Source organism: Mesocricetus auratus, unplaced genomic scaffold (assembly GCF_017639785.1).
Source record: "Mesocricetus auratus isolate SY011 unplaced genomic scaffold, BCM_Maur_2.0 Super-Scaffold_100033, whole genome shotgun sequence".
NCBI classification, from domain to species: Eukaryota; Metazoa; Chordata; class Mammalia; order Rodentia; family Cricetidae; genus Mesocricetus; species Mesocricetus auratus.
Genome location: NW_024429213.1, coordinates 11,965,389 through 12,109,567, shown reverse-complemented (window position 1 = coordinate 12,109,567; position 144,179 = coordinate 11,965,389). Strand labels below are relative to the sequence as shown.

The 144,179-nt window shown below is 39.0% G+C and overlaps 1 protein-coding gene across 1 annotated transcript; it reads left to right on the top strand.

Moving 5' to 3' along the window:
- The first annotated feature begins 34,671 nt into the window (after positions 1–34,671).
- Positions 34,672–143,828, top strand: Lancl3 (LanC like 3). The gene is made up of 5 exons (XM_040733727.1): positions 34,672–35,581; positions 118,945–119,068; positions 123,031–123,228; positions 130,112–130,319; positions 137,505–143,828. The coding sequence occupies exons 1-5, from the start codon at positions 35,009–35,011 to the stop codon at positions 137,662–137,664; spliced, it is 1,263 nt and encodes a 420-aa protein (XP_040589661.1). The 5' UTR covers positions 34,672–35,008; the 3' UTR covers positions 137,665–143,828.
- The last annotated feature ends 351 nt before the right edge of the window (positions 143,829–144,179 follow it).

Below are 144,179 nucleotides of genomic sequence, written 5' to 3'. Positions count from 1 at the left end.
TTAGAGCTTTTTTTATTTCTAGAGCGTTCAGTTGTGCTGTTAATTTTCTATTGTAATTGTTCTCCAATTTCTTCATATGGGCACTGAGTACTGTGAACTTTCCTCTTAGCACTGCTTTCAAAGTGTCCCATAAATATGGGTATGTTGTGTCTTGAATTTTCATTGAATTCTAGAAAGTCTTTGCAGGGACTTAGCCCAGCCAGGAAGGCTGAGCTGGGTCCAAGGAAGAGTAAGTGTCCTGCCTGTCCATCCCCAATCTCCTGGAGATAATCAGACGCAGCAGGGAGTCTAGTCAAGCAGGAACTTGTTTATTACCACACAGAAAGCTTCTTTTAAAGGAAAAACTTGCAGAACAGGAAAACAGGCAGCCAATGATTTTAAAGGTCAGCATATTACACACCTAGGCACCCTACTCTTTACTTAGTGACCATGAGCTCTTCATGCAGTGACCTGATCTATAATTTTTAAAGAAGGCAAGAGCTGCTCAAGGGTCTGGTGCCCTTGGACATGGTTAGGTATCATTATATTGGCTCTCTTATTTCAGAAGACAAGCCTTGGCCACCATTGTTGCTTACTTTCCTTGTTTGTCAACCTGTTCTTGTCCATTCTTCTACATTGTGGGAATAGGCAGGAATTTTAGATTTCTGGCCTGAAGCCAGAAGGGCACTTCCTCCCCTTTGGGAAAGACACATCCAAATCCTCTTCCCATTGTAATAAATGGGTCTGGGCCCATCCACTGAGATGTTAGAGGGTCTTTCCATTTGACCTCAACTTGGGGTTTGGGGTTTAGGTGGCCCCAATGTTTTTGGAACATTTGTTTGTTTCCTTAAAATATTAATAGTAAATAAAGCCATTCCTTGTTGTAAGTTGGGGCTGATTCCCCCTTTTTGTTTTAAAAGTTATTCTTTATGACATTGATGATTTCTTTTTACAATTGCTTGTCCCTGAGGGTTGTAAGGGATTCTTGTTTTATATTTGATGTACCATCTATTGAAAAATTCTGCCATGGAATTATTGGCAAAGTAAGGGCCATTATCAGTCTTAACCTGTGTATACAATCCTAGGGTTGTGAAACATTGAAGGAAGTGAGCCTGAATATGTTTGTTTTATTCCCCTGTATGTGTAGTGTCCCAACAGGCCCCTGAATAAGTGTCTGTGTAGACAAAAACATACTTCTGTTTGTCAACAGCTAGAAAATGAGTAACATCAGTTTGTCAGAGGGTATTGGGCTGTAGGCCTCTGGAGTTAACTCCCAGTAGCCGTAGAAGGAGAACTCTTAGATGTGGTTGATATGGATTTGCAGGTGTGAACTATTTTTTCTAGTTCTTTTATGAGAATCATTGGGAATCTACTATGTAGTCCCCCCAATTTCCATGGGTCATATCATGCAGTTGAGTGGCTTCTTGTAGGGTTAGTGCCTCTGGGGCTGTCATCAGTCTATCTGTCCATTCATTGCCCTTAGTGAGGAACCCTGGGAGGCCGGAGTGACTCCTGAAGGTTTTAAAGGTAAATTGGTACCTCTCGACCCTCTAAAAGGGCCTTAAAAGGCACCATGAGGGGCAATATAGGGTTATTATCTAACCTAATGTGTGTTTGTGGGATATGGGGAAGTAAGTTAACCACACAGAGAATGTTTGAAAAAGATTGTAGAGCTCAGAGATGTCCTGTAATGCCAGTGTCACAGCCAGCATTTCCTTATATTGGGCAGAACCTTGGCAAGTTTGAAATCTTTGGTGGTTTGGTGTCACTTGGTATCCCCTAAAGACAACTTAGACAGAGCCTGCTCAGATCCCATCAGCGAAGATGCAAATGGCTTCCGTGATGGGCTCAGATGGAAACAAGAGAGGCCTCTTAAGGGGGAGTCTCTGCAAAAGAGGAGCCTATTTGGACAGCCCATAGTGGGTATTAATACTCCCCATAAATCCTTCTAAGGTGAGGGCAAGGTGGGAATTAGCCTGAGCAAGCCATTCAATATCCCACCCAGAAGGGGAAGACAATGGTATGGGGGTCTAGCTCATAGTGTTGCTGGGCCTGGGTCCTGCCCTTTATGGTGGCATCATCGAGCTGATCTGCCTGAGAGTAGACCCAGGGTGTTTCTCCCAAAGACATATGGATCCATTCCAATGGCTCCACCTCCTGGGTTAGAACTGCTGTAATCAGGGAGGCTCCAGCACACAGCCAGAGGGACAAGGGCCTAGTCACTGAATACCTCCTTAGAGAGCATTTGTCCAAGGCCTTTTGAAAGACAAGGAACATCTTGTGGTGTTCCTTTGTCATAGTTATACTATCATGAGGAGCTTTGTCTTTAGCAGTGCATACAGGGGTACCAGGTGTTCTGTGTGGATTGGCACCCAGGGTCTCAGCCAATTAATCTCCCCCAGTAAGCACTGGAGCTGGGTCAGGGTCATAGGTTCAGGCACCTTCAGAATAGGCTTAAGAAGGCTAGCCTGTGGCAGCGTGTGGCATGACCCAAGTACTTTTGAACCTTTTCTGGGGCAACACTCAAGTCCCCTTTTTAAGCAATTGGAGCACCTGTGTCACAAAGCCCTTCAGATGTACTGGATCCTGATGTCCCAAAATTAAATCATCCATACAAGCATATATTATTGAATTCTTTGACTTCAGCATAGGCCTTAAGAGCGTAGCAAGATACCACAGGCTATTAGCCAAAACCTGTGGTAGCACTGCACATTCAAAATGTTGATTAGGTTTGGAATAATTAAGTGAAGGAAGAGAGAAGGTAAATTTATCACAATCCTCTGGATGTAGTGGTATAGAATAGAAGCAATCCTTAATATCAATCACCATAAACGTATATTCTGTGGGAATAGCAGGAGTCTAGGGCATGCCCCTTAAGGGGGTGCCCACTAGTCGCATCCTTTCATTTATCTTAAGCAAATCTTGGAGCATGCACCAACCCCCAGCTGCCTTTGGAATTACAAACACTGGGATGTTCCATGAGCTAAAAGAAGGGCTGATATGCCCTAGCCTTAATTTTTCATCCACTAGCTGATGGAGTGCTAGCAGCTTAGGTTTATTCAGAGGCCACTGCTCCACCCATACAGGTTTTCCAGGTGCTTATCTGATAGGTGGCACTTGGGGGCAGTGGCCCTTATGATTTGGGGTATGCCTGGATAGACCTCTCAAGCTCCCCACTGTAGTCGTGGAGGTTGAAAAAACCTCCTCTGTGGCCCCCTTTATGTCCTTTCCCACCTTTTGTGCCTCTTCCTCTTCCAGGGTATCCTCATAAAAGCCAGACGATCATTTGACCCAGCATGTCCTGTCCCTGTAAATTGGCAGTAAGGCCTTTGACCACTAAGGGTTGTATCTTCCCTTGGTCCCCATCTGGGCTGGTTCAGTGCATTAAGGTCACTGTTTCTCTTGATTGGGAGTTACATCCCACCTCCAAAGCTGAGGGCCCCTGTGCAAGCTCCCAGGTAGAAGGTACTTCCTCCTCCAGGATTACTGTCCTGTCTGCCTCTGTGTCTATCAAACAGTGAAACTTCTTACTGCCTATAAAAACGGTCATTTGAGACTGCACCCTCCGGTGTTCCCAGCTTCAGGTGAGCTTGGGTCCTCCTGGCACCCCTCCCCTGTCCATCACCCACTCCCTGAATCTTCCGGAGTCCTGCTCCTGGCATCGAGAGGACCTGCCTATATAGGAAAGACATAAGCCCTTCCAGACTTTACTCTCCAGCTGCCTAGATTCAGGTGAGGTTGGGTCCCTCATAGGGACTCCTTCCCCGCCCATTTCCCGCTCCGTCAATCTTCTGGGGGCCGCTCCTGGAATCGAGAGGACCTGCCCACATAGGAAAGACATCAGTCCTTTCAGACCCCACCCCGGTGCACCCAGCTTCAGCTCTCCCCACACCTGCACGCCCAGCTACAGGTGACCTTAGGTCCTCCTGGGAACCCTCCTCTGCCCACCACCCACTCCCTCAATCTTCCGGGGGCCCTTCCAGACCACCCCCCCACCTCATGCACCCATCTTCAGGAAAGGAGACCAGTAGACACAGAAAGACCCCACCTGCACCCACTGGAAGAAGAGATGGGAAGAAGACAGAATAAGAGCTCACTCAGCAATAGAAAGACCAAGATGACTCCACCAGAATCTAGAAACCCCATGCCAGCAAGACCTGAAAAGCACAACATAGATGAAGCAGAAGAGACAGGCCTTAAAAATTGTTTTATGAAGATGATAGAGACCCCCCAAAGAGGAAATGAAGAAATTCATTAAAGAAATAGAAGAAAAACAAACAAACCAAAAAATACATGAAATGGAGGAAAAAATGAACCGAAACATTCAAGAAATAAACAAATCTCTTAAAGAATCTAAAGAGTACCAAGAAAAAATAGCCAAACAAATGAAGGAAATAAATTAAACAGTTGAAAGATTAAAAGCTGAAATAGAAACAATAAAGAAAACACATAATGAGGGAATGCTGGAAATAGAAAAGCTGGTCAAACGATCACCAATAGAATACAAGAGATAGAAGAGAGAATCTCAGGTGTTGAAGTCTCATTAGAGGATATACAGTCATCAACCAAAGAAAATCACAGATCCAACAAATCCTTAACACAAAATATCCAGGAAATATGGGACACCATGAAGAAGCCAAACCTGATAATAATAGGTGTAGGAGAATGTGACAAAATACAGCTCAAAGGTACATATTCAACAAAATCATAGAAGAAAACTTCCCTAACCTAAAGAAGGATATGCCTATGAAAATACAAGAATCTTACAGAACACCAAATAGGCTGGACCAGAAAAAGAAGTCACCTCGCCACATAATAATCAAAACATCAAACCTACAGAATAAAGAGAAAATATTAAGAGCAGCTAAAGAAAAAGGCCAACTAACATATAAAGGCAGACTTATCCGAATTACACACAACTTCTCAATGGAAAATATGAAAGCCATAAGGTCCTGGACAGATATCCTACAAATGCTAATGGAACAAGGATGCCAGCCCAGACTACTATATCCAGCAAAGCTTTCAACTACCATAGATGGAGAAAGCAAAATATTCCATGACAAAGCCAGATTTAAACAATATATATCCATCAATCCAGCCCTACAGAAAGCACTGGAAAGAAAACCTAGACCAACAAAGATAACTACACTCACAAAGACACAGGCAGTAGATAATCCCACTTTTCCAAACACCAAAAGAAAAAGGGAGGAGAACCTACACACAATAACACCACTACCAATAAATCAGAAACTAACAAGAATCATCAATCAATGGTCATTAATATTCCTCAATGTCAATGGTCTCAGCTTGCATATAAAAAGACACAGAATAGCAGAATATATATTAAGATAGAACCCATCCTTCTACTGCATACAAGAAACACATCTCAAAGTCAAAGACAGACGTTACCTCAGAATAAAGGGTTGGGAAAAGATTTTCCAATCAAACGGACCCAAGAAACAAGCTGGTGTAGCAATCCTAAAATCTAACAAATTAGACTTCAAATTCAAAAGAGATGAAGAAGGGCATTTCATATTCATCAGAGGAAAAGTCCATCAAGAAGAAGTCTCAATTTTGAACATCTATGCCCCAAATACAAAGGCACCTACATTCGTGAAAGAAACATTACTAAAGTTCAAATTGCATATAAAATCTCACACATTAGTAGTAGGAGACTTCAACACTCTGCTCTCATCACTAGACAGGACCTCCAGACAGAAACTTAACAAAGAAACAAAAGAACTAATAGAAGTTATGACCCAAATGGGTTTAACAGACATCTATAGAACATTCCATCCAAACACAAATGGATATACCTTCTTCTTGGTGCCACGTGGAACCTTCTCTAAAATCGACCACATAATCAGAAACATAGCAAACCTCCACAGATACAAAAAAATTGAAATAACCACAGTATCTTATCCGACCACCATGCATTAAAATTAGAATTCAACAATAATGCAAATCGCAGAACCCCTACAAACTCATGGAAATTGAACAATACACAATCCCTGGATAAAGGAAGAAATAAAAAAAGAAATTAATGACTTCCTTGAACTCAGTGAGATTGAAGACACAACATACCGAAACTTATGGGACACTCTGAAGGCAGTGATGAGAGGAAAGTTCATAGCACTAAGTGCCAACATGAAGAAACAGGAGAATAGTCACACTAGAGAATTAATAGCACAACTGAATGCTCCAGAACAAAAACAAGTAAACTCACCCAGGAGGAGTACATTCCAGAAAATAATATATTGAGGGCTGAAATCAATCAAGTAGAAACCAGGAAAACATTGCAAAGAATCAATGAAACAAAGAGTTGATTCTTTGAGAAAATCAACAAGATAGACAAATCTTTGTCCAAACTAACCAAAAGGCAGAGAGAGAGCATGCTAATTAACAAAATCAGAAATGAAAAGGGGGACATAACAACTGACACTGAGGAAATCCAGAGAATCATCAGAGTATACTTTGAAAGCCTGTACTCCACAAAATTTGAAAATTTAAAGGAAATGGAAAATTTCCTGCATAGATATCATTTGCCAAAACTAAATCAAGAACAGATAAACAAACTAAACGGACCTATAACCCTTAATGAAAAAGAAGCAGTCATCAAAAGTCTCCCAACCAAAAAAAGCCCAGGCACAGATGGCTTCAATGCAGAATTCTACCAGAAATTCAAACAAGAGCTAATTCCAAAACTCCTCAAAATGTTTCACACAACAGAAGTGAGAGGCTCACTGCCAAACTATTTTTACGAGGCTACAATTACCTTGGTACCCAAACCACACAAAGATGCAACTACGAAAGACCGTATATCAAGAACTTTGAGTCTTTAAAGAAAGAAATCAAAGAGGATACCAGAAAATGGAAAGATCTCCCATGTTCTTGGATTGGTAGGATCAACATAATAAAAATGGTAATCTTGTCAAAAGCAATCTACAGATTCAATGCAATCCCTATCAAAATACCGGCACAATTCTTCAAGGACCTTGAAAGAACAATAATCAACTTTATATGGACAAACAAAAGACCCAGGATAGCCAAAACAACCCTATACAATAAAGGAACTTCAGGAGGCATCAACATCCCTGACTTCAAGCTCTATTATAGAGCTATAGTCCTGAAAACAGCTTGGTATTTGCACAAAAATAGGCATGTGGACCAATGGAATCGAATTGAAAACCATGATTTTAACCCACACACCTATGAACACTTGATTTTTGACAAAGAAGCTAAAATTATACAATGGAAAAAAGAAAGCATCTTCAACAAATGGTGCTGGCAGAACTGGATGCTGGCATGTAGAAGAATGAGGATAGATCCATGTCTGTTGCCATGCACAAAACTTAAGTCCAAATGGATCAAAGACCTCAACATAAATACATCCACACTGAAACTCTTAGAAGAGAAAGTGGGAGATTCTCTTCAACAAATTCGTACAGGATACTGCTTCCTGAACATAACACCAATAGCACAGACACTGAGATCGACAGTTAACTAATGGGCCCTCCTGAAACTAAGAAGCTTCTGTAAGGCAAAGGACACAGTCAACAAGACAAAAAGGCAGTCCACAGAATGGGAAAAGATATTCATTAACCCCATATCTGAAAGAGGTCTAGTCTCCAAAATTTATGTAGAACTCAAGAAGCAATCTCAAAAACACCAAAGGATGCAACTAAAAAGTGGGGTACAGAACTAAATATAGAATTCTCAATAGGGGAATCTGAAATGGCTGAGAGACACTTAAGAAAGTGGTCAACATGCTTAGCCATCAGGGAAATGTAAATCAAAACAACTCTCAGATACAGTCTCACCCGTGTCAGAATGGCTAAAATAAAAAACACCGAAGACAATTTATGCTGGAGAGGATGTAGAGAGAGGAGAACACCCCTCCACTGCTGGTGGGAGTGCCAACTCGTACACCCACTTTGGACATCAGTATGGAGATTCCTCAGGAAAATGGGAATCAATCTAGCACAAGACCCAGCAATTCCACTCTTAGGCATATATCTAAAAGATGCAAATTCATACAAGGACATCTGTTCCACTGTGTTCATAGCAGCATTATCTGTAATAGCCAGAACCCGGAAGCAACCTAGATACCCCTCAACTGAAGAGTGGATAGAGAAAATCTGTTACATTTACACAATGGAGTACTACTCAGAAGAAAAAAAGCAATGGAATCTTGAAAATTGCAGGCAAATGGAAGTCACCTGAAGAAACCATCCTGAGTGAGGTACCCAGTCACAAAAAGACAAACATGGTATGTAATCACTCACATATGGATTTTAGACATGGATCAGGGGAGTTCCCGTCTTCTATTCTACTGACAGAGAGTCCTGGAAACAGGAAAGTACCTAAGAGAGATATGCATGGTACCCCAGAAAAGAGGAATGAGGCAAGATTGCCTGAACAGATTGGGAACACGGCGAGAAACGGGGGGAGTGGGAGCTGGGAAGAAGAGAGGGGGAAAAGAGGATCAGAGGTCATAGGGGATCAGGAAGGTTGAGTGGGGGGCAGAATAGGGGAGAACAGGATGAGAAATACCATAATAGAGGGAGTCATAGGTTTGAAGATTGATCGGGCACCACTGAGACCTCTAGCAGTCTACAAGGAAGACACCAACTGGCAAGCTAAGCAATAATGGAGAGACTACCTTAAATACCTATTCCTGATAATGAAATTGAGACTACCTTATATGCCATCCTAGAACCTTCATCCAGGGACTGATGGAAGCAGAGGCAAACATCCGCAGCTAAACACTGGACTGAACCCCTGGAACCCAGTGATAGAGAGAGAGGATTGATGAGCAAATGGCCAAATAATGGGCTGGCGAAACCAGCCAAGACAGTTGACCTGAACAAGGGGGAGCTCTTAGACCCCAAACCGAGAGCTGGGAGGCCAGCTTCAGACTGATTCAGACCCTCTGAGTGTGAGAGTCAGTGAGGAGGCCTGGGCAACCTATGGGGCCCTGGGCAGTAGATCAGTATTTATCCCTGGTATACAAATGGACTTTGTGTGTCCATAAAACAAAGAGGGATGCTCTCTCAGCCTGGCCTCTTGGGGGAGTGCCTGAACCCTGCCCTGAGTGAAATGACAGACTCTAGATATCCCCTATGTGGAAGGAAGTGGGGATAGGGTGGGAGGCTGGGGGGATGGTAGGGGTTGCAGGAGGAGGGGAGGGAGAGGGAGCTGGGATTGACATGTGAAGCAAGCTCTTTTCCAAAAGAATGTAATAAAAATATTCATTTTTGGATAAAGTCCTTCAATCAAGGGGATAGTCCAGTGGGCTTGTATTGTCAGGGAATGAGATCTTCCAATCCTAACTTTAGAGAGGATTCCTCCCTTTTTAATGGGGCTGGAGGCTGTCCCTCCTCTAATTTAAAGGCTTTCCCTCCAGGTCAAATTTTGATCTATAGTCCTTCTAGAGGGCATGGAGTAGAGGGCACTTGGGGGGATGTTGAGAACAGTCTCTTTTAAAATGTCCCTCCTGCCTACATCTAAAGCCTGTCCCCTTTCTCTGCATCCTTGAAGACCTTTGACCTTGGGTTGCCATGGCCTGGGTGATGGCCTCTGTCATGGCTGTCGTCTGTGCCTCTAAGGCCAGGGCCAGAGACTGGGATTGGTGTTGCTGGGTACCTACATCTTGGGAGGCTACCACCCATCTGCTCAGGGAACTGTCTTTTAATCCCATGCAGGGCTTCATCCCTTCCCATACCAGCAGTTTGATAAATTGTTCTCTGAGGTCTCTGGGTGACAGCTTGCACCGAATGTTCTGTTGGGCCTGGTCTATAAACTCTGGCAAAGTTTTGCCAGGCTTCTGCCTCACTCCAGCTATGGGGGACTCAGTTGGTCCATTATCCAGTTTAGCCCAGACATTTAACCTAGCCTGCCTCCCCATACTGCTTGCTGAACCCCAATGGAGTAACCATCTCCAATTCCTGACAGCATAGCATATGTAATAGGCATGGTGGGGTTAGCTTGCCTATTTGCCTCAGCTTGTACCCTCCTTATAAAAGGCACAACATTTGATAAACTGAGAACTAGGGAGGACTGCCTAAGCCTCATCCAGCCTGTCCTTAGGGATGCAAGGATGATAAGCAATGTCCTGCAACAGGGTCTGTGCCCAAGGGGAATTAGGACCATCTTCCTCCTTGGCCTTGTGGAGCTCTTTAAGATCCTTGGCCTCCCAAGGATACCAGTCTAGAGGCCTGCCTGAGCCAGTGGCCAAGTTTACCGGGTATGTTTGGGGGCCCTAGTTGCATCCTACTGTCCCTCCTTGATTGGGTAGGCCTCGCATAAACCGGGCCTCTAGGTCTCAACCTGCCACTGTCTGGTCGATCATAGGGGTCCAGGTCCCATGGATATTTTTTTCCTCAGGGCAGTATAGAGGGATCCAGCCTCCTCGATACTGGTAGTGTAAGGCAGGGCTCTGAAGTTATCTGGGGCAGTTGGTTCAGCCCATTTCTCCTCCACCTCATCTTTGGCGGACCTCTCCAGTTCTTCTTATCCACTCTTACTGAAAATAGAGTTACCCATACTGAGGTCTCACTTACCCTAAGAGACTGCTTGGCCTCAGCCGAGATTTAGGTCCTTTGTGACCCAGGTTTGTGTGCCAGATGCAGGGTCTTAGCCCAACCATGGAAGGTTGAGCTGGGTCTGAGAAAGTGTCCTGCCCGCCCGTTCCCAGCCTCCTGGGGACAATCAGATCTTATGCCAATTTAAACAAGAACAGGTTAACCTCTTCCTTTCCATTGCAGGTATGTTTTATTTCTGCAATTAGTCTATCTTCTCCAATAAGTACTATGGGGAGTAGTAGTGGCAAAAGTAGGCATTCTTGTCTTATTCTTTCTCTGTCTTTTGTTATGTGTGTGTATGTATGTATGTATGTACATATGTATGTATGTATTTTATGTGCATGTATGTTCCTGAATGTATGTGTCTACATGAGTACAGGAGTTCATGGAGGTCACATGAGTGTTTGGAACCAAAGCCATGTCCTCTGCAATAGCAGTAAGCATGATTAACCACAGAGCCATCTTTCTAGTCACCTTTGTTTTTGTTTTCTGTTCATTTTGAGAGAGATTTTCTTCTCCCCTCCTCTTCATCTCCTCTCTTTTTTCTGGTTCCCTCTCTTCTCCCCCTATGTTCCCAATCTGCTCAGGAGATCTTGCCTCCTTTGAAATACTTTCAAAGCATATATTTGCATTTTAAATGTGGATTTATTTGAGCAATACAATATTTGTAGTTTTCATAATAAAATGAATTTCAAGGTACATATATTTCTAGCATAAACATTCAGGTTTCATTATTACAGTTCCATGGACATAATAGCTACTAGTAGATGAACCATATTCATAAATGAGGAGGTTTCTTAAAAATAAGAATGTATGAATGCATGCAACTATGGATGTGTTTTGTACATTTAGATTCATAACTATAGTCATCTGATGTACTGGAGTTGGCAAATCTAATAATTTCGATGAGATTAATAAAAAACTATAATAAATTACCAAGGAATATGCACCTAGCCAAAGAATCAAGATCAGAAGAAATCTTATCTTTCCTAAATACATGTGGGTAAAAGTGAAATCTCTTCATTTATTAAGGAAGCTTAAACATGTTTGCATATATAAATATTTCTTACATATAAAGTCAATGGTGTGATAATGCATTTTGTCAAATCAGATTTTGTCTACTCTGATCTATCCCAAGTTATAGAAGACTTTTCTCCATCTAGTCCATTCAGATTCACACCAATGTGAAGGAGAGATAGATACAGCTAAACACTGACCTAACCCCCCTGGAACCCAGTGACAGAGATGGAAGAGTGATGGGCAAAGGGGTCAAGACCGTGCTGGTGAAACCCACAAAGTTAGCTGACTGGACAAGAGGGAGCTTTTGAACCCCAGACTGATGGCTGAGAGGCCAACAGGGGACTGATCCTGACTCCATGAATGTAGTGTCAGTGAGGAGGCCTCAGAAATCTCTGGGGCCTTGGGTAGTAGATCAGTGTTTACCCTGGCATACAAATGAACTTTGGGAGCCCATTCCACATGGAGGGATGCTCTCTCAGCCTGGACTCATGGGGAAGGGCCTAGGTCCTCCCCTGGAAGAAATGACAGATTCTGGAGATCCCCCCCAAGGAGGGCCTTACCCTCCCTGGGGAATGATGTGGGGATTGGACTGGGGTGGGGGTGGGGCTAGTGGAGGGAGAAGGGGGGGAGCCAGGATAGACATTTGAAGCATGCATGTTTCTAATTTAAATAAAAAACATGCATAAAAAGAAAGTATTTCAAAGGCATTTTTCAAGAATAACATTCTTATATTCCCAGTCAGTATTAAAAATAGTAATGCTTTGAGATGTCTAGAGTTTAGAATTTAGGAATCTTGATGCTTTAACATTTATGATTATGGCATACAGAATTTTTCTTTTAAGAATTATGTTCCCAGTGCAGTAGAATTCACTTCTGATGCCATCTGGTCCTGGACATTACTTTGTTGGGAGATTTCTGATTGTTTATTTAATCTCCTTAACTATTATAAATCTGGTCGTATTTTCTATTTCTTCATAATTCAGTCTTAGTGGGCTTTATGTTTCTAGGAATTTATTCATTTCTCCAATTTCCTGATTTATTGTTATGCAGTTTTTCTTGTAGTCCTTCATACCCTTTTATTTTTGTGGCATCAGTGGTATTTCATCTCCTGAGTTTATTATTTTATTTGTTTCTCCTTTTCTAGCAAAAAAGTTGTCAATTTTGTGCCTCTATAAAAAAAAGAACAAATCTAATTTCACTGTCTTATCTGCTATCTTCCATTTCTGAATTTCGTGTATATATTTTCTAATCTTTATCATTCCTTCTCTTCAGCTAACTTTGGGCTTTGCTTGACCCCCTTCTAGGTTAATGTAGAACTCCCAGAACTCCCAAACCTCTTGCCTCAGACTCCCAAACACTGGGAATATAAGCCTATGCTATCACATCTAGTTCTTTGGAGGAGGGTTGACTATTTGCATTGTTTGAGATATTTCCTCATTTAAAATGTGGGTATTCATCATTATATGTTTTACTTGTTGAAATCTACATGTTTTGGTGTATTATATTTTATTTTTTCAGAATATTTTCTAATACCACTTTTTATTTATTCTCTAAGTATTTGGCTATTTACTATTTTGCTGTTTAATCTCCACAAATTTGATTCTACATTTTCCTTCTACATTTTATTTTTAATTTCTTCCTTATGGTTAGAAAAGATACTTGGTGTGATTTCAGTCTTCTTAAACATTTTAAGACTTGTTCTGTGACATAGCACATGCACTATCATATAAAATGTTCCATGTGTATCTAAGAAATATGTATATTCGGTTATGGTTAGTTGGATTGTTTTATATGTTTAGGCCCATATTGTTCTATAATGTTTACTTCCTCTTCCTCTGTTTCCTACTAATCTTCTGAAGTCTCCTGACGTCGCCTGTTGTTACTGTATTACTGTTATTTCTTTGTCCATTTCTTAACAAATTTAGATTCTCTGATAGTAGCACATGCATATTTACCATAGTTTGGTTTTTCTGTTTAATTTACACTTTATTATTGTATAATGTTCTTATCTTTCTATTGTGACAGTTCTAAAAAGTTTATTGTTTGATTTAAGTATGGCCAGTTCTATTCTCTTTTTGTTAGAAAGCCAATGATATTTTTTCTAGCCTTTGACTGTTTTTGACTATGATTTGTGTCTCTTGTTGGCAGTCTATAATTGGATATTGATTTTAAAATCCATTCAGCGAAATTATGACTCATAATTGGCAAGTTTAATACATTATCATTTAATATAATTGTTGCCAGGGAAATTATTTGTTCATTATTTTCTCATTTGTAGATCTTGTTATTCTTTTCCCTTGCTACTGTATTCTCTTGTTTTTGTTTTGTTTATAATGATATATTTTAATTCCTTTTTTATTTTCTTTTGAAATGTGATTCTTTTTCATTTATTCTATATACATTTTCTTTGTGGTTACCATGGGACTTACATAAAACAGCTATAATTATAGAAAGCTATTTTAAGCAGACTATAGCTTAACTTTAATCACACATAAAACCCTCATTTTCCAATCTCTAGAGACTTTTTATGTTATTCTTATTCCAATTTGATTCTTTTATGTTGCTGACCACTAGAAATATTTTATCTTTTAACTTCTGTGTTATAGCAGAAAATTACTTGATCAGTACCATTATAGTATTACAGCATTATGTATTTGTCTATATGCTTTTCCTGACCATAAAACTTTACATTCTGATGTGCTCCATTTTGTTGTACTCATTTTTATTCATTTCAACTCAGATAGCTCAATTTTGTATGTCTTAGGGAAAACCTAATAGTGGTGCACTTCCACAAATTTTCCTTACTTTTTTTTTAAAGATTTATTTATTTATTTATTATACATATAGTATTCTGCCTGCATGTATGTCTGCAGGCCCGAAGAGGGCACCAGGTCTCATTATAGATGGTTGTGAGCCACCATGTGGTTGCTGGGAATTGAACTCAGGACCTTTGGAAGAGCAGTCAGTGCTCTTAACCTCTGAGCCATCTCTCCAGCCCCCCAAATTTTCCTTACTTAAAATTGTTCTTGCATTCATTTATGAATAAAAATTTTGTCAGATATGGGATTTTGGTTAGCAGGTTTTTGTCTAGTGTGTGTGTGTGTTTCTTTAAAATTTTTTCTTCTTTTTTCTTGTCTAAAATTCCCACAGAACATATATTTTTGCACTTGATGGTATCCTATGAGCCATTTAGACTTCTTTTTAAAATGTTTTATTTGTTGAGAATTTCATATGTGACTAGTGTATTTGCATCATTCCCCCACCTCCAACTCTTCCCCTATGACCTCATTTCTTCATGAATTCATGACTTCTTTTTCTTTAGTTATTATTGTTACATATATACATATAAATTTACAGATACAACCTTCTGAGTTCATTTTGTGCTGCTCATCTGTATATGTAGTTAAGTCTGACTGCTTAGGATTGCAGAAGACTGGAGAAGACTGAGTCTCCCAGAGAGAAATTGAGATAATTACTTCCTACCAATAACAAAAGTAAATCCTTTGACTTAGGTGCCTACAGTCATACATCCAGAGAGGACATATTCATACAAAAATATTTGAAGCCTCTAAAATCTTTTATTCATGATGATTGGTTAATGTTTTTAACTCTTTGAGCCCTATTCATAATGACTGTGAGATATGGCTGTCCAAAATACAAATGCTAAGACAGAATTGCCAAAGTGCTATAGATACAGTGAAGAAAACTAAAGAAAGGAGTTATTAACTGCTTATAGCTCTTCATCCAGAATTGGGGCCTTGTAAGAGTTCTCTCTTCCACATTGGTAACTGAGAGTTCTATATCTGGATCAGCAGGCCATGAAAGAGAGATTAACACTGGGCCTGGCTACAGTATCTGAAACCTCAAAGCCCACACTCATAATGACACACTTCCTCCATTAAGACTACACCTACTCCAACAAAGTCACACCTCCTAATAGTGTCACACCATATGAACTTACCATGGCCAAAGGTGGAGGGAGAGAACAATCAAAGCCCCAAATTAGCTGAAGAGAAAGAATAATAAAGATTAGAAAAGATATATATGAAACACAGAAGTGAAAGATAGCAGGTAAGTCAGTGAAATTAGATTTTTATAGAACCAAAAAATTGACAACCTTTTTTCTAGAAAAGGAGAAGACTCAAACAAATAAAATAGTAAATCCAGGAGATGTATTACTGCTGATGCCCAGAAAAATAAAAGAGTATAAAGGACTACAAAAATACATTACAACAAATCAGAAAATTGGAGAAATGAATACATTCCTGGGAACATAAAGCCCACTAAGACTGAATTGTGAAGAAACAGAAAATATGACCTCTCCAGCACCATGTCTACATGTATGCCACCACCCTTCCAACCATGATGATAATGGACTAAACCTCTGAAAGTGTAAGCCAGCCCCAATTAAATATTTTTTCTTTATAAGGGTTGCCATGGTCATGGTGTCTCTTCACAGCAATAGAAACCCTAACTAAGACAAGGGTGCACAGAATTCCCCAGATTGTGATAACTTGTATCAAAGCTCTTGATGGTCAAGACATGAGCATATATACTCAGTCCATCCTACTGAGTACTGATGATAGTGCAATCATTTATTTCTGTCTCTAGGGATAGGCATGTTGCTGAGAGCTGTATTGGGCACAGAGGCTAGGCCATAACAGTATCATAAATTTTACCACAAACTTTGATGTGGCAGGATTCAAGATTGTGTACTGTGAAGGGAGCATGTAAGCAATTTCTGGCATCTTACAGATGGAGTTGATCCATCTGTGTGTGAATCTGTGTCTCTGTGGAAAGAAGGGAGACCCAAGAGCTTCTGATCCTGCCAATGTGACAATATTACTCTATGCTTAAACCTTCTTTTAAAAAGAGGGAAACAAAGCCAAATTGTGCTTGGGAATTTGGGGGTATATTTTTATTTATTTTATTTTTATTGTTATTATTAATTTTGTGTGATTTTTTAAAGACAGGATTTCTCTGTGTAGCCCTGGCTTCCCTGAAACTTGCTCTGTAGACCAGGCTGGCCTTGAACTCAGAGATCCACCTGCCTCTACCTTCTGAGTGCTGGGATTAAAGGCATATGCCACCACCAACCAGCTGTTATTTTATGTTTGTGCAGCAAAAACTTATTATAATGGTTAAAAGGAGATGCCGTCTTTTTATAGTAGATAAAGCCATAAAATTATTTAAAATGTTGCAAATCTAGAATATGTAAATCCAAAGTTCAATGGTTTTTCCTTCCAAACGTATGGCAAGAGGAACTTCCAAAGATGCATTCTTAACCAAAAATGGGGAGCTAAATGATACTTAAATTATGAGAACATGTAAAATATGATCCTTAGGAAAGCAAATTTTCCTATTATTTATTTATTTTTACTCATATCAGAACAATGGCTTTCTTTCTCCTTTATATAGTTAGGAAGAACAGAGCAGGTATGCAGGTATTAACTCATTAGTCTACCTCACACTGTATATCTTCCTTTGGACTGGATACGAGTCCATAACAGAAACTATAATTGTCTTGTAGTAAATAAATGGTGATTGGGTAAATGAAATGTGTCAAATAAGTCAAATAGAACATATAATAGTCTGCAGATTTAAAAATATTGAGATAAGATAAACACATCCATGTTTCCATGACATTTATCTGGCAACAAAATTCCATTATAGTATCACAATGCTGTTTAGAATGGCAAATGTATTAAAGGATTTTGTACCTATCACTTGCATGTGATCATCTGCATAGCTCCTCTGCCTGTGATAATTCTCCATTTCTTCATTGTATATGTCTCATAAAAAATTAAGTCAAAATTCTATTATATATATTACGATTTGTGAACTTTTATTAAGTATGAGGCATTGGGCTGTATATTGAAATAAAGAACAGGTTAATGATTGTAGTGAGAGATCTAACTAGCCGCACCTGTGGCCACGAGGTGGTCAGTACCACAGGTGCGTACATGAGCGTGTGGGAGGTCTTGGGTAAGGGACAAAATTGCCCTCTCTTGGTTCTGGTTGGGTCACTGAGAGCAGCAGGGCGTTGTTCCGTGGAGCTGGAACTTGTGGGTTATCTGTTTCTCATGTAAGTGACTTCTCACCAAATAAAAGTAACCTATATTATCCTAATCCTGTGTATGTTAATCAGTGTGACTAGAAATGATTTCTGAAATATTTTAATTAAAAGAGAAACTGAGGCTTTTCTTTTATCTTTAACTAAGTCTGACTTGTATTGCATTCTAGCCAGGAGTAAATCAAATCTCTCTCAGGTTTTTGAGAAGCAGATCAAATCACAGAAAACCCAATGACATTTCTCATGATGTATTTGTTTCATTTATGAGATATTAGTAAAGTAATTGGAAATGGCAGAATTCTCCCATAGTATTTAAAGGACTTAAAAGAGCTGAGGCAAACTCTTCGTTTATGTAGTCTTCAATTCCTCGTAACAGATCTGCCCACACACGGCCTTCTGTCCCACAGTTTTAGTTTCACCACTGCAGAGTCAGATATCCTTGCAAAAAGATTAATTTTATTTTGTCTCATGCACCAAGAAAGAAATTTGTCATCTTGAATCTTTATTATCAGCATGACTCTTCTTTCACCTTAGAAGTTGAGTCTGTCTCTCCCTCCCCCCCCCCACACTTTAGTCTTGTAAATGGGAAACATTTGATTTAAGAATCATTGTGGGAGAATAAATAAAACAATCAAAAAGCCCCAATCTCCATGGCTCTTTTCTATGGAGAACTGATTTAGGAATATACAAAAATTGATAAATGGGTAATCAATTTATTGAAGCAAATACATGAAGAAAAACAGAGCTTGGAGACCAATGTTAACCTCTATGCACAGCCAGATATCAAGTTTAATCCTTTTTAGGTGTTACTGTAACTATCCTATGAGAAAGATTCTGTTATCATTGTCAGTTTACAGTTGAAAGAACTAAAGCTTAGGACAATTAAGAGCACTTTCAAGGTTTGGTGGAACAGGAGTATGATATCAGGTTGTTTTTTAACACCTCCATCCAGTCATTACTCAAGAGTTTATAGAAATAGTCTATTATCCGTCATTCTTTCAAATTTATCTTTGGCGCATTTCCATTTTTTTCTTTCCTCTGTAGCTAGCTCCAAACAAAGCACAGTGAGCTACCTCAAATAAACTAAACCTGTGGGCTAGAGATACGGCTCAACAGGTAAGAGTACTTGTTGGCAATCTGATTCCAACATAAATGAGCTTCATGTTCCACAAATATCAGTCACTCCAACTCTGAGAAATCTAAAACCCTCTTCCAACCTCTGTTTGCATACGGACACCTGTACCTGCAAACACACACACACACACACACACACACACACACACACACACACACATTAATTAGTTAATTTTATATTTCAAAAAAAGAAAAGATGCCCAGTGTGTTGGCACACACCTTTAGTCCCAGCACTTCAGAGGCAGAAGCAGGCTGATCTCTGTGTAAGCCCCACCTAGTCGACATAGAAATTTCCAACTCAAACAGGGCTACATAGAGAGCTCTTGTTTCAAAAAAAAGAAGAAAAAAAAAGGAAATAGCCAAAACCTCCAAGAATCCAGACCTCTTTCTTTAGTGTCAGATACATTGTTCAACAAAAGAAGCTTCTACAGAACTCTGTCTATGAAAAGACCTTTGAAGAACCCTGGGTGTTTACCCTCTTAACAAGGACCCATCATACTTTTCCTATGTGCATTATTCATTTCTGCTTTCCTCTCTGTGGATTTGTCCTTAGCATGCTTTCTCCTTGTTGTCATATGAAGAATGTCAGGGGCTGCAGATTAATTCCTCCACTTTAGCAACCCAGAGCTCCCAATGGTTAAATGAAACTCATGATTGCTTTTGGTGGGGCAGGCTTGGGATACACACACGCACGCACGCACGCACGCACGCACGCCCTCACACACCCTTGAATATACAGGAGTGTTTTAGATCCTCTTAAATCATATGGTCTCAGAATGAGGGATGGTCATAATATCATTAGGAAAAGGAAATATAAACTACATAGGCAATTTTCTTCATTCTAGTCTATCCGTATAACCTTTCCATGCTTCATTTCCAAAGCTCATCTCCATCAACAGCCTTGTACTTTGAACTTTTGTTTTATCTTCAGACGCATTTATTGAGATTATATATTTAAGTACACATATAAATACATACGTATGTACATCACATCTAGTTTCAGGTCATTTTTACTAGCTGGTTCTGCTTTTCTATGTGTGGCTTCACTTTTAACATGTTTTCTTCTTGCAGTTGAATGATGATTGATGATAACCTGATTACATAGGTGCAATTTCTTTCTCTACCATAGTACTGTAAAATTATACTCAGGTTTAAAAACTTAATTACCATTGTCCTTCTGTCTGTACTCCATTCTTATCCTACTTCATATGCTGTCTTACTTGGTGGATATTACCTCCATTGACCCAATTGCCCAGACTAGAAGGACTATGTAAGCCTTGATTCTTTTCCCTTTGTTTCTCATTCAGTTAATTGTCACATTCTGTATATTATGTCTGCTTTTATCTTTTGATATTTTCCTAATCTCTCTATTTTTTTCTACTGTTGCCCTAATCCAGTGTCCTGGTTGGAGGATTTTATTTGTTTTTGTTAACCTGACACAAGCTAGAATTATTCAAGGAGAGGTAATCTCATAATTAAGAAAATGCCTGCATAAAGTCTGGCGTTTTCTTAATTAGTGATTGATGTGGGAGGGGGTAGCCCATTGCTGTTGGTGCCTCACCTCTGCAGGTATCTTGAGTTATATAAGGAAGCTGACTGAATAAGCCATGGGGAGCAAACCAGTAAGTAGCATTTCTCCATGATTTCTTCAGTTGCTGCCTTGAGCTCCAGCCTTAACTTTCTTCAGCGATAGAGTATGACCTGAGAGTTTGTAAGCTGAAATAAATGTTTTGTCCTGATGTTGCTTTTGGTTATGGTGTTTTAACATTTGCCAACTTAGCATACCTTATATAGATTCATCATTTTACAATTCAAAATAATGTTCTAGTTGTGCCTTATGCACCTACGTTTTATCAGAGTGAAGTCCAGTTATATTATAGCATCCTATGGTATAACTGACACATTTTTCTCATATCTGATAATAAAAGGTACGGATCATTCCTGGTCAATGTGACCAATGAAACTCTGCTGTCCTTTTTCAGATAATGTCTTGTCAGTTGCTTGAGGGTTGTATCTGGCTTCTAATTCTAAAGTTGATTATGGTTACCCTATAATATTTAACAAATTGCTCAAAGTTGGTAATTCTGTAGGCAGAAAACAAAGATCAAACGAAAATCTATGTTTAAATTACATGGTTTTGTAATTTTAAAAATTTACAACCAAGTCATTGGTTTAAAAAAGTAGTTAAGAAAGAACTTACATGTGTGATATTTTGTTTATGAACTAACAAATAAAACTTGCCTGAAGATCAGAGTGCAAATCTAGCCACACTAGTTAGCCATAGAGGCCAGGCAGTGGTGGTGCACACCTTTAATCCCAGCACTAAGGAGACAAAGGCAAACCGGTCTCTGTTAGTTCAAGGCCAACCTGGGCTACACGGAATTGATACAGTATAAAAGAGACATAGAGCTCACACAAAGATGATCCTAGCACTTGGAGTAACATGCCCTTAATCCCAGTACTAGGGAGGTAGACTATAAGGCAGGAGGAAACAAGAGAGGGGGCAGTCTGAGGTTTTGTAGAGATGGACTCAGTCTAGTCTAGGCAGTCAGTATGAGGATGCAGTTTGAGAACAGGATCGCCCCTTTGGTCTGAGCATTGGTAGAGGTAAGAACTCTAGTGGTGGCCGCTTTGCTTCTGTGATGCTTCAGTTTTCACACTCTGATAGCTGACTCTGAGTTTTTATTATTGAGACCAAAGAGAATGCGTGCTACACTTACATAAAGATGAAAGGTAAAAAGTGACTCCACAAAATCATCCTCCCACCTCTATAACTCACACTGTGGCGTGTGTGTGTGTGTGTGTGTGTGTGTGTGTGTGTGTACACAAATAAAGAATCAAGAATTTTCTTACTTTGATTTCTTTTGTTGTCATAAAATGTCATGACTAAAAGTAACGATAAATAAAGTGTTTATTTGGCTTACAGACTGCAGTCCATCACTAGGGGAAACAAAACCATGAACCTGGAGGCAGGAACTGAAGTAGAGGACTGCTACTTACTTACTTGCTCCTCCTGGACAGATCAGTTTACTTTCTTATCCATCCCAGGACCACTTGCCTAGAGATGGCACTACTCACATCAAGAAGATACTCCAGAAGATTTACTCATGGGCCAATCTTATGGAACAAATTTTCTCAATTGAAGTTCCCTCCCCAATGATGCCAGTTTGAGTCAAGTTGACAGAAAGTTAATCAATAAATGAATTATAAAAAGAATCACAGATATTCATAAGTAGACACTGACCACATATTATATATATATCATAGTGTGTGTGTGTGTGTGTGTGTGTGTGTGTGTGTGTATTCTCAGATTACAACAAGAATTAACACAGAAAAACTTCCTCTTGACATTACATATTATTGGTGGGATACAGGTGAGAAATAAAAGAACTAAAAACACGCTTGTTAAATGATAATAATTGGGTAGGGCTTATCATTTAAAATAGTAAGTTGGATAAAGCTTCAATGAGAGAAGTGGAGGCAAATCATGCATCCTCCTTTAGAAAAGAACTCCAAGTACAGGAAACTCTTATGGAAACTCTCCAAGTTAATGCTATGAGCTAGTATGTTTGAGGAACATTAAGGAGTACAAGATGGCTGGAGATGAAGGAGTAAGATGGGGAATGGTGGAAATACGAAAAGGGATCTAGAGGTCCTAAGGACCCATTAGGCCATCCTATGGACTATGACTTTTCTTCTGAGGGATGGAATCTGGCATATCATTATGCTGTTGCTTTGAGAAGAACTAGAATGCAGAAGAAATGATAAGTGTCCAATTACACTGTTAATATAACAGATCAGGATTGAATTTCACACAGGACAGGGTATAAAGCCTTGTTATAGTACAATTCAGTTACTTCAACCATTTTCAAGATGAGTCCTTGGAGAAAAAGCTTGAAATATTTTTGAAAACATTTCTAAGATGGTCTATCTTCTCCAGAACTTAAAGAGTTTGGGTTTAAAGGATATAAAATTACTTTTTAAAAAATATTCTCTCTGAGCTATAAATGATTTGCATGAAGAACATTTTTTATTTTGATATAAAATATCAAAGTTGCGCATAATTTCATGTGATTTTCTTGGTAAAGGCACAGAAACTGCTTCCCACCCATAGTTTTACACAATCCACACAATAAGGAAATACTGAGGAAGAACTAGAACTGAGCAGTTCAGCAAAATTTCAGAAGCCATGTGGTGGGAGCTATGTGTCAGCAAATGCTGCTGGAAATTCTGTGACTATCAGGGCAAATCTTGCAGATAAGAGTAAAATAAATGGCCTTGGTAGGATTTCTTTTCAGCTATACATTTTTGGTTGAATAATAGCTACTTATAGAAATTCAACATAATTTTCTGAATGTCTCCATTCAGAGATAGTTATTTTACCAACTATTTCCCCTGTTAAGTAGACACTGTTGATAAGAAGGGACTTCTACAACATTGGATGATGGGAAATGAGCAGGATATTCTAGTTACATTTGATGCACACCAAATTATCCTCAAATTTAGTAGCTTAAAATAATTAATTTACTTTGCTCATAATTGTGTGACTGGGTAATTCTGGATAGGCTTGGGAAAGTGATGCTCATTTGGAATTACAGTAATTTGAAGGTTTCTCTGGGCTGAATCTCCAAAGCAGCTCATTGATATGGCTGTCACTTGATGATGTCAGCTGTCTGGGTGTCCTCACAATATGGCAACTCCAGGGTAGTCAAGTCTTTCTTTTAAACAAGAGCATGCAGGGATCCAAATGTGAATTCTGTGGCATATAAGTTAGAAGCTGCCTTACACTAGGTGACTTAGTCTTAGATGCCATGCAGTGATGCTTCCATCACAATCTATTGAAGGAGAGCCACAAACCTACCCAAATCCAAAAGGTTGTGGCATGTGCCTATTAGTGAGAGGAATGCCAAGGTCACATTGATTGTAGGGGAACATGTGGTATAGGAGATATTGTGGCCATATTTGGAAAGTATATCTGTCACACAGGGTTAGTTAGTAAAAATAGAATGTGTGAAGTCACTGAATTCAAGGTAAAGTATAGAGGTCACTAGATCTTGGAGAGAAACTGACAAAGGAGGCAGAAATTATAAAATGTTTACTTTCTTGCTTTTACAAGAACAAAAGAATTCAAGAATGACGCAGGCATTTAGGTAAGTCAGGATCCTACTTTGCATTCTGCAGTCCGGGCCACTTAAACAATGACATTCTTACTGTAGTAAATTCATCTGATAAACTTTTAGTCAGTTCTTCCTATGTCAGAGAAGAATTTAAGGATGTCCTAGACTTTTGGTGCATATCAGTATAATAAATCCCTTACCTTCAGGAAGATTACATTCTAGTGAGGCAATGATATTAAAATAAATTACAATGCTTACAAATTAAATGACAGCCAGAGGTGGGACTTTGGGTGGCTTAAAGAGCTTGCTCCACCCTGGAAGATACGTTGAGCTTGCATTTTTTCATGTGATTGTGCATCAGAAAAAAGGCCTTCTGGGAAACATTTTATAGCCTCGGGAGTTCAAGCAGGCTTCTAGATATCTCCAACCTCTTGTTTCTCTCAAACCATCTGTTCATATCTTCCTTGTGACCCTGTGTTTATTTGTCAGTATCAATGTTCAAAAGAACTTTGTAGGAGACTCTGCCCTGAATTCATACCTTTAGTCACTGAACTTTGGAGGTTCCATAAAGAAAGCTTTTTTGGGGGGGGGGTTCTAGACAGAGTTTGTCTGTATTGCTTCAGAGCCTGTTCTAGAACTCGCTCTGTATACCAGCCTGGTTTTGAACTCACACAGAAATCTACTTGCTTCTGCCTCCCAAGTGCTGGGATTAAAGGTATGTGCCACCAATGCCTGGCCAGAAAAAAAGACAGCTTATATTTCTTTATGTCAGTTGCCAATGAAGCAAGACAGAATTTGTCAAGTGCTAAGATGAAATCCTCAGAAATCTTCTATATTTCAAGTTTTGCTCTTACTCTTCTACTCTTGCCTTATAAGCATGACTGATAGGCATTCTGGAGGACAAGGACATGTGAGCCAAGGCCCAGTTGCCTCAGTCTTCTCAATAAAGAGCCACTCCACCTCTGTATGAATGAATTCAATCAAGATTCTTCCAAGATCGTCATACCACACTGAGGGTGCAGCATGTATCTGAACTGCATATTTACAGTTCTGATTTGAAGTAATTTCTCACAGGTTCCTTCCTTTGCAGCTGGTGTCACCTCTGGGCTGAGATGTGCTCAAGTACAGCCAGAATCAGAATTGGCAGAAGTGGCTCCAGAGTCATGACAGGTCGAGGTGTGGAGGCATGGGTCTTCACTTCTACCTGATAAATTTTGTATTTTAGTGTCTCCATAGTGAGGAAGCCTCAAGATTACACCAGATATTCTAGGTTCACATTTTTTTGATACAAGGTTTCTCTTAGAAACAGCTCTGGCTGTTCTGGAACTTTCTCTGTAGACAAGGCTGACCTTGAACTCAGAGATAGGCCAGCCTCTGTTTTTCAAGTACTGGTATTAAAGGGGTACACCACCACTGCCCCTCTAGATTCACTTTTGATGTCCTCGTCCCCCTAAGTTATTGAGACCTCTGTTTAAAAGAGATTGTGGCAGGAATGGGAAGTTGGGAGGGAGAGGGAACTGAAATTGGTATGTAAAATAAGATTGTTTAAAAAATTTAAAAAGTGGACTTACCTTTGTTGTTATTATTATTATCACCATCATCATCACCACCACTACCATCCTCATCATTATTAAAAATAAGACATTTCAGGAAGCATTATAGGAGGATGAAGGCCATTCTATCTCTGTGTGGCTGCATCAGTCCTGGAAATAATCTTGGCAAAATGAGATCCTTTCCAAATTGCATAATACAGATGTGGGGACAAGCTAACTAATCTTCTCTCTTACAGTTATGGGAAACAATGAGCCCACTTCACAATAAGCATGCTAGAGGCTCAGAGCAGCAAAAAGGAAGCACTTTATTTTTTGATATTGCAAAGTCAGGCAGCATAGAGAACAGACAAACATGGCTAGCACAGAAATTTGGCTCAAAACAGTGGTTTTATATTCCTAATTGCATTTCTGTACCCCCTGAATTCATTGATGGTCAAGTTCTTCTGGCATGAACAGACTTCCCAGTGTCTAATATTGCCCCATCCCCAAATTCCTGACTGTATCATTTCAAGTCTTATCTAATGTATATCCAAGGGCTCAGTATTCCCTCCTTTTATGACTTATGTACTTTGTCATGTAGGAGACTTCTTGTAATGTTTCAACCCTAAGATGAACTGAGAGCACCTAAATAGGCAGCTACCAGCTAGGGAAGACATGAGGAGCTAGTGACTCCTGTCTATCTGTGATTTTCTAAAGATTTCTAAATGCATCCCATATCTAAAATGAACCACAATGGTTTATTTCTTAAAAATTTTTCCATTTTTCTTATACACTTATTGATTGTATATTCAGATTCATTTGAACTTTTTAAATTTATCTGCACACTTTTACACTCTTTTTTAAAGAACCAATCATTTGATCTAGTATCTGAAAGCTTTACCTTATATTGTTGTGCTATGGACATTTGTTTGTTGAATGTTCAAGGAATTTTTTTAGAATAATGCAACATCCTACTGCAATTACTCTCCTGATCCAATTAGAAGGGATTTTAGGGCCAAAACCATTTGCTAAACTATCCTAGCTAGTCTATAAATGGATCAATAATTCCTGAATTTTCTGCTAATTTATTGACAAGGGTAATCTATGATAGACCCTGAGAACTGTACCACCAGGAACTGTGTTATTGGGAATAAAAGTGCAAAATCTTCTGAGAATAACACAAAAATCTCTCTTTTCTGCTACAGTTATACCAAGCACAATCCTGTTTTCCCAGGTCATTTGGTTGGTAGCTCCTCACTGGCTAGACAGTCCTTTAAGGGCGTCCTTGGTATAATTCATAAATCTCTGTTGATAATTCTACATTTTTTTCATTTTATATTTTCATTTATTGTTAAGCACCAAACTACATGCAATTTAAATTCTGAAGTAATTTGGATTTTAGTCTTAAATTCAATTGGAACTCCGCTGGGGATTCCTATAAGGTAAGTGGTATTTATGTCTTAGCTCTGGGATTAGCTTTATTAAGTGGAAGAATCCAGAGAAAATGGTGTGGGTAACTGAACTCATACCAATTGGGTGGTAAGCTTGAGTAAAGTGTCCCCTGTCTGCAGCATCACCATATATCAGTTTAGTAGACCCTGAGTGGCGAGTAATTGCTATTTATCCATTTGCCATTTGAGACATCCAGGACATAGGTACAGGCTCCATGATTCCTCAGTGGGTGAGAGACTCTATTTTACTGTCCTGAGAGAGACAAAGAGTAATTCGCCCTATGAAGAAAGGAGGAATTCAGGTGGGACAACTACAGGGGGGACAGACTTCAGTGTTATTTCTCCAGGACTTCATAGCCTGAAACACGACCAGCATGCAATTTACCCTGGTAGAGTCTGTGTACAATTCAAGGGGAAAGAATATTACTTGAGCCTTGGAGTATTCTGCTACACAAGCATAACAATCACTCTCATTGAGCACTTGTGCCATAAATTTAACCCATTCTACACAAGTATTCAATCCTCCATATCCAATTTTTACTTTTTAAGGTCTGTCTTATTCCTTGTCTTTGATTATCTTTTTTTTTTGTTGCTGTTCTTGGGTTTTGAGATTCCTATAATGTAAAGCTTTGCAGGCATCAAATTTTATAGTAAGAGGTGATTGAGGGGGGAAGTCATTCTGTGTATATGTTGTCCTATTGGTTGATAAAAAAGCACTGTTGGCCAATAGGGGAGCAAGATAGGTGGGACTAGGAGTCGAGGAGAATTCTGGGAAATGTATTCAATAGTAGAGGATTGCCATGTGATCCTGGGAAGAGAGGACACATGAGGTTGAGTCCTCGGTAAGATAAGACCTTATAAAATATATATTAGCAATTATGGGTTAATAATTATGTCAGAGTTAGCCATTAAGAAACCATAGCAAACAACCAACAGATTCATAATTAATATAGCGTCCTGCGTGTTCATCTGGGACTGATGCAGCTCTGGGACTAGGCTGGTGGAAAGAATACACTGAACATATGGTGAATGACATTGGTTGCATGAATTTCCATGTAGAATGACAAAAGCTTAAAAAAGGATTTTTAAAAACAGAAGAACAGAGAGAATCATGGCTTCTAGGAAGCAGTGTTTTCTCTGGTGGACTCTGTCTTGCATTAGACAAGCAGAGACTTGTGTGGCCAGTGCTGGCAGTAAACTTATGCCTGCCATCTTGGAAAGGCAGCAGTTAAAACAGCCATGGCTTTGATTTTAGCAATGTTGTTTAGCAGATAACAGACACATGACCAAAAACAAATGAAGATTTACAGGAAAGTCAGATTCAGATAATGTAAAACCTCTAAAAGGTTTATAGTGTGTTTAAAAAAATATACGTAGGCTTGGAAGAGAAAAAGAAACAGGTTAATTCCTGGATGTGGTGACATAAACCTTTAATACCAGCACTGCAGAGGCAGAGGCAGGCAGATTTCCACAGAGAAACCCTGTCTCTGAGAAAAATGAATAAATTAATGTAAAAGACATAGAGTAATAAAAAAGCCACATAAAATTGAAAAGTACAAAGAAAGTCTGAATACTGTATGCTATTTTGTTGTCCTTGAATTGTTTGACTGCTAAGGAAATAGCAACAACTGCGAAAAGAAATACTATTGAATTAATCCAACTTATATATTTTAAAATGTTTTGACTTACTGGAGATCCACCATGGAGGCCCTCACCCTCCCTGGGGATCGGAGTGGAGATTGCGTGAGGGACTGAGGGACCTGATGGGGAGGGCAGGGGAGGAGGGAAGGGAGAAGGAGCTGGGATTGACATGTGAAACAAGATTTTTTCTAACCTAAATAAAAAAATGTTTTGACTTCTAAATTTGAATATAAGGACATGTTTCTTGGGGAAAGAGTTTTTGCTTGTCTTTCCACAGAAAATGACAGGTTGTGGATTCCTTCCTCACTTCTATGGTTTGATGAAGCAAGATCCCCTGAAACTGTGTCCCCGGTTACCCAACATCTAAAACAGCTGAGATGATGCAACCGTACAGACTACAAAAACAAGGACCTGACCAGGTTTCTGTGTTTTGTCATGATTCCCATGATATGGACAGCAACCCTAACCAGCAGGAAGCAGTTTAGAATGAATAACACCCAAATTCCCAAATATTGTTTATAAATGTTTGTTTTCATTTAAATGGGGTTGCTTATAAATGGTAACAATCACAGTCAATCTCTTTCTAACTGGAAAAAGGGGAATATGATATAGAAATGAATACTTTGTATTGGTATGGATTTTCACTTATTGATACAAATTTAAGATCAATTTTGTGATATATATATATTTCTCCTCTTGTTTAGATATTGTGTTTATACAACTCTTTTAAAAATGTAATGTATAATTAAGTACAGATTATAGATAGTTACCTATAATAGTCAAAACTTATAGTTAGTTTTTCTAGATATACAGAGATATATTTGAGATGAATAGATAGTCGTCAAATATTTCAAAGACCTTCAGAAAATGGCATTTAAATGGTTTAGAGTTTCTCATGATAGTGAGACACAACTACTGTTGACACACCAATCATGTCTGAGAGGAAGATGGGCATCAAAGAAACTCATTATGGAGTTTGCTTTCAACCTGGCAAGATTAGCCATTTGGGCAAGAAACTGCTCTTGCCTGGACTGTTTGACTGTTGCTGTATAAACTGGACATGCAGGACCCACAGGAAAGTGGCTGCTGAATTTACAAAACAAGATAGACAGTCTTACAGGGTTTGTGCTTAATGGAAGGGTCTGCCAGACATTCTGCAAGACACAGAGAAAAATGACTGATAAACCGCCAATGCAGATGGACGGCTTAAAATTTCCTGCTTTGTTGAGAAGTCTGCCAGATACACTGTGGCCTATCGGCTGAAGATGGATGCCCCAACATTGCAGAGGAACTTTGGGTGACTGTGCAGGCAGCAGGATGTCTCTGTCAATTCTAGTGTTTCTATATTATCTTTCTGTGTTCTTTGATGGAGTTGAAGGCAGATAGTTACAGTTATAGTTTTCCTTAGGTAAGATAAAAGATAACTCACATATAATACTTTAGACTCACAAAGTTAAATGTTAATGGACTAAATGTTAATGGACTAAATATTGTATTTATAGTTCTTGCTTAATAACTGCCATGTTATATATTTTACTATGTTAAGGTTAAAACCTTCCTTTGTATTTAGACAGAAAAGGGGAGATGATGGGGAAAGTCCTTCTGTGTATATGTTGTCCTATTAGTTGATAAATAAAGCACTGTTGGCCAATAGGGAAGCAAGATAGGTGGGACTAGGAGTCAAGGAAGATTCTAGGAAATGTAGTCAAGAGTGGAGGGTCGCTATGTGATCCCTGGAAGAGAGGACACATGAACCTTCATCCTCGGTAAGATAAGACCTTATAAAAATATGTATTAGTAATAATGGGTTAATAATTAAGTCAGAGCTAGTCATTAAGAAACCATAGCAAACTGCCAATAGCTTCATAACTAATATAGTGTCATGTGTGTTTATTTGGGGGCTCTGAGGCAACTATGGAACCAGCCATGAATCTTGTAACAGGTGATAGGTTTTAGTTTCACTAATTATTAAGCTAATAGGCAAAGAATATGGAACAACTATCTGGACATTCTTCCAATCTATTTGAAAACTCTGTATTTCCTGTATGGCAATAAAACATTAGACTTCAGAAGTAGGGTCAACCAGGGATTCCCTTAAGGAAATGAAGAACTCTAAGACTGGGTTTTTTTTAACAGCTTTAAAAAAATTGTACTAAAGGTATTCTTTTAGAGGACTCTCTGCTTCACAATTACACAAACAAACTATAATCAGCATACCTAGCAAAAGCCCAAACACAGCAAAGCCACCAACACTGCCCATTGGGGAATAAGGTTTCATTAGGTTCTTTGTAAAATTATTATTATTATTTTTGGTTTTTATGAGACAGGGTTTCTCTGTATTGTTTTGGAGGCTGTCGGTCCAGCCCAGCCTCGAACTCACAGAGATCTGCCTGCCTCTGTCTCCCGAGTGCTGGGATTAAAGGCATGCGCCACCACCGCCTGGCTCGTAAAATTATTTTTAAAGGCTCTTATATTCCTCATTGATATCATTTGGACGTTGGTGTCTCCTTGATTGGTTCTTTGACTTGGGTGTAGTAAGTCATTCATGATTTTTGCAACTTTGCTTTAAAGTTTTTTTTCTACCTTTCCCCTCCCTTTTCATTGAAAATAGATTATATTCTCATACAATACATCCTGATTACAGTTTCTTCTTCCTCTACTACTCTCAGTCCCTCCCCATCTCCTCTACCACCCAGATCTACTCTCTTTCTGTCTCTCATTAGAACAGACTTCTAAGAGTAAAAACCAAACATGACAAAATAAAATATAATAGAATACAACAAAAGCCATCACATTGAAGTTGAATACAGCAACCCAAAAGGAGAAGAGTCCCAAGAGCAGGCAAAAGACTCAGAGATCTACTTGTTCTTACAGTCAGGAGTCCCATAAAATAATAAGCTAATAGCTATAATATATACACAGAGAACCCTGGATAGACCCATGTAGGCCCTGTGCTTGCTGCTTCAGTCTCTGTGAATGTACATATGCCTTGGTTAGCTGATTTATAAGGGCTTGCTTTCCTGATGTCCTCCATCCCCTCTGGCTCTTATACTTTTCTGCCTCCTCTTCTCTGGGGTTCCATGAACTCTGAGGGGAGAGATGTGATACAGACATCCAATTTAGACTCTCTCTTCCCATAATGTCTGGTTGTGTGTCTCTATATCTGATTCCATCTGGGCTGTAAGTTTTCTTGATTTTGCCCTCACATATTATTTTTCAGTCCAAGGACAAAATATCATTTGATCATATAAAATACATGCCTATCTATAATATTCTCTTTTCTCTTTATCCATTTTAATCAAAATATAATCTCATATTTGTATCATTTGCAATGATTTTCTTTCTCTCTACTTACTGTTTCTTATTTCATTTCCTTAAACAAGAGTTGAACCCAAATTACATACATGGTACACTGTAGAAAATTGATATTTTACACAGTAAAACAAAAGTCACATGCCAGAGTGGTGGCACATGCCTTTAATTGAAGAACTGGGAAGGCAGATGCAGGTGGATCTCTGTGAGTTCGAGGCCAGCCTGGTCTACAGGGTGAGTTCCAGGACAGCTAGGGCTACACAGAGAGACTCTGTCTCAAGTAGGAGCAGGAGCAGGAGCAGGAGCAATTAAGCCTCCGTTTTCCTGTTATAAGTGTCAAGCAAATCATATTTCGACTTGATTTTTGTATTTCCTCTTTTGGTCTAATATAGCCTGAGAGTTAGAGAAACTTTTCTTTATTGTAAGAGTCTTTGGAGACATCAATGACCTTGAGAAGTGACGAACTCTTGGTAAATAGGAAAAGGCAAGCAGAAAAGCAATTGTGTAAGAGCCAGAAATTCTTACGTTAATCCTGTAATTACAGTTTTAGAAGTCAGAATGCATTCATTACCATTGTTCAAGCTATAATAGAGAGGCAGGCACTCAAAACCCTGTAAGAGAAGAAGGGAAGTCAAGGGTTCTTATACTTATAAAATGGGTCCCATTGGGAACCCTTGATAGAATTAGGAATAAAAGTGGAGGAAAAGGAAATGACTTGTTTTTCTTTGCCAACTCTGGGATTCTGTCTTCCTCTTTATTCCAGCTAGAACAAGGGAGAAACACATCTTCTGTCATCTAACGCACAATTTTGTACCTCTTTGTTCTTATCTAAAGTGTTGGGAAGAGACCAGTGCAGAACACACAAATGTGGGGAAGGATGTGTCTCCCACTCTTTAAAGACACGGGTGTTCACTTACCAAATACAGAAATTCCTTGACTGCCCTCAAATTGTGAGAAACAATGATCTTTTCTTTATAATAAGCACACTGGAGACTCAGTAGCAAAAATGAAGCATTTTATTTTGCGACCTTGCAAAGTCAGGCAAAAATGGCTGGTGTACCAATTTGGTGCAAAAAAAAACCAAACAAACAGTTTTCTTAGTCCGGTTAACATCACCCCACCCCCGAATTCATCGCTGGCTGAGATCCTCAGGGAGGTATAGTCTCCCTAATGTCTAGTATTGTTCGCGTCCCAAATTCCCCATCCGATGGGTTCAAGGTGCAAAAACTATCTAATTTATATCCCAAGGCTTTAGATTCCATGATTTTCTTTCCTTTTGCTTAAAGGAATTATTTTATTTTTATTTTGTGTGTATGAATTTTTTTCTGCATGTACATATATGTACACTGTGTGTATCCGGTATTCCCAAAGGCCAGAGGAGGGTGTTGGATGCCCTGGAACTGGAGTAAGACACTTGTGAGTCACTATGTGGGTGCTGAGAACTGAACCAGAAACTTTTTCATGAGCAGAAAGTGCTCTTAATTGCTGACCCATCTCTTCGGTTCTGATTCCCTCCTTTTCTGGTGTATAGGCTGGGTCATGTGACAGACTGCCTGTAACTTTTCAACCTTAAGATGAACTGAGAGCACCTTTAAAAAAGCGGGTACCACCTGCCAGCTAAGATAGACTGGCCTAGTGCTATCCTATGAGCCTCTGCTGAGCTGTAAATACCCTCTGTACTGAAAATGGATCATTATGATTTATTTCATACACAGCAACCATTGACCCTTTCGAGGTAAACATGCTTCCAGACAAAACTGGTCTTTAAAATGAGTGAAGTAGTTGCTTTCTGTACATAGTTCCAGAAACTTTCTTATGAGTAACTTGTGCTCGTGTCTTTACAACCCCTATGAAAACACAAATATGCTTGAGAGACGTGGCCTCTATAGCCTTCAGTAGTCAATATTTTGTGGAAAGAAGAATTAGTTAAAAGGAGCTGAACAGAAGGACAAATAGCTTGCCATTATTTGCTGTCTTTTTCACTCAACTACAAGCCTCAAGAAGTCTCGAAACGTGCAGTTACTCTATTATGAAATTTCAAAGCACACAGGAGACCAGACTGGGAGTAATGCCTGTGAAAGATAAACAGGAGGGAACGGAAGAGGGAGAGAAAGGGTGAACTAAGGACGAATTAGATTCTTATCTAAACTTTATCCATGTAGCTAATAATCTTTGTTTATTGGCCTCTTTTTAATCTCATGAGGGAGCAGGGGAACTTGGAGAGCAGGGGTAGATGGAGGTGAGGGAGTTTCCACTCCCTTACCAAAATCTAGCGTGGTTCTTTCGGTTTTTATTCTTGTGCATGCCAAGCAAAATAATGCCTTAGAAGACGAGAAAGGGGTTTTCACTCTCCTTTTAAAAACATTAAGCAGGCTACACACTATGGGTCCCACACTGTTGCTGCCTTCAGTATAGAGGCATTTTGAATGAGAATGCCACTGTGACCAAACTCGAAAGACTCCCCGCTGTGTATTCTCGGTACTTTAGCCTAGTTCAGGGGATTCACAAACTTTATTTTGGATGCTTCTAACCTAGGACGCTTGCTGTATATTTTGACTTTCTATGCAAGAGGTCTGAGGAGAAACCTGCTGGGCTGCGTTTTTACCACGCTCCCAGGTGCTGCTGGTGTTGAACTGAGGCAAAGCCTCTGAGCACACAAGGGACTGGAAGTCATCACCTCTTCTGCCAGGTGTGCTGATGGCGAGCCTCACCATTCCGGATCCATGCCCTGCACGTCCCAGGCTTTCTGCAGGGAGGGGAGGAGCCGAGGGCGGAGCGGGAGGAGTGGCGCGGGCCCCGCGTGGGTCCTGCCTGGGGAGATCACCTCGGCCCCTTGGAGAGCCGCGGAGCTGCGGCGGCGCAGGAGGGGGCGCTTCGGCGAGGGCGCAGCCTCTGGGAGGGGGAACGCGCGACACGCATTCCCTGTGCTCTCTCGGGCCACTCGGGAGCCTCGCGGCAGCCCGTTGCCCCACTTGGCCACCCGCTCCGTGATCCCTCCTTGAGCCTACCTCTTCTTGTCACCTCCTGTCTCACCCTCTTCGCTCCATCCCTCCCACCGCATCCACAGCTATCCGAGCGCCTCTGAGAGCAGGAGGTGCTGTGCCGGGCTGCAGGGCGCGCCCTCAAAAGGTCCCCAGCTCGACATTGGGGGGCCACGGGCGACAGCATGGACACCAAGCGCTGCTTCGCCAACCGCTTCGATGACTACCAGGGCAGCCTGCTGGCGGGCCAGTGCGAGGAGGCGGTGGCGCCCTTGGTCTCCTCCACCATCGAACGCATCCTTCAGGAGCTGCCCCCGCTGGGGGGCGGCGCTGAGGCCCGAGGGGCGACGGCGGCGGGCAGCAGCTGCCAGGGGGGTCTGTACAGCGGTGTGGCCGGGGTGGCCTACATGCTCTACCACGTCTCGCAGAGCCCTCTTTTCGCAGGAGCCCGAGAGCGCTACCTGCGCTCCGCCAAGCGCCTCATCGACGCGTGCTCCCGCTCCGAGGAGTGGGGCGAGCCGGACGCCGACACCCGCGCCGCCTTCCTGCTCGGGGGCGCGGGCGTGCACGCGGTGGCCACGCTCGTGTACCACGCCCTGGGCCGCTCAGACTACGTGCAGCCCCTTGGCAAGTTCCGGGCTCTGAGCGCCGTCTGCGCGCCCGTCTCCTTCCTGGAGTGCGGCTCTGACGAGCTGTTTGTGGGCCGGGCCGGCTACCTGTGCGCTGCGCTTGTGCTCAAGCAGAAACTCGCCCAGGAGGTAAGACGCAGCCCCGGCCGCCGGAGGGCGCTCGCCGGCTGCCCGCGCCCGCGGGGATCCTGCTTTTCCCGGACTCCCCGACGCCCGCCGCACCACCCCTGGTCGTGGATCCCCCATCTCTTCTTTGTTACTTCTTTGTCTTGAGCTGTTCTTTCTCCAGTCCCTTCTGCTTTATTTTCTGCTTTTGTCCGTCATTTTCTCCTTTCTTTGTCTGCGCTTCCGTTTGTTGGATATCTTGGCTTTGTGCTTTGTTCTTGTTTTTGCAGTGAACTTGGTGGCATCTCTCCAGATGCCTCTTGGCCTCATTAGCATGTTAGGGGTTGACCTTGTGGCCCTTAAAAGTGAGTGTTTAAAAATGGGGGAGTGAGGAGTTATTTTCTTTCCTTTGACCGTGCTAGAAAAAGCACCCTTGGATGTTAGAGTCTTAAAAAAGTAAGGGAACTTTTAAGACTGATGGTAAGGAAAGTTGCTTCTGGACTCCTAGGCCTGTTAACCAGTAGTTATCTGCCCAGAGGTAGGTCTGATGCGCACACTGTGTTATTTACTGTTAAATTCACCCTGGGGCTCCTAATAAATATGTATCTGATGGGAGTGTAGTCTTAAAATAACTAAGTGTAGGCAGAAATATACTCAGTTTAATCAAATGCATTTTTTCTTATTTTAAAATCAGTAGTTAGGTTGACCAAAGCAACAGTATTTGTGACCAGGCAGCTTTTCTTAAGAAATAGCTTTTCAGGGGCTCCTTGAAGGTGATTTAGTTTCACAACTAGATGTGTAGGCATTCTTTCCTGAATTGCCTTTGAATGTAGCATGTAGATGTTAAAAGAAAATGTATTAGTTCCTGTGGGAATAAAAACAAACAAAAAAAACCAAAAAACAAAACCAAACCCTATAAAACCTCATAGTAACTAGAACTGAAAGGTACATTCATTCATAATCCGCTGGAACAACTTACTGTTCTAGGCAGGAAGCAACACATTTAACTTGGCTAGATGTGGTGAGGAAGGCATTTGAAGAAAAAAATAAAGGTGTATGGAGTGCCGTAGAGGTGTAATTAGCTTAGACAACCAGTAAGCAATTAGACTTGATTTCTTATTTTAATTTACATCAGGTGAGGTTGACTCAGGTGAAGAGAAAAATTGCTAAAGGATGCATCAAGCTAGCAGGGCAGCGAAGGGCCATGTGACAAAGTTGTCTTGAAATAGTTTGCTCTGCTTCTGAGTCATTGTTATCTGCTAGCTGTTTCCCAAGGGCCCTTCCAGTTGTATAAAACCATTTAGAAGGCCACAGAGAGATTTACATATCATTTGCATTACATTTGCATTTGCTTCCCAAATCCTGCAGTCTGATGGTAGGCAATTTTTGTAAAAAATATTTTTCCCCAGTTGTTTTCCCTAAGCCTGTTTCTTCTTTTGCCCATGCCTTCCAGTCTTTTCTCCATAACATAATGGGTAGAGTGGAAAATCAGCCAAATGACCAGGAAGGCTCTGCACAGAAACTGGTGGTCCAAAACCAGTTTAAAGCCTTACCTCATAAAAAGATGTGACACCTATCTTCTGTCCTCCTGCCAGATGAGATATGTCTTTTGGTACTAATCATATTGAGGTTCTATGGCCCCAGGGGAAGAAACAAGAGAACAAACTCCGAGGATTTTGAAAGAAGAGCTTTTAATTTGTTAGATCAGTTACTCCTAGTGCTAGCCTCAGTTTCAGCAATACAAGAAATTCAGGCTTTGAATTAGTAGGGCAGGGACTGGCACACCTTCCCCTCCCTAACTCCTTGCCAGCAAACAGCTTTTCTCTCAGTAGATGATCCGTGAACCTTGATTAAATTGAATTTCTAACTTGTGTGTCATTTTTCTATAAATAATCTGTCTTTGTGTCCCAGTGTCTTTTTTCATTCAATGTCATTTACATTCACCTTTCTCTGTCATTTCCCATAGTTATCACCCTAGTTAGAGCCTCTCATATTATTTGACACATCTGTGCCACGTAATAAGTAATGGAATGAATGAATCACTCTGAGCTAGCTTTTTCCCACTCAGCCATTCATCCACCTTTTTAAAAAAGCTAGTTTCCTAAAGACACTTCTCATTCGTCATTTTCCTGCTCAGCATCCTTCAGTGGGTCCCTATTGCCTTTTTTCCAGTGGCTTCCTATCTCATAGTTAAAAGCTGAAGCTGTGATACTTAAAATGGCCGATAAGGCCTCACATGATCAAACCTCTTGCATACCTACTTTGTTTCTTACTCAGTGTTCAATAGCCACACAGGCCTTCTGTTGTTTCAGGCATTCTCTTGTCTCACAGTGTTTGGACTCTCTGTTCTCCCCGCCTGGAACACCTCCTCTAGATATCTTTACAGCTAGCTTCATGACCTTGGATAGGTCCTTATCTCCTTAGTGAGGCATTTCCTGGCAGGCCTATTTAAAATTACTCTCTTTCTTGTTTTTACTCAATTTGTTTATTGATGTCTTCATTAATCAGACTATAAATTCCATAAGATGGAAATATTTTTATGCTGCTGTGGCTTTAATATTAACATAGTGCCTAGCACATGTGTAGGTACCTAACTTTTCTTTTGTATTGTTGCAAATATTGTCTGTGTACTACGTGACTTACGTTGTCAATGTACCTTTAAAATGGTATCTCATTTATCAATATTTTCCCTTATGCTAGTGTTTCTGGAGCTATGTTTAAAGAAAGCATTTCCTACACCTGGGTTCTCAATAAATATCTATTGAATGAATGAATGAATTGAATAAATTATAGGTTCTTACAAATTTTTATCCAAATCAAAATGACCCACTAGATCAGTGCTTTTGAAAACTCATTTTGCATAGGAATCACCTGCTGGTCTTGTCAGCAAAATACAGAAAATTGTCATAAATATTATAAATATATCATAAAATATAGAAAACATCCTGATTTAACCTTGGGATAAGTCCTGATGATAACCTGCATTTCTAACAAGTCCATAGGCAGGACTGATATGGTTGATCCCTAGATCACAATTTAGATTAAAGACAATATGGTGCTGTGTGGGTTTGGGTATCGCACCAGGCATGTCCTTTAATTCATGCTGCAACACGTTCATTGTATGAAGCCTGATATATTGATTTATGGGACTGTAATTGAGAATGCTCATTACAATATCATGCCCCTTTCATTATAAGGGCCCACAGAGGAATTGGTCTCAGAAGGAGGAAACAAATAGTTGCCTTTGAAATATGTCTTTTGTGACTACTTCTCATTTTGTGTTGGCTACTAGAAAGCATAAGACCAGAATTATGGATACAATGCCTTATCTATTTCCATACACTTACCTCTAGGTTCATCTAATTTATTACATTCTTTGGTTATTCTTTCTCCTTTCACTTAAGTTTTTGAAGTTTACATTTGTATTCATATAATTGGTAAATGTTTAAAATATGATACACAGAGAGAGAGAGAGAGAGAGAGAGAGAGAGAGATGCAGAATCAATCACTATGTACATATTTCCAGTGAATTAAATCCTCCTGAAAATACTTAAGGAAAGGGATTTGAAGTATGTAAGGCACATAGCCTTATACAGTGGGTCACTGAAGTCCCAAGAAATCTTGCCATAAATATTCACAGTCAATCTGTTCTGTCTTTTACTGTTTGGTTGAGACATAGGAGGGAATAGTAGAAGGATTAAGGGATATCTAGGATATCAGATAAAATAATTTTGTCACTCAGTGATCTTTTTTTTTTTAATTTTATTTTCCAGTTTAAATTTAGATAAGAATCAAGGTTGCTTCACAAGTCAGTTCCAGGTCCCTCTCCCATTCCCTCCCTTCCTCCCGTGCCCTCCCCTCCCCCCCATTATCCTCTCATTTCTCCAGGGAGGGTGAGGCCCTCCATGGGGGTGTCCATAGTCTGTCATTTCATATAGGGCAGGGCCTAGACCCTTCCCCAAGAGTTCAGGGTGAGAGTGCACCTCACATTGTTCTATGGGAGTCCAAAGTCCGTGTGTATACTTGGGATGGGTACTGATCTGCTGCCCAAGGCTCAATAGATTACTTGAACAAATAACTTCAAACTTCTGAGCCTTAGCTTCCACAGTTATAATTGGATTAATAAGAATTCTTAAAGATCAGATAAGTTGAGTCTTACAAAACAATTCGTCATTGAAACTTTTTCCATTGTACTCGTTCTTCAATGAGTATTAGTTTTTTTTTTCTGTTATACCAAGCACCGTACCAGATGCTGGGATTTAACAGGAAGTAAAAACAAGTAATGGATTTTATTGTAAGAAATGATGTGAAGGAAGTAAACAGGAATGAAGGTGGAGGCGGGGCAGGTGAGAGAAGACAGAGCTCCTGTTTGGGAGAGGATGGTAGAAAGGCTCCTTTGTGAAGGCATGTTATGTCTCAAAACTGGAGCATGAGAATTAAGTGGCTGCCCTAACATCAGCCATACTGGCAGAGGGGCCAGCAAGGACCAAACCATCCTGACTTAGAGATCTCAGATAAAGAAGAGTAGGAGATAAGGAATTTCAAAGTCAAGGAAGATTCCCAGTTGGGAGTAAATTAAAATCAGATCCCTTGGGGCCAAATAGGTCAAAGTTAGAATATTGAATTTGTTTTGTGATTAAACATGTTTTATTTACCTTTTGAACATGGATGTTTATTTACCTTTTGGAAAAATTCACTGATTTACTGAATGTTGACGAGATTGTCAACATTGAGAATGATAAGTGGATAGGGATGTAGCTCCTGGTAGAAGTATGCTTGATTTGCATATGAGAAGCCCTGACTTTGATCTCTAGCACATACATGCACCCCCCGCAGGCATACTAGCGTGCGCACACAGACACACACACACACACACACACACACACACACACACACACTCCTATAAGAAGTGTCCATGTGGTACTTTAAAAATTCTTTTTGCACCAAGGACTCTTTGCCAGTCTGATGAACCTTCAGGACCTCTCAATATAACATTTACTAATATATAAATTAAAATTAGAGCTACAAAGAGAAACCTGTTGTAGTCAATTCAAAGACTGAAACATTAAAAAAATGTGATGCAGCAGCATGGTGCTTTTTAATTAACACATTAAGGATTTACAGTGAATCTTGTGATTATGGTACATTTGAAACAGGAGTCAGTGATACTTTGAGATATCTTAAACAACTGCAGTATGATACACATATATTTCTGACTTCTGTAGGTGACAGTTACAAGTATTATTGGTGGTTTCAATCTGCATTTTTAAACATTTAATTTGTTTTAAACAGATCTGGAAGGCCTGGAACTTGCTACGTATACCATGCTGGCCTTAAATTCACAAAGATGTGCCTGCTCCTGGTTCAGGTGTTGAGATTAAAGGCATGTACCCCGATACCTGGTCCAACTTCTTTTCAGTGGCTCCTTTGAGGCTGAGTCTTGCTGATCTTAAATCCGCTGTGTAGCCTAGGCTGGCTTGAAACTTATAGCAGGCTTCCTGCCTCAGCCTCTCACGTGCTGGCATTACAGACACAAACCATCATGCCCAGCTTATATTCGAAGTAAAAGGAAATGCTCAGTTGTTTACATGAATTAGCAAACAAATTTAATCTTATTTGCACAGCCATAGGGAACTGATTTGAAAGTTGCTGTGACAGACTAGATGAAATGTCTAGCATATTGCTTGGCACATAGTAGCTGTTTAATAAAAGTAATGGTAGCTCTTTTTGTTCCTACTAACAGATAATCCAATGCACTTCTGAATATCAGGTAGAAAGCCATATTCAGCACAAGATTTGATCTTCCTGCTGTGGTTTAAAAATTGCAAAGATGTTAGTTGGGTCCTCAGAATATTCATAAGGTAACTTCTAATGTAGGTGTGCCAAAGATGCAGAGACATGAAGATCACAAATTTGAGGCCAGCTTGGGCTTTTGAAATCTCCAAGCCCATCTCCAGTAACATACCTCTCAAGAGGCCACATCTCCTAACCCTTCATAAACAGTGCTACTACCTGGGGAACACGAATTCAAGCATATGAGGTTGACATCGTCATTCACACCACCACATTGGAATGCTTTTATCTGAGACTCACAGAATGGCCAAGAAAACTTGATTGAATCCAGATGTAGTGATACACATCCATAGTCCCAGCACACAGGAAGCTGAAGCAGCAGAGTCACTTGAGCCCAGAAACTGGAGGTCAGCTTATGTAGCATAGTGAGACCCCTACCTCAAAAAGGAGGGGAAACCATGTACATACAAGAAACATCAAACTGTATAATCAGGTTGTATTTATATATTAACTTATATATGTAAGTAACAATTAAGGGAAAGTGTGATTGGAATAAGAAGAACATTCATTATATCACTTAACAAAAAGTATAGAGCTAAGCAATTCCTAGGTTGGTTAGGCAACCGAAGAGACCTAATGGAACCCATACCTTTCCTGGCTATTTTCACTTCTGTTCTCCTACGTGAGTTATTCATCCCTCTATAGTCAAGATGCCTGCTGGCATCCTAAGCATCCTGCTCTTGTATACTTTAAGTAACGAGGGGAAAGTCTGCGGCTTTCCCCAGCCTCTATTTTTTAATCCTGTAGAATGTTCTATACTTACAAAATTTTCTGTTCTGACTCATTGCCCATCACTTGGTCCCCGGCCAGTTCTAGTTTTTAGGGAAGACAGAGAGCGCTAATTGTCTTTCATTTCTAACCTTTAAAATTGGACACAGGTTCTGACAAGAAAGGACAGAGAATGAAATGGCTGTTGGGCGGTTACCAAATCGTCTGCCCTTTGGCTTCCCTTGGCATGATTTGTCTGTGACTTTTCACCTTTACCCACTCACTTTTCCTGTTGTTGGTGTTTCCCTTCCCTTTCCAGGTCACCTCTATGCCCCATGGCAACGTCAGAATGTTTTAATTTTGTTGTTGACTGACTAGTAATCAAGTAAAAGCTATGATAGTAACTTAATTAAAATGTATGCTATGGGAGAGGGGCTTGGTCCTGCCCCAATTAAATGTATCAGACCTTGTTGACTCCTCATGGGAGCCCTTACCCTTGAGGAGAAGTGGAAGGGGGGATGGGCTGTGGGGGAGGCAAGGGGGAGGAAGGGTGGGAGGGAGAACTAAGGTTGGAATGTAAAATGAAATTCCTAAAAAAATAAACAAAAATAAAATGTATGCTAGTAAATGTTTCTTGGATTACATGTAAAGGTTTATTATTATTTTTACTTTTTATAATTATTTATTCTTTTAAATTTCATTTTACATCCCGACCACAATTCTCCCTCCCATCCCTGCTCCTGTTTCCCCTTACCTCCCTCCAGCCCACCTCCAGTCCACTCATCATCTGAGCTAGCTTGTTGGAGCCCATTCCCTATGGTGGGATGCCATGTTCAGCCTTAATGCATGGGAGAGGCCCTGCCCCAATTTACTGTGTCAGGCTTTATTATTATTTTTCTAAGTTGAATAGATTCTGCCGGGTGGTGGTGGTGCATAACTTTGATCCCAGCACTCAGGAGGCAGAGGCAGGAGAAGCTCTGTGACTTCAAGACCAGCCTGGTCTACAGAGCAAGTTCCAGGACAGCCTCCAAAACCACAGAGAAGCCCTATCTCGAAAAACAGAAAACAAAAAACAAAATAGATTCTTCTCTTATACAATACATTCCTATCACAGTTTCCCCTCTTTCTACTCTGCCTAGCTCCCCTCCTCCCCTCTCCCCTAGATTCACTCCTTCTCTGATTCCCTTCAGAAAAGAGCAGATTTCCAAGAGACATCAACCAAACACACAAAAAATAATACAATAAGACAAGGCAAAAGCACTCAAATTGAAGCTAGGAAGTGGAGACTGGATAGCTAAGCTTACCCCAGAGACCTAGGGTAGAACCAAACACAACTGGCAAAAAAATTAATATTTTATATGTATATACATATGTGTATTCCTTTTAACATTATTTGTTATAGAAGAAAAATAAAAAAGAAACTAGGAAATGTCAGTGTCCATCAAAAGGTTAAGTAATGTTATAGTCTTATAGAACCAAACAAAGATAAATAGAACCAAAATAAAGAGATATTTCTCTACAAATAATGTATATATTCATCTTTCTATTATATTTTTACCTACCTCTACAATAGTGCATGTAGGAAACAATTTTTAAGATAGAGTCAAATTTTACACATATGTTTTTTATTTGTTGGAGATGACCAGACTGTTTTCCAAAAATGTTATATCAAGGGAGGCTGAGGTTAGAGGATTGCTGCAAGTTTGAAGCTAGTCTGGGATTCATAGTGAGTTCCAAACCATCTATTTCTTCATTGTAAGATTCTCTCTTAAAATACAAAGTAAACAATAGCAAAACTAGGCCATGAGTTCCCACTCCTATCACCAGAGTTCGGGGTTGCTCCTGTTCTTACATTCTTTTCAATAGAGTATTTCATAAAATTCAGTGGGCATCTATCTGAGAAGTATAAAATGAGAATGGGCATGACTATTGTAGAAAATTAGTCCTCTTGTTCATGTCAGTCCTTACCCAATAGTATACAGGTAAAGGATTTCATTCAGTCTCTGGATATAAGAAATCAGCATTTTAAAAGCAGATATATGTTGCACACTGCCTGTATAAACCTTAAAGATTGACTTGAAATGATGGCAGTTTTGGGGAAGCTGGGTTAGTGTAGGCCAGGCCCAAGTCCTAATTGCTTGATTATAGAACTGCCAAAAAGTGAGACGAGTCTATGGTCTACAGTTTAGATGATATGTCTGTCACTTATAGTTGAATATCCTCTGAATGCTAAAAGACATAAAAGAAACTAGCAGGGCATAATTGCTTATTTCCATACACTGATATAAACAATTTGAATATATTATGTTTCTATTCTTCCTGTAATGAAGTGTAACTTTATTTATTTTTAATTTTTGTTTTTAAGTTCCACAATAATGTTTATATGTATCAATACAATGTAGTATTTCAGTACATTATCAAATTAGCAAACAAGGCTAATTAAGATATCTATCATCACTAATATTCATGTATCATTATGAGAGAATTTTTCAATCCACTTTTAAACAATTTTGATACATTAGTATCAACAATATACACTTGTGCTACTACATTACCATAGCTTATTCTCCGTATTAAATTTATTTCTCTTGTCTCCATCTTCCCTTTCCTTTGGAAAGCATCAGTGACTATACTCTATATTTCTATGAATCTTGATTTTCTTGGAAAAATGTATGTTAATACTATATATGCTATATGTTTATGTTAGCTAATACTGTCAACCACCTTACCACATGTGAATCATCACTATCTTCATTAAGCTCAGTTAGGAAACTGAGGCTCAGGGAGGTTGAAGAATACACAATTGGGTAGTGGTACAGATGAGATTTGAGGCCCCAGTAGGCAGTTGTCAAGTATGTGTTCTCAGTTGGTTTTACTCACACTGTAGCATTTACACAAACTGAGACTATTATTCAAAGTTGGGTTTGGAATTGGTGGGTTTATTTTTGAGACCCTTAATTCTGCCCTTTGAGAAAGTGAATGTGTAATGCTGCTGCCTTTGGTCTGTCAAGCAGTTGTGAATACAAAGATCTCCCAGTTTTATGGGATCTCCCATCCAGAAGTTTTACTGATTTATCCCAAATGTCATGAGTTTCATCCTTTGTCCATTACTAAGAATCACGTTTTTCATGGATGCCATTATATCAGCTTTCCACTTTTCAGTCTATGCTGAAGGCAAGTTCACTGCATAGTACATCATCTGACAAGCTTGGGGATTCTACTAATGTGTTGAATGAATAGGTAGAAGCGTGGACTTTTCTCTAAAGGATGTCATTTTCCATTGGGTACAGAAGTTCTTTCTTTATTTTTTCTCTATTCTTTAAAAGAATTGCGTGTAGTGAGGGGAACTGTGTAGGTTAATTGTGTGTGTGGAGCATGTATGTGAGTGTGTGCATGTGTATATAGAGACCACAGCATTACATCATACTATTGCTCTTCCACTTATTTCCATGAGGCAGGGCCTCTCACTGAATCAGAAGTTTGCTGTTTCAGCTAGCATGGCTGGCCAGTGAGCTTCCAGGATCACCTGTCCACAGCTTATAAGCACAGAACTTTTATGTGGTGCTGGGGCTTCAAATTCGGGTCCCCCTGCTTGCACAGGAAGTACTGTTATTCACTAGGCCATCTTCTCAGCCCCAGGAGGTTTTATTCTTAAATGACCTAATTAACCACATTGTAGAAATTGTGAATTATTTAATGATCACACAAGAACAGCTCTATTATAACATCCCACATAAAATAGAAAATGTGTGCTCAATACCACTTCCCATTTTAGAATAGTACAATTGATTTTACCTCTATGACAGAGAGTAAAGCTTTTCCCTTAGTACAAACTGAAATTGAAGGTGATTAATCATTCTCCTTTTAATATAAATTTTTTCTGATGCAGTAATTTAATAGACATGATAAAGTCAAAATGCTAAACAAAATAATTCATTTAGTTTTGGATATAATTTCTAACTTTTCATGCATTCATATCTATTCCAATAAAGCTCAAATGTATTCTTTACATTAAAATTACTTAAAAAGAACTTGGTTAATTTTGTTTTGTTACTGAATAAATTAGGAAAATAAACACAGTAAAATCCATATACTAAAATACTAAATCTTAAATGTACTGAATTTTGCCAATAACAAACTACCATTATGCTATAAGAAGAAGGTTTTAATGGAGTTGTAGTTATTAATCCCTGAATATGAGAATGATTGATTATATTACCTTCTCATTAACTTGCTGACTAATTTCACTTATGTTGGGACTGGTATTGATCGTATGAGTGATTGATACACAAGACACAGATTTCATCCAAGTGGAAGGGACATTTCTTATATCCCTCAGAGAGTAGAAATGATCGCTTGATTAAATTGAACCAACAGTCTCTGATATGTCCAGTTGCTTTTTAGCATGATTCAGTTTCAGAAACTGATCTCTGACCTACAGTCTTTAATTAGTACACAATCCTTTGGATATGTGATTTGTTACAGAAAAAACAAAACATGTTACTACATACACACACACACACACACACACACATATATATACACATGTGTATATATACATGCATATATATCTGCTACTTTTCTCCTTCTATTTTCTTTATGTATTTAGTTACTAGGGAAACCTACAAAGCTAATAGACCACTTATACTTAGGGTGCTAGCCATTTGGGAAAACTCACCTTTTATGAAATCATCTAATCCATTTGGGTTTTTTTTGTAAGATCAGACCTCTCTTTATGACTTGTCATGTTGAAGTGTGAGTATTGTTATCCTAGTCATAAAGAAACAGTCTCTAGGTTACAGATAAACTCTTACAGACTTCACTGGTGAGAGCATCATCTAAATGGGGTGGCAAAACAAATATTGGCCGTGACATTAATGTGCAGTTAGATGTTACTGTGTCCATCTGCTGGTTGTTTTTATTTATTTATTTTTTGCATGGAATAGATTCCAGTGCTCAGCGGTGTGTTGAAATCTGGTGTTCATGGCAACCAAAGCATCTTTGGTCTCAAAACAAGCACTGTGGGGTCCAGCTGACTCTCCATTCATACAATGACTTCAGGAAGGAACCACATTCTTAACAGATTTTTCAGGTGTCTAAGCTCAAAGAGATCTAAAACACAGTCAAATAGGAAGTCTCATCCTCAATATACAAATTTGCTTTTTTATTGTTTAAAACTTTTGCTTTGGTTATTTTGAGACAGAATTACTACATAGCTCTTGTTGGTATTGAACTGCATTGGCTCAGGCTGTCCACAAACTCATAATTCTCCTGCCTCAGCCTCCTAAGCACTGTGACTACAGGCCTGTGTTATCACCCCTGATACATTTTTTTTTGCTTTTAAAATCCTTTTCTAATTTGCCTGTGAGGCAAAAAGAATGACACATGTATTGTAAATGTATCTGTTGAAATAGGTTGGAGTCTCAACAAAGGTGTTTTAATGTTGTAGTTTAAAACAGAGCTTTCAGATTCACCAGCTATGATATTGAATCGGGCTCCAGTACAGCCATTTGTTGACTTTAGATAAGCTACTTAGCATTTTTGAGGCTTAATTTTCTCATTTGCAAAGTGTAATCCAAACAGCACTGACCTCTCTGGGTGCTGGGATGAGCCAACAAGGATACACTCATAATGTGTTTAGCAGAGGATCCTCTAGGTATAGAGAGGGCTTCTATATGTCAGCCATTCTTTTTTTAATGTTGAATTAGTCTTAATGTGAAATGAAACTCTGTTGTCCAAATAGTACAGGTATGTTTTCTGGACTTCCTGGCACTCTGTCTAACATTCCTTGATATTTGTAGCTGCTGTGTCCTGAATGGCAGCAGTGGAGGACTCAGATTTTCACCAAGACGCTGCAAAGGGTTATAGGGAAACAGCCTGTGCTCTGCCACCCGAGAGATTAAGCTGAGCTGCTCAGACAGATTATGTGTCAGAGTAAATTGAGTACCTGGGCATCACCCTAGAAATATGAACCTACATGAGTTATCCTTTCCTTTCAGGGCAAAGCTCTTTCTTTATGTTTAAAAGAAAATGTTAGCTTCCCTAAAAACTTAATACAGAGACTGGATTTGTCGTGTCCCTAGAGGAAATCATCTCACTAACTTAAAGTTACTGTCACATGCTAAGAAAATAATGCTGGAATGTTGATTTCTTATTCTATCCACTCCTCCAACTTTTTTTCCTTATGAAGCTCATTTGTTTACATGGCATTCACTCAGAATTTCAGAGGAATTTCAATAGTTGTGAATTATTGAAGTTGTGACTTCAAATACTTTTTCCTTAGCAAATGAACCAGACGATGTATATTTGGTAGCCGATTTTGGAAAAGGATGAATAAAATTAGTGATTCTTCCAAGGTGTTTATTCAGCCTCTAGAGGTGGAAGTGAATTGTTTTTGTATTAATTTCTTTCTGATTCCTGTCAGAAAACCATAGTGCAGTTCATCACCAATTTTACAGACTAAACCAACATTTCACTCTTTTTAAAAATATCTTCCCGTTTTTATTTAAATTAGAAACAAGCTTGTTTTACATGTCAATCCTCCCTATCCCAATCTCTTTCTGTTCCCCAGGGAGGGTGAGACCTTCCATGGGGGATTTTCATAGTCTGTCATATCATTTGGACCAGGGTCTAGAACCTCCCCCATGTGTCTAGACTGAGAGAGTATCCCTCTATGTGGAGTGAGCTCCCAAAGTCCATTTGTGTACTTGGGATAAATACTAATCCACCACCAGAGGCCCTATAGGTTAACCAGACCTCCAAAATGACACTCTCGTTCAGGGGGTCTGGAATAGTTCTATGCTGGTATCCCAGCTAGCAGTCTAGGGTCCATGAGCTCCCCCTTGTTGAGGTCAGCTGTTTCTCTGGGTTTCTCCAGCCTGATCTTGACCCCTTTGCTCATCACTCCTGCCTCTCTGCAACTGGATTCCAGAGTTCAGCTCGGTGTTTAGCTGTGGGTTTCTGCTTCTGCTTCCATCAGCTACTGGATGAAGGCTCTAGGATGACATATAAGGTAGTCGTCAATCTCATTATTGGAGAAGCACATTTAAGGTAGCCTCTCCACTATTGCTTAGATTGTTAGTTGGGGTCATCCTTGTAGGTATCTGGACATTTCCCTAGTGCCAGATTTCTCTTTAAACCTATAGTAGCTCCCTCTATTATGGTATCTCTTTTCTTGCTCTCCTCTATTCTTCCCCTGACTTGATCTTCCTGCTCTCTCCTGTCCTCTCTCCTTCTCTTCTCCCCTTCTGTTTCTCCTAACTCCCTTCCCCCTCCCCCCATGCTCCCAAGTAGCTCAGCAGATCTCGTCCCTTTCCCCTTCTCCGGGAGACCATGTATGTCTCTTTTAGGGTCCTCTTTGTTTCCTAGCTTCTCTGGAGGTGCGGCTTGTAGGCTGGTAATCCTTTGCACTATATCTAAAATCCATATATGAGTGAGTACATACCATGTTTGTCTTTTTGTGACTGGGTTACCTCACTCAGGATGGTTTCTTCTAGTCCCATCCATTTGCTAGCAAATTTCAGCATTCCATTGTTTTTTTTCTGCTGAGTAGTACTCCATTGTGTAACTCTACCACATTTTCTGTGTCCATTCTTCGGTTTAGGGGCATCTAGGTTGCTTCCAGGTTCTGGCTATTACAAATAATGCTGCTATGAACATAGTGGAACAGACATCCTTGTTGTATGAATGAGCATCTTTTGGATTCATGCCAAAGAGTGGAATTGCTGGATCTTGTGGTAGACTGGTTCCCATTTTCCTGAGGAACCGCTAATTTCCAAAGTCCAGCATTTCAGTCTTAAGCTCCTAGCTCCTGTATATAGCATTAATTATAATGCTTTTAGTACTAACACCTACTCTACTCTAATGATTCCTAATTGATTTTTCCTTATCCATAATCAGTAAGGTCCTGTATGTATCCATTAGTCTGCTGGTGACCTTCAGTGTCACACCAAGTAAGTCTAGGTCTTAGTTTTAATGTGTGTTGATATGTTACATTTTTTCCTCTGAATTCAGTGCTTCTCACAGTTGAGTATGCATCAGCTTTCCTAAAGGGTTTGTGAAAGTCACATGGCTGGCTCTGGCTCTCTCCTTTACTTTGACATAGTAGATATAGAACTGGGCCTTCGGATTTGTGCATTTATGCTCCTGTTGCTGATACTGGTTTGGAAAATACATTTTGAGAACATCATTGACCTAAACTGGTGTAAACATCACTGAAATGTGGGAACTAGGTGGAGTCTTATAACCCCTAGAATAATAAGTCAAATACTAGGGCTTACTATATGCTAGCCACTATGATAAACATAACACTTCTATTATAAGCAGAAAGTAGGTCACAAAAAAATCTCAGGATGACATGCAGATAAATACTCATGCTAAATTAATTGTGAGGACTTCATGACACACAAACTTTCAGACAACTTAGCTTTTTCTTCAAAATCAGCTCCCACCACACTGGTATCCATACTTTGAATCAAACAGCAAGTTAAAAGAGTATGTATGGCATTCAGACTCAAGAAAACAATAACAGCCACAGACACTGATATTTGAAAGAATACTCTATCCCAGTGTAATTATAGTTACACTGCCTTGCCACCGAATAGCCACCAACAATCCTTTCCATGCCCCAATAACCCTTTGAGGTTTTAACATTGAAACAGAAAAAAAGCAATTGTTCGTTAAAAGACATTTAATCTTTAAAGCAGTTATCTTAAGTGAACAAACAAGGAAACTGAAACCTTGGAAGAAACAGGAAATCCTAGCAACATGCTATTTATGGGCCCCCTGTGTCCTCCAGAGGCCTGTTTTTAAAGGCTTCGAAGATGGTGCATTGGAAGGGGTGGAACCTTTCAGAAGAAGGGCCTACTCAGAGGACTTGGTTGTTTGTGGAGGGAAGAGTGTCCTCATATGGAATTGTGGGAGCCAACCTCTTTCTCTTCTTTGGCTGTGAGGTGAGGACTTCATCCAATACACGATTCCAACATGATGCACCTCCTCACAACTTTCCTAAAAGCATCAGGCTACCAACTATAGGATGAAACATCTATAACAAAGTCATGTTTGATATTTTGTTACTGTGTCAGCACTAACATTGAGTACATGAAAACTGTAAATGTTCAACACTCCCAAAATGTACAAATAGATGTTGTCAGAGGGGATAATGACCGCATGTGGAGAACATAGTGGGATATTATTCAGAAGGACAATCATAACAGAAAAAGAACTCTGAGAAATTAACGATGTTAGTAGAAATACTTCCATTGAAGGATTAGGATATTTGGGAGTAAACATCCCTAAAAGTTCAACCAAAGGACAATAAGATAGATAAAATGAGAGAAGACTATGTCAACTTTGATGCAGAGCCACCAATGGCTGCTGAAAGAGGGAGAGCTAATTTTCTCTGAGGATGAGTCCCTGGTAGGTTATTAATCCCAGTGGTCAGCCCTAAACATATTGTATAAATGGAAACCTAAATGGAACTAGTAGGTTGCAAACATACCTGTATGCATATATGTAATAATGATAAAAAAGAAGTCATAGATTTGCAAGGGACTGGGTTCATGGGGGAGTTAGATGAGGGATGGAAATAATGTGAAGATTGTACTCATGTATGGGATTTTAAATTAAAGACAGGTTAATAGATTAAAACTAACCTCTGTCTACTAGGCAGTTGCAATTAAAAGAAAATAAAGAGGAAAATGATGACAAATGAAACAAAGTGCAAGACATGGGTGGCTATAGTTGAATAGTTCACTACAAAGTTGAGTGGAAGGAGAATAAAGAAGAGATTGTGAAAGTTCCCAAAAAGCAAACCAAAATTTGGTTAAGGAACACTGTAATTTTCATAGCAGTCGTGGAAGCTAGATATGGAATAAGAACTCCAAAACTTGAAAGTAAAACTACTTCTCATTTGAAATTTTATTGCAGCCCATGTTACCTGTTATGTATAAAAGTAGGAAAATACCCTGATACTAAACATCTAAGCGTAAATATTTTAGGACCACCCCTCCTAAAAGGGAATGAGCCAAGAAGGAGAAATGTGTGGAGATCTCAAAACCTGGAGTGGCAAAACAGATTGGGTGACAGGAACCTATCAGAACAGTGCTAAAGGACATTTTGGATGATAGCTGAGTATAAATGCCAAAAGGTTAAATGTAGGAGAGAGGAGAAGCTAATCATCACATGTACTATTTAAGGTAGATGAGGAAGTAGTATGGAGATATTGTAAGATGACTAAGTAGTCAGACCAAATTAATAACTAATTAACAGATAGGAAAATAATTATGTAAGAATTTCATTTTAATATATGGAGTTAACTCAGGAAAACGTGGTTTGTAGGTGTTTTAGATTTTTACCTCAAATGAGTTGGAATATGTGTGGAGAGAGGAAGAACAAGTTGGACCTGCTATTATTTTGGAAACCTGCTGACTGTATTAAATTAGTTATGTGTAATTTTTGAGAAATATGAATATCATGGACGTATTTCTTCACTGGTCTCACCTATATGGTGGCTGAAATCTAGTACAATTAATGTTCTCCTTCACATTTACCCTATTCATACTAAGAAAATTTAAAATAAATTTTGTTATAACTAATTTTTCCCATTTTTTAAATTAGAAACATGCATGCTTCAAATGTCAATCCCAGCTCCCCCACTTGTTCTTCCACCAGCCAAACCCCATCCCCCCACCCCCAGCCCAATCCTCGCATCATTCCCCAGGGAGGGTGAGGCCCTCCTTGGGGGATCTCCAGAGTCTGTCATTTCATCCAGGGCAGGACCTAGGCTCTTCCCCATGTGTCCAGGCTGAGAGAGCCTCCCTCCATGTGGAATGGGCTCCCAAAGTTCATTTGTATGCCATGGTGAACACTAGTCTACTATCCAAGGCCCCAGAGATTTCCGAGGCCTCCTCACTGATACTACATTCATGGAGTCTGGATCAGTCCCCTGTTGGCCTCTTAGTCATCAGTCTGGGGTTCAAGAGCTCCCTCTTGTCTAGTCAGCTAACTTTGTGGGTTTCACCAGCACGGTCTTGACCCCTTTGCCCATCACTCCTCCATCTCTGTCACTGGGTTCCAGGGGGTTAGGTCAGTGTTTAGCTGTGAGTATTTGTCTCTCCTTCCATCAGTAACTGGATGAAGGTTCTAGGATGTCATATCATCAAGGAGGGGCTATTAATGTAGTCTCTCCACTATTACTTAGTTTTCCGGTTGGTGGTATCCTTGTATATCTCTGGAAATATCACTAGTGTCAGCTCTATCCTCAAAGCTATAATGACTCCAACTATTATGGTATCTCTCATCCTGGTCTCCTCTATTCTTACCCCGACTCAACCTTCCTGCTCCCCCATGTCTTCTTATACCCTCCTCTTATCCCCCTCTCTTTTTTCTGGTTCCCTCTCCCCTCCCCCCCATGTTCCCAATCTGCTCAGGAGATCTTGCCTCTTTCCACTTCTCTGGGGTATAATGCATATCTCTTGGGAAACTCCCTGTATCCCAGACTCACTGGCCCTGGGATTGTAGGCTGACTCTCCCCTCATCCATGTCTAAAATCCACATATAAGTAAGCACATACCATGTTTGTCTTTTTGTGACTGGGTTACCTCACTCAGGATGGTTTCTTCTAGTGCCATCCATTTGCCTGCAAATTTCAAGATTCCATTTTTTTTTCCTGCTGAGTAGCATTCCATTGTGTAAATGTACCACATTTTCTCTATCCACTCTTCAGTTGTGGGCCATCTAAGTTGCTTCCAGGATCTAGATATTACAAGTAATGCTTCTATGAACATAGTGGAACAGATATCCTTGTTGTATGAATGGGCATCTTTTGGGTATATGCCTAAGAGTGGAATTGCTGGGTCTTGTGGTAGATGGAGTCCCATTTTCCTGAGGAATCTCCATACTGATTTCCAAAGTGGCTGTACAAGTTTGCACTCCCACCAACAATAGACAAGTGTTCTCCTTTCTCCACATCCTCTCCAGCATAAGCTGTCATTGGTGTTTTTGATTTTAGCCATTCTGACAGGAGTAAGAAGATATCTCAGGGTTGTTTTGATTTTGCATTTACCTAATGGCTAACGATGTTGAGCACTTTCTTAAGTGTCTCTCAGCCATTTTAGACTCCTCTATTCAGAATTCTGTATTTAGTTCACTCTCCCACTTTTTAATTGGGTTCTTTGGTGTTTTGGAAAGTAGTTTCTTGAGTTCTTTGTAAATTTTGGAGATCAGCCCCTTGTCAGATGTGGGGTTAGTGAATATCTTTTCCCAATCTTTGGGTTGCCTTTTTTTCTTGTTGACTGTGTCCTCTCTCTGCAGGCTTCTGGTTGCTTGGTCTTCTGTCAGTGGCAGCGTGGGGGCGGGGGAGTCGACTTGACTGCAGTCTCCAAGCCGGGGAATCCGAGAGAGCGTTATGACTAATTTTTATTAGTTTTCAGACAATATATTTTGATCCCCCACTATGCCCTACCCACCTTCCTACCCTGTAGGTCTGCATTACGTACATTATCTCTCTAGGCTTTGTATCAGCCCATTAATGAACCAATATTACTGGAGCACTTATATTAAATAAAGAATGTTGCCATTCCATATTTAAATCAGAAATACGGTTTGCCACAACCCTTATATTCTTATAAGTTGCACTCAATTAAGATTTAATTTAAATGATGGCATTTCAATATTTTGAATTACTTTGACCTAATAATCCTGTGCCAATTTAACCCTTCATGTGCTTTAACTTGAGTTTGTCTTAGTGGGGTACTGAGTAATATCATGAAAATAAGTTTATTAAACTTTTACATGGGGGTAACAAGGTTTTAGTTATATAATTAAAAATGAAGAGACAGGTGATTAGGACACAAGAGTAGTTGAAGCATTTAACACAAAATGAGACAAAAATTTTCTCATATCTATGACTCACATGCTCTAAGATCTAAAATGCTTCCAATCCATTCTACCAATAGTATCTAATAATTATATAAAGCAGTATGTTGCCAGCTACCTTTTGCTACATAAGCTATCCTGTTTAATTCTCATGAAATCTCAAGTCAGAAATTGTTTATTTCATTTTCAGACAAGAAATTAGGAAACATTTGAAAGAAGTTAAGTAACTTTTTAAAGATATATGGTAAGAAGCAGTTAATTGCAACACTTATTACCTAAGTAGGATGCTTTTTAAACTTATTTTCCCCAATTTGATCATATTCCCCCTAGGATCAATCTCTTACCCCATCCACCTCCCACCAACACTTTTCTTCTTCCCAGCAACTCCTTCTTTACTAGGATACTTCTGATGGGCATCATCTAGTTGGAAATCTAAGCAAAAAGCTACAAATCAAGATTAACCTCTGATATTTATAGTCTCCCATTGATAAGGAATCGAGTCAAGCCTAGAATCCACATTCTTCTACACAGTTGTGAACCTTTTGCATCATTCATCTAGTTTAACATACATGTTAAACAAGATCTCTCATTCCTTGAGTATGTCAATAAATACTGACAAAACAGCAAATAATTTAGTTTTTCCCCTTGATGCAGATAATTGTCTCAGAGGTTGTAACAGTGCTGGATCAAATGGCTTTAAATATTTGGTTTTCAAGCCTCAGGGGTCTTATATTTTACATCAGGCACACCATATGTCTATCCTGACACACGAAATGACAGCCAAAGGCATTAGTTAATGTTGTTTTATTAGAGAGATTTCAAGCCCAACTTATATTATTATAGTTAGCTTCAGGTGTCATCTTGACACAAACCTAGAAGTTTTGTTCTTTGGAAATTAAGTTATTGTGAATTACCAAAGATTTCTTTGTTGTTGGGGCTTCCACCCTCAATATAATATGTTTAGTGTATGTTTAATATAAAATCCCCTTTGTTATGTGTTATGATTTTTGTATTTGTGGATTTATATCTTTAATCATTTTTGTCCTTTCAGACATTGCCTCTCTCTCATTTTTAACAGTTACCTTGAGATAACATTTAAACCATACAATTGTTGATTTTTAATATATTCATACAGTTGTATAGTTATCAAACCAGTCAGTTCAGAATGTTCCTATTGCATTAAGGGAAAGGATCCTTGAAGCTATTATCAGGGTCTTCTTTGGTATTCTGTGTCCCCCTCATCAGTTCCAGCTGTGGTAAGCACCACTAAACTAGTTTATTTTCTACTTTGCTGATGATTTTCCACAAAATATCATTCTTCATAGCATAAAGAAACACTTGTGATTTAGTGTTTCTTTTTCTTAAAAAAACCCAATGCCCCCATCACTTTTTTTATTTTACCCATGTTTGACATCACTTTGAGAGTTTTGGAGTACTATCACCAACTGTGAGAGCTAATTCTTACTACGTTGTGGCCAATAGTTGTGTTTAGATCCATTCCAGTTTTAGATGTTCCAATGTAAAAAAGAAGTAAAAGTTGGAATTGAGAAAAATTTGTAGTGTTGAGGGAAGGTTGTTTATGAGTGTATAGAGCAGTGCTATTCAGAGTGTACTTTGAGGCAGTACTATTCTGCAAGTTTGTGATTGATCTACAAAGATGTAAGCACAAAAATGACAGAAGTATTGAACTTTTGGACAATTAAACTGTAATTTTGGCCATTTGAATCTACTAAGAATTGGGATTGGTGTTTTGTATGCCTCTTTTATTTCACTTTTCTGTAGCAATGATCAATATACTATTTTAAGAAAGTAGCAATCCATGATGCATTAGAAATAAAATGAAAAAAATAAAACTAGTCTTTTTACCAGTGACAGTTTCCATAATATCGATCCTAATGCTTAATAAAACACAGGATACTGGTCTTTACATAGGTGTGGAGGCAGGGAGTGGGAAAATTTGCATTTTAACAAGTTCCTAGATGGTGTTTATATTTCTGGTCCAGGGCTGCTTTGAAAATCCTTGCCTAAGTTCAGCATGCTGCTGGCTGCAGAAATTTTGTGACCAAAGATTTCCAGTCTGGTTTGTTGTCCAGAAGCTGCTGGTGTTGTTTAGGAAGGTTTTCTTCTTCCAGCCATCATGCTTGCACTTAGTGAAGTCACACTAACTTCTTTAAACCTTAGTGTGAGTCTTTCCTTGGACGCTGTGAGAATTTCACCGACTTTCTGAGTTGACAACCTCCGGAGAGGCTGCAGAATACATTTGGTCATGTTTGATAAGATGTTCACACCTGTCTTAGGAGGGAAAGATGATGTTTTACTTTTCAGGTGAATTGGTGCCATGATTGGGTGTAAATAAGCTCCTGGTTTTTCTGAAAATGTTGTAGATGGTCTGTTGACAGCACTTAGACTTTCTGACTGTTCATGTAGCTCTTTCTTGTATTTTAAAAGACACAGCACATTAAAATTGGAGATATTTTCATTACCTCATGGAGGTGACATAGGCATTTTCTTAGTTAAAATTTGCATTGCATATCCATAGCATGCTTTCCAGCAATAACTATTACCACATGTAATTCTGAAGAATATGCACTAACCTTAAAAGCTTTTATAAAGTGACCTTCAGGAGAAAATCATCTTTGGACTTGTCAAAAACATCAATCATTGGTGCTGCTGGCAGAGTAACTTCCCTTCCTCTCCTTATAACAATGTGTAAATCTTTGCAGTGTCAGAGTCACTCTAAATATTAAATGTTGTCTGACCTTCAATAAAGTTGTAGAAACTAGCCTCCCATGATTCTGGATTTTTGTGGGGGAGGGTTTGAGACAGGGCTTCTCTGTGTAGTTTTTGGAACCTATTCTGACACTCTGTATGTTGCCCAGGCTGGCCTCGAACTCACAGAGATCAGCCTGCCTCTGCCTCCTGAGTGCTGGGATTAATGGTGTGTGCCACAGCTGTCTGACTAGATTCTGGATTTTATAACCTGTTAGAAGATTTCCTTTCAAACTTCTTGCATCTGACTTACCTGGGAAATTTGGTTGAGTTCTTGTATGGGGTCTAAGATTATGTATTGTTTATAGGATCCTATTGATGCTAGTGTTTAGTGTAAGGAGCACATGTGGAGTGGCAAAGTGTTGAGTAGTTCTGACCTTCTTTCATATGGCAACCCCTCTTGTGAACTAGGAAGTGGGATACTAGTATAACCCTCCATAAGACTTTTATTTTGGTCACCTAGAGTGGTCTTTAGCTGCACCCCTGTGTTCATAGAACAATAATATTTAACTTCCTCTACAGAGAGTATTCACCTTAGAAACCACTCCTTTTATGCCTTTATACTTTGGGATCTTTTTACCCTAGTTGTTAAATTCCCAAGTTGAGGAGATGAGAATATTAACACACTGATAGAACATATGCATCCATGTCTAAATCCTTGGAAACAGACCTTATCAAAAAATTTTAGGTTTATTTCTAACAGAAAATTCTGTTTTGGGGAAAGGTTATCATGAATGTCATACTGAAGGTAATTCTAAAGTATTTTGTCAGAGAAAACTTCCCATATCTAAGAAAAGACTAAAAAATGAGGTCTTTGTAATGTGCTGCTTAATGATGTCCCCAGCTTCCATTTGTTAAGCTTCAACCAGCTGTCACTGGTCAGTGGTGCATGAGATGAGGGCTGCTATGATAAAATGAGCAGTTCATTGTTTTGTCTTGAGTGAAACAGGAATAATAAGAAATGTTAATGCACTTATATATGGCCACCATACACACATCTCTTCCCAAAGTATATGTTATTGTTAAGTAACATGGATTGTTTTACACAATGAAATCTATCAGATCTGAGAATGAATGCTGGCTTCTTTTCCTGGACAAAGGTATCATTTATCAAGGTTTTTAGCTAAAGGTGGTAAAAGACCTGAGCTTTAGTGGCTTGAAATATGGTGACTTTTCTAATGCATAAAGAAGTCTGGAAGTAAGTAACTGTTGGCCATTGTTCAATGAATGAGTAGTATCAATGCCTTTGGACACTTCTTTGCCCCTCCTGCATTATGGTTTCAGAATATATGCTGAAGCTGCAGATGCCATGCCTGTGTTCAAAGAAAGTAAAAAGGAAAAGGCTCTCAACTTACTTGAAGAGCAAAAGCTGTCCAATAAACCTCTAGCCAGTTTCTCCTCCAACCTGAGACCACAGCTGTCACATGGCCACACAAAGATATCAGGAAGAGCTTGCATCGATCTGGATTGCCTTGCAACACATTAGCAAACAAGAAAGAAAATAACTTTCTTTAAAATTTAAGACTACATATACTTATTTATTCTGAGTGTGTGCTTGAGGAGGGGGCGTCATGCCATTGAGTGGGTATGGGGGTCAGAGAACGACATGCAAGAGTTATTTCTGTCCTTCTAGTATGCAGGATCTGGGTATTGAACTCAGGTTGTAAAACTTGATGGCAGTTGCCTCAAATCATTGAGCTATCTCCCTAGCCCCTGAAATGACATTTGAGTATGCAACTGTGTGTCACACCCAGAATAACTAGAAGTAGAATTTCCCTTCCTGCTGTGATCCAACTTTGTTCTTTTCTTTGCAAAATGCACTTTTCACTACTGAAAATAGAGGGTATAGTAGAGAGGTTTGATAGCAGAGACAAACAAAGGTCAAACAGGCTTTCAGTATCCAAATTCCTTTTTGCATAAGTAGTATACATATGTATACAGTGTTCTGAAGGCACAAATTCTACCTGGATCTAAAGAAAAACATAAATGGTCCTTACATCCTGCACACAAATCTGTTTTTTAATTTTATTTTATTAACATTTTCCCATTTATTTTACCTACCGACCAAGTTTCCCCTCCCTCCTCTCCTCTCGTTCCTTCCCCAGACTCCCTCCCTCTACCGTCCTCCCCATCCATGTCTCCCTCTCAGTTCAGAAAGAGGTAGGCCTCCCATGGGCTTAAACAAAGCACCACATGTCGAAACACCACATGATAGAGGTTCTCCCCCTGCATCAAGGCAGGCCAAGGTAATCAATCCAGCACGGAGAACGGGTTCCCAAAAGCTAGCTAAGTGCCAGGGATAGATCCTGATATCACTGCTAGGAGCCTTACAGACCATGCTACACAACTGTCACATACATGCAGAGGGCCTAGGTCAGTCCCATGCAGGCCCCCTAACTGAGTGAGGTAACCCAAACCCAGAAAGATAAAGATGGTATGTACTCAGCTATAAGTGAATATTAGGAGTAAAATACAGGATAACCAACCTACAATCAATCCACAGCCCCAGAGAAGCTAGATAACAAAGAGGAACCAAAGAGGGATACATGGATTTCCCTGAAGGGGAACAGACAAATCTGTTTTCAAAATCAACAGCAGAATTTCCACAGTCACAATCATGGTGGTCCCCTTATCCTGCCATCTTTTTAGAAAGTCAAGTATTTAACAGCTTGTGTTGTCAGCTTAATGAATCCCTAATGATTCTTAAGGAAAACCTTGCATTATTAATTATAATTAGAATGCCTCTTGGGATGCTTCAAGATTCAGCTGTTGATAAAGAGCAATCAATAAATTTTGTTTTTATAATGAAGCTACATGGAACATAACAATCTTGAGATGTATGTTTTCTTTTTTAAAATGTTCTTTGGGTATTGATCTCTTTTATTCTAGTACTTTTGGTGTATTTTCACCTTAAGTTTAGGTAACCTTCTTTTTCAATTAATGCTAATTAGATTTCTATTTTACTTTGCCAACTGTTGAGTCTAACTACTTGTGTCCCTTTGTTTAACCTTAGTAAAATAATTTAGTTATTACTGTGATTTAACTCTTCTTTAGAAATTGAAATTTTCATTTTTTGTAGTGTTGTGACTTTTTCCTCTCTTCAATTAAAAACATAAATTTTACAGTTAAAGTCACATTTTCCCCCTGTGGCTTTGTAATACTTTGAAGATTGGTTTAATCCTCTCTGTACTTTTTGGCTCAGAATTAGCTCATACATTTTTATCTGTAGTATAGTCAATGAATGACAAGGAATGATTTCTATATTGTACATATTCTACAATTTCTGGAGAAAAGTGAGATGAACAGCAAATTAATTTTGTTACACTTGTCTAAAGAAAATAGCTTCCACGCTTGGGAGGCAGAGGCAAGCAGATCTTTGTGAGTTTGAGGCCAGCCTTATCTACAGCCCAAGTTATTACACCCTGTGTCAGAAAACAAACAAACAAACAAACAAAAGAAAATGCACGTGTTTCACAAGTTTTACAGGGAATAATGAGATGACAGAGCAGCCTTTTTTGGATAACATTTAGACTCAGATTGGTTCTTCCTGGAGAGTTTGCTTTCATGCTTTCAAATGGGATTATAAAGTATTATCTTGTCCTTGGGACCTAAATGATGGGCATGGTTCTGGTGGGACAGTGTAGCAGAGATATCAGAACTAGAATTTCAGGGAATTTCTTGTGGATTTCAGAGTGCATGACTAGAAGTTGCAGCTTGTGGGTATTGTGAACATGGAAATGCAATACTATTTTTTAACTGCATATTGCTTCCACTTTTCTGGTTGACGTAAAAAGTCTTAAGCTTTACCCTCTTTTTGTACCTACACAAGACTTGAAACTTGTTTGGGTTGATATTTTGGGTCAAGAGCTCTTTGAGTAGAGACCAAAGATCTCCAGCTTCAGGGGGCCAAAGACTGTATTTTATCACATTCACCACTATATTTGATGCCCATTAAATTGATGAATGAATGACAAAAAAGTACTACAATTCTTAGAATTGAAATCAGGGGAGTGTCAGCCTACAATCCCAGGGCCAGTGAGTCTGGGAAACAGGGAGGTTCACAAGAGATATGCATTATACCCCAGAGAAGTGGAAAGAGGCAAGATCTTCTGAGCAGATTGGAAACATGGGGGGAGGGGAGAGGGAACCAGGAAAAAGAGAGGGAGATAAGAGGAGGGTATAAGAAGACATGGGAGAGCAGGAAGGTTGAGTCGGGGTAAGAATAGAGGAGACCAGGATGAGAGATACCATAATAGTTGTAGTCATTATATCTTTGAGGAGAGAGCTGACACCAGTGATATTTCCAGAGATCTACAAGGATAACATCAACTGGAAAACTAAGCAATAGTGGAGAGATTACATTAATAGCTCCTCCCTGACTACCTTATATGCCATCCTAGAACCTTCAACCAGTGACTGATGGAAGCAGAGACAGATACTAACAGCTTAACACTGAAGTGACACCCTGAAACCCAGTGACAGAGATGGAGGAGTGATGAGCAATGGGGTCAAGACCGTGCTGGTCAAACCCACAAAGACAGCTGACCCGACAAGAGGGAGCTCTGGAACCCCAGACTGATGGCTGAGAGGTCAAAAGGGGATTGATCCAGACTCCATGAATGTGGTGTTAGTGAGGAGGCCTCAGAAATCTTTGGGGCCTTAGGTAGTAGATTAGTGTTCACCGTGGCATACAAATGAACTTTAGGAGCCCATTCCATATGGAGGGATGCTCTCTCAGCCTGGACACATGGGGAAGGGCCTAGGTCCTGCCCTGGATGAAATGACAGACTCTGGAGATCCCCCCCAAGGAGGGCCTCACCCTCCCTGGTTAATGATGTGGGGATTGGGCTGGGGGGGCGGGGCTTGTGGAGGGAGCTGGGATTGACATTTGAAACATGCATGTTTCTAATTTAAATAAAAAATAGAAAAAAAAGAAAGTTGCATTGTGCCTGCTTTCTTCTGCTCTTAACTTGTATCAGAAGACTTTTTGCTGTGACTTTGAAAAGTATTAAAAGTATTTTCAACTTTTCTTTTTAGGGCACAAAAATTAAAGTGGGTGCCTCATATGTCAGTAAAGAAGGGTGGAAGTGAGTTGGATATGAACAAAAGAAAATGTTGAATTTGATCATCACAGACCCATTAAGGCTTTAAATTAATTTTACAATTGCTGTCCAAGAAATAGACAATAAAATGGGTAACTCTGCTATTCTTGGGAGATGAAAATATTATTTCAGCTCTATAAAATGTGGTTGCAGTGTTGAAATGATGCCAGCTCCCCTGCTGGGCAGCCTGCCCACATTTCACCTAGGCACCGAGTTTTCTGTTACTCCGTCTGTGACCTTCCTGCTGTTCCCACTTTGCCAAAGGCTTACTTTCCCTCAGCTGCGTGAGAATATGCCCTTTGTTGTACTTGAGTGGAGATTGATTTCAACATTTCAATTGCTCTTTTCCTGGTGAGCTGGATGGACAGGGGCTGTAAAGCAGTATGACAACTGTTGGACTCTTCAGCCAAAATATAAGGACTCTTCTAAGGCACTGTATCTTTGAAGTCAGTGGCCTCCCTCTAGGTCCTTCTGTCTTTGACGTTGTTCTCTTTAGCGGTGCTGTGGGATATTCCACAGCCATTTTCAATTTGCAAGACTGTCGTGAGTAAACTAGAGAACTTTTTCAAGACACTCGAACCTGGCTTGCTTTGGTCATTTATTCAATGCCACATAGCAATCTACCTCAAGACTTGGTGGGATTTGTGGTATTGTTACTGTTGCTCACAAGTCTGCAGGTCATCTGGTGGTGGTTCTGATCTGTGACATGCTTGGCTGACCTTGGCTGAATTTCCTCATGTCTCTGTAGTTAGCTTCAAGGTTAGCTAATGCTTACAGATCTGGAATGAATGGCCTCCCTTCCAATTTTCAGTTAGCCAGTTTGGGGGTAGACTGATAGATTAGGGATGATGTAATTCTAGGAATAGGAATAGGATCATGTGAGCATTTCATTGAACCACTTAAGTCATGACCAGTCTGATTTCAAAAGGTGGCAACTGGACTCTGTGTGGAAGAAACTACAAAGTAAAATTACAAGGCAATTCATTTAGAGAGGGTAAGATATTAGATAAGTTTTCCAGTATGAAAAACTAGGTTATGGAGCAGGCTATAGTTTATTGGGAATGGTCTGCATGTATGTGCATTCTCAGAGTTGTAGAGTATAGAAAGAAACAGCTGACCTGACAAGGGTTAACTCTTGAATCCCAGGCTGATGCCTGGGAATCCAGCATGGGACTGATCAAGACCCCCTGAGTGTGGGTGTCAGTGAGGAGGCCTAGGTAATCTATTGAGCCTTGGGCAGTAGATCAGTATTTATCCAGAGTATACAAATGGACTTTGGACTCCCATCCAACAATGTGAGATGCACTCTCATTCCTGAACTCTTGGGGGAGGGTCTAGGCCCTGCCATGGATGAAATGACAGACTATGGACACCCCTAAAGAGGGCCTCACCCTCCCTAGGGAAATGAGGGGATATTGAGGGGGTTGGGAGGAGGGCATGGGAGGAGGGGAGGAAAACGGAGAGGGACCTGGGACTGACTTGTGAAGCAACCTTGTTTCTAACTTAAATTTAAATTTAAAAATAAATAACAAAAAGAAAAAAATTAGAAAAAAGAAAGACATGTCTGATGGAAAAGGTGTATAAGGTAGGTCCTGAGTAGTATTCCATGTTCATATAGTCCCTTTGTAACTATCACATCTTGTTGGGGCTGTCATAAAGAATGTCAACCTGCTTTCTTCACTTCACAGGTATAATAAACTGTTTACCACTGCTTTCTCTGAGCCAGTACCAGGTATTAAATGTTTGTTGCCCCAGAGTGAGACCAGAATGGATGTGGTTTAGTGCTCACTAATACTCACTAGTTATCTATTCAAATCTGAAAACTAATGGTGCTTATTTAGTTCAGTTGTTAAGCTATTATGTTGTTTTTACCATTGTCCTAGTCTTAAGATAGAAATACTGTGAGTAACCCTTCCTGCCAATACAAATACAATCCATTTAATGACTGTGATGATCAGTAGCACATGTCTTTTGTATATTCACCTCATACGTCACATTCTCTTAGTCATCTTACTCTTGTTTTTAGTTCAGATTAGCCTTTTGTTAACTTCCAAGGGTCTAAATGATGATCAATACTTACTGGTTCTACTTGTATATCATCAACTCCTATCCGTCCTTCCCCCAGCTCCCATCTGCTTCAAATGGCTCCAGACACGTCAACCTTCTTAGTGAATCTTGAGACACAGGTAAGTACACCCTACCTTAGAGCTATTACACAATCTGCTTCCTCTTCCTTCTTTATTTCTTTGATCAGTTAACAAGATCCATACTTAACTTCCTTATTTCTTATAGCACACTACAGCCCTTTCCCTCCAGTTCCCCAACGCTTTCTCTTGTGCTGCAGAGTGTCTATTTTCTTAACACTAATGCAATCTGGCAAGTTACATGATTTACTCAGTTATATGAGCTACATTTTTTCTGATCCTCCTCCGTCATGAGGAAAGTCTTTAATACCATTTTTAGATTGATGACTCACTGGAAGAGCTCAGAAAAACCAGCATATAGTCATAACTTCTGCCATGATTCTCTTATGTTGAGGAGATACAAAGCAGACAAAGGCAAAACAGTACAGGGTGTGAAGCCTAAGGGAAACTAAATACAGGCTTCCTAGAGTCTTCTGCCAGTGAAGTAAAACATGTACTTAATCTTCTGCCCCAGGAATGAGTAGTGGCAATGCATGTGAAGTATTGTTTACTATGGAAGCTCATTGAGCATTCAGTTCCTGAACATCTTGTTGGAGGCTGCTCAAATAAGAACCCTCTTCCCACCATATACCAAAATGCCAGAATCTCAAAATGAAAATAAGTGTTGAACATATGTCACATTATTTATGCAAACAGCTGAGGTACAGTGAGATATTCTTACCAGTCCTGGGAATGGTTGTCCCCCACATGTAGGTTTTCAAATTCCAACCAAAGGCTAACTTTCTAATCAGACCTTTCTAAGAAAAACAGTCCCAGGGTTACTGCATTAACCATTTTATCTGCACCATGCAGGGCATAAACTTTTTGAGCATAGAGTTCTATATTTTATTCTTCTGTGGTGTGTCCCTGAGAACTGTGCCTAGCATGTAGTGGGTGATGGATAAGTGCTGGTTGAGTACATGAATGATACACAGCCTTTAGTAAGACATCATGAAAAGGATGAAAGATTCCCTAACTTATTCCCACAGGGAATTGAAATTGTCAGAAGACTCATCACCCACCCAAGCAATTCTCCTTTCAGGGATCCTAAAGCCAGCCAGTTTCTGGACTGTAATCTGATTTTCTGATGGTTTCACATGGAAGTGTATCTTTTCAACAAATTTTCAAATGCTTATGATGGAGCTGTTCAGCAGATGAGTTGGAAAAAGTTCTGCAAGAGTTCATTTGCTCAGGAACAATATGACTAGAGCAACCTAGTTAGATATCTCTTTAGTGAGGCTCTACTGTTCTTGGTATGTTTTGGCCTCTCATTACCATATTTTTGTTTTACCTTATTAATGCCTGGAAGAGAGTAAAGTGTTATATTACCTTAAACATCCCTTAACTAATTGGAACTAAAGAGTGGCCTAGGTGGTGTGCCTGTGTTTCCTGGGGCTGGTTGTGGCATTCATGTCAGCAATGTCTACTTTTAATGTTTGTTCTTAAAGGCAAAAGTGCCGTGCCAAGGATTTCCCTTCCATATATAAAGTATATTTCCTTCTTTTTACTCTGTGTACTGATCCTGGACCATTTTTCATTGTGACAATGTAAGCTCTTCAGTTTACCTAACGTACGTGACTTTTTAGGTAGAAAGCTCATTTTTCATTTCCTGAACTCGCTCAGTAATAGAAAGAGTGAGCTGATTTCAAAGCTGCTTGTGTCAAGATTTTAGCCCATCTGGAAAGTCTGTTTCACCATGAATTTGCTTATCACATTTTGAAGTTGTCATGGATGGGATGAGTCATTTGTTTAAATTCAACAAAGAGCACCCAATCCATGCTTTGTGTTTCTGCTTACAATTGGTCACAGCTCAAAAACTACTCAATTGAATTCATCAGCAAAAAAAAAAATGAATGACTTCCAAAATGAGTATCACACCATTGTGCTAGAATATAAATCTTATACTTGTCATTAAAATTAAAATTTAATATCATTGCGGTAATATATTGAAATATAATGTGTTACGTTTGAATCTTAATAACAACTCTAGCTAGTGTTGAGTTATTTTTGTACAGGGAGAATATTTTTTATGAGTTGAAGGGTAACTATGAATCTTTTAGGGGTTATAGAAAAATGATTTCACTACAAGAGTCCACAATAGGTCAGATGAATTAAATGTTTCTGGCTATGACACAGTAAATTCTAGAAGAGATAAACTCTCAAAGAGCATTCACCAGCAACTTATACAAATTACTTGGCTTTGAGAGAAATGTTTTAAAAACAGCTTTTGGGTATTTCAGGTACATAGTCATTTTGATAGGGTTGGGTTAATCTTTCTTAAAACATTAAAAAAAAGCTTACATGGAAAAAGATCACAGATGAGTTAGTTATAGTGATTCATAGTTGTAATACCAGCTTTTGGGAAGTGGTTCAGGAGATACAGGAGTTCCAGGCCAGCCTCAGGTACATAGTGAAAGCCAGCTTGAGCTACAAGAGACCTTACTTAAAAATACACCCACCAAATGGAACCACATATCAAAATATTATCAGCTAGATCTCTTGACTAGTGATTTTGCTATTTTCTGAAGTGTTGATAAATTTTAGTTCCAAGTCCTTCATTCCATAGTTGAAAAAAACAGGTTCAAAGAGCTGTTTGAAATTGGGACAGTAAACTAATAGAACATAGAAGTAAACTCAAGGTCTTTTGTATTGTAAATCACTGTACCACTCTGGTTCAATTTTACATTATATGACAATAGTTTCCACAGTCCAGCAGGCATCCAAGTCATCCAAAGTGCTTCTAAATACAGACTGCTAAGATATATTAGAGTTTCTGTTTCCAAATGTCTAGGATAGAGCCGGAGAATTTGTGCTTCTGTAAATTCCCCTGAGTGATAGGCTGATGGAGTTTGGTCAGAGAATATACCAGGAACCATTGTCTAGAAGAATGCAAAGAGGACAGAAAGGAAGCAGAATTGGCTGTAGAATTTTCTGTAGGGTAAGAGAAAATGGTGGGTGGGTGGGTGGATGGATGGATAGGTGGGTGGGTGGATAGGTGGGTGGGTGGGTGGGTGGACTGAGTGGAGTAAGTCCAGTACACCTTAGTATTCAGGAATGGAGGAATCTATTGGTATATTTAGTTTGCTTAACTCTACTACTGTAGTTGTGCCTCTCAAATTTCACTGTTATACCTTTTATTTTACATGTGCAAATGTTGTGTCTGAATGTAGTATATATGTATGTATGTATGTATATATGCATGCATGTATATGTACCACATGTATGCATGGTGCTCATAGGGGTCAGAAGATTGCACCAGATCCCCTAGAACTGGACTTATGGGCAGTTGTGTGTCACCATGTGGGTGTTGAAAATCAAGTGCAGGTCCTCTGGAAGCAGGTGCTCTAAGCCACTGAGCTATCTTTCGAGTCCCCACAAAGCTACTTAGATGTTTCTAAATCATGCTCCATCAAAGAAATCCTTGAGTAAAGATGATTTTGACAAATTAATGTCAACAAGAAGCAAATCCATAACTAAGAAATTCTTTATGATAGAAAGAGAACCAAAAATGATGACTGAAAACAAACAAGTGGGCAGTTGAACTTACAGAGAAAATTGCACTTAAAACAAGAATCTAATTATCCCAAATTGTGCTTGTCAGTGATACTTAACAAATTAGTTGCCAGAAACATGCTACTACTTTTTTTTGGATGCTGCAGAGTGGGAAATTTTCCTGATAAGATTAAATTTGAAAGCCAACTTCTTCCAGTAAAGTGTAAGTAATGTGTTACATATTGGTGTGATGAAACACTGTAACCAAAATCAACTTGGGAAGGAAATGGTTTGTTTCATCTTACTATTTGTAGTTCATCATCTAGGAAAGTCAGCACAGAAGCTTAAGGCAGAACTTGGAGGCAGAAACTGATGCAAGGCCGTGGACTGTTCACTGACTTCTCCATGTTTTTTCTTGCTCAGCTTGCTTTCTTATAGTGCCCACCCCTCCCATATCAAATATCAATCAAGAAAACACTCCACATGTTTGTTCAGGGGCAAGTCTCGTGAGGTCACTTTCTCAATTGTAGTTTTCTCTTGCCAAATGATACTAGCTTGTGTCAAGTTGACCCAAAACTAGCCAGCACAGATGAAATAGGATCTGTAGTTAAAATGGCAACAACTGTGTTAGTCAGACTTCTTTGTCCCTGTAGCAAAATACCTGAGAAAGCAGTTCAGTGCAAAAAGGGCATCATTTAGCTCACACTTTCAGAAGTTTCTGTTCATAGTTACTTAAGTGTATTACTTCAGAGCCTGTGCATGGAGGATTATGGCAACAGGAGTATGTGCATGCTGGAATAAAGTAGCTCAGCTCATGGCAGCCTTGAAGCAGAGAGGTGAGTGCATCTGCTCGCGCGCGCGCACACACAAACACACACACACACACACACACACACACACACACACACACAAGCCTAAGATAAAAATACAACCTTCAAAGGCCCCAGAAGTTCATTCTTCTAATAGATCCAACTTTCTTTAGTTTCCACCACCTCTCAGTAGAGAAGTGGTGAGAGAAGATATTCCCATTAGAAGTCTCTTAGTGAATGACTTCATTGATTAGATCAAAGAAATTATGATTCAGTCACTTCCCAAAAGTCAGTGGGCTGGCAATCAAATATTTTATGCGTAAAACATTGGGGTGTGATGGACACTTCATGTCTAAACTATATCAGTATCCATCCCCTCTACCTCTATCCAGACTCCTGTATTCTGAAAATAGACCCATATTTTATTTGCTGGTTTTTCAAATTTTAATTATTTAATTATTGATATTGTAATTTAATTACAGCATTTCTTCCTTCCCTCAAAATCCATATACCCCAACACGCACCTCCTCCCCTTAAAATTCATGGCCTTCTTTTTTAATCAGTTGTTATATGCACATAGATATGTATGTATATTCCTAAAATATAACCTTTTCAGTCCATCTAATGCTACTTGTATGTACATCTTCAGGACTGACTTTTTGGCATTATACAAGCAACTGGTGTGCTCTTCCCTGGGGAAGGTCCCCTCTCCTGCCCCCACCTTTCTTCAGTTGCCTATAGTTATTTGTGTGGGCTTGAGGCCTCTGGGGCTTCTGTCCATCCAGTTTGGCATGTTCATTGGTTAGACCCATATTTGCTTGCTTAAATACCTCTTCCTTTCTGATATAGATACTAATTCATAATTATGGGAAGAAAGAAGAGGAAATAGAGAAAGGGACAAAAACAACAGAGATGGATTCTGGGACCTGAAAAAACACTGAAGTGTGAAAGATTGTTTTAACAGCTGCAAAGAACAAAGAAATTGCAAAATGGGGAAGGGGTTTGCAGAAATGTTATTGTGAAGTGTTAATGGATTTCCCTTATTGCACATTGAAAGATAAGTAAAACAGGGAGTTTTCTTTTTGATTATCTGTGACTGTTAAGGAGACATTACTCCAAGATTGGACCATGTGGGTTCTTAGAATTATTAAGTTTACCTAAAGTACCTAGAGTTCCATCTCCAATGTAATAAAATTTGTTTTTCATAGAGAAGCATGGGAATTCATAGAAAATTAAGTTTCCAAGGAAACCAGGGTGGATAGGATAAGAGCAACATTACCAGTTAGCTGAAAGCTTATGCTATTGGTGACTTAGGAAATTCTCCCCATTGTTACAGTAGAATTAGGGAGAAAAGTAAAATGATGGAGATACAGGAAAGAAGTTAACATTACAACCTTCATAAAATAAGAAAATGCACTGTGTCTTAAGGGTTTGATAAAACCTTTGAGTCTGTTTTCTGTTCCTTGGGAGCCAAGTATATTTGTTATCTACAGATATTTTTAAATGACCACAAAATAACAACAATCATTTAATTTGCTCAGAAGTTTGCAATGTGGGTAGGATTCAGCAGGATGGCTAGCTTCTCCTTTTTCGGCTTTGAACTAGATGAAATAAAAGAAGTTGCTAGCATTAGTCTGTTACCTTTCCAACCAACCATGGCTTCCTTCAGCATATTAAGACATTCACAAAGTTTAGAACTTTTTCTATATGTAGTAGCTATGTGTCTGTGTCTATGTATATATGTATGAATGTATACACTCACACATCACCTTCACATTCCTTATCTTAATTTTTCTTACCAGAAAGTACACTCTGAAATAAGGATTTGATGACAGTTTATTTGAAATGTGATTCCAGCAAGAACACTGAAGGAGTATGTGATCACAATCAAGGTATTACTGTGTAAAACTTGGACTTAACCCCATGGAAATGTTCAATAGATATGGTGATATATTATTTATGATTTATTAAAGCTTTCCTGAGGGTACAGAAAGCAAATCTGGCCATACTAGTTAGCTATAGAAGCCAGGCGGTAGTGGTACACAACTTTAATCCCACCACTGGGAGGTAGAGAGAGGTACACGGATCTGTTAGTTCAAGGCCACACTGAGCTACACAAAATCAATCCAGGCCTAAAGAGAAACAGCTCACATAAAGATGGTCTCAGCACTTGGGATCACAGGCCTTTAATCCCAGCACTAGGGAGGTATGAGAAGCAATGGGTCTCATGTGGAAATTGACTCTCCTGTCACACTGAGGAGAGGCAGTAATCTGAGGCTTGGTGAGAACTTGTGGATACAGGACCATCCCTTTTAGCCTAAGATAGAGGTAAGAGCTAGTAACTTGGCTGCTTTGCTTTTCTGGTCTTCAGCTTGAAGCTTGAACCCCAATATCTGTCTCTGGGTAATTTATTATTTGTGTTATAAATAGGTAATGTAGAATGCTCTCCTACATCAATAAATGATCAAGGAAATGCCATATAGACCTACCTGCAGGCCAGTTTGATGGGTTATTCTTCAATTGAGGTTCCCCTTTCAAAGGTGACTCTGGATTGTGTCAAGTTGACAAGGACTAACGAAGACAATAATTAAATTTAATCAACTCTGGATGACAGGAAAATAGCCCAGACGGTGTCAAGGCAAGATCAGTTGGTATAGTTGTATCTCATTTCTTTGGCATGTTTGTGAGTAGTTTACTCTAAGAGTTTTCTAGATAGTTGGGGCTAACTTCTTGTTTTAAATACCCAATGTCAAAAGTTAAAAATTGGTATGTTATTCATTCATAACTCTGAATGCTACTGCATTGTTCAGCAGACAGTTATGAAAATGATCATGTAATAATGTGTGGCATCATCAGATAGCCAGGTAGACAGTAAAGGTTTATTAATTGCTTCACCGGGTCTCTTCCCGGTGGTGCTGAGTATATGAGAAGATTAAGATGACCACATCCCTGTATTTGTGAGGTTCAGTGTCAAGGTCACCAGAGTCCAAGAAATGGTGATAAGATAGAAGAAAAACTAGTAGAGCAGGTTTTCAATTGTTCTAGATAGTATTAAATGCTTGGTCCCTGAGTGTTGGGGTCTACTAGGCTGCAGCTCCTGTGGCTGTCTACACTTGTCAGTTGCTATTCCTCAATGTTTTCTTTTTTACTTCAGATGAATGACCTTCCCATTTTCATCTCATGTGATGCTTCTAATCCACTAGAGGTTGGAAATCAGATATCCTGCCTTTATGAACGGTTGTTCTCTTAAAATGGCCTTCTGTGAACATTCCATCTAAAATAGCATACACAAATTCGGTGCTCCTCACACTACTTTCCTTTATGGCACTTATTTATCTGACATCATGGTACATGGATTTGTTTCTGTTCTATAGCCTATTTTCTAAAGTTCAGTATTCTGTAGTCTATTTCCTACAGTACAGTGCAAGAAGCATGAGGGCAGGGGTTCTGTTGATTTATGTAGCCTCTCTGTCCTACAATCAGAATACCACATGTCTCAGGCTAGGATCTTAAGATTTATGGAATGAGTGATAATAAGAGGCTTGAGAGACTCAGTGAGTTCATTCCTAACACCAAATAGCAGCTTGCAACTGTCTGTAACTCTATTCCCAGGGAATCTAGAGCCCTTTTCTGGACTCTGAAGGTGCCCAACATCCATGTGGTACACAGGTGTACATGCAGGCAAAACACTCCTATATATACAAATAAAGAAATCTTTAAAAAAATAGAAAGTAATACCCACAGCTAAACACTGAACTGAACTCCTAGAACCCAGTGACTGAGGGAGAAGTGATGGACAAAGGGGTTAAGACTGGGCTGGTTTAACCTGCAGAAACAGCTGACCTGACAAGGGTTAGCTCTTGAATCCCAGACTAATGACTGGTAATCCAGCATGGGACTGATCAAGACCCCCCCTTAATGTGGGTGTCAGTGAAGAAACCTAGGCAATCTATGGGGCCTTGGGTAGTAGATCAGTGTTTATTCCTGGCACACAAATGGACTTTAAGTGCCCATCCCACAATGAGGGATGCTCTCTCAGCCTGGACACTTGAGGGAGGGCCTTGGTCCTCCCCAGAATGAAATGACAGACTCTAGATATCCCCAATGGAGGGCCTCACCATCCCTGGTAAATGGAGTGGGGATTGGGTGGGGGGCTTGGGGGGGCTGTTGGGAGGGAGCGGGCGTGGAGGGGAGGGAGAGGGAGTTGAGACTGACATGGGAAGCAAGCTTGTTTCTAATTTAAATATTTAATAAAAAGTGTGTCAAAATAGAAAGTAAGTTTCCTTTTTATTGCTGTATACCTTACATGTAATAAAGCACAATATCTTCACGGATTCATTCTTGTGACTTCTGAATTCCATATAAATTCATGTGTGTTTCTCATGCTTTTGTGTGCTAAGCTTTTCAGCATTATGTCAGGGAAGTTCATCATGCTTTGTACTGCAGCAGTTCATGCCTTTTTACTCCCCGTGATTTTTACTGGGTAAATGATATGCATTTATTTAGTCCGTCCTACTAATATATAGGCTGTATTCAGATTTTGCCATTGTGGAAAATGTATTCTTAGATAGATTCCATGGCAACTGTATTGGGTGGTGTTTCTCCATACTTCATTTTGTCAGTTTTACATTTCTACAACTGTCCCCTTTCTTATAGCAATTTTGTTTATACTTGGCCATGTGATGTCTGTCTAAAACTAAATCAAATTTACAAAACTAGTAGTGTACTGATGGTAGGGAAACCCCCATTCCTGCTGAGTCATCTCAGGACATAAAAGGAGCATTCTCATTTGCTTTCCCATCCAAAGACCTTTTCTCCAACCTCTATTTTGTCCTTGGTTCTCATTTGTTTTATTCTTGCTTCTTTCATTTAGTCACCAAGTGAAAAGTAAGTCACTTAGTCACTTACCCACTAAGACTTACTGGGCATATCTCTGTGTTATATAGCCATATTTCTCAACTACGGCTGCACATTATAATCACTTGGGGAACATTAAAAAATCTCATTCCTAGGCCCCACTCTGAAACAGTTAAATTAGCGTCTCTTGAAGTGAGAACATGTTATCAGTATTTTTGCAAAGCTCTCCAGGAATTCTAAAGGCTAGCCAAATTTGAGAGCCATTGCATGACACAGATTATCCTAGGAAACAGTACAGACATGTAGGATTCTATTCACCTCTCAAACTATCAGACAGAACCAATTTGTTTCCACACAGCTTGCCAGATGGGACTCTTTCAATGCTGCCAGCTTTATAAATCTCGGAGAGTAATTTATATGAGATCTGCGTTAAAATGGAGAAGTTACAGAATGTGGCGTTTTATTCCAACGTATTAGTCATTTTATGATGTCTAGAGCAGCATTAGTTAAAGTGTGACTGATGAATTACAATTTAGAGTCTTCATTTAAACTCCAGGCTGTTGGCAGGACAGCCTTGTCTGTCTCAATGGGTACTTAGGAGAATTGATGTGACTTTTTCTTTTTTCCAATGGGGACCATGTGTAAGCAGAATTAGATCTAAGTTGCAAATGCTGTAAGGTAAGAATCCATTTTTTTGACATAGGATCTCGAGTCCAGGCTGGCCCCCTGGCATAAGTCTCATCTCAAGAATACTTACATTACAGTAATGTACTGTTATGTCCGGCTTTCTTTTCCTTCTTTTGTTTCTTTTTTTTACTCATTTTGTTACTTCTTTGAGAATTTTGTACAATGTAATTTGAACACATTCAACTCACTCCCTTCCCCTAACTCCTACTAGATCCATTCTTTCCTTCTCCCACTCAACTTTGTGTACCCTTAAAAAATCTTCCTGACAGCACTCAACTATATACTGTCCACTGCAACCCAGCATTTTTCCTCTGTTCTGAAGACATGGTATTGTGTATTTGGATGCTAGCCTTTAACTTCTAATCCTTTTCTCTCCCAATTACTGAATTACAGGCTTAAGACAGCACACCCAGATTTCACTCAATACTTTTGACTTTTGATATTTATTCTCTGCATTTACAACTGAAGTCAATCCTCACTATAACAGCTGCATTCTGATAGAGTGTTATGTACTGCTCTAGGCTATATATATGTATGTATGTATGTATGTATGTATATTCATTTACTTCTTTCAATAATGTTTGCATTGAGTTTTATCATGCCCATTTTGTAGGATAAAAATTAAGGCAAGTTCCAACCATGCCTGGACCTCCCATAAGATAAGTGTGAGGACTGGGATTCACACAGATTGGCCTCAGAGCCTGCTTCCTTATGTGTATAAAAGCTACCTAGAGATCTTGTAATGGTGCAGAATCTGGCTTAGTAGGTGTGGGGTAGTATTCAACATACTGCATTCCTAAATTAGTACCTAGATGCTGCTGCTGCTGCTGATTAATGGACCACATTTTGAGAAATGAGGTTCAGCCCTTTGAGGTAATTTATGTTATCACATTTTCAGGTGGATACTATAGGGCTCAATGAGGATAGTGTTTTCTCTACCTTCCTGTAGCAAACATACAGTGAAGCTGTACTTAAGATTCCTGCAATTGGAGCTCAGAAGTGATTACTAAATGACTATGATTAGGGTCCTTGTAAATGACTATCAAATGAATAATTCAAATGTAATTCAGAATTGGAGCCGATAGTCTACCACTATATAGTCAAATGTTGAAATGAAATTAATGGAATCCAAGTAATATGTACCCTTTCATCTTGAGTTTTTTTAACAGTGGAATTAGTATCAGCCATTACCTTTGCCACAGTTTCTTCTCATAATTTAAACAAGTGTTTGACCCAGGCTTTTAGCAAGGAATGAAAAGGAAACAGCTCAGCAAGTATTTATTGAGGGTATTAATCCATGAACATTCTGCCACTGCATTTACTTTTGAAACAGGAGAACTTTTTGAGCATCCTGATAATAAAATGTTTCTTGCTAAATTTTCCAGACAGCAACACCAGCAGATATAATATTCATTCACAAATAATGCCACTACTTAAGGTTTTGTCACTGGCAAAGAGATTATTTGCAATTACAGGGTTAAAACATGTATTCCTCACACTCACTACATTTGTGCTATGTGTGTGGTTTAGGACTGCACCCACACATTGTGTCCTCAGATCACAAATTTCCCCCATGACGGTCTTCCAAGAACAAGACCCATCAAAATAAGAAGCAAATTTCATGTTCCCTACAACAGTGCAAGCATTCATGCTCCAGGAAAACTGCTGTATGTACTCACTCCCACCATTCTGAATGTTTTGCAACCACGTAACACAAATATGTGACTAAGAGCCTTTGCCTGGAAGGAATTTTATTTACTTATTTGTTTTAAGAAGCTCTTCTTGACTCAGAAAGGTGGAAGGAGTGAAATGTGTAATATAAACTATGTGACCCATAAAATTATGTGACTCCATTAAACAGAAATGGAGGATGAAATCCTCAGGCCTCTGTAAATGTCAGTGAAATACTGGTCTATTTCACTTACTAATGATAAAAATAAAAACCATGATCTGCATATTAGTATCTTATTCAACTCACTCACTCACTCAGTGTAAGTTTTCTTTGACTGTGTGGTACTGAAGATGGAACTTAACTTATGACCTCATATATACTAATCACAAGTTCTGCCACTGAAATAACAAGAAGGGTGTGTGTGTGTGTGTGTGTGTGTGTGTGTGTGTGTGTGTGTGTCTGTGTGTGTGTGTCTGTGTGTGTGTATTACTGGGCTAGACAATCTTGGGAAAAATAAAGGGCATATAATATAGTCTATACTTTTAAAGGTCACAGGATTACTGGGGACACAGTAGAAACAAGAAGAGCACCAGCAAAAGATGACTAATAATAAAAATAATACAAATGCTATACACTGTCTTCTATCAGGGTTTCCTCAGAGAGAATGGCCCCTGGACCAAACATATCATTGTAATCTGGGGAATTATTTTTTATTTTGTTTTAAAATTGTCATTAATGAGTTAAATTCTTTTGTTTGCATTCAATTCATATATATCACATTCTGTCTGTACCATTAGTCCTTTCCCCTTTCGCTAGCTCCTACCCTTCCTCCTGCTTCCAAAAAGCTCCACTCAACTTTCATACTTTTCTATTTTTTTATTATTATTACCCATGCGGGCATGGGTGTGGAGCTATCCAATGGGGGTATGGGCAACTCACTAATGGCTCTAGCACTGAAGACAATCCTTCCCTCTCCTCCAGCAGCCACCAACTGTCAATATTCCCTGTAAGCTCCTCACCACCTGTGAGTCACGAAAGGAATGATATGCTTGTCCTTTTTAATGCTGAGCACTGGATAGTTACTCATTTTGAGCACCTTGATTAGCCATGCAAGAGTTTCTCTTTGCATTAACCACTTCAAAAAGTACCTTCTCTGACAGAGGTGGAGGGCAATGCTACCTTATGGGTGCAAACATGCGCATTTAGAAGACAGTCTGACAACATATAGGGACTTATTTTTAAAGTCACATACTGAGGCTCCCTACATTAGACCTACCGAATCAGAGATTCTGTGACGTGGGGTCCAGGACTTGGCATTTTGACAGGCTCCTCGGGTGATATAATGCCTCTTGAGTTTTTATAAACATGCTTTTGAAAGATCTGTTTTTCAGAGGATGAAAAGATTTTCATCATAACCACAAAAGCTTATAATTCTAAGGGCGGGGGAGGGAACATGAAAGAGAAATCACCACACATAAATAGGGAACATTCACAGATGTGACTGCAAGAACAAAGGAGAGAGAAAATGTGTTGCTCATTGTGAAAGGATAAATGAAAAGGCAAAGTGGGTACCTTTTGTAGGACCCTGCCAAGGTATGAATGACACTAAACAAACCTCTACAACAGAGTTAATGCAAGAGGTTTATTGGGCCAGAGGGGAGGGAGAGAGTGGTAGTGGGGACACAACAGAAACAGGCAGACGGCAGGGAGAGATCAGGGTAGAGGAGCAAGAGAGAAGAGGCGGCAAAGAGGAAAGAAGAGTCAAGAGAAGCAGGAAAGAGGGCGAGCTGTGCCTGCGAGTACTTTTAAAGGGTACACACATCACATAACAGATGGTGGAAGGGCACATGGCTACAGGTGATGATGTAACTGCTTTGGTGGCAGAGGCAGGCTGCTGCTGTGGCATAAACTTATGGCTGGAAGGTCTATGAAATATTTCCTAGGGGCCCTTCAAGGATGGGGAAAAGTTATCCGCTCAGACAGAGTGCGTTTGACTATAACAGAAAAGGACCAAGAATAACATACGAAGGGTTGTTCCTTGTCACAAGTAGTCTGGAGGTAGATTATGTAGATAACCTGCTATCAATTCACAGAGTACTGACCTAGGTATTTATGAGCTAGGTTCTCACTCAGGTCTTGTGTGGTCCTCTTCTTTTCCACTGATCAGAGTCCTGCAAGCTTCTGGTTCTCTAAGAATCCTATCTTTGTTCAATTACATTCAAATGCAAGAAGTCAGAGAGGCATGGCACAAACTCTGCTTGCTTATCAAAGAGAGAACTGCTTTCTAGAAACCTCTGAGCAAATCTCCCTAGTGTCTCACCGACTAGAACCAATACACATAATTTCCAGCATTTTGAGATCTGGTCTACTCTCCATTCCTACTAGGTATGCCGCCCCATATTTAAAAGAGAATTTCACTGTTAGTAGGAAACATGTTTTTCTTAAGTGACAGAGTTTTAGGGTAAGTCCTCCATGGTTTGCGATTCAAGCTTACTTTAGTAGATGTAACAGTTACTGATGTCAATTTGCCACCATCTTGAGTCACCTGGGAGATGGGCCTCTGTGTAGGCAGGGCTATCCTCTGTACAGGTGATCTTGGACTGTTTAAGTGGAGAGGGGGAGCTGAGAAGGAGAATGCATTATTTTCTGCTCCTTGACTGTGATTGCCATGTGACTGTCTCAAGCTCTAGTACTGTCTTCCCCACATTGGTGAACTATCCCCTTGAGTTGTGAGCTGTGTAAACTGTTCCTCTCTCAGTTTCTGTTGTCAGGCTATGCTGTCACGGTAACAGGGAAAGACACTAATATTACAGGTGAAATCAGGGTAAGGGCAGTCCCAGAAAGGGACTGAACAAAGAAAGGCATGGAAGGTTAAGTATAGGGATAAAATGCTTACTCATCAGGTTTCAGTGAGACTCAGGGCACTTGCAAAAGAATTCTGAGCCATTTAAGTACATAGGTCTAGGAATACTCTCACGTGTACAAGTCCTTGGGTTTGCTTCCTATAACTGCAAAAATAAACTGCAATCTTTATTCGTTTGGAATCTCATGTTGAAGCTCAGTTTACAAAGGAGTTGAAAGCACGCTTGAGTCAGAAGTAGAGTGGGATGCCTCTGGCTGGCCCCGTAGGCCTGAGCAAGGGAAGACGGGAACCGTGAATGTGAACTGAAGGAGAACAATGAGATTTAGAAGTCATCGTTGGGGTGGACATTAGGACACTTACAAACATGGCTCAAATTCAACTGCACCACTTTATTTTGCAGTTGTATGTTCATAATGTACCTTAGTGGAAAACTTGAAACCTGATAATTGTACATTATTTCTTAGTGACACAATTTGGTCTTGGGCGTGGAAGGGAGTCTGCAATCTTCACTTTCTCATATGCACTTCTGTTGTCAGGCAGGAGGACTGCTCTCAGTGAAATTGCTTCTGATCCCATTTTCTCTGGAAATGGAAACCAGCTGCACAGAAGCCCCCTTCAACTCTCTGTGTGTCCAGACTCTTGACTGCATCATCTCCCTTTCCTTCCTTTATCCCCATCTACCAACAAGCTCCACTCATTTCTTCTCTTTAGAGAATCTTCCCCCTTTTTTTCAGAACCCCTATCCTCTTAGAAGCATGACAACAATTGATCACTCCTGACTAAAATGATTTTCCCTCCTAATGTTCTGCCCAAATGTATTCTTCCTTTGACGCCTCCCCAGAGAGAGTTCTAGAGCACACATTTAAAGAAATAAAATGAGGAAACCCCCAGGAAGGCAGATAAGCAGCCTCATGTGGCATGGCATGGATTTTTCAGATGTGTCTGCCATGTTCAGAGTGCTCAGCATTCTGGACTTTTTGAGCAGTAGTATGAACTGGCAAGCCAAGCATAGCAGTCTCTAGTAAAAGAATGTGCAAGGCAGGGAAAAGGTAGTTTTCAGGACCTGGGTCTTGGACCTGGAAAGACCGTTGGCAGTTCTTGGCTAATATCTGAGGGAACCTTCCCAAATCAGTGAATTCCAAATATTGACTTCTTATCAGGTTTTGGGAAATAAGGACCAATTCCTTTGTCCATGCGGTTCTACATTCTGGGGCAAGTTGCTGAGAAGTTCCAAAGATTTAAATTAAATGGAGCCTGGATTTGCACACCCCTTCAATACAAAACTCTCCCCATACCATACACTTCTTAATAATATATGTCCCACTTCTAGATTTGGGAATTCCTGCACTCTTATGGCTTCCTTACTTCCCAAAGCTGTGGAGAACTTAAAAATATGGTCAACTATGGTATTAACCATGCGATAATGACCTAGAGTGAGGTTTCAGCTACTTTCTTCAATCATTTCAGTCTGGAGATAAGAGATGCTTTGTGCTAAGTAATAAGACATTGTCTCCAGGAGATGGATAGATGTATTAGGAGTTAAGAGTGCTAGCTGCTCTTCTAGAGGACTTGGGTTCAATTCTCAGCACCCACAAGGTGACTTACAACCAGTTCCAGGAGATCTGAAACCCTCGTCTGGTCTTTGTGGGCATCAGACACACATGCTATGTATAGGCTTACATGCAGACAAAACATCCATGCACATAAGTATAGAATAAAATTAAAATATTAAAGACACTGTATACAGAATAATTTTCCAGTTTCTCCTGAATTAATAACACACTCTTGAAATAGCACAAAGTGCTGAGGATATGTCTGTACGCTCACAGCTTACAACTTTTCTACACAGATCTCTACAAATCACAGTCTAGATCTGGATAACTTTTTTTTTATCTAATTAACATCCAATTAATAAACCCTCAATGCAGAATTTCATTATTTCCACATTGTGCCAAGCTGGTTTTGGATCTCTGAAAAACAAGCCCCCAAGTCTTCCTGCTGTTATTTTACTCTTTGGGAACCCTGTGCTATTTGAGTGGCCCTACTGTCATTGTCCCATTATTCATGTCTTGACATCATGCTGCATCTCTGATTATCTTTTTGGACAGCACAGAACTTGACACAGCACCCGCAGGACACATAGATACTATTGCTTGCTATGGAAATTCTCGATGTTTTTGTTGCTTCTGAAGGACACTGATTCTGTAAGCATTCTGTGCCTACAAGTATTATGTTCCAGGAACCTACTTACTAAAGAAAATTCAAGTTAAAGGTCACCTTTATGGTAGAAATGAGTGTTGGTGGATCAATGGCAACACATTACAAATACTTTAATGTTTACCGAATTAGAACATTAAAAGCAGCATTAAATAGAGTAATGATAACATTTTGTCACCTTAAATTAATAAGTTTTTTTTCAGTTTCCCTCAGCACACTGGAGAATTATGTCTTTCCTCCCTGCTATTTCAGTTAAATGAATTGTTTTGTTGTGGCAAATGTTAATGTATTAAATGATAACCATGGTCTATGTCTGACCCTATATCCAAATGCCTTTAGATTTTATAACATAAAATAGTTGACCCTGATTCCAAGTGGTTCACCTTCATGAATCTCTGTACCCCAAGGACATGAAGGCATGCGTAAGCTTGAGGTTTAAAAAGACTTTTCTGACTTTGACTCATCTTGGTCCGTGCTTCTTTGCACGTAACAGCAGTACACTCTTGACCCTGCTTCTGCAGCTTGGGCCAAACCACCCACTTTCAGTTCCTCTCACGTGTGTCTCAGAAGTCCTCCGAGCATACTCTTTTTTCATCCTTCAAGTCAAGACACCATTTATTGCACCTTTCTTCCTTTATTTAATTTAGTTCTCATCTATTTTATCCCCTAATTCTCAGCTTCCTTTTTTCCCCCTAAGAGTTCCCAAAGCACAAAATTGCCATCCCAGCTTGGCATTCTCTGGAATCCCAATTCTTAAGAAGACAAGGTTTCCAGTGTGTAAACATGAGAGTAACTCTAGTTGACAGGCGACTCAGAGACTCATAATGGAGAGTTTGTGATGCTTTCATGCTAACACTTTAGTTCGTTTCACAGCCACAGATCATTGGCCTTAGGCAAGTTCGTTTCTTTTCTAGAATCTGTAGAGATTGTTTCTTCCTTGGCATTTTCCAAATAAGAATATACTGTTAGTGGAGATTTTCAAAAATGAGGGACTTTCTGTTGTAAGTTTTCTTTATAGTTCTAGCCTACACATTTTTAAAAAAGATTTATTTTATGTATGTGAGTTTTTTATTTTAGTTTTTGAGATTATAATTACATCACTTCCCCCTACACTTTCTTGCTCTTTTTTAAATCCATGGTTTCTTTTTTCATTAATTTTTGTTTTATACACACACACACACACACACACAAACACACACACACACACACACACACACACACACACGTACCTTCTCAGCCTGTATAATATTACTTGTGTTTTCAGGACTGAACATTTGATTTTCAACAGCCATTTGATGTGCTCTTCCCTAGGAAAGACTATTTCTCCCACTCTTAGTGTTATTTCAGATCATGTCTAGGTAGTCATGTTGATGAGGGTTTAGGGGTATATTTCCTGCCATTCCTTGGAGACACAATCTCACAGAAAATTTCTTGTTCCTCAGGCTCATACAGTATTTCCACCTCTTCTTCTGCAATGATTACTGAGTCTTAGGTGCAGGGGTTATGTTGTAGATAAACCCACTGGGACTGGGCTCCACAACTGCATGTTGGTTGGCTGTGGGTTTCTCTATGGTCTCCATCTGTTGCCAAGTGGTACTATGAAACTTAGTCTTCAGGAAGGAGGCAATAAGGTCAGTTCCAGCTTAGAGGTCGTTGGACCCTGTATCTGAGGTATATGTTATCTTCAGCAATAGGTTGCCCAAGAGACTCTCCAAATATTAAAGGCTATTGTTCTTGGCTTTGGTTGTTCCTCAGTGGTGGAAGGTAAGTCCCTATTACAAACAGAAGGAGAAGAGCCCAGTGAAAGGAATGGCAAAAGAAACAGATATAGGCAAAGAGACCCATTCTTTCAGACATTATGCAAAGAGAGACTTTGAAACGCTCAGACTTAAACAGGATGTCTCCATCAGATCCCTCTTCTCAGAACCCAGGAAACACTGCAGAAGAGGAGGTGGAAAGATTATAAGAGTCAGAGAGGATGGAGGACACCAAAGAAACAAGGTCCTCTAAATCAACAGGATCAGCATACATATGAACTCACAGAGACTGAGCAGCATGCACAGGACTTGCATGGGTTTGTACCAGATGAGTTCCTAGAGCTGAAAGAGATGTGGACACATGCCCTATCCCTAATGTAGAAGCTATTTCCTCTTTGTATCCATTAACAAGTGAAAATTTAGTTTCCACCAATGGAGTCCTACCATGGAAACAAACTACTCTTAAGGGTAGGCTGCATGCCTAGAAGTGGGTGGCCAACAGAAAATGAACTCAATGACACCATTGGAGGTTCCTTGTCTCATAATGTTGTATCCAGGCTTTTTTCTTTTTTTAATTTTATCTATTTTTAATTTCTATTTTCATTTTATTTATCTATTTTCTCTGTTTATCCTATAGATACTTTAGGTATATATTATGGCTTCCAGTTAGCTGTTTTTATGGGATTCCTGAGTGTTCTAAGGTCCCACTCTCTGTATATTGTCTGGCTGTGGGTCTGTGCATCTGCTCCCATCTGCTGCAGGAGGAAGCTTCTCTGATGATGGCTGAGCAAGGCACTGATCTATGGGTATAGCAGAGTGTTTTCTGAGTAATTTTATTGCTATGTTCTGTTAGTAGAACAATGGTATTTGGTTTTACCCTAAATACCTGGGCTATGCAGTCTTGGGTTCTTTGTCACCCAAGAAGTGTCAGGTAAGGGTTCCATCTTGTGGATTGGGCCTTAAGTCAAATCAGATATTGATTGGTTACTGTCACATGCTTTGTTCCATGGTTACACTACTGTATCTTGAAGCCAGGAGTTGTAGATCAAAGAGTTTGTATCTGGGATTGTGTTTACATTTCTACTTTGGTAACATGCAAGGTATCCTCATATACCAAAGACACTGTAAGGTGGGAGTGGGAGGCTCTTTTTAGGTACTAGTTTAACTTCTCCGTGTTCAATGAGTTTTGTAAGTGTTGTCTTCAGCAATGTGGCCTTGATTTCAGTTTGCAGAGAGCAAACTATAGTCAGTCTTGGCAACAGCCTGGGTTGTTTAGAGGTTCCTATGTGACTCCTTTGGCTAATAACTCAATTAGATGTAACCCATTCCAAGTATTAGAAGTTTCATTTAATGACAAGAGATATCTGTTTGGGGCCATCTCCATATTATTTTGTGATTTCATTTTGATATCCTTCCTATATGTATATATTTTAGTACTCTACTGTGTTGGATTTCCATGCTACCCCTCAAATACATGTCTCTCCCTATTTTCACTCCCCCACATTCCATCTACTCTCACTCTACACTGGTCCTCTCCAACTCCATCTACAACTGTCTATTCCATTTCCTCTCAAAGGACCATCTATATGACCCACCCCCAGTTCTTTACACCTAGCCATTGAGGTTCTATGTATTGTAGCTTGGTTATCATTGATTTCGTAGCTAATATCCACATATAAATGAATACAAAACGTATTTGTCTTTCTAGGTCTGAGCTACTTCTCTCAGGATGATTTTTTTCTAGTTCCATCCATTTACCTGTGGATTTCATGATTTTATTATTTTAACAGTTGAATAATACTCTATTGTATATTTGTACCATGTTTTCTTTATTCATTCATCTGTTGATGAGCATCTAGTCTGTTTCAACTTTCTAACTATCATAAATAGAGCAGCAATGAACATGGTTGAGCATGTGTCTCTGTGCTGAGATGAGGTATCCTTTGAGTACATGCTCAAGAGTGGTATTGGTGGATCTTAAGGTAGAGCAATTCCCATCTTCCTGAGGAACCGTCACACTGCTTTTGATAGTAACTGTAAATGTTTGCACTGCCATCAACAATGGATGAGTGTTCCCCTTGCTCTGCATCCTCCTCAGCATGAACTGTCACTTGTTTTGTTGATCTTAGCCATTGTGACAGGTGTAAGATGAAATCTCAAAGTAGTTTTGATTTGCATTTTCCTTATGGCAGGGAAGTTGAACATTTTTTAAGTGATTCTCATCTATTGGAATTTTCTCTTTTGTGAATTCTCTGTGTGATCTGTGTCACATTTTATAAATTGAGTTATTTGGGTTTTTAACACCTAATTTCTTGAGTTCTTTATATACTTTGGATATTAGACCTCTATCAGATGTGTAGTTGGTAAAAATTTTTTCCTATGTCCTATTGGCAGTGTACTTTGCCTTATATAGAAGCTATTCAGTTTCATTAGAACCATTTATTGTTGATCTTAGTGCCTGTGCTAACAGTGTTCTCTGTTCAGGAAGTATTTTCCTATGCCAATAAGTCCAAGGCTATTCCCCACTTTCTCTTCTTTCAGGTTCAGTGTATCTGGTTTTATGTTGAGATCTTTGATCCATTTGAACTTGAGTTTTGTATAGGGTAATAACGTCTATTTTCATCTGCCTATATGTAGCCATCCAGCTTGGCCTGCACCATTTGTTGAAGATGCTGTCTTCTTTTCCAGTGTGAAAATTCTGGCCACTGTATAAAAAAACAGGTTCCATAGGTGTGTGGACTTATTTTGGAATCTTCTTCCACTGATCAAAATGTGTGTTTTGTGTCAATACAGTGTTGGTTTTATTAGAGTTCTGTAGTAAAATTTGAGGTTAGGGATGGTGATACTTCCAGAAGTTCTTTAATAAATTAATAACTCATGATTGTTTTAGCTATCTTGTTTTTTGCTTTTCTGTGTCAATATGATGCTGAAAATTATCCTTTCAAGATCTGCAAAGAACTGTGTTGGAATTTTGATGGGGATTACATTGACTCTGTAGATTGCTTTTCATAAGATCTCCAGTTTTGCTACATTAATCCTATAGATCTGTGAGCATGGAGGATCCTTCCGTCTTCTGATATATTCTTCTTCTTTTTTAAAAGAAAGAACAATTTCTTTCTTCAGTGTCTTAAAGTTTTGATCATACAAGTCTGTTCACTTGCTTAGTTAGAGTTACTCCAAGATACTTTATATTATTTGAGGATATTATGAATGCTGCTATTTCTCTGATTTCTTTCTTAGACTGTTGTTTGTATATTCAAAAATTATTTAATTCTGTGGGTTAATTTTGTATCCAGCAACTTTACTTAAAGTGTTTATCACCTGTAGGAGTTTCCTGTTGAAACTTTTTGGGTCACTTATGTATAATACCATATCATATGCAAGAAAAGATACTTTGACTTTCCTCCCTCCCTCCCTCCCTCCCTCCTTTCTTCCCTCTTCCATCCTTCCTTTCTTTCTTTATGTTTAGCCCTCCCTCCCTCTCTCTCTTTATTACTTTCTTTTTGTATTCCTTGATCACCTTAGTTGTGCTCTAGCTAAGACTTCAAGTTTTATATTGAATAGGTATGGAGAGAGTGAACAACCTTGACTTGTTCCTGATTTTAGTGGAATTGCTTTAAGTTTCTCTCCATTTAAGTGGATGTTGGCTATGGACTTGCTGTAAACTGCCTTTATTATGTTTAGGTATTTTCCTTGTATTCCTATATCTCCAGGGGTGTTGGATTTTATCAAAGTCCTTTTCTGCATCTAATGAAATGATCATTGGGTTTTTGTCTTTCAGATTATTTATATGGTGAATTAGATTTATCGACGGATGTATATTGAAACATCCCTGCATCTCTGGGATGAAACCTACTTGATTGTGGTATATAATTTTATTGAAGTGTTCTTGGATTTGGTTTGCAAGTTTTTTACTGAAAAATTCATCTATGTTCATAAGGAACATGGGTCTGCAATTTTCTTTGTTGGGTCTTTATGTGGTTTGGGTATCAGAGTAACCGTGGCCTTGTAAAACAAATTGGGCAATAATGTTCCTTCTTTCTGTTTATGTTTTGTGAAATAATTTCAGCAATATTGGCATAAACTCTTCTTTGAAAATCTGGTAGAAGTCTGCACTAAATACATCTGACCCAGGAATTTTTTGTGTTTGCTTAGGGTGCTTTTAATTGCTGCTACTATTTCACTACGGGTTATAGGTCTGTTCAAATTGCTTATTTAAGCTAGTTTTAAGTTTGAAAAAATTATCTATTTCTTTAAGATTTACCAGTTTGGTGGAGAATAGGTTTTTAAAGTGTGTCCTTATGATTCTCTGGATTTCCTTGATGTCTGTTGTTATGTCTCCCTATTCACCCCTGGTTTTGTCAATATTACTGATTTTCTAAAAGAACTCTGTTTCATTCATTCTTTTCTTTTTGTTTGCTTCTATTTATTGATTTAGTCACTGAGATTGATTATTTATTGTTATCTACTCCTTTTGGATGTGCCTTCTTTTTGTTCTATTGCTTTCAGGTGTGCTCTTAAGTTCCTATTATGAAGTTTCTCCATTTTTTTCTGTAGGCACTTAGAGCTATGAACTTGCTTCTTAGAGAACTGCCCTCATATTGTGTCCTACAAGTTTAAGGATGTTGTGGGTTTTTTTTCGATTCAGTTCTGGAGAGTCTTTAATTTCAATGTTGACCCATTTTTCACCCAAAGTTAGTTGTTCAAGTTCTGTGAGTTCGTAGTTTTTTTTGTTGGTTTTTAATTCCAGCTTTCATCTTTTGTGCTCAGATAGGATGTAGGATATTATTTCAACTTCCTTGTATCTGTTGGGAGTTGCTTTTAGGCATCCTTTTAGTTATTTTACCCTTTCTGCTTCTGTATTTATTTCCCTACCCCTGCCTAATTAGAGATCCCTCCATTTGTCCCAGTTCCTTCATCAGATTCCTTATACCCTATTATTCCCCCATTTATTGATCTTCTACAACAACAGTGATCCCCTTTTAATTTCCTGCTTTACGCAGTTACTCCAGGATATGATTTATGTATGTGATGTTTTGTCTGCCTATGTGTGCTACATGCCTGCAGTACCCACAGATGCCAGAAGAGGGCACCTGGTCCCCTGGAACTAGTTACAGATGGTAGCCATCAAGTGGGTTCTGGAAATCCCAAACCACAAAACCATCTCTCCATCCAAGTGTTGCTCACCACTGAAGACTCATACTGCTCGGAGAAGTCCAATATTTTTTGTTCATCTATCATTTCCTAAATATCTATGCATAAGAGGCTCCATACCCTTTCCCCACTACTGGTTACTTGTATCAAATCTGGTAAGCAGATTTGATAAAACAGCACACAAGTTGTGTACTTCCTCCTGCCATATGAGCCTGCTGCCAGCATTGGGTAGGCACACGTGTGTATGTAAGTATGTGGCAGAGAGGAAAACTTATGATGTCATTCCCCAGATGCTGCTGTGCACTTTGAAATGGTCTCTTACAGGTATGTAGCTAGTCAGCAAGCCCCATGAATTCACCTGTTTTTGTCACCCTTGCACGGGGATTCCAAGTGGACAACATCACACTCAGATTTGCTTTTCACTGGGGTACTGGGAATTGAACTCGAGTCCCCATGTTTGAGCCATCTCTTCAGGCCCGAAACAGTAGCTTTTTGCCAAATGGCCCTTTGCACTAAATGCAGCTTCTTTTCCAAGTGCAGTTCAGTTCTTCTCTGAAACGTGTCCTCTGCATCCATCCCCAACGCGTGCCTTACGGATAGCATGAATGCTGTGGTTTTATTAATTTTTTTCTAATTCGGTAGGAGATAACTGTTTTTATGTTTCATCATGTCTTGGTGCTTGAGAAACACATTAATTGCCCCAAAGCATCCATACCATAGGTGTAAATGGGGGTATTAAGCTTTCAGCCTCTCTCCATTGAAAGATGAGCCTTGAAGATAAAGCTGACATTACCTTTTCCATGTCCTCAAAATTATGTAACTAACCCCACTTTCTTTGCTAACTGAAAAACTATCATTAGTTTGCAAGTCAGTCTCTGTCTACTAGGTAGAAAATATCAATAGTCTTTAAAAATTCCACTTTCCACAGTCTGATCAGTGGATTGTTGTTTGAAAAAAATGGCTATTCTTCCAAAAGCATTAATTTCAGCAGTAATAGGAAGGCTATATTATGTTTTTGTTTCTGTTTATTACTCACTTTTGGGGCACTTATGTCATTTGTTTATTATATGATTTTTTGAGGCAATGTCTTAATGTGTAGCCCTAGCTAGCCTAGAAAAAACTGGCCTCAAACTCTGCACCACCATGCCCAACCTGTTGTTTACTTTTTATTAACTGGATTTCTTTTTGAAAGCATTCCATGCCCTTGGTAAAACAAAACAAACAACCAAAACACCAAACCCAAATGTATTGAACATTATAAAATGGGTCTTCCTCTCACTTTAGACTCCCACTTTCCAGTTTTCAGCCCTACATCTCTAAAGATAACTAATTTTACCTGATTCTTCTGAGTCTGACCAGAATCATTCTAAAAGTACTCATGAGCATACATACAATGCACATTCCATGTGGCACGTTTATTTAGTTGATCCAATGTATTAGGAAAATTTCCGTATCTATGTATATAGTTTTACTTTATTCATTCTGTGGATAAACAGTACTTCATTGTACAACAATGCAGTACACGTTATTTAACTACTGCTGAATTGTTTCTGTTTATACCATAGAACACAACAGTGCAGAAAATAAGAGACACTTATTTGTACATCTGCAAAAAATTATTCATTGGAATTATCAAGGTAATTTTTTATCAGTGTTGCCAAATTGATCTTCCAAAGAGGCAGTGAATATTAGCCTCCTTTCTCAACAGAATATGAAAGTACCTGTTTTCCCACAAGTTTCCTGTGCTATCAGTTTAACCTTCATAATTTATGCTACTCTGCTAGATTGAAAATGGTATCTCATTTTAATTTGCATATTTCTAATTATGAAGATAAGCTTTGCATATGTTTTAAGTCTTTTGCACATCATTATATGTGATATTGCACGTTCATTTCCCACTTATTTCATAGAATTTTTGTTCTTTTATTAGTTTATAAAATTTAAATATTTGTTATATAGTTTCCAAAACAGATGAAGTCATTCATCTAGGGCTTCTTGTTCTATACAACATCTATAATTACTCTTTTTCTGGTTTAAATATTTTATATGTCTGGGAATTGTTTTATTTTACTAAATTATTGAAAAAAATAATACCATTAAACTTGCTTAGAGTTCCAAAACAACGAGGTCAAAGTATCTTTTATCAGTTATTGTACACACAGTGTCTGATACATTTATTTAGTACCAGCTGTAGCCCAAAATACACTGAGTAGCACATTTCTGGCATTGTTCTTCCTTTTCCTGGCTTCCTTCTAAATATATTTTGGCCTGGCTTTTGTGAGAACTAACCAATCCTATTGTACCTTTTCAGAACAGCTGTCAGGCAGCGGTCAGTAGTAGAGGACTGTAGCCCCTATGTTTGCAGTGCGTCTGTCTGCACCCTAATCTCCCCTGACTCCTCCCTATCACACTTAAGTGCATTGGGGATCCCCCGCCTGACAGGGTGTATCAGTTCACATTCTCCACCTTCCTGTGAAACCCTTCCCTGTGTGAGATTTGGCCTTCTTTCAACTGCTGTTAGATGGAGAAAACCCCACACAGTATCTACCTGAAATATTGAGAGCACTGGGAAGAGGAGAATGTCTTATAAACCTCTTTGGAGAACTCTGACTATGGGCATTAGCCTACACCATTTTGGGGGACATGGAATTGATAATCAGGTGGGAAAACATCAAAACACTATGATTGATTATTTTTAAATATTTAACAAACATCCCGAAATCTCAGTGACTTATAAGCATTTATTTTTCTACCTGACTAGGCGACTCTGTGTGGATGTACATTGATTCCATGTGTTTCTGGGTTTCCCTTACACCACTATTACATGTATTTTGGTCTTCTTATGGTAAATATAGAAACTCCAGAGGACAAACAACATCACAGCTCCATATTGAACTCACCAAGGCCAGGTTGAAGGAACTTCCAAACATGGCATCAATACAGGGCACTCATAAAGCTTATGCACCCCATAACCTGACAATGCTGGAAAAGCAGGTTTTATTAGATACTAAACAACAGTTTTGCTCCATTTCCTTCCATGGTGATAACTCTCCAGTAGAAGCTTACAATACCAAATTCTTTTCTAGCTTCCCTGTTTACTACTAGTCATGTCATACAGTTCTGCACAATGAAGCAGCAGGATAGTTATGCTGGATGTTCCTGGGAAAGTCCATGTACAGTTTCTCAGTTCTTCAGTACTCTGATCCTCATTTTGGAGCAGTGTACAATGCTATTTCATTAATAACATTTTACATCATAGCAATGATTTATAATAAAAGACTGACTTTTTTTAGTAGGCTTATGGATTATCTGGTATATAGCTCTTCTTCAGGTATGGGGACTGTGAGTAGGGTTCAGCTGAACCTCATGGGTTTCATAGAACAGAAGCTAGACAGGCCATTTTCAAATTTCTGCTCATGGCACTAACACACATACCTTTAAGCAATCTGTGTGTTCAAGGCAATCAGTATCAGACAGATACATTGCAGCTGCAATGGGCCACTGCCATTATGACAAAGATGAGGACATGCTGTCCTGTCAAGCTAGAATGGAAACCAAATAATTATCCAAAGTTGTGCCCTTTGTAGCTGTGTGAACATAAAAGGTCTCTGACTTCTCAGAACTTTTATAATATCAAGATTGAGCCTTATTTTCTTGGATTGTTGTGAACATTGATCATGCGACCATTTGCTTTCAGAAACCCTTAACAAAAAGTAGCCCTTCACCCCCACTAAAGCCTGGTTGTTTACTAAATAAGTTCTTCCAAGAAGACAGGAATGTGATTTAATTCTGAGCTTTAATTTCATGAGTTTAATAAGTGTATGAAAGTAACCCAGAAAGTAGCTCCCTAAGAAAAGAGACAGTTTGTTTGTTTACTAAGCAGTTAATAAGTGAGTACCTGAAATCATTATGTTTTACATATCAATAATCTATAACCCTTTTCCTGTGGTTTTCTTTTGTCTTTGGCAAATGACCCTTAATTCTTTCTGAGAAGATCACAGGAAGACTGTGGTTTAGGGTTGATTTGGACTGTTTTAGAGGCTCCCTCTGCTGGAGTAAAACAACATTTTGTTCTCAAGAGCTAAAGATACCTTCCTGTGATGATTTTTTTTAATAATATAATTTTTTATTTAAATTAGAAACAAGCTTGCTTCATATGTCAATCCCAGCCCCTTCTCCCTCCCCTCCTCCCTTGTCCCTCCACCAGCCTCCCAGCCCCCCACCAAATCCCCACACTGTTCCCCAGGAAGAGTGAGGTCCTCCATGGGGGATTTCCAGAGTCTCTCATTTTATTCAGGGCAGGGCCTAGGCCCTTCCCCATGTGTCCAGACTGAGAGAGCATCCCTCCATGTGAAATGGGATCCCAAAGTTCATTCGTACGCCATGTTAAGTATTGATCTACTACCCAAGATCCCAGAGATTGCCCAGGCCTCCTCACTGACACCCACATTCAGGGGGTCTGGATCAGTCCCATGCTGGCCTCTTAGTCATCAGTCTGGGGTCACCTGTCTCTGTGGGTTTCACCAGCACGGTCTTGACCCCTTTGCTCATCACTCCTCCCTCTCTGTCACTGAATTCCAGGAGTTCAGTTCAGTGTTGAGCTGTGGGTGTCTGCCTCTGCTTCCATCAGTCGCTGGATGAAGGTTTGGCAGTGGGATTGTAGGCTGGCACTCCCCTGATCCATGTCTAAAATCCATATATGAGTGAGTACATACCATGTTTGTCTTTTTGTGACTGGGTTACCTCACTAAGGTTTCTTCTAGTGCCATCCATTTGCCTGCATATTTCAAGATTCCATTTTTTTTCTGCTGAGTAGTTACACATTTTCTCTATCAACTCTTCACTTGAGGGGCATCTAGGTTGCTTCCAGGTTCTGACTATTGCAAATAATGCTGCTATGAACATAGTGGAACAGACATCCTTGTTGTATGAATGTGCCTGTTTTGGGTATATGTCTAAGAGTGGAGTTGCTGGGTCTTGTGATAGACTGAGTCCCATTTTCCTGAGCAATCTCCAAAGTGGCTGTACAAGTTGGCACTCCCACCAGCAGTGGAGGAGTGTTCCCCTTTCTCCACATCCTCTCCAGCATAAACTGTCATTGGTGTTTTTGATTTTAGCCATTCTGACAGGAGTAAGATAGTATCTCAGAGTTGTTTTGATTTGCATTTCCCTGATGGCTAGGGATGTTGAGCACTTTCTTAAGTGTCTCTCAGTCATTTTAGACTCCTATTGAGAATTCTCTATTTGGTTCTGTACCCTACTTTTTAATTGGATCCTTTGGTATTTTGGTGATTAGCTTCTTGAGTTCTTTGTAAATTTTGGAGATAATCCCTCTGTCAGATGTGGGGTTGATGAATATCTTTTCCCATTCTGTTGGCTGCCTTTTTGTCTTGTTGACTGTGTCCTTTGCTTTACAGAAGCTTCTCAGTTCCAGGAGGTCCCATTTATTAATTGTCTATCTCAGTGTTTGTGCTACTGGTGTTATGTTCAGGAAGCGGTATCCTATACCAATTTGTTCAAGGGTGCCTCCCACTTTCTCTTCTAAGAGGTTCAGTGTGGCTGGATTTATGTTGAGGTCTTTGATGGATGCAGTCTGAGTATTTGTAGATACAGATGCAGTCAGTCTGAGGATGAAGTCTGAGGATGCAGCCTGAGGACAGGATCACCTTTTGGTCTGAGCACTGGTAGAGGTAAGAACTCTCTATTAGCTGGCCGTTTTGCTTCTCTGATCTTTCAGCTTTCACTGATTACTGATTCTGAGTTTTTATTATTGAGACTAAAGAGAATTCGTGCTATACCTTCCTTTAACAGAAAACAAATGGTAATCAACAATTTGTTACATCTCTAGGCTACCATTTCATACAGTGTTTCTGGTAGTGTGTCCTGGATTTATCTGTCACAGAGGTATGTACAAATTGGTACTGGTTCCTTTTTCAAAATAGAGCCTTACAAAAGAAGCTGATTTTTGAAATGCGAATTGTTAATAATAAGCAAGTTCCTGTTTCCTGTGAGTAATGAATGACCTCGTTACTTCAGTTCTAACATTTGCGGTTTTAGAACACCTGGGAGTATTATGGGAAGCCTGTGACAGACCTATTTAGAGATGCTTGCTAAGAGGAAATTATCATGAGTCACCACGTTTGTTGTGTTTTGTAGGTAGACTATAATTTTCCATAGAAAAAGTGAGTATGGATGTAAAGCTAACCTTTCTCCTGCTAGGAGGAGCTACAACTTTTGGGGGACACACACATTTTTTGAAAAACGTACTTGTTTATTTATTCTTTGTCTTCAGTTCATCACCCATTTCCCTGTGCCTCCTTATTCACCCCCTGCTCTTACACCCTCTATACCCAAATAAAATACAATAAAATTTAAGAAAAAAAAAAGAAAAAATCAACCTCAACATGGAAGTCATGGTGTGGCACAGTGAGTCATGCATACTTGTAAGTGTTCATTGCAGAGAGTCATTGGTCTGGTTTCAGACTTCTGTTTTTTTGCCACACTGTCCATTCTGGGCCCTTTTGGGAACTCCTCTTGGATATCCTGTTGCTCTGTGTCATGGAGATCCTGCTGCTTTGGGTCTGAAGGACTGATCCCTTTACGTGCTCCAGCAGACCACAGATGGGGTGGATGTTGGGATGGGCCACCTCATAACCCTGGTTCTGTGCCTGGGTAGTTGCAGGGTTCATCAGCTTGCCAGCTCTCCCTTGTCCTCATCACCAGGGCGAGCTCTCCAGCATTGCCTTGGCTGGTTCATCCCTTGCAGTGATGAGCTAGAGGCTGGGCCGCTTCTCTGGCATTCCCATCCTCAAGATAAGTTCTCCCACACCTACACCCTTCAGGGCCAGCTCTATTGTGTTGTGTAGGCATGGTGAAGGGCTACTCTCCCGAGTGCTGCAGCTGATGAGGAGCAGGGATAGATTTCCCACTCTTCTGACCTCAGGGCCAGCTCTCATACCTGTGTCAGGCGTTGATGAGCAGGGGTGGGATGGGAGAGGGCATCCCTCCCTTGTTAACCGGTGACAGCTCTCCCACGCTCACAACTTTAAGGCTGGCTTAGCCTCACCTCTGCCAGTTGGGTTGGCTGACACACAATCTTAAGGATATCAAAAGGAAATGTCTTATGATTTTTTAACGAAGTTTTTCATTGTCTATCTTTTATGGTGTTTCACTTCTTTTCTGCCTTGGCAACATGTCATGTATGTACTGTATTCTTTTCTTACTACTATACTCTGTTGGAATTACTTTTTGCATTTAAATGACTTTGTAGGGGCACTCAGTGAGCTCTGAATTAACTGATTCAAAGAAGCTTCTATACAGTGACAAAGACAGTAATTTCATTGTAATATTGACTTTTGTGTTATGTGGATATTTATAGCACCCGACTTTCTATAATAGCCCAGTTGCAGATTTGAAAGTCAAAAGATGGCCTGAACATGCCCCATTGACATCACCTGTGGATTTGTAAGAGACATACAATCTTGTGCTACACTCTGGTTCTGCTGGTCTGACTGTTAGGGAACTGGCATACACTTTACAATTTGCACAACCCTGATTTGGAGGAAGGAAAATGTGGCTGCCAACAGTGATGTGTATGAGATAGTGTTGGCTTACCAGACTCCACTGTAGTCAGGAACACCTTACTTTGCATTCCACTAAAGCCTATGACTAACATCCACTGGCTCAGAGCCAGTTTGCCCATTAGCTTTATAACACTGGGAATTGTGCCCACAACCCCTGCCCTGAAATCAGAGGTTATGATCCTTGTTGACTGGTGCACACTGACTTTGACTTTGTGGACTCTGACTTCCTGCACCTACCTGTCTAACCCCCCATTGGCTTGACTGATTTATCTGACTTCCATAGTACGTTGAACTTATTGGCCCAGAGACTGCAATTCTGAATCTTCCCAGTTGGGAAGTTGCCAGGCTTGAGCAATGACACACCTTACTGTTGAACCAGTGTGAGAAAAGCCTGAGTTATTAGCAATGAAAATTGTAGAGGCATTGTGATTTTTAAACTCTTACAATAGAAAGTCATCAAAAAGTAACTTACTTTTAAAAGTGGAAGCACCATTATGGCTTAAATACTGTATCCCTCTCAATATTATATTCTACAAGAGCAGCACATCATGTCTAAGGTCTTCCTGCCATACATACATGAGCTAAATTTTGTCATGAGGAACATTCAAAGTAGGGGATATCTTATTAAATAAATTGCCCATACTCTTTTTAAGAAATTAAAATCAAGGAGAATAAAGAAAAGGGATTGAAATTTCTTCTACATTAATGAAGTGTAAAGGGATGTGATAATTAAATACAATGTATATGGACAATTATAGATTGATCCCTATATATCAGTAAACAAAATAGCTTTAGGAGATATTACTGGGATTATCAGAAAATTTTAAAGATAAGCTGTATTGATGTTATATCAGTGTTAAAATTCCCAACTTTGGTAATTACATTGTAGTTAGATGGGGAAATTTCTGTGATTATATGGCAAAGGAGTATTATATACACAATTTATACTCTATAATGACTCCTCACCCTAAATAGAATGTAAAAGCAAATTTGTCAAAATATTAATAAGAGATAAATACAGATAGGTAAATGATACATGGGAATTTTGCTGTATTGGAATAATGTATTAAAATGTATAAAATTAAAACGGAAAGGAGAATAAACAGCAGAATAACAGGAAGCCTCACAGAACTAAGGGAAGAGATGTGAGGCTCAGGACAATGTATGGGCATGCTGGGACTGCAGGTGAAGGCTTTATGCCACCAGAACAAACTGTTATCCAGATCAACCTCTTTGAGAGTCACGGAAACCTAGAGCCTTAGAACAACTAAATGTGCTTTAAGGTTCTTGAGTATAATCCAGATGGCAAAATTATTTGTACATAGCTAATGAACACAGTTTCCAACAGCAGGTATTAAGACTTCATTTTATCTTAGCTTTTCAGTGGCTCCCCACAAAGTCCACTGGAATAGCCAGTTGGCAATGCATGACTGTTCAGTAGATGCGTGATGTTTGTTCTTCTCCTTACATGTTTTAGGAATGTAAGTTAAAGTTAAAGTAAGAACAAAACAACATGAGTATTAAAGTGAAACATTGCTATATGCCCAGTGAACAAGTATATAAACACCTCTCCTCCATTATCATTCCACCATTTTTAATACTTATGGTGTACAGATTATACCTTTATTGTGTTGCTTCTCAGGGCACACTAAGCGACTATCTGGCAGTGAAACCAGTATTTATCCATAGTGCACAGACTTTGAGAGCCCATTTTCTATGGAGGGATACTGACTCAGCCTAGATACATGGGGGAGCACCTAGGTCCTGCCCCAAATGATGTGTCACACTTTGATGATCCTCACTCTCCCTGGAGAATGGGTGGGGGTAGGTTGGGGAGTTTGTGGGGGGAATGGGAGGGCAGGAGGAGAGGGAACTGGGATTATGTAAAATAAGATTATTTTATTTTAAATTTTAAAAAAAGTTCAATTCAACAATCCACAAAAAAAGTTTAAACATACAAAGATATTTGTAATTTTCTGCATGAAGCCTTGCGTTTGATCCTCAGTACCAGCAATAATAAGCCAGGAAGAGTGGTAGACCCCTGTAATACTAGTACTCAGAAGGTAGAGGCAGAAGGATAAGAAGTTCAAGGTCATCCTGGGCTACATAGTAAGTTTAAGACTAGCTTGTCTCAAAAGAAGAAGAAAAATTGCTGCAATGTTATTTATATACAAATGTCAACTAGATTTGAATTTTTCTTTTTATATACAAATGTCAACTAGAATTTTCCTTTTTATGTTTTGAGTGGGTACATTCTATCCCTTTCCATGGCATTTTCTCACCTAGCAGAGTGCTGTGACTCTTAGTTGAAAACTAACATTAATCTGGACTAATTTCTGGAAATACCACTCATGATTTGGAGTGCTTTTGATTGTAGTTGATTTAGAAACTGTCACATCAGACATACAAGGATTCTGGGAAACCCTTCAGTTCCAAGGGTTCATCTGTGAAGATTTTTATTATAAAATTTTTATCAAATATTTATTTATCGTGGGGGCGGGGGCGGAAGGCGGAGGCAAGGATGGAGGGGAGAGGAAGGGGCCATGGGCATGTTCATAAGCATGTATGCACAGGGGTGCCACAGTGCGTTGTGGAGGTCAGAGGACCATTTGCTAGAGTCAGTTCTTTCCTCAGTCATGTGTATCCTGGGTACTGAGATGAGGTCATCAGGTTGGCAGCCGTCATCTTTATCCACTGAGCCATCTCTCTGCTTCCTACCGCCCACTCTTTTTAAAGGTAAAGACAGACTGTAGTTCGTTAGTTGGTGAATTAAAACATTCTCCGTTTCAAACAGATCCAAATGTAATAGAGATACGATTTATCTTCATATGATGAAATAATTACCATTATGTACTTCTGAGATGACAGTGTATTTAGAGAAAGCTACACATCTTTTATGTATGCTTCCTATAATACTAAGTAACTTTGATGGGAAAGGTATTTGTATACTGCTGGCCTTAACTAATAACCTGTACCACAGATTTGGAAACACAATGCAAATCATAGTTGAAGCATCCTAAAATAATAGGTGGATGCAATGCAAATTATAATGGAAGTACCCTAAATTCAGTAGGTAGTTGTTTAGTGTGTCCTGGGAATCAATACAAACTTTCAAAGAATTAAATGTGCCTTTAATCACTTGTGATCATGAATAGCTTACAGATTTCCAGATAATATGGATTCCTAGATTTCAGTGTGATCACAGGCACATTGTTACCTACCAGACCCCATTTTCCATTGCTTTACTGAAGGAACACAAGTCTTAAATGACATGGTAATACTCTCTGATAATTACTTGATTTTCTCTCTGATAATTACTTGATTTTTCTAATCTTTAACCTTCACCATTTTAAGCACAACTCCTAGTGTCATGCCAGTGAACATGTATATGGTTTGTGCTGACCTTCTCTGTTTCTTTCTGCCTTGGATAGACACACAGTGCCTAGAATTGTAGCAGTCATTTTGTGCCTATGGGTCCAAATGAAGGAATAAAGAGGGAGTTCAGTCATCCTGGCTCTGACACCACATGTCACTAAATAATATTGGCAATTGGCCGCTTTAGACTAGTGTAAAAATGATCTGTTATGTGACTGAACCATTAAATGTTATATTTTTTTCTTTGCTCCTCTTTGTCCAGTTGTGTGTGTGTAATGTGCAAATGTGTACCATGGCACGATGGGAGGTCAGCTTCAAATAAGTAGATAAAACAGGCTTGTATAAGGTGAACAGGAGAGACTGAGACCAGTGTCACCAAGAGAGCTCTGCCTTCAGCTTGGCAATTCACCAGATCTAAGAGTCCTTCTTAGACCGGACTGCCTTCAAGTTTCATGAGCTTTCCCAGTTTTCTTCCAGTTAGGCTGGCAGGCCTTGAGTGGTTACAAGGTTATACCCTATGAGAACCAGTAGGACAAAGGAAGTGAAATCCTACCTCTATGTTTTGGTCACCAAGCCTTGTCCCATGCTATAGTAGCTCATAGGTGATTTTCTTTATGTAATCCATCTACCTAGAAGAGAACATGGCTTTTGCTATTCACACAAAGATGTAGGAAGACTTCTTCTTCAGATTAGGTGGCTAAGGTGCCCCCTACTGCTAGATAGACAAAGGATTTTATATATTAAATAAAAATGTATTTGTCAGATAAAATGCATTAATACACAATCAAAAAGTGTTTGGTGTACCATTTGATGGATATACTGTCAAACAGTGACCCATTTTTACTTATTTAAAGTTGGGAAACAATTTACATATAACAAAATACATTAAAAATTCTTAAAGATGTAACCCAGTGACTTAAGCACATAATTCATATATAGGTGATGTATGTAAAAAATACAGAACATTTACTTAGGAGGACCTCTGAGTTCGAGGCCAGTCTGCTCTACAAAGCAAGTTCCAGGACAGCCATAGCTACACAAAGAAACCTTATTTCAAAAAAATCAAAACAAACCAACAGACAAAAGAACACAGAGCATTTCTAGTAATTGAGAAAAGGCCTTTATCCCAATAACTGTAATTAATACACCCTCTGACTCACAATACACAAACAGTTATAAAAAGAAAAGCAGTTTTCTGACCTCTATCACCATATTTCAGTTTTTCTTATTCTTGAACTTTCTATTAATGGAATAATAGAGCAAACACTGAGTGTGACTTCTTTTGCTCAACATGTTTATAGGTAGGACCTGCTTATATATGGTTAGACCATAATTTATTCATCATTTATTCTACTGATGGATAGTGAGGTTTCTGGGTTTTAATTATTATAAATAAAGCTTCTTTGAACTGTCTATATTTTGGATTGAATTAAGGGCCTTATCCATGGTAGGTAAGTGCTCAGCTACTATTCACAATCTTGTATGAGTAAACTTAAGTACTTATTTCTTTTGCACACCAATGTACTGTAGTAGAAATCTGAATTATATACCTGCAAATGCACTTAAGCACAATCACATACCTAGGTAAATTCTGTCTCAGTTATTCCTTCTTGGAATAAATTGGGAGACTTAATTTGTAAGTTCCTTTCTTTAACTGTTTTCACTTTTAGTGTATGTACCTGTACATTTTACAAATTAAGGCTCCCCTCTGCATTATCATAGAGTGGCATGCTTTTGTTTATTTATATAACGTAGTAAAATGATCAGGGTCAGTAATATTTCTGCAGGATAGCTAATGAAGCAAATTTATCCAAAGGGTACCTAACATTAAGCCTATAACTAAGAGTCTAGTCTGTGACCAAGTGTATATCCCATCAAGCGTGTGAACCACATAATACTAAACTGTGTTCCTTGTTGCAGCCACCTGTGTTATTTGCAATAATAAATAGCACTATATTTGCAATGCAGAGCCCTGAGAAGGAGTGTGTGTGGCTCCAGCACCACAAGTGTATTTTTGAAAGGTGTTTGATTCTACCATTACCTAACAGAATACATTTTAAGGAACTTGGTTTTAGCCTTGTGGCCTCCGTTTTTCAAAAGTTCCCCTGTGATAATGCATTGTAGCAGTTGGCCAATTCTTCCCTCTGTGCATATTTACAGTTCTAAGAGGTGACCATGGTGGCTTAATGGATTTCTTTTTCTGTTACACTTTCCTTGAACAATGTTAAGATGAGACACTTTGTACACTTACTGCTGCTTTTTTCGGTAAAAATAGCTCTGCTGAAACAATAATTCTTTATGAAGACTGGCAAAAAAGACATGTTAGGGGAATAGAATATGGAGCAGGATATGAGTTTATTCAGGCTGGCCACCAGATCTCCATATTAGTAAGATTTCTCTGTCTTTTTGCACATTGTTCTCTTAGTGAGGCATATTAGGGCTCCATAAATATTTACCCAATAGGCCTTCTGTCTAAGACAAGGACTTTTAGTTACCATCTTACAAGGTTGTACAGCCTGCTTTGCTTAGTACTAGTTAGACTTCCTAACTGCTTGTTCTCACCTGAGGACCAGATGCCTGCTTTGTGTCCTTTATTCAATGTTAACCATTTGGAGTTTTTCAAAGCCCAATCTAAGGATTCCTCTTGGAGAATTTTCTCAGTCTTAAAAGAGAAAAAGTATTTATTTACTCTTCTGTCCTCTTCAGAAGTTTTACTCTTCAGGCTCCTCCTGAAGTTTTCTATTTCCCTTTCCTCCTAATAGATACAAAATGAAAACTGAAACCAGCCTAAGAAATGTTTCTGTGCACTATGACCAAGGGCCACCTGACCAACCCTCCACTTCTATCAGACAGTGGTGATAGCAGGTCCCTTTATCACATTCTCAGGTCACCTCAAATTACCTTTATCAATATGTCATTTATATAGAAAAAATTATATCTAAATTTTACAATCTGGCTTTCTTAAAGATCCCCTTATAAAACTTTTTTCTTCAAAGAAATCAGAAAATAAAGGAACCAGAATCATTTTATTAGCTGCTAAGCCAGAACGACACCTTCAAGGAAAAACTGCTACATTAAGTCCCTTTCAAAGTATCCTGTCTATTTGTTCACTAAAACTTAATGATGAAAGTTCTGTGCATGCTCAGATGGGTTCCTGTCCACCATTTTTACGATGTAAACTAAGATTTACAAGTGTAGTGTTCTTATCCACCATTAAACCTGTCAAACATCATCTATGACCTTGAAATAAATACACACTAAATATGACTGCCATTTTTCCTTCTTCAACTATGACCTTAAGCTAAGTATGCTGAAAATACAATTTTTTAACTGAATATGCTCAGAAGGGTGCCTGCCCTGAAGTACTTTCCTATATGAATAATTACAGCCTCCCTAAATAAAATCCGTATAGTTCCTTTGGTCCAAAGGTATTGCTTTAGAAACAACCCTCTGTATATGCTGTAGCTAATAAATCATTTTTCATCCTTCAAAATGTTCTTTGCTGTTATTACTTTGGCTTTGCATTTACAGAGATAGAAATCTGTTGCATTAGTATATCCAAAAGATGCCCATTCATACAAAAAAGATGTCTGTTCCACTATGTTCATAGCAGCTTTATTTGTAATAGCCAGAACTTGGAAGCAACCTAGATGTCCCTCAACCGAAGAGTGGATAGAGAAAATGTGGTACATCTACACAATGGAGTACTATTCAGCAGAAAAAAGTAATGGAATCATGAGATTTGCAGGCAAATGGATGACACTAGAAGAAACCATCCTGAGTGAGGTAACCCAGTCACAAAAAGAGAAACATGGCATGTACTCTCTCATATATGGATTTTAGACATAAATCTGGGGAGTGCCAGCCTACAATCCTATGGCCAGAGAGTCTGGGAAACAGAAACTTCATTTAGTGGCTAATCGAAGAAGAGGCAGACTCCCTTGGTTAAGTACTGAGCTGAACTCAAGAAAACCAGTAACAGAGAGGGAGGACTGATGATCAAAGGGATTAAGTCTGGGCTGGTTTAACCCCCAGAAACAGCTGACCAGACAAAGGTTAACTCTTTAATCCCAGGCATCAGCCTGGAAATCCAGCATGGGACTGATCAAGACCCCCCTGAATCTGGGTGTCAGTGAGGAGGCCTAGGGAATCTATTGAGCCTTGGGCAGCAGATCAGTACCCATCCCAAGTATACACACAGACTTTGGACTCCCATAGAACAATGTGAGGTGCACTCTCACCCTGAACTCTTGGGGAAGGGTCTAGGCCCTGCCCTATATGAAATGACAGACTATGGACACCCCCATGGAGGGCCTCACCCTCCCTGGGGGAATGAGGGGATAACGGGGGGGGGGGGTTGGAAGGAGGCCACGGGAGGAGGGGAGGGAAAGGGAGAGGGACCTGGAACTGACTTGTGAAGCAACCTTGTTTCTTATCTAAATTTAAACTGGAAAATAAAATAAAATAAAAAAGAAATCTGTTGCATTAGATAATTCCTCTTTTTTTAAACTATTGCAAAGTATGTCAATACAACAAAATTGCTTTAGCTGTGGACAAAGAGGGTATTTTCTCTTTAGTACCTTATTTTACTTAGGTATTGTTATAATTAATAAAATACCAAAGAGAATTTGATAGAACGGCCACATCATTTTACAGATAATGACAATGAAGTCAGGAAGATTAAATTGTTGAGGGTAATATAATGACTAAGTCCGGAGTTCTAATTTTCCAACCATAGCTACCCTCTTGCATCCTCTGCTTCTGTCCAATAACTTTATATTTGCACATGCAAAAAGTACCATTCATGACCAAGGTAGCTCTGTATCTCGATCTTACTTTATTCCCAAAAAGCAAACTCATTAAAATGTATTTTAAATTAATAGGGCACTGATTCTCAACTTTCCTAATACTGCAACCCTTTAGTACCATTTTTCATGTTGTGGTGACCTCCAGCCATAAATTTACTTCATTGCTACTTCATACTGTAATTTTTCTAATGTTATGAATTGTGATGTAAATATCTGATATGTGGACCCCAACGGAGTCACAATCCAATCACTGTAATAGGGGAAAGGAATAATGATCTGAGCAGTTTAAAAGACTCTCCAATTTCCTTCCCAATTTCCAAACTTACGAGAAAAACAACTCTTTTAGCTACTTCTGTGGAAAGCCTCTAGGTGAGAGAATAACTTTTAAATGCTGCAAATTGTTCAATTATTTTTTTTCATCAAGAATCATTTTCATGAATAGTTCTTGAAGGCTACAAGAGTATGTAATAAATAACACAGTCACTTCAGTTGAGAGCTCAGCAAGTCCTCAAAAAGGAGGTCATTTGCTGCAGAACACTTGTTGCTGAGGCCTCTGTGGGCTTCCACTGTCTTTCCAAGGCAGCCTTGGGGATTTGAAGAGCAGCTGTCATGATGACACATTGCAGGGATCATCTAGGACAGCGGCAGCAAATGTGACAGTTTATTTTCCATTCCTTGTCCCTGAACTCTAGGGTAGCACTTGATGAAAAAGGGTCATCACAAGTACAGACAGAACTGGATCTAGCATTTGAATTTGCCTACTCAGGCCATTGTCCCCACATTAAAGAGCTCCAGCAGTGAAGCAGATGCACATGGACAGAATTGCTTTACACAGAGATGAATACTGGCAGTGTTGTTTGATTGGCTATTGACTACCCAGTTGATGAGTTTGTAAATATGAAGGGTAACTTTTCAAAATAGATTAAATCTCTCTCATAACAAGAGTCTAGAGATGGGTGCTACCCAAGCTCTAATGATGTACAACAAGCCCTCTAGATTTTCCTTTATTCCCTCATAATTTGCTTTAGTATTGGCTTTTCACCCACATGCTGCTTGCCACATAACACAAAATACATGACTCTGCACGAAACCTCATGTATCATTCAAAACAACAATAAGGCCAAAATGAAAGTTGTAACAGCCAACTCCATCCATTTTGTGTTTATCTATTATGAAGAAAAAAGTGTAGAAGAAATTCTTGCAAATTTCCACATTGATCAAAATGTGTTGCCAACCGTAGACATACAGAATACTGTGTTTCTGTCAAGGAACAATGAGATCGTCATGTTTGGCTAAGGCTATTCACTATCACTTGGGGCTGAACACAACTGTCATCTTAACAAAACTAAAATTTGTTCATCAAGGGATAATGTGTGAATGAATGCTGAGCAGTGAACCGATAGAGGAAGTCACAAATGGAAACCAGAATTGGCCTTTCCAGACAGGAAAGGCTTCTTCTGTTTGTGTGATTATAAGCAGTCACATATTTCTGCATTTCTAATCTCTCTAGGACAGTAGCATGTGCTCATCATCTGATGATGTTCTAAATCACCTAAAGTTTTAAGTTTTCAGCCACAGTCACCCTCTTCACCCTCTTCGGTCTAATAGCTTTACCTTCCACAATTTGCAGGGGTCCATTCTTTCCTTCCTCTATGTGGGCTCCCAGGATCAAACTCATTAGGCTTGGTTGCCAGCAGGGGCCTTTCCATGCCTTTACTTGAAAAGTTGGGCCATAGCTTGAGAATACTGCAACGGTATTCTCATTTAACAGTGCTTTACAGGGGAGTGCCTAGTGTGCAATGTGCATTAAGTGTCAGGTTTAATGATGTTATTATGGTTTAAATATAAAATGCACCCCAGGCTTATGTACTGAAATCTTGGCCCTTAGCTACTAACACTGTTTAAAGGGATGCTGGAGACTTTAGGAGTTTGGCTTAACTGGAGAAAGTAGGCTCCTGGGAGGTATGATTTTGAAGGTTATACTGGCCCCAGTCATTTCCTTCCTCCCTCTCTGCTTCCTGTTCACTATTGGATGAATAACCTACTGTATAATTTGCACTCTGTTGATGTGATAGTACACCATGACCAAATCCAACTTGGGGAGGAAAGGGTTTATTGGCTTACATGTATATCATCATCACAGTTCATCACTGAGGGAAGTCAGAGCAGCAACCTGGAGGTGAGAAATAAAGCAGAGGCCATGGAGAACTGCTGCTTCTTGATTTACTCCTCCTGCCTCACTCAGTTTGATTTCTTGTTTTTAAATGTTATTTTTAGGTGTGTGAGTATTTTGCCTACATGTATGTCTATGTACCACGTGTATGCTTGGGGTGATGTACACCATGTGTGTGCCTGGTGCTCAAGGAGACCAGAAGAAGGTATCAAATTCTCTGGGAGTGGAGTTACAGACAGTTTTGAAACTGCCCTGTAGGTGTTGGGAGTTATTGAACTTGGTTACTCTAGACGAATAGTAAATGCTTTCTTAACTGCTGAGCCATCTTTATAGCTCATAAATTTTCTTTCTTATACACCCCAGGGCCACCTGCCCAGGGATGACACTGACCACAGTGGACTGGACCCATCTACATCTATCATCAACTAAAAATATGCCTGACAGGCTTGCTTACAGGCCAATCTTATGGGCGAATTTTCTCAAATGTGGTTCCTTCTCAGACAACTCGAGATTGTCTCACATTGGTTGACAAAAACCTAACCAACACACCTTCTGACACAAGCTCCCATAACCAAGTTCTGCCTTACTATGAGTCCAAAATCAATGGAGTTGAGGACTATGGACTGAAAGCTCTGAATTCATGGTCCAAAATAAATGTTTCCAAAATGTACGTTGTTTTGCCAAGTATTTTGTCACAGTGACACAAAGTTCATCTTACCCAATTGTAGTCAGTTATTTTAGGCAACTTGGGTGACTGGTAAATTCAAACAAGTGACGTAAAAAGAATTGTAGTGACTATAAGATGGCTCAGCAGGGCAAGGCACCGAATGCCAACCATGCCTAATGAATTTGATCCTAGGAGCCCACATGGTAGGAGAGAACTGATTCCCATAAGCTGCTTTCTTATTACATGCAAAGTAGATAGACAATTATGTTTAGAAAGTATTCTAGTCCGTTAAATTTTCTACTAGAATGGAAGTTACATAACAACATAGGCTTCTTGTTGAAATAAAATGTCTACTCTAAGAAATTATGCCTACTCTAAGAAATTAAATAACTGCAAGATACCATCACATCCACATTTTAAAATTAAACCTGTACATACAGGGTTGTAAATACTTGTCATAAAGTGTTGAATCACAAAAAATGCAAAATACTATGGCTGAAGTCATATTAAAAATATCCTTTCTATAATTGTTTTTTTTCAGATGAGTAAACTGAGGTTCAAAGAGATTGTTTGGTTTGTTTGAAGTTAGTTAGCTAATGACAAAATCTTTTCTAGAAATCAGTTGGGCATGAGAGGCGTTGTGAAAGAGCAAAGGAATGAGGTTTTGGGAAGAGTGACAGTGAAGGCTGCAAGTGTGATGATGAGGAAATACAGTAAATACATATGAAAAGCCATGAATTGCTAGTGTATGACTTTCATGTTGCAATAAGTTAGGGATGCTGGCATCCCATAAGTGTGGCTTGGACTGAAGATAAGGCGTGGGCAAAGGACAGTAGCAGGGTTACTTTGTGAGAAATTTTTATGTTGCTGGACAATGGGAGTTGAGTCGTTATTGGCCCTCACATTCCACATTTCGGTAGTGTTTCTGTATATTTTACAAGTGTTTCATGTGAGGAACTTTACTGCATGCCTTTGGTGGAATCTTAACAACAATTCAGTGAGATAGATTTTTATTATATTTCCCTTTTGGCAAGTGAGAAAGCAGGCTTAAACGTCTTAATTAGAATTCTTGCTGCAATTGCAAGATATGGACCAAAACAGCCTAAAATAAGAAAATACTCATTTTTGGCTCTTGGCTTCAGGGGTTTCAGTCCATAGTTTCTGGCTTCATTGTTTCTGGGACTGTGTTAGAGCAGAAGAGCATGACAGAGCAAAATTGCTCTCTTGGTGGTAGCCAGGAGCAGAGGCAGGTGGGGAGAGAGGGGGAAACTGTATTATATTTCTAATCTCTCTAGCACTGTATCATGTACTCAGCAGATACTCGAAAAGATGTGTCATGGTTTAAGAATACTGCAATGACATATTCATTTAACAGTGGCCTACAGGGGAGGGACTAGTGTGCAAATGGTCAACTGAGCATTCATGCTTAATGATGCTGTTATGGTTTGAATGAAAAGGTCCTCCAGGGTTATAGATTGAAATTTTGGCCTCCAGCTAGTGACACCAATGCTCAGAATTTTAGAAGTTTGGGCTGAATTGGGCAAAGTAGGTTACTGAAAGGTATGCCACCAGCTTGAGTTTAGCTTGGCCGCATTTGACCATGACTCTCCGGAGTAGTTTCTTAGTGACTACATGGTTGAATATCAGACACTGTTTCTCTTGGAAGCAGTCTTTCAAGTGACTTTATTCTTTCAGACCCTTGAGTCTGCAAGGGGTGGAGTTAGGCCGATTCATGAGATGCCGTTGGGCTATCTTTGTTGTTTCTCTGATGCAAAGTGTGTGACTTACTTCAAACATTTTATTACATTTTCTTCATTTATTTTGGGAGGGTCCAGGTAGGGTGTGTACTTGCTAGAGCACGTGGAGGTCAGAGGACAAATTGGGGATCAAACTCAGGTTGCCAGGTTGGATGACAAGTGCCTTTACCTTCTGAGCAATTTCACTGGTTTGACTTCTTCCCAATGCTAATGTCTTCAGAAACACTCTTCCTTAATTCTAACCTCACACAGAATTTTCTGAAAGAAGCTCCAAGTATCTTAATACTTTCTGCTCTGCTTTTCACTACGAAATCTCACTGTGAACCTGTCCAAAAGCAACTAGCAATAATTGTGACACAACTGAAATGCCACCTTGAGACTTCCTGTGCCAGATTATCTCATCGTCTTTAGACTCAATTCCTAAAGTGTCTTGAGATAGGGACAAAAGGGATGCAAGTTCCTTGTCAGAATATAACACACGGGCTAGATAGATGGCTCAGTCTGTGCAGTGATTACTGCACAAGCACGTGGACCCAGGTTCATGTCCAGAACCTATGTAAAAGCTGAACAGACAGTGCACACCTGTAATCCAGAATTAGGTAGGCAGACACAAGCAGATCATAGGGGTTTGCTAGCCAGCCAATGAAGCCAAATGGATGAGCTCCAGGTTCAGTGAGAGACCCTATCACAAGAAAAAGTGGACAACTGGACCCAATGTCAATCTCTGCATACACACACACACAGACATGCACACACACACACACACACACACACACACACAGTCAGAGAATACATGAAGAATGTCCTCCTGTCAAAATTCCAACAAAGCGCTTGCTTCTTTCTGAAACCTCATGAACCCATTTGACCATGAGCATAGTCTTCATTCTAAGCTTCTGAGCTCCACCAGTTCCAAAGGCTTCTGAACATCCTGCTCATGTTTGCACACTGGGAGAATCCAGTCCTCTGGTACCAGTGCTATCATCTCTCACTGATGTGTCAAAATATCTGACAGAACATCTTCTAAGGAGAAAATTATGGTTGGGCAGCTCTCCTAACTGCCAAAGAGGGGCAGAGCATCATGCCTGGGAGAAACATACAGAAAGCATAGAGAGAGATAGAGAGGTTCTGAGGAAAAGATACAGTCCCTAAAGACAACCCCCACCATGACCTACTTCTTCTAAGTAAACCTCACTTCCAGGACTTCCAAAATAGCAATTCTAGTACTTTGATATAAAATATAATACCTTCTCTAAAGTATGCATCATATGTAAACAATAGCAGAAAAAAAAACGTGTAACCTGCCAAAAGTACACACTACTAGAAAGTAGTAAATCTGTGTTTGGGATCCAGGTCTTGATGTGACTCTGAAGTCCATGGTTTCATCTTTATTTTCATTTGGGTTTTGTTGATTTTTTTAAGAGAGGCTATCATATAGCAAAGGCTCACCTCAAATTACTATATAATCAAGGCTGGCCTTGAACTCCTGATCTTTTTGTCACCATTTATGAAATGTTGAGGTTACAAGTGTGTGTGTCAACAGGCTTCAACACCCTATTTGTTCACATCACTATGCTGAATTCCTTATATTCAAAAGCCAGACTCCTCTGATACCTTACAGAATGAAAAAAAAATTTGGAGCCCTAAGTGACCTTAGGTGGTCATCTATTACAAAATTACTCAGTGAGTGTTTCCATAACCAACAGCAATAATCCCTGTCCAAAAGATTGTTACACACACATTATCTCAGATATCATTCCACAGTTACTGAGTCAGTCTCTGGCCCAGGAAGCTGTGTTTTAGCAAAATTACTAAATGCTTTTAATTAAAGTAGAATTACATCACTACCGCTTCCTTTCCACCTTCTCCCAGCTATGCTCTGTTGAACTCCTCCCATGCTACCTACTCTCAAATTGTTTTCTTTGAATATATTGCTATAGATAAAGTATATATTTTAATATATGTATATATGATATTGCATGTATATATGATATTGCCACAGATATATTAGCAGACATGTAAGGGGAAATTTTTCACAAGGTTCCCATCAGTAGACAAAGAACTAGAGGTACATACTGCAGAGAGGAGAGGAGAATTAGCCTCCCAAGGATTGTCCACCTTATTGGTTGTCCATTGCAGAGTAGTCATCCTTAAAACCATATACACACCAGCCAAATGGACTCAACAGGTTGTACTTATATACATTTAGGTGCTTTTTATTAATAACTTTATTCATTGAAAAAAAATTTTGGCTTTTACGAGACAGGGTTTCTCTGTATTGTTTTGGAGGCTGTTGGTCCAGCCTGGCCTCAAACTCACAGAGATCTGCCTGCCTCTGCCTCCCGAGTGCTGGGATTAAAGGCGTATGCCACCACCGCCCGGCCTCATTGAAAATTTATAATGCATTCTGATCAATCTCTTCATGCCTTCTCTCATCTCACCCCATCAGTCCTCCTTCCTTGCAAATCTCTTTCCAACATTCACTTTGTGTTTGTTTTGTGTTCTGCAGAGTTTAACTAGGGTTGTCTGTATGACTATGTATTTGGAATGATTCCTTAGAGCCTCATGAGTAAGCACACAACTGGATATTATAGCTCCTTCTTTCCTACAATCTGCCATTTTCCAATAGTTCATCAATAAATATTAAGGCCTCCGGAGCCCATCTCCTGTTGGTGTTGGGATGGGATCCTGACAGTAAGCCCAGTAGTCACAGAAAAATTGAGAAACACTTATATAGGGGCAGATTTTAGCTTCACTCCTTGATTTTACAAAATAGGGAGCTGAATTCTGATTATGGTACCAACATTTGATCTCAAGCCCAAATCTCCTAATTCCTAGACCAGCTCACTGTCTGTTTGTGGTTTCTTCTTGTGTAACCTCCACCAAGTGGTACACTGCTAGCTGGCTTGGAAACACCTGGTAGTGTTTGCAGGACTTCTAGCCTGACTCAGCACATCCACGTTTTTCTTACACTAAAGGCTGTTTCTCAGTACCTAGGTGACCTTTGGCTTACCTTTCTCCTCCCTCTTCTTTTTTATAATATCTTTAAACATTTTTGCAGCAATTTACAGTTTCGTGGCAATATTTTTCAACACTGACCTTTTATAATCATTTGGAGAGCTTAAAATATGCATACGCTAGAGTGCCCTACCTAGGGACTATGATGCCATAAATTTGGCCTTAAGTCCTTAGGTCCTTAGGCATTAAGAATTTTCAGTTTCCCCAGTGACTGCAGTGTACAACCATATACTAAGAACTACGTTTTTGTAGGAGTCTCACCATTGCCTGAGGACATAGGTGTGTCAAGTCTCTTGATCCCCTTTTTGATTCAGGTCTGAGTCATCATCTAGTGACACTGGGTAACCAGTATCTCTCATGAGTTTTGAAAGTCAGCATCCACAAAAATGAGGCAAAACTTGTTTTGTTTTTTTTTTCTTTTCTGACTTTCTGTGTTTTGTTGGTTCTTGTTTCTTGACATGAGAAAGGAATGGAAACAACAGTGAAATGGTATTGGACCAAATGTTTACAACTGAAATTCCCTGCTGAATCCCTTTAATGACTGGAGAAATAATCATCACTCCAGCAACCTGCCTCCTATCCCTCATTGCCCAGCATAATAATAGTCAGGGAGCATCAGGAAAACCAGATGGAACTTGCTCATTCTGCACCAGCACACATGCCCCATTTGGAGACTAATTAAGAAAATAACAAACCTGGCCACATTGGCTGAGAGAGCTCCCCACAGGGGTTTGTAAATTTGGGCATGTTTTTCCTGCGTGCAGCATATTGATAGACAATGTCCCATTGTTACTTCCTCTTTCTGAGTAATCTAATGATTGTATAACATGAAGCTTGACACTCCCTCTTGCTTCCCTGACTGTTTTTCAAACCTCCTATAGTTCCTCTATTTTAGTTTTCTCAGTTTTTCCTACGAGAAATCCTCTGCAGTAACCAGCCTCTGTCCTCCCATCACCCTTCATTTCAGGTGTGGTCCACAGGCAACAGCATCAGCCTCAGTATCATCTTACAATTGTTAGACATAGGGAACCCCAGCCTCACCCTAAACCTAACAAATTTAGAATCTTCATTTTTTTTAATCAAGAGCTCCAAGTTGACTTGTATATATATTGTTGTTCCAAGTTTCTGTCTTCTCACTGACATGTAAATATCCACCCACTAGAGAGATTTCATGAAAGGCCTGGCTTTTCTAAGTAACCCAGAGAACCCCAAGTGGAATACAATCCGAGACAGCAAAAGTGCAAATCTAACCACCTGTGAATATTATATTTATACAAAACCTCCATAGCATTTTAAATTGACATTATTTAGACTGGTAATTTTAAAAGCTAAGTTTACAATGGAGAATAAGATATTAGTCTACCTTGCCCTGGTACCCCCTGTAAACTAACAATTGTCTTGTTTTCTGTCATGTAAACATGCCATGTGTTAGTATCTTTGTTACTGATACCATACCTTGAAACAAGAGCCATATCTTTGAAAGTGCCAGGTTCCTGAATACCAGTAGAGAGGGAGTATACATCATAACTACTTGTAAATAACTGTGTTCTTTTATTGAGTGAAAGGAGACTATAGTATCCTTTCTAAGGGTTGACACAAAAAGGTATAGGTAGGAGTCTAGCATAGGGGCATAAACCTTTAATGCTAGCACTTCAGAGGAAGAAGTAGATGGACCTCTATGAGTTTGAGACCAGCCTGGTCTACATAGTGAGTTTGTGCCAGTCAAGACTACACAGTGAGAATGTGTCTCAGAACCAAAAATGTTTAAGCAGGAAATGAAGGAATTCCATGCTGACTTTTAATTTTCTGTTTCCTGGCCTTAAAGTTTAAGACAAAGTTCTTGCTGTTCCTCTATAATAAAATCAGAACTTACCAATTTGATTGGTTTTCTAAGTGGACTATGACAGGATCTTTATAGAGAGTTGATAAAAGAACTTTAAAGCACTATCTTTAATACCTGTTTGCAAAAACTTTCCAGTTTCCTTTTGTTATTACAGAAACCAAGGATGTGGCAGTTACAGTTGCAGGGACTGGAGGGGTGTCCTAGGGGCTGGTGAGATGGCTTAGTGCTTAAGAGAACTGGCTACTCTTCCAAAGAACCAGGCTTTAATTCCCAGCACCCATATGGCAACTCACAGCTGGAGTCTGTGACTCCAGTTCTAGGGTGATGCCATCTCTATTCTGGCCAGCTTGGGCTCTGCATGCACGTGGTGAATCATAGATATATATTCAGGTACACATTCATATACATAAAATTAAAAATAAATAAAAATGTAAAAGTGTTTTTAAAATATGGTAAGTCCGATTTATGTAATGTAAATATGCAGCATCATCAGGCCTTCATCTAATATCAGGGACTTTGAAGCATTCACAGATGTCTTGAGAAGTCAGTGCTTCTCAAGCCTTAATATGAGTTCATGCCACCTGGTGATCTTGTTAAAATTCAGTTTCTGGGCTGGCCAGTGATGGAAACCTTTAATCCCAGCACTTCGGAGGTAGAATCAGGAGAATCTCTGTGAGTTCCAGGCCAGGCTGGTCTACAGAGCGAGTGCCAGGACAACCAGGGGCGTTACACAGAGAAACCCTATCTCAAAAAAACAAAAAAGAAAAAAAAATTGAAAATTCAGTTTCTAATTCTGTGGAACCTTTCTAAAGGTTCTTAGATGGTGGCAAGACTTCTGGTCCACAGACCACAGTTTGAGGAACAGATGCATCCGAGATCTCAGATGTTTACATTGAGCTTTGACAGTGGCCAAGACTGAAATCTCTATGGTGTGACTTAGATTCAAGCATCCTTATTACTGTTGCCTGAGAAGATTTAGACTGGCAAGTAGCCTAGTTGATATGTTTATGTGGAGAATGGAGATGTAAATAGAGAAAGCTTTGGCTTTATATCTATGCTAATCCAGTTAGGGTTGCTGGGGGGAAGAGAGCCTGGGGATCTCTAAAATAACTCAAGTTGGGAGGATGGATGAGAGCCTGTGTTATATAAAAACTTGGCAGGAAGCCCTAAAGGGGATTTCCCTAAACTGTCACTAATTAAGAGCTATGGGGACCAGCTACCTTTCTCTAAGTTCCTTTCCACACAATTGTTCTTCTGGTATATCTGCCCTAGCTTCCTTTCACTGTAGGTTTGGGGTGGCTACTCAACCTTTCTTCCCCATAGCTCCTGCATGTTCTCTCCTAAGTTTTAGCCATGCATAGGTCTATCCCTACCACCTGACCTGCTCTTAGCATCAACTGTGATTGCCGATAGTTTCATTTCTTTTAGAATATGCATTTTGAATTGTGACAAAGAGAAATTTAATGGCACAGAATGTCTTAGCATGCTGATAGACCTAGGATTTCATTGCTACCATCTGAAAACCTAGTTATTGCCAATGGTGTCTGATGCCCAGACAAAGACATATAGCTAGCAAAGATTGCTCTTTCATGAGCGCTGTGTGCCAGGACTGAGTCTGTAGTGTGGGGCAAGCATCTTGCTGCCTAGTTCATTTTATTCATTTCCTTAATGAAGGTCATCTCTGTACGGATGTGGTTCAGTCATAGCCTTCAGTCAGGACAAAGAAACATACCATTTATTTTATTGCTCTTTCATCTCTTCATACTCAGAGGCCAGCCTAATAAGAATATGTTACAGGGTCAGTGAAGGGAACCAGCTAACTAAAGAAACTGTTTAAAGCAATCCACCACAGACCTGCTTCTGCATTTTTGAGATATCTTTATTTTAATTCAGCGTAGGCAGAGGAGGTTAAAAAAAACTAATTAATCTGAAGTATCAACACAGCATTAATCCTTTGGTGTTAAGAACACAGGAGAAGGTATCAGATTTGTTTTAGTAAGGGTCTGATGGACAGGGAGCTCCTCTGTAGCAGCTTCCTGTCCCTTTCCACATTGGAAAAGCTGCTTTCTCGGTCCAGGATATCTGAGTGTACCCTGAGGGCATCTCCTCGGAGGGATTGCACATGCTCATTCACCTTCCTGAGTGCTTACAACAGGAAATAAAGGCCTGTTTGAGAAAGCTGACATATGACAGAGAGAGAGAGAGAGAGAGAGAGAGAGAGAGAGAGAGAGAGAACAAAACCCAGCCCTTACCCCTAAAACTCACCCCCACACTTTTGTTCTGTACTGTTTGCTGGGGGGAGGGGAAAGAAGGTATGTTCTTTCTCGATATTCCTTCTTGAGCACAGACTTTTAGGGAGAACTCTTTTCAGTTTGTATTTGCCAATCAATAAACTCAAGGGTAGGTCTTGTCTGTTCCCAGAGATAAAGAACTGCACACATAACTACCCTCTATCCAGCTGAACAAGCAGCCCCAGTGTTCTCTTTGTTTTTCACGGTGTTTCTATGAGATAAGAAGAAACCGCCCAGACACGATGCATGACCAGGCGAGGTTTTGAGAGAGTAGTTCATAAATTCGTTCCCTATTTTGAACGGTAGGATGAAAAGAATGGGGGAGGGCACCGCACACAGGACAAGCTGATTTTTTTCTGACTTCCAAACAAACAGGACAATAAGGTTACATGTTCAACTGAGGAATGATTCAGACAGTTTTCAGTTCTGAATATGAAAAGCAAATAGGACAATTGTTGTAATTTAATAATTCGGTGGCCATTTTCTACCACAAAAAATTGTCTGTCATGTGGACTCAGACAGAATCCACACAGGACAGATAAGACCTGCGGATAGCCAAGGAGCAAGACATTCCTAGGAAATTAGAAGGAGTATAGAACCAGGATAAAATTGTATTAGGTTCAAACCCTTCAAGGATCTTAGCAAGTTTCTGAAAAAAAAAACAGGATTTGAGATTAGTGCTGTAAGACATTAAATGTTAAGATTCAGTGTCAAATCAGTTGCTCTTACTAAAGAAAGTGTTTTCATATGGCACATGAATTTGGGGGCCTACAACTTTGAGTCAGAAAATCATTTAGGAGAAATATGCTGTTAGCCTTCGGAAAGACCCATGTCTAGCTGGATGGGACAGTGATGATACACAGGAAGATGGGGTTTTCATGGGTAGGAAGAAAAGAGAGAGACAAAGACAGGTAGCTAGTAAAGGAACATTGAGATGCAAAGCCATGATGTAATTATTTCTGAGCCAGTGGAACTGGGATAGAGTAAAATCTTAGAGAAGCTGAGCAGCACTTCGTCATCCATGTTTCTCTCCATCTCTCTAGGTTCATGAATCTAATAAACTGTTGCCCACCTCTCATCTCCATCAACAGATAGTAAATTCCTTACAGGGAGAAATGTGCCCCATGCTTTCAAGACTCTCCCCATGATACCTAGTGGGGGCCTTGCTAGAATAGTAACCCAATAAGTGTTAACTGGTGAATTAATGAATAGACAGTTTCCCTTTTATTCTTAAATATATTTTGAAATGGGGCACCAATATATAAGTAAACCTAGAACTTGAGATTCTTCTGACTTAGCCTCCCAAGTGCTTGTATTACAGGATGTGTGCCACACTCAGCAAGGGTTTCCTCTTTAAGTAATTATTTTGCTAAGTAAGTTCTAGATTTGAGGAACCCGGAAACTGGATTGTACTTTATTTTCCTAATATTGGGTAAGCAGAGGGAATTTATGGCTTAGATCATTATTGTTTTTATTTAAAAAAATAATTGGTCGATCTAATGACAGATACAGATAAATGAGATGTATGGGTCTTTAGGAGAGAGGCCAAAATTCAAAATTCAGTGAGTCTTTCTTCTTTCTTTCTTTCTTTCTTTCTTTCTTTCTTTCTTTCTTTCTTTCTTTCTTCCTTCCTTCCTTCCTTTCTTTCTTTCTTTCTTCCTTGGTCCTAGATTTATTGAATCAGACTGGACTGTAAATTTCTTTCTCTCTCTCTCTCTCTCTCTCTCTCTCTCTCTCTCTCTCTCTCTCTCTCTCTCTCTTTCTTTTTTTCTTGGCCCTAGATTTATTGAATCAAACTTGACTGTAGGTAACTTGCTCCAGGTCAACCTAACCAGTAGTTTTCTATTAATATTTGCCTTTTGATAAGCTTGGTGTCCTCAAAGCAAATGTCATGTCTATCATATTTATTGTCTTAGTGCCAGCACCTACAATAAGCTTACATGAAATGGAATACACACTTAAGAAATGATTGTGAAAAGAAGGGGAAGAGGGAAGGAATGGAAGATAGGAGTAAAGGAAGGAGGACTCTGTTACCCTCTTCCCCAACCTCAGTTTTTGTGTTAGGCACCAGAGATTCAGAATGATGAGATGTCACAGTCTTTGCTCTCAAGGAACTGATAGTCTAGTAAGATACAGAACTAAGACAGCAAGAGGGTAAGTGTTTCATCATAACAGGAAGCCTGGTGACAGAGGAAACAAACCAAAGGAAGCATCCAGTTGACCCCTGAGGGAAGACAGGACACAGAGCATGGTGGAAACCAGAGGAGATAATTAACAAATTCCCTCTTGCTTTGGAGGCTTGGGAACATTTTAATCTCCTTTCATAATCCTAAAACTGATTATGCGAAGATTGAACAAAGTGTGAAAGTGTCCTTGAGGTTTTTAAGTGATTTTGTCTTGGCACAACTGGACTTTGCTTTCATTGTGGGAATGCAAGTGGCTGCTCTAAATTTGTCATGCAGTAGCTTGCTGTAGAGATGTAGAGACATGGCTTTCTAAGCACAGCCTAGAGGCCTGATGTTGGGAACCAGACCTCTAGCATGTATTGTGTCAGGACTAGTAGCTTTGGTAAGCACGATCCATTAGCATCACCATTTGTTCTTTCCTGAGCAAATTCCTGTCCCCATGACAAGGATTAATGATAGAACATGTATATGGTGGTCTTTTCATTTTATAATGACCTATCAGAGCAAAAGTGTCTATTTTAAATGTTCGGAAGAGGGTAGATGAATCAAAAGAAGGAGAACCAGTGGCAGAACATGAATGAAGCATGGTTACATATATGATAGTCCTTTAAAGGTATGTTATTTAATGTCTGAGGGGACAGAAATGGAGGTCCCGCTTTGACTTTTGCTTTTTGATATTTCTTTATTCAGGTACTGACCCCAGCACAAATTAAATCAATATGCCAGGCGATTCTGGACTCTGGGAAGCAGTATGCCCTAAAGAAGAGGAAACCATTCCCACTGATGTATTCTTACTATGGAACTGAATACTTGGGTGAGTGGCACATGCCTGTAAGCTGCAGAGTCTCTAATGGTAACACTGACTGAAGAACAAGTGCTTTTAGTTTTACTATAGACCAGTGATTCTCAACCTGTGGGTCATGACCCCTTTGGGGGTCAACTCACCCTTACACAGCAATTGCATATCAGATATCCTGTATAGCAAATGTTTACAATATGATTCATAACAGTAACAACATTACAGTTATGGTATAGCAATGAAAATAATTTTGTGGTTGGGGATTACCACAACATGAGGAACTGTATTAAAGTGTTGCAGCATTAGGAAGGTTGAGAACCACTGTTCTAGACTATCATTATTTATGAATAAGAAATACTTTAAAGCATTTTAAAATAAAAGTTGAGATTATTTAGTATTCTTTCAAAGCATAAGTGACAGTAATATAAGTATTTTACCATTCATGTTCACTAAAGACTAACCTTTATTATTACTCATTTATTTATTTGGGATAAAACTCTCAATACATTGCCTAGGCTTTCCTTGAACTACTGGGCTCAAACAAATATCCTGCATCAACTTTCCGAGGAACTGGGACAAATGGGCATATATCATACATGGCTTAACTTTGTTAAGACATGGTGAACAGTGATCACACTGATTCAAAGTAATGCTTTTGAACAGGGGAATAAGATCAATTCAGTAAGTTTTTAGTGATAGCAGAATCGTAACAGCAACAGAACTACAATGACTAATTTTGAGCTCTGATTCATGTAAGGAAAACGTGAGTTCCCCCCAGTTTGTGTCCTTACACTCCTGAGCAAAATTTGTAAGTCCTTTTGTAAGCCACACTTAAACTGTCTCTCCTTTCCTCGAGGTTCTGTCTACTGTAGGTTTCCACACACATAGTGACCTCTTACCTTTAAACTGCTATTTATGGTTCTTTTTACCAGAAGGCTTCACTTCCCACAAGCCCTTCGTCCACTTGTAATGCACAGACTTAAAACTCGGTATAAACCTTATGGGATATACTGAGGTACATTCTGAGTTTTAGGGGAAAGGGTTGTTGAAGCCAATCTTGAGAATCATTAACATATTTCAGGTATTTTCCCCTGAAGCAAATAGGGTGACATCATGGCATCATGCCCACATGCCCACACTGTTAATGGAGTCCTCACCGTGTCTTATTATAATTTGTGAGTCACTTGTTCAACTGCTCTGTCAGCTTTTGTACACATTCAGAATGGGGATTCATTCACTTGGCTTGTGATTCTGGGACCTTTGCCACAGAGCCTGCATTTAATGAGAGTACCCAAATGAATGGATGAATGGCTAATGAGCAGCATTAGTGAGCATTTTCTCAAAGAAGTTTTGCATTCCTTTCTAAATGAGAGATCAGATCTTGAAGTAGGATTTGAGTATAAAAATCTCTTTGAAGTGTGATCCTAGAAAGCACTGCTAGGGAATAGAAACGTTAGACAAGAAAGAGGAAGACTTTAATTTGTGAAATAATGAGCAGTCCTGGATAGAGGCTATGTTAGACTTTTGAGTCACTTTGACAAAATGCCTGCTGTAATGACTTAAAGGAGGAAAGAAAAATTTTGGCTCGTGGTTTCAGAAGGTCCATTCTGTTGTCACATGACTGAATTCATTCTGGGCCCATAACAGGAAAGAACATATGATAGCAGAAGCATATAGCAGAGGGTACTCCTCTCATGGTAGATGAAAATGAGGGAAAGGGAAGGGCCTGGAGACTCGCAAAGATATACACCAAGCGACCCACATTCTAACATTTCTACAATCTCCCAAAATAGCACCACTCACTGGAGAGCAAGCATTCACTGTATAATATTTCATTTTCAAACTGGATTAGGCTTAGTCCCACTGGAGACTGACAGAAGCCATATGGGACATGCCTCAGAATTGTCTTACCCAATGACTGAGGAAGTTCACGGATTTTTCTATGCATTTTCTACTTTATTTGTTGGCTGCTTCAGGGGTGTTAATTCTGCATTATCCCTGTGTGTTGAGCATATTCTTGTGGCCAGAGATAAATTCAGGCAAAATAAGCCATTTAAGATAGGGAAGTCTAGACAGCATAGTTTGTCAGGGTACTAGCAGTGTCTAAAGTTCCTTCATTAATAGTTTTTTAAAGGAGAAATTGACATTCTGGCCAATGATACACATATTACAAACCAAATTTCTGGTAAATATGTAAGTACTTTCCTGATATTTTATCCAGGAAAATGCAATATGTTTTAATATAAGACTACATAGTATGCCTCATATATTCTAAGTTGTATATGTTGCATAATATATAGATATTCACATGTATATTGTTTATTTGTATAAATAATGGAGCACTAATAAAGGAATAGGCTTAAAAGATTATAAGGCTGAAAAAATCCAGACCTACAAAAGTCAGTGTTGTAAGTTTCAGGTTGAGTCCAAGTCTACAGGGATAAGACAAATGTCTAAGCTGGACAATTATTTCTTAGTGTTTTTGTACATTCAGGCCTTGATGCGTGGATGAGGACTACCTACAATTGACAAGGGCAATCTTCTTTAATCACTCTACAGGTTCAACTTTTGCTGTCCCCACAAGCACTCAAAAAGACATACATAGAAATAATGTTCAAACAAAATCTCTGGGTAACATTTTGCCCAGCTAAGTTTCCACGTAGACTCACTCATCATACTCCTGCTGCACATCTATTATAGTGTATGTCACTTACATTCTAACATTTTTTCAAATATGGCTCACTTTCTGAACTGAATAGAGATGTCTCTTCAAGAGTATGGGCAAATTCATCTTCATTGTTGTATCAATTGTGAGATAATGTCCAAAACGTAAGTATTCATTGTAAACAATTGAATGAATTGATACCAAGAGAAAGGCCTTTTTTCTGTTTTGTTTACTCATCTACCTTTAGCACCTAAAGCATCTGGTGCATAGTGGGTGCTTAATACTTATATTTTGAATGGATTGATGGATTGTTAAGATATCTAGACCAAATTGATTGCAAGTACTTTGAGACCATTTTCATAAAAATCAAATTTTCCATGAAGAGCTTAACAGTTTTATTTAGGGTTTATGGTTCATATAGTTTCAGCCATATATTCAAGTCTGCTGTATGTAAGGAAACAGAGAACAACGTGCAAGTGGATGAGTATAGCTATGTTCCAATAAAACTTTGTCAGTGAGGCAGATTTGGGCTGCAAGCTATACTTTGCTGCTGGTTTAGTTTCTTTTTTATTACTTTAGTTTTAAATAGCTTGCTTCACATGTCAATCCCAATTCCCTCTCCCTCCCCTCCTCCTGCACCCCCTGCCATCTCCCCCAGCCTCCCATCCTATCCCCACTTCCTTCCACATAGGGGATATCTAGAGTCTGTCATTTCACTCTGGGTAGGGTCCAGGCACTCCCCTAAGAGTCCAGGCTGAGAGAGCATCCCTCTTTGTGTTATGGACACACGAAGTCCGTTTGTATGCCAGGGATAAACACTGATCTACTGCCCAGGGCCCTTAGGTTGCCCAGGCCTTCTCACTGACTCTCACTCTCAGGGAGTCTGGATCAGTCCCATGCTGGCCTCCCAGCTGTCGGTCTGGGGTCCAAGAGCTCCCGTTGTTCAGATCAGCTGTGTCTGCTGATTTTGCCAACCTGTTCTTTGACAATTTGCTCATCGCTCCTCTCTCTCTGTCACTGGGTTCCATGGGTTCAGTTCAGTGTTTAACTGTGGGTGTTTGCCTCTGCTTCCATCAGTCACTGGATGAACTGGCAAGCTAAACAATAGTGGAGAGACCACCTTAAATGGCCATTCCTGATAATGAACTGATGTCTATAGCTGGTTTAGTTTCTTAGCAACTCAATCGTTATAGAAATATATGTGCTTTCAAGTAATATTTTACCATAAAACAAATCTCACGATTTTCTTTTCACTAGATCAAACTACCTCTCCTCTCTTGGTGGATAAATGATGTTTGCTTTGTCCACACAGGGGCAGCTCATGGCCTGTCATCCATTCTCCAGATGCTTCTTTCCTACCATGAGCATCTCAAGCCTTCAGATCGGGAGCTGGTGTGGCAGAGTGTGGACTTCCTCATGGAGCAGGAACAGAATTGCAACTGGCCACCTGAGCTTGGAGAGACCATTGAGAGAGAGAATGAACTGGTCCATTGGTGCCACGGTGCTCCAGGTCTCCCACATTCTATTTTCTGAAAGCAGAGTCTTTCACCTAGCTTACACAAAGGGAGCTTCGTTTTTCTGATATTTGAGGGTATTTCTCATCCTGGATCATAGCTATCAAGTTGAAATTTTTGAAAACTAAAAAATATCCTGATCTTTAAAGGACTTCTGAAAGTTATTCCATAAGTTTAAAAGTACATTTCTCTATCCTTAGTGCTAACCAAGCATTCCCTCAAAATGATGTGAATCACATGTGTAGTCTAAACTTTTAGGGTATCTGAGTGGTAGAGTGAATGATTAGTATACTCAGAGTTCTGGGTTTGAGTCCCAGAATATATGCATAATAAGAATCAGTGGCCCCATATTAAAATGCAAAAATAAATGGGTAGAATTCATTTTATAATATATAACCCAAATATTATTATTTCAGTAGGCTACTAATTTAAAAATAGAGATGGCTTGGCTAGGGACAAAAGCACTTTTCTGGAACACAGAGGGCCTGGGTTCAATCCAGAACACTAAAAAAATGATAGCATACATTCTTTAAAATATTGAAATCTTTAAAATTCAGTATTGATTTTTATACTTATATAACATTCTAATCAAATGCTACATTTCAAAATCTTTTTAGCTACATTGGAAGGTGCACAGCCATAGCCTGATTATTTATATGGTGGCCTCTGATCTAGTAGTGGGACAACTTGTTGTAAATTTCTAATCTCAGGCTCCATCACAAGCCAGCGAATCACAATGTGTATTTGATCAGTATCCTTATGAAACTTGTGTTAATCTTTAAGTTTGAAATACGTGGTTTTAGAATTACTGTTCAAGTGAGTATTTCCAGTAATAATTAATAAAATGTCTAAGGAAATGAAAATCCACCCCCAATGAATTCTGAAATTGAACCTTGAAACTAGACAGACTTCATTACCTACCTCTCTCTATCCCACACTTTTCAAATCCCATTACACTGCTAACTAGTCTTCCAGAGAAGGAATAATTTAAAAGAAGTTGAATTAAAAAAAAGTTCAGTTAATTGGCAAAGAGAACAAAATATCAAATAACACAATTATTAAATTTGTTCCTTGACAATTGCATGTGTCTATAATGCTTTATAATTACTTTCACCTTCCAAAATTTTTTTGATTATGAATGGATTTGCAAGGCTCTGCTTCAAATAGAAGAGTACAACTTTAGATTGCATGTGATTTATCTTTGTCATGTTACCTGATTTTTATTGCCTCCCTTCTCCCTTTAATTAATGTTCTTTAATCAAACTAGAGTTCTGTTTTTTCCTTGATACAGTTTGAGGATGATGAAAAATATAAGTCACTGCCTACTGTCGTATTTTCTCTGCCTGCCACATTCAACTATGGAAGGAATGGCAAACTGTGTATTTAAAAAAGTACCAGGGCCGGGCGTTGGTGGCGCACGCCTTTAATCCCAGCACTCGGGAGGCAGAGGCAGGCGGATCTCTGTGAGTTCGAGACCAGCCTGGACTACCAAGCGAGCTCCAGGACAGCCTCCAAAGCCACAGAGAAACCCTGTCTCGAAAAACCAAAAAAAAAAAAAAAAAGTACCAGGACTAACATGGGAAGCAAACTTGTTTCTAATTTAAATATATAATAAAAAAGTATTTAAAAAGTACCAGGACATAGTACATTATGTTCAGGCTAACTGCTGCCAGGTTTAATTTGTGCCCATTACTTCTTGCTTTGACCTTTTGGGGGAAAACACAACAGTTAGTTATTTACCATCCCGCAAATTATGTTTCTTGTTATGCCCAATACCTATTTCTCCTTTACTTAATCATTCTCAGCGATGGTCTCTGCATATTCTCCAGGCATTGCAGGATTCTTCAATTTTGGAGATGTCCCAAATTAAATATAGAATATTTTAGAAGAATTCAATATGCTAGTAAAAACCCTTCATAGAGTAGAAAGATAATCTACTAAAATGAGTGGATGAGCCTGTTTTTGAAGTAGGTGTTTAAATGGCTATTATTCTACCCTTTCTGTATACCAAATGCCATCTGTTTCAGCAGGTCATTTACTATGACACTGTAGCATAGGATTTATGACATTTAGGGACTTTATTCATCCCCTTTAGCATTCATTCTAAGCGTTTTGAGAAGAGTAACATAAATATATTGCTACAAAACTAATTATCATTAAGTCCATGTAGTCACTGGAGCATCAAAAAGAAACTGATTCACTGATGAAATATGGTCCATTATTTCTACTAATCCCAACCCTCTTCTAAGAGTAATTATAAAACTGGTAATTGCAGGTCAAACACAGTCATGACCTCGCTGAAGTTGACTATAATAAATTTCTCCCCAACAGGAAATGGCCTGGAAATTCATTTGTTTGAGAAAAAAATTTGAGAATAGATTTATGAATAGCACAGATGGTTTGGGATGACAGACCATTCTGGTGATTAAAAACTTGCCAGAGATAATCTACAAAGTGGAACTGCATTACTGCTACCTTATCCACACCTCAGTTTCCTTTTGACTTGCTTTTAGCCCACCTCTACAAGTGACTGCCCAAGTTAGTATGTATGAAATGTATAACTAGTTCTTGACTACAGAGTAACAATTCTGGGGTCTAATTGTAACTCTAGCCGTAACCAGCTAAGTGACCTTGAGAAAAGTCACATTTTAAAGACTCTGAGATGAGCATTTTGAAGTGGAATAGTGAATCTCAGTGTTTGTGTCACCATTGACACATTTTTATATCTTGACCTTTGCCATCCCTAAGGGATATATCTCAGATGCTTTTATAAACGCACATTTATAAATACCTATGGTGACATATAGGTTTTTCTCCCTAAATACAATAATGTGTTGCAGGAAGAGTCATATGATCCCTTCATAACCTTGATCACTCTGAAATACAGGATGGAAGTCATTTGCAGAATCATTAAAACAAATGCTGTGGTTAAAATAACCTCGCTGACTGCATCAGGTTACATCATTACTTTGGTAACACTGACAGTGCACTTCCTTTACTCTGTGAAACTCTGAGCAGTTTTGAAAATTTATCTCACAAGGCTCTTGGGTAGGTGACTTCAGACAGCTTCTGAAGCACAGGATGGTAACTAAGGTTTGTAATGACTCAGCAAAATTACACATCCTAGCATGAACCTGATTGGTGACACTCCAGTATGTTGAAATTGTGTATTCTACTTGTCAAAAGTCTCTGGAGAGCCCACATTTCAAAGATTTAGTCTCCCCAAACCATCTCTATTAAATTGTAACTTAAGGTCCTTGTTGTTTTTGGCAAAGTCATACACTGTCACTGACTTGTGTTTCATATTGTTGAATATAAATTAGTGATTCCAGGAAAACGTTGTGCTAGTTCCCATCACAGTCAAAGAAACATGACATCCTTTCCTTTAAGAGTCAGAAGAAGCATTAGGATGGTTTCCATTAGGCTATGTGTTAACAAATTTAGAATATTTTTAAAGCCCCCTACACAAACATCAGTCTGTGATCAAGGCTTCCAGAAGAGGAGTTTTTGCTCTGGCTAGAGCCATGGGATCCATAGTTTGTAAGTGCCTGGAGCTAATGTCTTGATAAAGCAATTAAAGCATCTCTATCTTCTTTTCTACATCTCTACTCTGTTTCTAGTGCCAGCTTCTGCTACAGCAGTGGTTCTCAACCTTCCTTATGCCGTGACCCTTTAATACAGTTCCTTGCATTGTGGTGACCCCAACCATAAAATTATTTCTGTTTTTAATTCATAACTGCAATTTTGCTACTGTTAGAAATAGTAATGTAAGTATCTGATATGTAGGATTTCTGACATGCGGCCTCCAAAGGGTTTGTGACCCACAGTTTGAGAACCACTGTGTTAGGGTTATAAATGAGGACAGGGACAAGAGACATTTGGGGAACTATTTGGTGACAAAACACCACACCACAGACGAGGAGAAAATAAAAGGATATGATAAAAGTCCTGCCCTTTGGTGGTTTGCCTTGTAGTAGGGGAGGCAAACACAGAAACAGATAGTTTTAATTTGATTATGTATAAGTGTTATATGTAGTGTGAGGTAGGATCTAAGAAAAGAGATTTCTCCTGTTGCCTCCAGATTCAATGAAGGCTTTCTAAAGAAAGCGATTCCTAAATTGAGTTGTGCCAAGAAAAACAGAAGACCTCTTCCAAGAATAACATAGGCACTCAGAAACACAGAAGCACCACAGGTATTTTGTTTTTGTGGAAGTGAAAAGTTTGGTCAGATAATGGAAGAGACGAGCAAACAGGCAGGATGTTGAACATAAAGCACTTTCTTAGCATGCTAAAGTACCCATATAATAGCGAGCCCTTTAGCTTTTCCTTGGCTAAAACACTTACCACATAACACAGTCTGTTTTGTGTGTCTGGAAGCAGAGCATACTCTCAGGGAACTTACTAGACCAGAGGTTGTAGGCCAGCAAAATTAAGAAAAGCCGGAGAAGTGTGGCTTTCATTGAGACTAGCTGTCCTCTGATTCTGAGGGATGCTAATAGGCACAAGATATACTAAATTTAGTTCTAGTTCTTGAGGAAAGGGAGCAGGCTGTTTGTATCCATCCATGATAGTCAACTTCTCCTCATCTGTGGTGTGGTGTTTTGTCACCAAATAGTTCCTACAAATGTCTGTTGAACCTGCGATGCCTCATTTATCACCCTAACACAGTGGTTCTCAAACTGTGGTTCACAACCCCTTTGAAGGTTGCATGTCAGATATCTTGAATATCAGATATTTATGGTACTATTCCTAACAGTAGCAAAATTGCAGTTGTGAAGTAGCAATGAAAATAATTTTCTGTCTGAGTACATTGTACGACTTTCTGTTTGCCTGTGGGGAAATCTCCAGACATGGGAATCCAGGATGTACATTAACAGCCAGCTGTTAAAAGAACTCAGGCATGGCATACTTGCTGGTAAGATAAAGGGGAGCTGATTCAGGCATCTCATTGATTCCTGCTCATTTGCCAGTACTCAGTTAGATTGATGGCAGTCTAGTACGCCTTTCTTACCAGCAGCTGCAGGGCAGGGACCCTCCTGTGTGTTCCTACAACTATATTTGTATACACGTAGCCTAGTTTGTACCTCCAGATTAAGCTCTAAAAGCCATTAAAGAGAGTGGCCTTTTAAAAGTCAGCATTTGCCCTACAGTTCATGCTCAGTTGGTATCTAAACAGCCACCACGTCCTATGAAATTACTCTTTGGTAACTTTCATTTCAGTTTTTCTGCCAACAAAAGTAGCTCAGAGCTACCCTTCCTCTTTTAGTTCTTTCCTCAAAATACTCTGTGACAGCAATCATACTGTTATGCAAAAATCAAAACCAACCAATTCATAATAAAAAAGACCTGTAGTAGTTCCTGATTACCCACAGTATACAGTCTTCTTAAAATGCCCAACAGAAGCCCTCATACATCCATAATGTGAACTCATTCTTATTCTTCTACCCTCCTGGCCCCTTGGTTAGGATGCTGCCAGACTGATCTTGTGGTTTAGTCTTAGATATCTCTGAACCTCTTAGCCTCTGTGATCTTGGTGCCTAATATGCTTTCTCTGCCTCATCATGGGCCTGGAGTTTTCCATGCAGCCTACAAACCCCAGAAAATGCAAGCTTCCATTCAAGGCTTCTCCCGACTGTTTCCCTCAGGACAATTTCACTTGTCTGATCTCTATACTATCGCCGATAGTACCACTCATTGTGTGTCCCTGCAGCAACATGGACCCACACTTTATTTTGTGTTAGTCACAGTGTCTACCCGAAGGGCATATGCCATTAGCATTTATTTTAGATTTATTTATTTAGATTCCTCGGTGACAGGACTAGCTATGCAGTTTGAGACCTAGTACAAAATAAGAAAGTATTAATTTGGAAAAGCTACTAAGAATCTCAAGATGCTAACTGCACAATATGAAGCCCAGTATGGGACCCTTTGAGGAACAAGCTGCTTTGTCCTTGAAGCGTGCCTTGCACCATGGCCACACATGTTATATATAAATACCTTATTAAGAGCAATGAAAGGCAGACAGAATCTTAGTGGATTATCTTATCAAGATACCTACTCCATTCAGGTCCATTGCTTCCACTTTAAAATATAAATCGGAGGGTGCTGGGCCCAAATCCCAGTGTCTCACACTTGCTAGGCAAGCATTTTACCCCTATGCTAGTTTCTTAGTCCTTTTCTGCATTCTGTCTAGGAGGAAAGTAGGCTATGAAGGAGGCAGAGTCATCTTGGATTATTAGTCTCTTTCACTATGGACCTCCAGACCTTGTAACGTGAGGCAAATAATTTCAATGAGTAGTTACCACATCTCCTGTTTCTGTTCTTGCTTCTGTAGTGGGTATGACCTCTGTTGGCAAGTTTTGAAGGAATGTTTCTTTCCATGGAACACTGACCATGGGAAGGACTCACTTAAAAGCTGGAGTAGATGTCTTACTGAGCTTGCTTGATAGCAGTGTTATTTTTGGAAAGACTCCTAGTTTTTCTATTAAGGGAAAGGATATTGTTATAAATATGCAAACATTGCAAATTCTGAACTTCTATGGGGCAATGGATCATATTAATTGATGTGCTTCAATTCAAATTTTTCTTTTTCTCCAGAAACCAACTTCATGATAGAATTAAAACAGTTTAAACTAATCACACGGGAAAAAGCACACTCTTTTGTAGAACACTCTATAGTCTTGCTACAAAGTGCATAGTGCCCAGAAGTCTATTTTTTGGAAATGTAGCTAGTAATGTAAAACCAAACGAAAACAAAAAGGAAATATAATATCTCAGACCACATCTTAGACACACTGTGTTAGTGTATGTGATGATTCACAAGGTGTACACCTTTGAGAAGCTAAAAGTCACCTCTTACTGTCTTTAATGTTTTCACAGGAATTGCTTATCTGTTTGCCAAAGCTTACCTTGTTTCCAAGAAACCACAGTACCTGGACACATGTATCCGGTGTGGGGAGCTAACATGGCAGAAAGGTCTGCTGAAGAAGGGACCAGGGATTTGCCATGGTGTAGCCGGCAGTGCCTATGTCTTCCTTCTGCTGTACCGCCTTACAGGAAACTCCAAATACATCTACCGTGCCCAAAGGTCAGCTGTTTTCATGTGCATATGCTTAGAAATCCTTTTTTCTTCTAGAGACAAGGTCTTACATATTTTAGGCTGGCCTTCAATTCAGTATTCAATGACCTTGAATTCCTGATTCATCCTACTTCCATCTTGTGAGTTCTAGAATTCCGGGTATACATCACACCATTTTATGTGGTGCGAGGGATTAAACCCAGAGCTTCTTGTGTGCTAGGCAAGTACTCTATTACTGAGCTACATTCCCAGGCCTTGTTTTTGAAATTCTAATCTAATTAATTTTCTGAGTAGGTAATATAGTCACTTTGTTTCAAATGTGTGAAAATAGCATAGTGACCAGCCCTGGATATTCTGTCTTGTGTGTCTTCCCGAGAATGTTCTCTATAAAATCAAGCATAGGGGAATATATCTCAAATTTGGTCCTTCTTATACAAATGATAGTGCCTTGTTATCTTGCTGACCATGCTATATCAATACACACAGGGTCTCTCCTATCATTTTTGTTAAACATTCTTACTAAAATAAGAACGTTTTACTCCACTTGTTTCCAATGTTTTCATTTACACATGGAAGAATAAATTATCCTTTCCTGCTGTCTACCTATAAGGGAAGTAGGCTATGCAGGAGGAAGACACATCTTGGATTGCTAATCTCTTTCACTGTGAACCTCCAACATTGCAACTGAGGGAAATAATTTCTATTAATAGTTGTCATATCTCTTGTTTCTGCACCTTGCTTCTGCAGTGGATGCAACCTTTGTTGGCAAGTAAGTTCCTAGAAATGGAATTAGGAGCTAAAGGATATATATATATATATATTTCTAATAATATGTATTATGTAATATTTTGGGGGTTTTTTTCGAGACAGGATTTCTCTGTGTAGCTTTAGAACCAGGCAGGCATCGAACTCAGAGAGTTCTGCCTGCCTCTGTCTCCTGAGTGCTGGGATTAAAAGCGTGTGCCACCAACAAACACCCGGCTATATTATCTAATTTTATAATGGTAAATTAATCTCTGTAATTTATTCCCTAAAGCCTTAATAAATATGGAAACCAGATGTAGAACAGACAACATTGTTTTGAGTAGAAATAACTCCATACTGATTAACTAACAGTATACACTTGTGCCAGGAAGACTATGAATGAACTATAAATAAACTGGTAGAAAACTGAACAACATGAAATCAATATTCCCTTTGAGGGCACTTGGAAGTTGTCTCTGTAAGATGTCAGAAGAGGTCTTGATCTTCTGTGTGGTATTTATGCCTTTTAAGCTAAGGGGCTTCTCACCGTCCCCCACTCATATGACTTGATTCCCTTGAAACTGAGTTGTCACTTGGTAGAGACCAAATAATAGTCCCTCATGGTTGTGAGAATTCCTTTTAAAGGGATATATACATAATCATATTGGCTATGTGAAATAGTGTCCACATCTCAGGAGTACTGGTTGGTTGAAATAAATTAACACATTAAATTTATTTTATTTTTTTAATTTTATAAACTTTATTATAAAAAAGAACTTGCAAATAAACACAAGAAAATCATTTAAATAATGCCTGGAATATGGTAACTTCAATGTAAGGGTTAACTTCCATTGTTACTATAAATGTGAGCTTTATTATTCCTAAGTATGTATATGTATATGTATGTATATTATGCTATATACTATATATCTATGCATGTATATGTATATTTATGTATGTATTTATACATGTATATGTGTGTTTGTGCACATTTTGGTTCTAAGAATTAAACCCAGTACTTCACATTTGCTAAAGACACACTTTATCATTAAATCATACCTCAACTCTCAATCTATTTTAATAGGTTCCTATTATTATTATTATACATATATAAAGGTACAATATGTACTACTTTAACTTACAATTTTGAATGAGTAATTTTAATTTGACTATATTTATTTTATTGTTTTAAAATGTTAAATAATTATTCAATGAAGTCTTACCGTAATTAATTCAATCAACTTCTAAATAATAGAAACTTCATATATGCTCAATATTGACTAATATAGACAAAATTGCCTCAAATATCATATCCAACATATACATCCATTGTAATCAAAATATACAATATATGCACATTATAGTGATAGAAGCATTTATATCTGAAATATTTTAAAATTACCATATACCCCTTTTGCTTCCAGTGCTGGGAATAGAACCCAGAGACTCATACATGCTAGATAAGAAAGCAGTCTATCATTGAGTACTCTATCCCTGACCTAAAATTTTAGAACTGAAATCTACAGATTTGTGTTTCTTAGTCTAAAGTGAACTTACCTTTTTCCTTTCCCTTCCTCCTGTTCCCTCCCCACTTTTTCTATTGTGGTGGTTATATTAATGATTATAACTCTTCCTCAAAATGTGATATAAATATTTTCCTTTATTGCTATTTCTTTTTTAATATAAACATTGTATTTTATTTGTGTGGATGTTTTGCCTGTATGTGAGTCTGTGCACTACCTGTCATCCCGAAGCCTGTGGAAGCCAGGAAAACAAGGCAGATTTCCTTGTTGTGGAGTGATAGACAGTTGTGAACAGCCATGTGGGTGCTGGGAATTGAACTCAGATCCTCTGGAAGAGCAGCCAGTGCTCTTAACTGCCGAGGCATCTCTCCAGCCCCTTTCTTTTCCATTTTTCCCCCATTACTAAACTTTTGCCATGTGAAAGTACCAAGTGTTCTTGTGAAAGTCATTAATTTTCCTTTTAAGATTTCTGTATTTTGTGTTATTTATAAAATTCCATTTACTATTCTAAGGCAAAAGAGGGGTAATGAATACTGACACTTGCACTTCTGTGATTTTATATTCATCTAGGAATTAATTTTCATTGGCACTACATTGTTTTCTACCATTGGTCACTAAATTTTTTTTAGCATATCACTGTGACTTAAAAGTTAATCTTTATTACAATTTGAGGTTTACTAGGTAAATAGCTTTGCTTGGGAACTTATGTGCCCTGTTGCTACTTCTATATGTAATTGTTTACTTCTGCTTTTTCCTTACTACTCTCCCTCATTTTTCATCTTGTAATTTAGAAGCAATTTTTCAGCTTTAAAAACAGTGCTATACAATTTGACTGGAATTTCACTGAATTATAGGTTATTTCCATAAGAATCATTAACATCTTTAAAATATCAAGGTTTTCCATTCAAGATCAAATTATTCCTTTCCATTTATTTCAGTTGAAAAATGTTCCTTGCCCAATTCTTGATTTTATGAAGTATGTCTTTATAATTCTTATTAGCATTAAGTTATTTTGTTTTGTTTATTTCCAAGTTTATTACAAGTGAATTTTTCTTAAGGAATCATTTCAGGCTGTTTATTATTGGTACTTATTAAATTTTAAAAATACATATTAGTAGAGTTTATCATCAGTTTCTGTTTTTCATGTAAATATGCATTGTACCTTGTAATTATGAAGTTTTCATAAATACTATCATAGAACTTACTGATTCCATTGTTGTTCTACCAGTTTTCTATTAGTTTCCATTGGATTTTTTATATATACTCATTATACACAAATAATTATGACTGTAACCTCCTTTCTTCTAGGCAGCCATACTCTTTTTGGTTTTCTACTGCATGAGTTCCCTACAACAATACATCCCCATAAACAAGCTTTAATAACAAGGAGAGAAAAGCTTTTATGCTTTTATGTGTACATTTTGCAATGTATTTAATGTTGTAATGGCACTCCTATGCTCAAGATAATCCAATAGATTTCTACACTGGATAAAGGCAAAGACCCAAGTCTGTGCTTTGACTGACAGGTCTCACAACACCTAGATTCCCGTTACTTTTGATTTCATCTCCTATTCTCTTTCTCCTTGTTCTGTCTACCATATTGAGGTTCTTGTGATTTCTTTAGTATGCCACGTATAATACACCTCAAGCCCTTAAATTTTGTTTCTATCAACTGATAATTTTTAATTTCTTCCTATGTCTCCTGGCTCCCTAGCCTTTTTACATTTAGCTCCTAGCCCCCTCCACCTATAATGTTCACTTTGTATATGTATTTCCTAGCTCTATAAAGTCTGATGACCCAGAAAGGTCTTCGACTAATACAGTATTCAGTGTTAAAATAAAACATAAACTATCTTTGATATTTGCATAATTGCTCTGAAGCCTTTGTGAGCCTTCTACCTGCTTTGTGTGATGCAGGCCCATAATTGTAGCTATTTAAGAGACTTTTACAAGAGGATCACAAATTCAAAACCTTTCTGGGCTACAAGAGAGAGGGCAAGGCCAACCTGGGCAAGGGGTGAGCCCCTTCCTCCAAACAGTAAAATTGACTTCTGGTGATGTGGCTCAGTGGTAGAGTGCTTGCTTAGCACACACATGACACAGCTTTTGAACCTGTCTCACTGAAATCTGACTTGTTGTTTTTCAAATGAATTAAAAGAAAGTCATTAGGGCGTACTCTAGGATAATGGAGTTAGTCAGAGTTTCTTATGCCTTAAAACATCTATTTGAAAAGATTGGGTGAACCTCTCTACTTCCTGGCATGCCACTCTGAGTGTTCAGAGCTGTAGTTATAACAGTTTGAGTTCCAGAGTTCTTCATGAAATGCATTCTCACTCACAGGTACAAAGTTGTAAAATGTAGGTTTATTTGTTAATGGATCACAAACTCACTCCATGGCTCAACCCAACATGTAGGTCACTTTAGTTGCCTTTCTGGGGGTCACGCTCCAGTAGCACATTCCTGTGATGTTTGTGATTTCCTGTCTATGAGATGGTATTCCTAGTGCTTTTAGTAGTTGTCAAAACACATTTACACTTTTCCTTGTCTTGTTTGTCCTTGACTTTGTTTATTAGTTTTATTTATTTCTCTTTTGCTTCCTACTTCATTAATTTCTGCCTGGATTTCCCACTATTCCTTTTCTATTGTAACTTTTCTATTAAAGTTGGTATGTGAAGTAGTTGGTTTCATTATGACATCTTTACTCACATATGTCATTGTACTTGTTTCTAATTCACTGTCCCCCTGCACTGCCTTCCCTTGTGCACACTCTTCATTGCCGACTGGTTCCCTTCCGCCAGGTAGCCCCCCTCTTACTTCGTTTGTGGTATTCTCTAGAGCTTCAAATGTGTATGTAATTATCAATTAATAATAATTTATAAATGATGACTTTTCTTAGCTCAGTTTTTTTAAGAGATCCATTAGGGTTTTTTTTAATGTACTGTGGTCAATATTGTCCATTCCTTTTAGTTCTACAATTACCATTCAGGCTTCTATTTTAACTGGGAATTGTTGAGAAAATTGATTGGTTAATTTAATTGGGGGAATAGTTTTGAAACAATAGTTTTCACTTTATATTGACAACGGTTCTCAGAAATGACCGATGTTATTCATTCCTTAGAATTATTTTTAAGTGATTTTTATTATTTTTACACCCTGACCACAGTTTTCCCTCCCTCCTCTTCCCCCAGTCTCTTTTCCACACCTCCCCTCATCCCCTAATCCACTCCTCCTCTGTTTCTATTCAGAAAAGGGCAGGATTCCCATGGATATCAACCAAACAAGGGATATCAAGTTGTAGTAAGACTAGACACCTCCCTTCATACTAAGGCTGGACAAGGCAACCCAGTATGAGGAATAGGATCCCAAAGGCTGGCAAGAGTCAGAGGGTAGAAGGCATATTCTCATATTCAACTACTTTTGTTGTAGGTGGTACAAAATATATTTTATATCCCTAAGTACTTAAAAATGTTAGTACATATTAAGGCACTACTAAATAGTGCTATTTACTGTGCTAATGAAGAATGCATGTTACTATACCGTAAGTTTGAGTTGTCCTTCCTTCATTCTTTCATCCCTCCCTCCCTCCCTCCCTTCCTCCCTCCCTCCCTCCCTCCCTTCCTTCCTTCCTTCCTTCCTTAAACTGGTGCTAGGCTTATAGCTCAATGATGGATCATGCCCAAATTTCTGGCTTCAATGCCCAGCATCTAATAAAGATAAAAGAAAAGAACAATCACACTAACTGTGCTTTTCTATAGTTGAGATCTTTTAGAATTCTACATACTACGTGTTATACATTTGAAGACAGTTCTGAGGTATCCAGACTGCCAAGTATGCCATAGCACTCAAAAGATGAAGGCACCCCTTTGGCATCTCACAATTCCTAATTATCACATAATTATACATACTGAGTTGATTCTTAAAATAGCTTGTTTTCTTTTTCTAGAAGTATGAAATATTAATTAAATGGTTGCATATTTAAGAAAACAGTTGATAGAAAATTGGTAACAAATGGAATTTCAATTTATTTCCTCCTTATTTATTTTTAAGCTGCCTGCAATAATTCCAAGGGCTCTACAAAAGATCAAATAAGTAATTACTTTTTATAGGACCTCCATGTGGCTGCAATAATCTAAATTTATGACAGTGTCAACTCTCAGGCCTCACCAGCATCAGACTTGATTATTTTTGTTGTTGACGAAAAATGAATAAGATCAATTAAAAACGACAACACAGCTGAGAACATTTGAAAGGCTGGAAATTACTATACAATGTAAATAAAAAAATAAAAGTGAAAGAAAAATGTGATTCATCGAGATTTTAGAGATCAGTAAGTTGTTTTAAAGGCAGATTGTCTTAGCAATAGTGCCTCATACTTGAATTTACTATTTGATTTACTATTCATTATGAAAAGTTGCTTGCATCCTACCATTCATCTTAGTCCTTTGTTGCCCAAAGCAGTTTGTGTAATCTCCTGCACATTTTTCAGCCTCTGCTCTCTGTCACATATAAATGAAACCCAGTTCAGAAATAATATGCTCCTGGAAACACAATATATTTAGATTTTTAAAGGGACAGTGATATATAAGTTTGCTTCGGTTTAAGATAAATAAAAGTAGGATGATTTATGTGGCTTTTTCACTTTTAATTATTGGCTAGTGGAAGGAATATACATATAAAAAACTACCAATGTGCTTTGATTTGCAACTCCTAAAATAGTTGGATTTGTTTGCCAGCAAAATCTGTTGCAAAACATAAACACTTATATAACTGATCTCATTATTTTTGTCCAGAGAATGGAGTTTCTCAAATTAATTACATAATTCTGAAAAGAAAATGACACTAAAACTTTAACTTCACAAAAGAAGAGCATCCTGTGGCTGGCCATATAGACACACTCATATTAAAAACTGTTTTCTTCTTTTCTTAGGTTTGCTCAGTTCTTATTCACGGAAGAATTCAAAGCTGGTTCCCGAGTCCTTGAAAGCATATACAGCTTGTATGAAGGCTTCTCTGGCACTGTTTGCTTTCTCATTGATTTGCTACAGCCCAATCAGGCTGAATTCCCTCTCTTCAGTGTCTTTGTGTAGAAGGCTCCATCTCCCATTTGCAGCCTGGCAGAAGTCCCGCGAGATTTCCTGAGCCTCCTCTAGGGAGTTTTCCACCTAATCCACATCCAATGGTATCACAACCATGAACCTTCACATTGCTGCCAGAAGGATGAGATCAGCCTGAAGAAGACAGCGTGATACCAGACTGGAGAGAGAGCCTGCCAAACAAAGATGCCGCAATTCATCTAAAAAATCACAGATTGAACGTTTCGGGGGAGAGATGTAAAACCCAAGATCTGAGAGAAAAGCAAAAGCAAAATAATGTTTTTTAGTTCGTGACACTAAAGGCAGAAGTGACTGGAAATAGTGGGGATAGAATGCTAACACTGTCAACATTGAGGAGCAAATTTGACCATCTGTTTATATCCTCCACCCCTAAATTTAGAAGTGAAGACAATCTAAATAATCTAAAACATATAAAATAATTTGCCCTGTTAAAAACAGGTATTTGCATATGTATGTTTTTTAATCACTGTCCTGGGCAGTTTAAAAACATCATATCATAACTCATTTTAATCACTGAAATCTGAAGCTTCCTTAGGCCTTAGAATATCTCTTTCCCTAATTCTGTTTTCTTGCCTAGAGCTGAGAATAGTAAGACTCAAGGCAGGAAGGAATGTAGTTTTAGTGACATCCTAAGCTTTTTAGCTTAGGGGTGTGGCTTGTTTAGCATGTACAAGGTCCTAGTTCTATGCCTAGCACCACAAACAAACACAAAGGAAGATAGGAAACTTCATATCTAGCAAAAAAAACCTGTTGTTGTCATGTGTTTGTCTCAATTTGAAGTGTGATCTGTATATTGTACATGTTAGTAATTCTTCAAATGCCTTTATCTTTGTAATCTCTATGAAGCTTTTTGTAAAATATGCTTTTGGTGAAAATCACTCATCTCAAAAATCAGGGTAACTGCCACAAAGGTAAATCATTCCTGTATCTCATAGTATACTGTGAAAGACATGGAATGAAAAAAATAGAAATGGTTATAGGAACGATGTTGCTCCATTTTATCATATTAGATTAAGAGTGGAAAGAATTCCCTGCCTGATCACCTTACCTTGCAAAACACAGGACATGTTAGAGCTTGGCTATCATACCAGTTGATTCTAGTTATATCAAATTTACTTCTTCTATAATCACAAGCTATAAAAATGTTTCATATCAGTAGTGGATTGCTGAACACTAATAGTAACTGTCACTCCAATATGAAGAACATGAGTTTACCGTGGTCCTGATATTTAACCATACAAGTTCAAACATCACATTAAGGCATACAGTTGTGCTGTATAAGATGTAATTATTTCAGTAGTCATTAGATATTTGGATATGTATATATACATAGGTACAGGTATATATATGCTACATTTATTCCCTATAAACTGAAGCACTATTTGAACTCTAAACAGACTTTGGGAGGAGTTAGGTAATACTTTGCTGCCTAGAAACATTTGTGTGTGTGCTGGCTTGTGGAGCTGTAAGAACAAATGGATTAGTGTGGGTTTGTATGAATGTTGTACGTGTTATCCTATTTTGGAAAAGAAGACCTCTTGAATTCATAAGATTCTCAAAGAATCTTACCAAAGAAAAGAACTGTCTTTTTGTAGTTTATGACTCTTTGTACGTTTACAATCATCAACACAAGCTGGGAAAAAATGATTTTTGCAAAACATGTACCTTGTTGACTTATGGTCCCATTTTACACCCTCAGATTTCAGCATATAAAATTGGCTTTAATTGCTCATCTGTGAAAATACTGCTTGAGGTAAAACCTCATTATATTCTAGAAGTTCTTTCTTGAGGAGGGCAAACACCTTTTGGGAAGCAATAAGGAAGAGCCTGTCCACTGAATGTTTTCCTTTTGAAAGGACCAGCGACAGCTGCTTCACCATCATATTTCAAATGCATTTGGCATGGGCCCTACAGGCTAAAGATAATACGCATCCAGAATTAGGCCTTTTATATTTAAAGAATACATGCTTTTATTGTGTCGGAGCAGTCACTCAATGTGTGTTAGGTGACTGTCCCTAAAGACTTAGAGCTAGGAGGGAACCAAACAAGGAATCAAAATCTGGCTTCTCCTTTCTTCCATGTTCATGTGTTCAATATTCCAGATTAGAAATATGCAAGCACCACAGTAAACAAATTACCCCTTCCCTCGAAGGTACCTCCTTTTAAAAATCTGCCCACCTCTTCTTTCATTCATTATACAGACTAAAAAAACCAAAGGACTAGGAAATGACACATAGATTTGTTGTATCTGTTATATTTCTAGGAGCTTTAGAAAAAATAGGCCTACCTTTGCAGGATGTAATAGAGTGACTGTAACTTTTTGCTGATCATTGTGAAAAGGTCACTATTTTTGTATATCATGCCATGTTTGGGTGTGGTCTTTCTGAAGTACCACTCAGTAAAATTGAAACAAGGATACACTCTTTTTTTTTTTTACTGCAAAACCTATCATTGAAATTTACCATTTTCCTGAAAGAAAAGTACTGTCAGTTTGGGAGGATCCTCTTCTATCTTATTTTCCCAAGAAAGGAGGAGAGACACATATTTTCAGCAGGAAATTAAGTCATGTCATTTATTTCACTATCAGGATCATGTGTAGTAACATTCTTAATGTTAAAGCATATTCCCTCCTAAGGCTACTGCTGTGTATCATAGAAGCCCTCTTTAACACAAATATTTGTTTTGCTGACTGAAAAAAAAGGATTATTGGTGCCAATAACTCAAGAAAAGGGGCAGCCAGGCCATAACTATATCACAAAAAATGCATTGGGAAATAGGATAATTTAACACTAATTTTGATCCATACTTTAATTTGATTCCCAGTTGTGTGTTACCTATAGGAACAAATTTTTGTGGCTTGTGGGGCATCCTTTAATTCTTTATTATGTCTCAACTTACAAGCTGAAATGACTAATCCTCAAATTTACCAAGGTCATGCAATCTTGGCATAAATTTGGTTAGAAAAGCAAGTAAGAAGACAGAAACAGAACTTGAAGGTTGCTTACCACAACTCAGCATCTGGTGGCAATTTGTACACACACATTTAATGGCACTAAGAATAAATATACCTTACCAGTATTTTTTTTCTTCCTGGAATCTCTGTAATCATAAACCACCTTAAATTCAGCATGTGTTATCATCTGTCTCTAAATATCCTCATTCTGATTTTTTCTATGTCTGTTTACACACATGACTTCTTTTCTATGGGAAGGCAGGCTTCCTCCATATCTTTGTCCACATCTGTTCTTAGATAAGAGCATGGGGCTCCATGAGACTTGACTCCACTTTGAACAGAAGGGCTGACCTTGAGGTCAGTGGCAGCCAGAATTGGGACTATTCTGTAGTCAGATCACAAGTCCGGGGCAAGCTGTTATGAGAGAACCTGTGCAATGAGAATAAGGTAGTGGCTGCATTTACCCTGCTTCCACTCCATAAGTGGGACTGGTCATACTAATTTTAGTGTCATAAAAGACAAAAACTGAAGTAGTTCTTACACAGACAGAGTCTCTCCCCTTATTTTATGAATTGAAAGTGTTAATGAATTGGGACCTAATGGATGATGCTGTTAAGATTTAAAAGACTGTTCATTTTCACCTTTAAATACTGAACCTTGTCCTGTCTATCTAGTTCCCGTCACAAATGACAAAGTGTCTCCTCTGCAGGATTCTCTGCACCTTCATTTCTCTTTTGTGTCCCATTGGTCATCCATTCTGAATGGAGTTTGAAGAGTTATTTAACAGCAAAGCAAATCTTGCATATTTTTGTTCTGCACTGGGGTGGAAGGAGGGCTGGTGAATTGCATGGCTCACATGAACAGACTTATCTTTGTACTTGGATCACTGAAAAGGTAAGATAGCTCTTTCGTTACACAATAACCACTTACTAAGTCGACACTAGCTCATGACTTTAGGCTCTTACATAAAAACATAGATAGATCCTTCTGAAGTACCCCAATACACTCCCTCTTGCTTTCAGAAATGACGAGCACTCTAAAAGAATGGAGATGGGGAAACACCAGTGTATGTGTAAATAGATTCCATCCACATAGAAAATGCAGTTCTGCTGAACTCTTCTTCATATATTTCGTGTGTGCGTGATATGTTCCTCAGTGTATAATCTTGTGTGTGAAGTGGCTGTGACTTAGCAATCAGTTTAACGAAGACAAAAACTCTTTACTGTCTAATGTCTTCAGCAAATGACCGTATTCCAACCTATTTTAGTGGGATGTCTGATACTATCCCGTGGTGTTTTAATATCTGTGTCTAAGTGGAAATTACCTGTAAAATGAACTGTTTTACTGAACCTGGTTCAAGTTGAATGTAGCAATACTTACATGTGGATATATTCAAATAAGCAGATTGATGCAGATAATCAGTCTTGTCTCTGCCTTTTAGGACTTTAGTATTTTAATAATGGTGGTGTCTTCTGAAGACTGTAGCAGCAGTAGACCCCCCTTTGCTCTTGAAAATTCAGTATCATTTGAATTAGATAGATGTTCCAGGAATAAGAGTGGAACTCTCGATGCGTAATAGTGTGCTCTCAGAATTTGGTAAAGGACAGTCCAGTCTCTAATAAGGTAAGAACTTTCCCAACTTGAAACTGCTTGGGGAGCTCTTGGAAGGCAGGACCGAATTTTAATCTCTTGGATGTAGTGGCACCAAACTAACTGAATTTTTAAAATGGGTTTTGTAGAAACCAGTGAGACATACTGAAAAGCCATACATAAGCATGCAGCACATACTACAGTGAGTAGAATCTACTTCACCAAAAGGGTTTTCATTTTTGTATAGTTCACAATATTTACAAAAATGTGATAGTATCATCATTGGGTTAAAAAAAGTTCATCTTCCTAATGATATATTTCATAAGCAGCAAACCAGTGTAATTCCACCATCTTTTGGGGCAATACCCCCAAACAGTAAATGGCCATTACAGTATAACAGCTTACTTCTAATTGGACCTAAGAGTAAATAAGCATCACAGTTTAATGTACTCTTGAATATTGAGGACTTGCTGAATAAATTAGTCTTATTAATAAAGTTATTCTCTTTGCTGTATTTCTCCACACAATTATAAGTAAAACAAAAGTGTAAAAAACAAATGATAGGAATTCATTATTAGTAATTTAAAATCATTTTAATTTTTATTAACATTAAATTCAATACCAGTTATCTGTTGTATATAAAAAGAATTTTGAAATATTTACACACCAATTGAGAGGCTTTATAAAAATGCCTTTTTGCCAAAATCAAGTTCTTTGACTTCTCTTGCTCATTATTATATTTCCTTAGGGGTACTTTGAGGTGTTTGAAAGATATATTAGTAGCAGTTCTAATCTCAGTGCAGAACATTTTACTAATCATTTTACTATATTACAAAATGTTATTCTATGATATTTTATATTGAAACATAATTATCAAGTATTCTGGAATATTGCATATTATTATACCCAAACATGACTTTCTAGAAGTCTATTACTGTGTACACATATTTTTAAAAAGACCACAGTGGGCATTTTGGTGTTAGTGAGGAAGTATAATGCAATATATCACATTGATTTTTAATGAAAATTCACTTAAATGTAGAGCAGGGAAATTAAGCTGTAAATGTATATGTTCTTAAGGATAAAATGGCAAATGATAATATGGAAAGATCAACTTCTAAGTGTTCATCAGATTTTAGCTTTTGTTATGTATTCCTGGAGCAGAGAAGACGATTGTCAGTTAAATTTGTTTCAACTTCACAGAGGGGGTTTGCTCCAAGTCCACTGCATGGTGGAATGAAATCTCTTCAGAAGCAAGAGTGACTCAGAAACTTAGTGATGCACCTTACTATTTTTTAACTGCTACCATAACATCCAAACACTGTGATCTTTCCAATGTGTTTTATGTATTAGTTTTGTAATGTAGAAAATAATGTGCCATAAACTGGATTTGATTGTGTTTATTACAGTGATGTCGCTGACTTATTGCCCACCCCTGCTCTGGTCCACTTAATATTGTAAAACCTGTGATAATCCTTTGCCTTAATATGTGATGCGAAATCATTATTGTGTTCTAATTAAATATTCTTACTTCGCTGCTCATTAATTTTCCTTTAAAACTAACTGTGGTGTCAAATAAAATACTACACAAATACTTGGTGGAGTGCTGCTAGTGAGTCTGTTTGTGATTGTGTATCTGGATCCAGGACATGATGGCCTGCTGGGTTCTATAAATAGGCATTCATAATCCTTTTGGAGAAAGGGCCTGGTACTTCTCACTTAGGCCTTGGCTGAATTCTCCCCTTAACCCTTATAAATAGATTCTCCCATGTCACTCCAACAACCAAGTCAAAAACCCAGCTTGTCCTCTCCCTCTATCTTCATTCTTGTCAAGATCTTAAGAATCTTAGCATTTTGTTTCTATTTACATCATTTTCCAAAATAGAAAAATGCCCAAGCTGCCTGAAAATATTATCCAATTTCTTCATGGAAAATGTGAGGCACT

What these genes read in the sequence shown, in the direction of transcription:
- Lancl3 (XM_040733727.1), top strand. Translation starts at nt 35,009, where the DNA reads ATGGACACCAAGCGCTGCTTCGCCAACCGCTTCGATGACTACCAGGGC. An exon ending in AGCAGAAACTCGCCCAGGAG is followed by an intron (nt 35,582 to 118,944) that starts GTAAGACGCAGC and finishes TTCTTTATTCAG; the next exon opens with GTACTGACCCCAGCACAAAT. An exon ending in TTGGTGCCACGGTGCTCCAG is followed by an intron (nt 123,229 to 130,111) that starts GTCTCCCACATT and finishes ATGTTTTCACAG; the next exon opens with GAATTGCTTATCTGTTTGCC.